Here is a 144,179-nt window from a genome sequence, read left to right as displayed (position 1 = left end):
GGGAGGTTTAGGAAGCCTATTTACAAAACCCTCTAAACACCCATTCTCTTGGCAGGTCTGCTTCCCAGTCCCGGGGTCACGGGAGGAAGGATCCGGAGGACTCCATTGCTCCCGCAGAGACCCAGGTGAGTGTGACATTGGCAGAATCCTGCAGCTTTACAAACAAATCTCCTTCTCAGCCATATTGTATGCACTGAAATCACTGCCCATGAGGGATTTCGACTGGCTTAATACACAGGAGTGGGTATTTTGGAGAAGCATATTAAACCTGGGTCCTGCTACTCCTATGCAGTATATCAGATTGGAATTGGCGCTGGTTTCCCTTGGTAGTCAAGCTATGACATGCGGAGAGACACTCTATATTACATCTACAATTGAACCCCTCCACCCCATGTTGAATCTGTTAAATAGTCACCATAACACAGATCTCACAGGACATATCAGGAATGTTAGCTTTAGGCAAGTGAATGATGAATGTTTTTGCCAAAATTGACTGGCAACCAGACTTGGCGAGGGGGACTTGCTTTGATACCTTGAAAAGGATTTACAGGAACAAGGTCGAACAATGGGATTGGTTTAAGAACTACGATCGCCTAAGCACCCTGCAGAATTATAAGTATGTGTCTTACGTCACTCACACGTACAGGCACAAACCTACTTACTGCATTGCCCTAGCCCTCTGAATTGAAATCTAATGTTTCGACTAAGTATGAATCAGCTTCCACTTTTGATGATACGAGGTGCCTGCACTAAGATCCCTATTGAACACAGACTTTGTTGCATATGTAGACTAGTAAACAAGCAGGAAACTGCACAGCATGTTTTTACTATGTTCATTAAATAAGGTCCAACTTACATGAATATACTGGGGCAATTAGTGAGCTGTTACGAGTCGATCAAGACAGTGCATGCAGGGAATTATTGCTTGAACACATAGACTGAATCAGTTCACATTGCCTTGTTTTAATTGTGGTGCTATATCAATAAGCACCTAAAGGAATGAGGGGCTAGTGCTGTTCGTAGACTGTACATATGTTCTTAATAGGAATTTTATGTAATTCCAAATTCATGCTTTTGCCTGTAAATAGATCTTAAGGTATTTATCATCAGTATTATTGTTTGTTTGTTTATTAATTTTTAATGCGCACCAGACCCAGAGTTAGCAGGGCGCAGCAATAAGAATATGCGAGGCTTGCAATTTTACAGAAATATACAATTTAGAATGTTACAGTAATATACAATTTGGAATGTTACAGAAATATACAATTTAGAATGTTACAGAAATATACAGTTTAGGATGTTACAGTAATATACAATTTAGAATGTTGCAGGAATATACATTTTTGCAAGATGGAGTGCAGATATATGAAAAAGGTAGGAGTAATATACAGAGGTACGAGATCATTTACAATATTTGTTAGAAGACATATACAAATTGTGGGTAAAGTTGTAGATGTAAGGTTGTGTATAGTGCTTGAATTGACTAATGTGAAGGTGGCTGCAGGTTATTGGAATTCATATGTTTGATGAAATTCCTTGTAAGTAGGGTTGATCCGCTCTCAGATTGTGTGGTAAGGAGTTCCAGAGTGTGGCAGCTTTCACAGGAAAGCTATTGCCACCAATTGTGGAGAGTTTGAATCTTGGAACTATCAGGCAATTGGAATTGACAGTTCTAGTCGGTCTAATGGATAACTTTCTCTTAATTTTATCCATCAGGTAGCTAGAGGCAGCATTGTTAAGAGCTTTATGGGTCAGGGAGATCATTTTTAGTCAGATTTTATTGTCAGTGGAGAGTCAGTTATGTTGGCGTCTAATGGTGGAGATGTGCTTGCTTTTATTTATTCCGAGCGCAGCTCTTAGTGCATTCTTTTGTAAAATGTGTAGCCTTTGGGTGATAGTTGTGTTGGCCCCACTGTAAAGAGCATTACAATAATCAAATTGTGGAGAGTATTAGTGCTCTCTCCAAGTTCATGCAGCTATCGTGGGATAGAAAGGCTTGCCTGCTCTTATTAATTTACAAGTGTAAGCAGGGATAGATGCTAGTGAATTTACCTGTTTAGTAAATTACATTTTTTTAAAAAAATTTATTTTGCATTTTTAAAGCGCTCACACAGCCCGCGGGCATCAAGGCGCTGTTACAGGATTTTTTCGGGGTTTTTTTGCATAATTGTTTTTTTTTGTCTTAGTTGCGTATTTATAACGCGCTTAAACTCCCAGAGGTTTCTAAGCGTGGACCCGGGGATTGAACCTGTGTTGCTTCGTGTCGTCTTGCTTGGATAGAATCCAAGAGTTTTTACATCCCTGGATACTTAGATGATATTGCCGTCTATGTTGAATGAAGAGCATTCCAGGCCAAGTTTGTTGATGTTGGGATGCGTACTGTCGGGGGGGAAATTCTGCCGGGGTCGGCCGGGCCGTCCGCAGACCTCCGGGCAGGGAGGCCCCAACTCCTCCCGTATATCCCAAAAGAGATAGAGTATGAGACACACGCAAGAAGCAAGGTGACTCTGCTGTTTATTAAACAAAAACGGCAGGGATGGGTCAAGGAGCTTACGCGTCCGTCCTGACACACACACAATCGTGGGGCTCGCAGGCCCTTTTTACCTTAGTATGACGCGCTACTTGCGTCACCTTAGTAAGTTAGCAAAAAACCTATTGCCACTCTTAATTGGTTGCTCGAGTGGTAGGGTTAGTATAGCATACGTATAGAGAACAATATTAGTGGACGAGGGTTAGTCAGGTGATATATCTGGGTTGTCCCTACAATTAGATACATGAGGATTGTTACATGAAGACTACTGATGATTGGTCAATGTTAATAGCGTCAGTGATAAGAGCCCCATGTTCTCATTGGTGCGCCCGTGAGCTTCCCAGCTTGGGACCATCGCTGTTCCCAGCTCTCGGTGTACCTGTCATTTGCAACAATGTTTCACTATGAGTACGTGCAGACAATGTGAGGACTTATTCATGAGCTGGAAGGCCGACTACTCCCACTGTCGCAGATGTCCATTGAGCCTTTTAAGTGTGTCTGCCTGTGTCTTGTACCAAGGGATCCAGACGCCTTCTTTCTCCTGGACTTGGCATCCTGTCAGGTTCGGCTTGGTCACATGAAGTGGGACCGTGTTTGAGGCAGAATTCTGCACAATTAATATTGTTTTTCCACTGTGTGCCTGGTTTAATTTGCAGGTGTGATTTTAACGTTGGTGCGCAGCGTGCGAGGTTGCAACATCGTGCCCTTGATGGTCTGCTTTCGGAATGTGGGTTTGCAACATTGCGACCTTGGCTGTCTGCTCTCGCCGGGCTCATTCTGCAGGATCAGCAACCTGACTCTTGTTCTTTTAACGTCCATGGGAGCTCTTGCTTGCGGCCTACTTAGGCCTGGTGTATAGGTGAAACCGTTTGGTGCACAGGCGCTTTAGGTTATAGTATCATATTGTCTTATGACCAGTATCGTGTCTTCGTTATATTTCTCATCATGGTACTTGGGTTTAGGAGAAGCGTAAGCAAGCTCTTTAGATAAGTTCATGATGCGTCTTGCGTTTCTGCATTTTGAGAGCCTATGTGGAAAATAATAAAGATGCACGTCCGTGAGTATGTCTGTCGCCTACGTCATAGCACTGAGTATATTCTTCGTGTGGATTGGTGCGGGAGTGTCCAATGTGTATATTTACACAGGTGTGCTGACCGTGGGCTAGGTCGTCATGGCATCTCTAACGACGTGTTGGTTTTAGTCTAGTTGATCCGTGCCGCAGGTGTCAGCATGGGCAGGGCGTGCTGCTGGGCAGGCAGATGGACACATCCGTATGTTCCTGTACCAGGGTATTTGGTCGTCTGGTAGATGAGCAAACTCTTCTCGTGGCGGGTGCCTGGGCCGTGATCCTTTAGGCCAGGCGCGAGAGGGGAAGGACGGGAGCCTGTTTTTCCATTCTCCCACTTCAGTCCCCCCTCTGGTCGACTTGTCGACCACAAACATATCCTTTTCGTTATCTCCTCTTACTCTCCATATTTTGGTTATTCCACCTAAATGTCCATAGTGGTTAACATGATCTTCAAATGACCAGTACATGTATTCACAGGTTCCTCCAGGAGTACAGTATACCCATTTCCCTATGTAACTCCTGGGGTTTCTTGGGTTCTCGATCTTCACTGAGGGTGGGTCCAGATGGTTGGTGATGATCTGGTTTCGCAGCTTCTCCCTCTCTTGTATTATTATGCCTGCGTGTTGGCCGTCATCTGCTGGCATCAAGGGGTGCATACCGACCATTTCAAGCAACTCGTCGGTGGTGCGTGCCTTCCGGGCCTTCCAAAATCTTATTATGATCAGTGTAGCTCCAGCCAAAATAGTACAACCAACTATAATTTTAGTCCATCTGACAGCCAAGTTGGCATCCATGACCATAATAGCGAAAACCAGCTCTCATCCTTTTTCACACCTTTACTTTCATCCATCATTTTGGAGTGCATCTGGGCCAATTGTGAAACTGCTTCTGTCAGTGTACCGTTGTCAGCATTGTTGGCAGGAATGAACGTGCAGCATGATTGTCCTATCTTTGCGCATACTCCTCCTTCCATGGCTGTGAGGAGGTCCAATACATATCTGTTCTGGAGTGCTACCACCCTTACATCTCGCAGCTCCTCTTTTATTGCGTTAAATCCATTTACTGTAGAATTGATGGTCATCATTAGTTCCCATCTAGTTATCTGGAGCCATTTTGCGTTTGCGTAAGCCTGCAGTCCCGGATGGATTATTGAGGAGAAGAACATTGCTGCTCTGCTGAATAGTCTGTGTTCTGGCGGAATTGAAGTGAGGGCCGTTTCCGACCTTCCCCATAGGTAATTTCCAGTCAGAGGTTCTCCTTGTCTTTTCCTTCTATTTAGGACGGTATTATTGCCGTTGGTCCTGTTCCCTTGCTCCTCCTGAGGTGGTGCAGATCTCTTCTTTCTCTTGTCCCCTTCATCCATTTTGGGAAAGTTCTCCACATTCACATGCTTCTTGGGTACCACTAGTGATGGTACATTGACATGCACCATTGTGCATACACCATTCCACAGAGGGGGCAGTGTGTGGTATGCCTTTTCTCCACAGGCCCAGTAATGGTCCATTATTACTGCTGTTCCTGCTCCCCCCTCAGGTAACTCCATCACGCTGGCACAATTGGTGGTGTATCCTACGTCCACTTCTCCTTTATGTTGGTAGCATACCTTAGGCGCAGTCAGCGGCAGTATTGTTATTGGGTCTTCATCCGTCTCTATCCATGTGAGCATTGGTACGTACTTGATCCAAGTCGTCCAACATCTGTGGTTGTGTGCCTCGATAGTTGAGATAGTTTCCTTTGTTACCATGTTGCTTCCAATCACTCCTATCTCCCAATTGTTGTCCAAGTACACCTTCCCCGTTATCGTCACCAGTGGCCTCTCCCAGCATCCTAGTTTACCAGGAACTTCAGTGGCATACCAATCACATGGTAAATACTGCAGTGTTACTTTCTTTGTTTCCCCTTTTGCAGGACCACTTGTTATGTATCTGAATGCTTCAGCATGTAAACTGCTCTTGTGGTAACTGAAATAAGTCTTGAGGAAGTTGTTTTCGTATGGGTATGAATCTCGTGTTTTCCACACCATGTGCACCACTGTCCCTTGAAATCTTCCTTTCGTTTGGAACAGTGCCAAGTATATTATGCATGGTGCTGTCTTTTCATCTATTTCTGTGGCAACAAATGTTCGGGAAGCGCTCATGGCGTATGGTATTAATGAGCAAACGTAGCAGCTGTCTTCTGTTGTCTGCTTACCAATGCGGGTCATGTGTTGGTACCATATGTTGTTTGAGACGTGTGCTGAATCTTGTATATAATTATCAATACCTTTATTATCTGAATATGTGCTGCGTTGAACTCTATTTTGCTTGTGTATAATTTTACTAGTATCACCTGACGTAACACCTGTTGCAGCTGGGGATGGGGGTGTATTAGGTTTGGGTACAGCAATAATATTGATAGCACAGCTGTACTGCCATACAGAGGCAGCCAAGAACCATCAAAATCGCTATTATTTTTATTACATATGCTAATTTCACCGGCATTTTTGCTCTTACCTTGCTGCGGTCCGGCAGCGTATTCTTGCGACGTTAAAGTTGCCCGCCTGAAAATTCTCAATATGCTGGTTATTAAATGTTAGTTGTTGTTGTTTAGGCTCTCCCTATCAGGTAGTCATTCAGTGCCCAGGCGAAGAGCTGTTCCCACGCCAATCTAAGCGATCTATCTCTTAGGGCAGGCAAGTATGGGTGGAGGTGGGGCATTGAGTATTCTATGGCCAAGAGGAATGCTGTGTAGTACACACGTACCTTTCTCTTTTTCAGGTACGTTGGCCTTTTTATTTCATATACAAATTGGTGTGACAATTCTTCTGGGTAGTCATCGTCTGAGGGTACCATCTACTCCTGGGCAGTGAATTTGTTAGTTATATATTTCTGAGCAGTACAATAATACGCAGTTCCTGCATGTGCGAGAGAAAAGAAAAGAAAGCATTCACGTGTTTACATGTGTACTTGTGCAATACAATGTCCTTTAGTTCATTTATTACTCGTAGTGGGGGTAGGGGTCAATGGGCAGGGGGTTTGGGCTCAACTGGCGGAAGTATTTTTACTCTTTGAGCGTGTGACCATGGGGTGGGCAGTATGGGGATCACCCTTTTCTTCTTTAGTTATTGTCTCTGGGGAATCTGGGGAGTGACAGGGTATGGGAACACTTGGGTCGTTGACTGTGATAGAACTCTCTTCCTCCGTCGACGATGTTATTGTTGTTCTTCCAATGGACCTGTCGGTGGCGCTGGGGCGGGTCTGGAGTTTGTAGATCTTTACATCGTGTAGGTGGTTCCAGGCACGCTTATCCGGTAGCTTTACTGCTCTCGTTGATACCTCCTCTACCAGATGGGGGCCAGTAAATCGTGGACTGTTCCACTTCCTATTGAAATTGCGAAGTAGTACGTGGTCACCTTTAGCAATTTTACACAGTCTTTCTTTTTCCAATTCTTTATCCGTGTCTTCTTGTTGATTGCTGTTAGACCCGCCCCGTGTGCGCTCGAGCTGTTGAGACACAAACACTACATTAGTAATCAAAGAAGACACATATTGGTACATTTCATCACCAAGAACACACGCTGTGCTTTCGTGGTCGGTAAATGCTCTTGATGTTGGCATTAGGGGAAGGCGCATTTGACGTCCGGTAACCACCTTGTGTGGGGTGAGGTGGTGGTCGGACCCTGGTCTATTCCTTAGCTCGAATAGGGCTAATGGAAGGCAATATAACCAACTCTTCTTTGTTGTTTGCTGTATCTTTGCAATTGCCTCCTTTAATAGGCCATTCAGGCGTTCACATATACCGTTGGCCTGTGGGTGGTATGCACATGCAAATTTATGCTTTATGTTCAGCAAGGATGTGATGTGCTGGAACATTTCGTTTGCGAAATGTGGGCCATTGTCTGACCTTAACACCTCGCACACTCCCCACCTTGGGAAGACCTCCCTCTCTAGGAATTTAGCTGCTCTAAATGCATCTGGGTGTGAACAGGGTCCTGCTTCAATCCACCTAGAGAATGGGCATACTACTACGATCATATACCTATTTCCTTGACATATGTTGATCATATCAACATAGTCAATATGGAGATGCCGGAAAGGTCCCTCTGGTCGGGGTATAGTACCTCCTACCACCTTTAGAGTATGGCCGGCCATAAACTGTTGACATGTGAGACAATTACTGATAAAGTTTGACACATGAGAATTTAGCTCGGGGCAGAACCAGTCTTCCCTAATTCGTGCTGCAATTACTTCCTTGCCTGTGTGGGCTGGATGATGTAGTTGGCTCAGGGCAGTGTCAAAAGTGTCAATGGCATTACAATTTTTCCAGTGCCACCCTGGTGCCATAGTGCGTCAGTTGGTGACATTGTGCATCCTCTTTTTCGGCCATTGGTGCAGCCACTTGTAGCTCCATAATCTGCGTGGCTGGGAGATGGGTGTACCCTTCTCTTATGAACATCTCCTTAGCCATTCCCCTCCCTCTCCCTCTCTGTCACTCTGGGGGGTTCTATATCTCACCAAGGTATGCAGCATACTTCGCATGTGCGTCTGCTGCTGCATTCCCCTTCGAGACGTGGTCTTCACCATTGGTGTGTGCGGTGCATTTTACTAAAGCTAATTCTTGGGGGTCATTTATTACTTCAATTAGTTCAGCCAATAAGAGAGCATGTTGCACTGGAGTGCCATCAGCTCTCCTAAACCCCCTTCTTCTCCATTTCGACAGCCCTGAGTGGACAGTGGATGTAACATATGCGCTGTCGGAGTATATGGTCACTTGTTTGTCAAAGCTTTAGTTCAACGCCAAGATCAGTGCAACTAGCTCCGCTGCTTGAGCGGAGAAATGCTGTGGTAATTGTACACATTTTATTGCCACACACACCGGTACCTCCATCATTTTTACCACTGCTGCCCCAGTTCTCCTTATACCATCCCCTTGATCGATAGTTGATGACCCATCAATAAATAAGAGCTCACCACCCTCCAGTGCGCTTTCTTCAACCTTTCTAGTACAAGAGTACATTTCAGTTATTTCCGTACAGTCATGGGCATAATCTCCCTCCTCAATTACTTCTGCTAGGAATCTTGCAGGGTTGACCGTGCTACATCTAACAATTGATAGTTCAGCTCTTGATAAAATGATCTCATAACCTGATGCTCTTTGCGTGGTTAGAGTGGACTTAGGTTTATTCAATATCGCAAATAGTGCATGTTCCACAAACAGTGTAGTTGGGCACCCCATAGTGATTGCTGATGCCTTTTCCACTGCAAAAGCAGCTGCGGCGAGACCTTATTCGCAAGGGAAGTGGCCTAACATCACAGGATCTAAGTGGCCGCTGTAAAATGCTACTGGTTTGTAGCCCATGCTTGTTTTCTGAGCCAACACTGCTTTCATTACTGCTGAACCGCAATGTGAGAATATGAAAAATTGTCGCTCATAGCCTGGGGATGCCAGTACTGGAGCAGTTGATATTGCATCTTTCAATTCATCAAAAGCCTCTTTCATTTCCATCGTCCACCCCAGCTTTTTCTCCCCTTTATTAGCTTCCCTTAACGCCTCAAGCAGGGGTCCTATGTACGAGCTGTAATCAAACACCCATGCTCTATAGTAGTTGCACAGCCCCAGGAACTGCTGCAGTTCCCTCACAGTTTGTGGCATTGGAGTGTTTGAAATTGCCTGTGCTCTTTGTGGTGCAATCTTTCTTCCATGTTGGGATATAAGTTGACCAATGTAAAGTACCTGTTCTTGACAGTATTGTATCTTTTCCATGTCTACCTTGTAACCTTTTTCAGCCAATATTGTCAACATCTTTAAGGAGTCCTCTCTGCATGTTCTTTCGTTTGTACTGCAAATTATTATGTCATCCACATACTGCAACACTGTGCTTTCCACTTCAATGTTACCCAAATCCATCTGTATCACCCTATTGAAAATTGAGGGTGATTCGCAATACCCTTGTGGCAATCTAGTGTGTTTCCACTTTGTGTTTCTGTAAGTGAAGCTCGTCAGATCTTGTGAGTCTGGGTGTAATGGTATTGAGAAAAAAGCATTTTTAAGGTCGATCACTGTAAATCGTGATGCCTCTGCTGGGATGCCGCACAATATCGTGGCCGGGTTTGCTGCTACGGGATATTCCGCTTCTACTATGTTGTTCAAGGGCCTGAGGTCCTGTATGAAGCGCCAAGACCCCCCTTAGCCTTGCGCACTGGGTACACAGCCGTGTTACAAGGTGATTCCGAGGGGACCAATATGCCATTATTTATAAGGGCCGTTATGGTTTCATATATACCCTCATCTGCCTCTTTTGATAGTGGGTACTGTTTTACTCTGGGGAGTATTGAACCTTTTTTCAATTTTATCCTTACTCCCCCTATACTTTTTATGCACCCCACGTCATAGGGGCCAGTAGTCCACAATGATTTGGGTACCTTTGACATATCTTCCTTAAAGAAGGGGACAGGGGTGCATGCGGGTGCCTCGAGCGCCATTGCAATTTTCTGTGCTACTTGTTTGTAAGCCACTCTTAGCCATATTTCCACACTCATCATGAACACCATTTCACCTTCTTCCTTTTCATCTGAGAACAGCTCCTCATCTGACACCTGGGTGAGCCTACATCCTTCTGCTAATGCTATCACGACCCTCCATGCTCTTCCTTCTCTGTCTTGGGCATGTACAGCAATGTAATCAGCTGTTGCAATAATGCTCTCAATGTTCATTACGATCACCTTTCCTTCTAGTTCGTTAACAGGTGTTTCTGGTCTGAACAGGTAGGCTGCTGGCCTCCTCCATATTTTCCCTTCTATCCCTGGCATCCATGCAATTGCCATATCTGTTCCATACTGGAATAGTTCGCCATCTACTGGCTCCGCCCTAATCGCTGTCTGTCCGCAGTATGCTTGCATAATCTGTCGTGCTGCGAGCATGTTAATCCCTGGAGTAGAGCAAATTATGCCGTCCTCAGTAAAGGAGATCGTCATATTCAACCTGTTCATTATGTCTCTCCCCAGTATATTTACTGGTGAGGCACTATAATATAGAAGTGGAACTGACAGATCATAATCTCCAATAGATAAGGGAATGTTATCAGTAAAGGGAACCAACCCTCTAGCCCCAGAGAATCCTTGGGTGTTCATGGCTTCGCCTGACATCTTAAATTTACCTTCCCTTATGCAAGACCGGGTTGCCCCGGTGTCAACAAGGAATGAGAATTTTTTGTCACCTATCGTTACCTCTATGCATGGCTCCTCCGCACTATTAGGTGTTACTGACAGGATGGGACACACCAAGGCCGTCTGTGGGCTGTCCTATTGAGGGTACAATGATTGGCCATTTCCTGTGTAAGGGTTGTGTCCCAAGACCGTCACCCTACCCAGTTGTGTTTGTTGTGCTTGGGGTTGCTGTGTCATCTCTACCTGTTGTTGTGGCAGTGAATACGTCTGTGGCTGCTGTTGTGTTAATTGTTGTTGTTGTTCATTTCCCTGTTGCAACGTCTGCTGTTGCTGTAGGCCCTGCTGTTCTTGTGAGGGCCTTGGTTGTCCCTGATGGTGTACCTGGTCTAACTCTACACGTGCGTGACATGTGCCCTAATAGTCCACAACTCCAACACACCGGCGGTTCTCTACTTTGCCATGGAAAGCTCCCTGTGTTGTCCTGGTATACTGGTTGCCCTCTGGGGTAGGGATTTCTAAGTCCTCCCACCTGTTGTTGGGTGTTATATCCATATCCTCTCCCTCTCATAAATCCTCCTCTCCCCCTGTTATAATTATAATACCCAGCTCCTGCCATCGTATGTCCTCCTCCCATGTTGGTCATGTATGGTTGTATTGGCGGCGCCTGTTGTGTTACAGTCTGTGGAGGTGGTATTTGGGCGGAATCTTGTGCAGCCACTACTTGTGTGGGGCTTTGGGTCATTGTTGTGGGCGTAGATATTAGTGCCCCTTCCATTGTGTATTTAGTAAGTTTTTTCTGTACTAGTTCAGCCTCTTCCGTTTTCCTGTCCTCTTCCTTTTGTTTCATTTTCCCTTGCCATGTCCTGCAATGATGTACTGTACTATAGTAAGTTGTATTTCTGGCCATGGTTTTGCTTCCATTCCCACTACTTTCTTTAGTTGTTTCTGAACTCCTTCTGGGAGCCCTTGTACTAGTATATGATAGAATATTGCTGGTGTTTTATCCCATTGCTCTCTCGTTTCCATGCGCCACTTCTCTTGGATCTCCTGGATATAATCAACAGGATCTTCATTCTCACGCATCTTGCGAGAGGTAATTGCTCAAATGTCTGATGTGTCTGGGTACTGTACCCTCAGTGCCTGCCATAGTGCATGTCTGCAGTTTGCGAATGGTGCCCCATCGTGCGAGGTGTTTGTTATTGTTACCCCATGGAATCCCGCTCTCTTCCAAATGTCATCCGCTCTATCCCCTAATATTGATATTAACAGGCCCTTTACATCTCCTACTGCCAGTTTCTGTCCTGCGGTGTGTTTTTCCATTTCATATATCCACTTACCCGCACCTCCACTTAATGATGGGAGCCTGCATTTTATATTTTCTTTATCGGTATGCTTCCAAGGGACATACTGCGGTCTAACCCCTCCTCTCTCTAAAAGTGGCATCAAGTTGTGTCTCGTTTCACCCTTTGTGTTCCATAATACCGAGTCCTCACACCTTTCCTCCTCTTCCCTTTCTTCTACATCTTCAATTTCGTCCGTATTTCCCCTGCTCGTAACTCTTTCTTCTCCATCTTTTCCTGTGTTTAATGTGGGCATGTGTATTCGTCTTTCCTGTCTGCGACTAGGGAGGTTTCTAAGCCGATATGCATAGGGTGTCAGTTCATCTGTGAAGGGCGTGAGTTTTATTTTGCGTAACGAGCGTGAGGTGGTTGAACATGTAGGGTGCGATGGGGGAGGGCGTGATGGTGATGGGGATGGTGCGGCCTCATGTGTCTGTCTTTCCACTATTCCTCGCTCTCCCTCCTCACTTCTCTCCAGTTCACCCTTTCTCCTACTGATCCATGGTGAGTCTGTGTTGGTCCGGGTGATGTATAGTTTGTCTAAACTTTCCCTTTCATTGTTTCTTCCTTCCTTCTCCACTCCTTCTTCTTCCTCACTGCAAAAGTCAGTCATAAACGGCAACCCCCACTCGGTCTTTTTCCCGTTGATCGTTACTGTTTGTAAGTCTATTAGGTCCAGTTCTCCTGTTTCTCCTTTATCAACCACTCCCCTTTGTGCTGATGTTGTTGCTACTTCTGTGTTTCTATATACATCCCCCCATTCTCCACTCACCCTACTCCTATCTTCTCTTTCTCCTTCATTTCTCTCCTCCATCTCCCTACTATTTTCCTCCCTTTTCCTTTTTAATTCCTCCATTACTTCACTTCTCATCATCTGTTCTAGTATTCTTTCATCCTCCTTCTTCCTTTCCCATTTCACCCTTTTTCTTTCTACTATACTCTCTATCACCTTCCCTTCTTCACATTTCTTAGTTGTTTCTGATAGTAACCTCCTCTTCCACATTGCCATTTCTTTTTCTTTTTCTTCTTCTTCCCTTTATTTTTCTCGCAGTACTACTCTTGATACCCTTTCTGCTGCTGCTTTTACCCTTTCAGCTTCTCTCCTTTGCTCCTCCGTTCGTTCCCGTATTTTTTCCAATTCGTTCTTACCTTCTTTCCTTTTCCTCGCTCTCTCTTTCTCCTCCCTTTCAAGCTGCTTGATCAATTCATTCTGCTCATCCCTTAATTTTGCTAGTCGTTCCTCCAAAATCTCTTCCTGTTGTCTTAACAGCTCTTCCCCCCTCATTTCACTGTCCCTGGCATTATCCTCATCTGTTTTCTTTACTACCTCCTTCTGTTCTCCTGTTAATGAACCTCGTAATTTTAATAATATCTGTGCAGCTACCCACTCATCATTTCCTATTTCCACAGTCTGGTCTTCTCCAGTCCCCCCCCTCCCCTGCTGGCATCTTCCTATGAGCCACATATGGTGGAGGGCTGTATGCCGGGTTAGAGTATCCCTCAGCCGCCCTTAACTGTCCTCTTTCTATTTCTCCTAATTCTCTTAAAGGGTACAACCCCCCTCCCACTGTTTTTACCCCCCTTGCAATGGGTATCTCGTTGCTCGGTTCCTTTTTTATCTCATCTGTTTTATTATTCTTTTCTCCTCCCTCTCTTCTGTTCCCCGTGTTCTTTGGGTCCTCACTCCCCTTTTTCCCATCCTCTCCTCCCTCCTTAATCTCTTTTTCTTCCGGTATTTCCCCCATAGTGAACATTCCATTTGGTCCTGGTCGGGACCCCTGGAACATCCTCCATAAGTTAAACACCTCCACATGGTTTGCCAACTTCTTCCCTTTATATTTATTGTGCAGATGGTTTAATAATGAATGTTGGACATATGGATCGAAGCTACCATTAGGCGGCCACGGTGTTAGCATTTTGTTATCCGTCCCCTAGGTCCATTCTATGCTATATTTAATCAGTTTCTCCCTATGGGGTGGCAGTGTTGTGCAGATGTGTTGTAGTGGGGTGGTGAGGGTGTTCCCCCACCCTCCCGATCCTGTCCCGTATGACATAGTAGTGCTCCACTTGTTACCCTTCCCCTATCTAGTAGCAGTTTATCTCACCAGCAGTTTACAAGATACAGCCTTATATTGTTTACCTGGCCCCGTAAGTTTGGGGACTTACGATAGTCCGCTAAGAAGAATTATAAAAAATATAGTATGTTACATTTGTATATTTCCTTCTGTCTTTCTTTCTTTATACAACACCCTTACGGCCCCCTGCGGCCGAGGCGCACGCAGCCCCCTGCGGCTGCGTACCCCTTATGACGTTCTTATACAGTCGTCCTATTTCCACGTGCTCCTCCCCCTTCTACACTTGCCGTGGCCGGCGTTCTCCGTGCGCAGCCACGTTCCCCGTTTCGCCTTTCCCCGATCAACTCATTGCTGTTTTTCTCCGTTTCCACTCCCTTACCACAATTCTCTTTCCCCACCACTCCCAGAAAGAAAGATGCCTTGTGCTCGGGATATCCTATGAAAGCCCTACTGGTGACGTCACCGATCTCTTCGAGCTACTGATAAGGTCTTCATATATTCTTTAAGTTCAAAATGCACTTTCAATCTACCCCCGTTAACCCTACAGCTGTCTTCCTGTCACTCCTGGAACAAGGTAATCAAATCAATAATATAATCAGACTGCGCACGCTGCGTCGCCTCGCGTGTGATACGCCCCTCGACAGGAGGGCTTAACCAGCCAATTATCTTCCGTATTAGGCAACTAACTAGCTACCGCCTACAGGGAAACGTCATCTACCTATCGAGTTTCTTGCTCGAACAATAGATATCCTCATCTACTCATTGATCAATAAATGCCAAATCGTAGGAAACCACACACACACCCACCCTTGCACGTAGTCGCTACCTAGGCCAATCAGTTTTTACGAGCGGTCGCACGTGATGTTTTCGTGCTCCGCCCCCCTCTCTCGCGTAACGTAGCCAACTGCTCTCGCACTTGTTCGACTACCATTCATTTTATTTCCAACACTAAGTTGTCGAACCTTCGCCGCGCACCTGTGCAACACCTCCCGCCTCCCGTATTTAATTCCTCCCCCCTCCCTCACAATTTCACATTGCTTGTTGTGCGTGGCATGCTCACCAAGTTCTCTTGATGCGGGGCCGCTCGACTGCGTGCACCCCTCCAAGCGGCTCATCACCTCCCCTCGTCTGGACCACGTCTGGACACTCGCCAACCGCGGGCGGGATACTTCTCAACCGGCTCCCGAGGGCCAATATCCGGATTGCGCTGTCCGGTCTTCTCGCAGCTCCGCAATGGTCCTGTAGTCCTCAGAAGGGGGCGACGGCAGAGGGGGCCGCGCCGCCGGGCCTCCTCGCAACCGGAGTCCTTCGAAAAAGTAAAAAATAAAAAAGGCGGATCTTAAACAGATCTCAGCAGTGCCTCCAACTTGTCGGGGGGGAAATTCTGCCGGGGTCGGCCGGGCCGTCCGCAGACCTCCGGGCAGGGAGGCCCCAACTCGTCCCGTATATCCCAAAAGAGATAGAGTATGAGACACACGCAAGAAGCAAGGTGACTCTGCTGTTTATTAAACAAAAACGGCAGGGATGGGTCAAGGAGCGTATGCGTCCGTCCTGACACACACACAATCGTGGGGCTCGCAGGCCGTTTTTACCTTAGTATGACGCGCTACTTGCATCACCTTAGTAAGTTAGCAAAAAACCTATTGCCACTCTTAATTGGTTGCTCGAGTGGTAGGGTTAGTATAGCATACGTATAGAGAACAATATTAGTGGACGAGGGTTAGTCAGGTGATATATCTGGGTTGTCCCTACAATTAGATACATGAGGATTGTTACATGAAGACTACTGATGATTGGTCAATGTTAATAGCGTCAGTGATAAAAGCCCCATGTTCTGATTGGTGCGCCCGTGAGCTTCCCAGCTTGGGACCATCGCTGTTCCCAGCTCTCGGTGTACCTGTCATTTGCAACAATATTTCACTATGAGTACGTGCAGACAATGTGAGGACTTATTCATGAGCTGGAAGGCCGACTACTCCCACTGTCGCAGATGTCCATTGAGCCTTTTAAGTGTGTCTGCCTGTGTCTTGTACCCAGGGATCCAGACGCCTTCTTTCTCCTGGACTTGGCATCTTGTCAGGTTCGGCTTGGTCACATGAAGTGGGACCGTGTTTGAGGCAGAATTCTGCACAATTAATATTGTTTTTCCACTGTGTGCCTGGTTTAATTTGCAGGTGTGATTTTAACGTTGGTGCGCGGCGTGCGAGGTTGCAACATCGTGCCCTTGATGGTCTGCTTTCGGAATGTGGGTTTGCAACATTGCGACCTTGGCTGTCTGCTCTCGCCGGGCTCATTCTGCAGGATCAGCAACCTGACTCTTGTTCTTTTAACGTCCATGGGAGCTCTTGCTTGCGGCCTACTTAGGCCTGGTGTATAGGTGAAACCGTTTGGTGCACAGGCGCTTTAGGTTATAGTATCATATTGTCTTATGACCAGTATCGTGTCTTCGTTATATTTCTCATCATGGTACTTGGGTTTAGGAGAAGCGTAAGCAAGCTCTTTAGATGAGTTCATGATGCGTCTTGCGTTTCTGCATTTTGAGAGCCTATGTGGAAAATAATAAAGATGCACGTCCGTGAGTATGTCTGTCGCCTACGTCATAGCACTGAGTATATTCTTCGTGTGGATTGGTGCGGGAGTGTCCAGTGTGTATATTTACACAGGTGTGCTGACCGTTGGCTAGGTCGTCATGGCATCTCTAACGACGTGTTGGTTTTAGTCTAGTTGATCCGTGCCGCAGGTGTCAGCATGGGCAGGGCGTGCTGCTGGGCAGGCAGATGGACACATCCGTATGTTCCTGTACTAGGGTATTTGGTCGTCTGGTAGATGAGCAAACTCTTCTCGTGGCGAGTGCCTGGGCCGTGATCCTTTAGGCCAGGCGCGAGAGGGGAAGGACGGGAGCCTGTTTTTCCATTCTCCCACTTCAGTACCCAAGATGATTAGCTCTTTCTTATGATCATTCAGGCATAGGCCATGAGATGCCAACCATGCCTGAATGATGAGGTACACCCTATTCACCAACTCCCTGTCCTTGCCATGATCCCCGGATAGCGAGAGGAGAATCTGAGTATCATCTGCGTAGTTGGTGTAGATGATACCCAGATGGTCCAAATCATCAAACAGGGGTTTGGTGAAAATGTTGTATAGAGTAGGGGAGACACAAGAGCCCTGGGGGAATCCGCATGTGATGGGTGTAGGGTCTGCTGCTGCTGAAGGGGAGAAAACTGTCATCATTCTCTCGCTCAGAAAGGATTCTATCCATCTGATAGCTTCAGTAGAGAAATGAGCTGCTGAATCCAGATGTTTGCATAGGACCTTGTGGTCCACAAAATCAAATGCAGCTGAGAGATCTAGTAGGAGGAGGAGTGCTGTCCTACCCTTATCTCTCAGCTCATCTATTTGGGTCTTTAGGTCGATGAGGGCTGTTTCTGTCCCGTGTAGGGGACGGAAAACTGATTGTCTAGCATCTATTACTTTGTACAGTTCAAGATGTTTCTGAATCTGGGTGTAAGCGACTCTATCCAGTATCTTCAATAGAAATGGTGCCATGGTAATAGGTCGGTAATTAGTAGGGATAAGCGGATCAAGTGACTGTTTCTTGAGGAGCGGGAGCACCCAAGATTGTTTTAAATTGGCAGGAATAATACCCGAGGAGAATGAAGCATTTATAAGTTTGGAGATGAATGGTGATAGGTCTCTGGCACCGTCTTTAATTATCTGTGCTGAGCAGATATCGCCTTTACAATTGGATGGCTTAAGTGAGAGGATGATTTTCTCTACCTCCAGGTTGGTAGTTTTGGTGAATGAGAATGTATTAGTCTGGGTGTTGTGAGTGGCGTTGGGCAGTGGCTTGGGCAAGTTCGGAAGATTTAAGGAGTCTTTTTTTTAGTTGGATTTTCTTTTGTATGGTATTTATTTTATTTGCTAGCGCATGTTGGATATCTGTGCACCAGGTCTGATCCTAAGTGCAAATGTCTGGTGTGGCAAATGGTGACTCAAGTTCTTATAATATGGAGAAAAGTTCCTTCATGCTTGAGTTAGAGTTGGCAATACGGTCATTGTAGGAGTTCCGCTTTGTTAGGCAGATTTCATTTTTATAGTGCCGGGAGATGGAGGTTAGGTTGTCTTTGTTCTCATTATTTGGGCATAACTTCCAGGCAGATTCACATTTTCTCTTGATAAAGCGCAAGGCCTTCAGTTCAGGTGTAAACCATTTATTTAAATGGGCTTTGGGTTTGCTTGTACGAAGTTTCAGTGGGGCAATTTTGTCCATAGTGTCAAGCATGATTTTATTGTATTCATGGACTAGAGTGCTGGGGTCTAGGTTGTATGGCAGTGCGTTTAAGGATGGGAGGATAGCTGGTATGATTTTTTCCATTGTTATGTTTTTCTTGCTTCTAGTTAGACATGGAGGTGCTAGTGGCATGACTGTAGTAGTTGGTTTAGTAGTTAGTAGGTTAAAGGACACCAGCAAGTGGTCAGTCCAGGATAGTGGCGAAATGGCAGAGATGAGAGCTGCGCAGTTAGTGTCGGCAACCCAGTCTAATATTGTTCCCTTCAGTTGGGTAGGATTGTTAACTTTTTGGGATAGTCCTAATGAGTTGATAGTATTGGCTATGGTTAGTGCCTGTGCATCCGCTGGGTCATTAAATCCTAGGTTAAAGTCGCCTAGTACCAGCAGTTGTGAAGTAGTTTTGACATTATTAGTTAATAAACTGTGCAGATCCTCCTAGAAGGTCCCAAGAGGGCCGGGTGGTCTGTAAACTAGGTGAATAGTGAGTGATTGGGTGTTATTTATGGGGAGGGTTTCACACAAATTTCATGGTTTTGGAGGGGGCTAGCCTTATTGATAGGTTTACTTTAGATATGATGGCAATTCCACCGCCACAGGTTCCCTCTTGGTCTTGCCTAGATATGGTATAGCCGTCTGGGATAGCCAACATGAGTGACGGTCCGGCTGCATTGTGTAACCATGTCTCGGTTAGAGCAATGAAGTCCAGATTAGCTTCAGTGATTAGGTCAGCTATATCAAGGGCGTGGCCAACTAGTGATCTTGTATTCAGGAGTGCTCCTTTGTAGGAATGTGCCTCCGTTTCTAGTTTAAATTGAGTATGGGTGATTGTGCTTTTGGCACTAGGCGTAGGCTTAGGTCTGGAAACTTGGGAGTCATTTGTAGCTGGTAGGGCACAAGGGTGAGTGTATACAGTACTTTCCCTAATATAATGGCATTTCATTTCTTGTTTAGAGGAGGGGAGAAGTCTTCTGGGAGGCTCATGCAATTTGGTGAGTCTAGCACGTAATTTGTTATTTCTAGCGGTAATCGAGCTAGGCTGGGTAGCATAGGCTGCTGGGTCTGGCCCATAGTACTGCTTAGGGCAGGTGTGGCTCGAGTGATTTGCAACTGTATTTGATGGGTTAGGTAGGATGGGTATTATCTCACGTAGGGAGGCCCTAATGAGAGTATCCTGGCTAGTAGTATCTGGAAGAGTAAGCGTGGCCATTGCGCAATAGGTGATGATTATGCTTAACATTTTCTGTGGCTGCAGTTATAATTAGGTGAGAGCGAACAGGACAGTGCAATGCAGGTGCTTTTTGGACTGGGAAATCATGGCCTAGTCAATATAGGGTGAAGATGGCAACCTGCAGGGCAGGTTGTGAGTAGGGTCGTAAATATGCAATGAGTTGACTACTTGGCTATATATTTGTTAGTAACCCTGATTATACACATAAATATACTGTAGACATGTAGATGTAGCCATACTAAGCATAAGTATAAGCACGCAATAGGTACATAGGTTCATTGAGGCAGGGACTATCGGCGAGGGCAAGCAATGGGCACGAAAACATTTTTATTTTTTTTATTTTTTAGAAATGAAATGAAATTAGACAATAAGTGTATGAACTATGATGATTATGGCGAATTGTAATGTTAATGTTTAATGTTTATTGGTGTCTCTCTGAAATGTGTAAACGTTGCTAATGAACTAAAACAAATAAATAATAATTAAACCGCCATTGGCCTCTTGACAACCCTCTTGACAGAACCGTCTGTATTAACTCTGGTCTTCCACACTTGGACTTGGATCTGTACTGCTCCCGATGCTGAAAGCTCCTGTGTGCGGGCCACTTCTACTATTCTCTGCAACAGGACTTCTGGTTCCTTCAGAATCTGTCATCGTAGGGCAGCTGAGGAGAAGTGCTGTATAATGTGCACCCTTATTTCATCTGTCTCATCATAAACACGACGCAACATGGCCAGACGTTGAAGGCTTGCGTGATAGGCGTCCAATGATTCAGATGGTTCCTGATGCGCCTGACACAAGCAAAACCGCTCTTATTCACGGTTGACTAGCGGCCTGAAGTACTCCTGAAGTGCCCCCTTAGCTCTGTCATATGAATTATCTTTGGGTTGTATTGTTTTAAATATTTACTGGACTTCACTGCCTGCATAAAAAAAACAGCATTGCTTTAATGGCCTTGTCATAGGTTTCTTTGGTCGTGTCAAAAACTTTTCAATTCTTTCTACCCAAACATCCAACCGAGGGCCTAACGCTGCAGGCGCCCCTGGAAACATCACCCTCGGGCACTGGGCATCCATGAACCCTCAGGGAGGTGGCCTGAAGCGCGCTTCTGCTGCTCCCCCCGACCACACAGGATTCGGACATGGGATCCTTAGAGCCGAGGACGTATCAAAATCCTCGTCTAGGTCTACATCATTTAGGATGGTGGTAGGTTGTGTACCCTGTGGGGCCACCCAGCACATTTGAAGTGTAAGATCACCTGAGGTCATCGCACCTCACCCTGGGGCCGCCAGCTAGGAGCTGAGAATGCCGGGACTGGACAAAGAAGTGCAGAGGTGTCACCTCAGCACAGTTTGTAATGCTGTGATGGCAGCTGGCCACTGCACTTGCCACCAGATCGGATAGTTGCAGCTCACCAGCAGCATGTGCACCCCTTTCTGGGGCCACTTGCAGTGAGCGTGGGCGCTAAGGCGAACCCCGGGTGAGGAGGAGCTCCTCACCTCGACTGCAGTCCTCGGTCCCAACTCCGACATCGTGGGAGCAACAGGAAAACTGCCGGCTCCGGGCGCCTCTCCTCCGTGATGTCGGGCCATGGCCTGCTCACGCAGGCAGCCACCGGTAGGCACCACTATGCGGATCCATGGTGCGGGACATACACTGGCCCACCATTCTTCACCAGTTGTTGTGGGCCTCGTGCCATCAGTTCACCAGCAGCGGGGCCCTCGAAAGCAACACTCAAGCCGCTGGTGGTGTGGTCACGGGGAGTCTGTCCTCGTGCGAAGGCAGACCTCACTATTTATTGTAACTGTGATGCGGGCCGTCACCTGACACGGGTGATGGCAGGCGTCATAACACATAGAAACCTAGCAGCATAATAGCCCAACAAGGCATATAACCACAAACATCTCATGTGCTCCACTTCATAAGGGGCTGTAAATCCAAAGGATTTGTATTCAATTAGTTCTGAAAAGTTTGCTGTAAGGGGCGGGGGTGTCAGCATGCTAGATCTCTCCTGTTTGATGGCTGGAATTTGCCCCCCACCACTCAGAAGGTTCCCCAGCCAAGCGCGGCCAGCTTTAAAGAATGGCGTTGCAGCACATTGTATGGTTGTGGCAATGGCATTTGCAACTTTGCAATGATGTGCAGCTGGGTCAAGCAGGAACATTTCATTAATGTTCAGGATAGTGTGGATGAGCCGGGTCAAACAGCGGGCTAATTCAAGTTCCATTAATCAATCCAAACGGGCTTCAGTAAATAAGAATTGGAAGCAAGCAGGCTAGTAAAAACAGTTGACCACTGCATGAATCTTCAAGCCCAGATTAATGTCCTTGTCTGGAGTTTATTCTTCCATCTGCAATTGCTCGGCAGCCTGTGATCTTTCATTTTAAAACCCGACCTTAACACTCTTTTTCATGCCTCCATCTCAAGGATGTTTGATTACGGTAATGACCTCTACAAAGGCCTTCAAGTTCATCTTATCTGAAAATTGCAGTTAGTGCAAATGCACCATCCATTCGCTGAAGGAGTCATCAAAAGACTGTAATCCTCCGATTCTGTGAACTGAGTGGCAAAATGGATCCCTGGACCTGCACAGCCTTTGATCAACGTCCGCCTACTTGCACAGAAGCTTTCTGAAAGTTTCTGTGGGAGAAGTTTTCTTTTTTTCTTATGTGCAGTGTTTCCTCGTTCCAGACTCGTAGCACGCCTCGATGCTATTTACCTGGGACCAGATTACAGAAACTTTGTACCGGTGCAAGGGCAACGTTTGCACGGTATTTGCACTAGGGCAAAGTTTGCCCTATTTTTGAAAACACTGGGACACATTAAAAAACCATTGCCCCTCAACAAGTGCAGTTTGGCATATTAGAAGCAGTGGGGCAAAAATTGCCCTAGTGCAAAAAAGATGCATTTTCACTACATGTTTGCACCAGGGTAAAAGTTTGCCCTAGTGCTAATACGGAATGGTAGGGCAAGACCTGTTCCCTGGCCTCAAGGTCTTGCAGGGATGCAGCCATGTCCTCCTCCAACTCCCTGCGAGTTGCCTCGAGACACTCAGCCCGCCTCAAAGCCCGGGGCATGGAATTCTCTGCCCTGACCATTGTGAGCCGTGCCCTCTCTGCCTGCCACCACTCCGCACCTATTCGTTGGCCCAACCGCTGCCACACGGAAGACACTCCCAATCCTGGGTCCTCCTAACCACAGCCGGTGCCTGCCCCGATGATGTAGAAGGCCCTGAGGCCACATGCCTCCTACGCTGAGCCTGACACCGCCTTCCTGCTGCCTGGCGCCGCAAACACGACTGCCTCCGGGTAGATGGCAACACCCGGGGCCATCGTGCAGGTGCCCTGCTTGTATGTGCCTGGGGTCCAGTTGCTGGGGTGACCACCTGTGCTGGAGCTCTGTTAGGCAGAATCCTGTACAGTTCCCTAAAATGTAAATCCAATACTTTTATCCTCACCGCTGTACACCAGTGTTAGGCAGAATCCTGTGCAGTTCTCTTAGGGAGCACTACACACAATTAGGACTACAGGTGAGAGTAATAAATCCCCTTTGGTATCAGTCTGTACCACAAAGATTTAGTTGCTAGCTGTGGCTGAGCAGTCAGACTTATCTCAAGAGGCAGATGAGCAGTATTCAGGGTTTACACAATAGGCCACTAGACTATGGAACAAGGAAACACCGACCAAAGCTTTGTATTTAAAAAGTACATATATATTTATTTCATACACTTCTAATAAAACACATGTTTCAGAGTCATCAAGCAAGTTAAATTAAGTCAAAGGAAAAATATACGCACTCCCAAGTTAAATGGTAGTCCAAGTAAACCAGGGTGAAAACTGAGCAAAACAGACAGTGACACTTACACACAAGGGATCCTCTAACAATTCCTCACAGGGGGGAGAAAGCACAAGTTAGATAGAAATAGGTTCTTACACATCCTAGCAACACTTCCCATCAGTTTGTGAACCAATTTAAGCAAGGCAGTGCATCAGTAAAAGCAATACTTAAATGACAACTGAGCAAAATGGCATTTCACAAGATTCAAAAATGGGAAGGAAAGGGTAGTAAAAGAATTAGGTGCACCACACAGTTCTAGCTGAGAATCAATCTAATGAAGGAAGATCTAACAAATGTGACCAGAGCCAGTAGGCCTGTGCCAAAGTCAGTTGGTACAATGTTCTTCTAGCTGCAGTCTAGTCTGTGGTTAACAAAGTGGAAAAGGTGGAAACAGACGTTGAAAAGACAATGTTAAGAGAAAGGGGCGGCCAACCCAACAGGTAGGTAAAGGATTTAAAACACCTTTATATGCTACCGCGAAGAAAGGGCGGCCTGGCAGAACAATGTACCTTAAAATGACGAAGTGGCTCCTGTGGTGGCGGTTGTTCCTGGTAGTTCCTGCAGTTCGGGTGATCCAGCAGAGGAAGAAAGGCTCTCGTCGTGGAGGAAGGTTTGAGTTACCGCACTACCTAGGATGAAACCAGCCGCGGTGCTGCCAGATGAAGAAAGGTACACTCCTGTAAATCGTGGTCTAGGTGGACTGGTGCCTGGGTACGCGACATTCGACCAAGGCAGGTCTGGGAAGGCGATTGGCAAACTCCTTGGCCCCACCAGTTCAAGGGAAGAAGGCTCTTGCAGGTGAAGATCTTCTCTTGTCGTGTGGAGAAAAGTGACGAGACGCTGCAGCAGGGCTTCACCGGTGGTTAAGTGGTTGCAGATGTCTTTGACTTCACTCCTCTTCGGTTTCTTAGTTCCAGTGGCGACGTCTTGCTCTTCCAGTCCTCAGGACCCTGCTTTTATGCAAAAAGATCCCCATTCATACAGCCTAGCTGTCACTCACAAAGTGGATGGTCATCTTGGCAGGAGACGTTCCAGCTTATCAGGATAGAGTGTGACATGGGTTGCTGCGGCAACCCTGTCCAGGGGTCCTACTCCCCCTACCACACAATGGACCCACCCAGACTCAGTGGCGCCGAAAGGAGGGCTTCTCGGCAGAAGCCTGCCAAAAGGATGAACAAAGGATCCCCGACCTGGGTTAGGAGTTTAGAGGAAGACACAAGAAAGAATTTATATGAATGTTCTGGCAATAAAAACCTACCGGAGTAAAGTTAATATTAAAATACACCGGCGGTAGTTAGAGGCTGTCAGAAAAAGTGGTAGCCCTTAACAATGGGAAAATCCCATAGGGAAATATTTCCCGTTGACTATTTACAGTAGTAACCACTGCCACCAGCCAGAAACTTTTGAGGGAGGGACTGCACGGTACCCTCTCGAAAATGAACATAGGGGAAAAACTATTAACCCCTTCCAGCACCTCCATAGTAAGATGGGTTGTACTGGTTTAGTTCATAGGATTTGAATAGTAAAGTCAATGGGGGCTTTACATGCCCTGGGAGACAGTAGTCAGTCCCAGGGTATGGAGTCTATGTTTGGGGGTCGCTACGACACCTCTGTGTCACTGCACTGAGGTTGCTATGTAACACATGGGAATAAAGATGGTTCCTATGGGGTTGAGAAAGATCCCATAGGCATTAAACACAAAAATAGCCTAGAACACACATAGCAAAAATGCCTGAGAGTGGGAAAAACAAACCCTTCAAATCCAGCAAAGCTGCTGGGGGACTCTATAGGTAAGGGAAATTAGCCATAGAATGAGAATTCTCCCTAACACTCGCCCCCCCCCCAAGACTAAGGGACAGGAGGATCTAGTCTACTCCTGGATGAGTCTCTTACCTCTAGTCGGTTATAAACATCCTAGAGAGACCATCAGCATTTTGGTTGTGACATCCTGACCTGTGCTTAATGGTAAAATCAAACCCTTGGAGGCAGATTGACCATTTTAGCAGTTTTGTGTTTTCCCCTTTCATTTGCATCAACCATCTCAAGGGTTGGTGGTCTGTTTGAATGATGAAAGTAGATCCATACAAGTATGGTCTAAACTTTTTCAAAGCCCACACAATGGCAAAACATTCTCTCTCAATATTTGCCCACCTTGTTTCAGGTTCCTTCAGTTTCCTACTGATGAAGCAAATGGTGTGCTCCCTACCTTTCTCATCCGGTTGACTGAGTACTACACCTATACCTATATTTGAAGCATCTGTTTGTACAATAAAGGGTGGGTGGTAGTCAGGAGCTCTGAGAACTGGAGCTTGACAAAGGGCTTTCTTTAGGCTTTCAAAGGCCTGATTTCACTCCTCATTCCATTTGATCTTTTAAGGGAACTTAGGAGAAGAGATAACATTCAGTGGAGTAGCTATGGATCCATAGTTCTCAATGAAATTCCTGTAATACCCAGTGAGGCCTAGGAAGGCTCTCACCTGGGTTTGAGTAGAAGGGGTTGTCCAATTTTGCACAGCTTCAATCTTGCTGAGCAAAGGCCTTATTTCACCACCTCCTACCTCATGCCCAAGGTAGACTACTTTACTCTGACCAATTTGGCATTTAATTGCCTTTATGGTTAGATGGGCCTGTTCAAGAGCCTGCTAAACATATCCTAGGTGGTCAGCATGTTCCTTCCAAGTAGGGCTGAGCACTGCAATGCCACCCAAGTATGCCATCCAGAAGTCCTCCATCCCATTCAGAACCTGATATTAACTATCCTTTGGAATGTAGCAGGTGTAGTCTTTAATCCAAAAGGCATAACCTTAAACTGGTATAAGACAACTGGGGTGGATAATGCAGTTTTCTCCTTGGCATGGTCAGCCAGGGCTATTTTCCAATAACCTGATGTGAGATCAAATGTGCTTAGGAACTTGGGTGAACCAAGTCTACCCACCAGCTCATCTGTCCTTGGCAAAGGATGGGCATTAGTCTTAGTGACTGCATTTAGAGCTCTATAATCCACACAGAATTTCAACTCCTTGGATCCTGCTTTTGGTACTAACAAAACTGGGCTAGACCATGGACTAATAGAGGGTTCTATTACCCCCAAGATTAAGTATCTTGTTGACCTCTCCTTTGATGTGGGTTCTTACATTTTCTGACATCCTGTAGCCTCTGCTTTTGACAGGTAAACAGTCACCAGTTTGTATATCATGCTGGCCCCAAGGGGTAAAGGTTGTGCTAGAGAGAACAGGGAGGCAAATTGATTCAACACAACTTTGCACTCCTCCTGTTGCTCAGGTGTCAGATTAGAAGAGAGATTAACTACTTCTATTTTCTCATCTAAGGTTTGCCTCGGAGGAGGTCAGGTAGAGGTTCACTCTCCTCCTCCTCCTCTTGAGCTGAAGCTAGAAGCAGAGCTCCCAGTTCCGGGATCGAGATATAAGCTTTTAGACGGTTGATGTGAAAGACTCTAGGAGCCTCCTTAGGATTGCCTAGGTCCACCAGATAGTTCACCTCTCCAAGTTTTCCCACAACCTTGAAGGGTCCCATCCAATTGTCCTGCAAGAACGTCTGCCTTGTTGGGACCATAATAAGAACCAGCTGGTCTTGAGCGAACTGAACCATGTTGGCCTACCTGTCATGTCAATGCTTGACCAGAGCCTGACCTGCTTTCAAGTTATCACTTACCTCAGCCATCATGTGTGACATTCTCCTCCGGAGTCCTATCACATAGTCAGTGACTCTGACTGGCATGGGGGAAGGAGCACTCTCCAACCCCTCCTTGATCAGGGCCAATGGACCTCTGACCGGATGGCCATAGAGAAGTTCAAAGGGACTGTAACCCACTCCCTCCTGAGGGACTTCTCTATATGCAAAGAGAACGCATGGCAGTAGAAGATCCCACTTTTTCTTAAGAGGGTCCTCTACAGCTCCTATCATGCTCTTCATGGTCTGTTAAACCTTTCTACCAATCCATTGGTCTGAGGGTGGTATGCTGTTGAGAACTTGTAGGTAACTCCACAGTTTTTCCACATGGCCTTCATGAAGTGGGACATAAAATGTGACCCCCTGTCGGATATTACCTCCTTAGGAAACCCAACCCTGGTAAAAAATACCAAGGAGGGCCTTAGCCTCAGCCGGAGCTGTAAAAGTCCTCATAGGAATTGCTTCAGGGAACCTAGTAGCATGGTCTACTACAACAAGTATAAACCTGTTGCCTGAGGAAGTTGGAGGATCAAGGGGACCAACAATGTCGATTCCTACCATCTCAAATGGTACTCCCACCACAGGGCGCGGCACTAGAGGTGCCATGTTCTTGGAGCCACTTTTACCAGAGGTGTGGCAAGTGTGGCAACTCTTGCAATACTTATCTACCTCAGCCCCCATTTTAGGCCAATAAAAGTAGAGAGAGAGCCTTTCCTTAGTTTTCTTGAAGCTGAAGTGACCAGCCAAAGGTATCTCATGGGCTAGTTGCAAGAACTGGAGTCGGTTTGCTTGAGGCACTACAAGTCTTTTGTAGTCCCCAGGGAGTGACTCTGTTGGTTCACCATAGAAGAGGCCATCTTCCCAGTGAAACCTATACTTCCCAGGCTCTTGCCCTTCAAGCTGAGAAGCTGCCTGGTGGCGAAGACCTTCCAGAGTTGGACATTCTCTCTGTCCCTTACTGAAGTCTGCCCTGCTGGGTCCACCTTCTGCCAGTAAAGACTGCAGCTCAGGATGGTCAACAGGATCCAGATCTCCATGAGTTCCTGGCCTTCCATTAGCTCCTCCTCAGAGTCTAATTCTACCACACAGGGTTGTACCTCCCTCTCAGCCTCAGCTGGAGGAGGAATTACAGGTGTGATTTTTGACAACCTAGGAGATTTTCTGGTTGGCAGCACTGGGGTGCTTCCTGCTGGTTTCTTCTTTGAAGTCTTGGGTTTCCCCTTTGCTTCCGGTTGCTTGGAAATAGCAGTTAGTAACTCCAGTGGAGTAGGAGTGATTTATTTTTCTATCATCTCCTCAGGAGAGCCCCTCAAGGTCCTCCCCCTTGCAAGTCTGGTAAGCTCCTGTAATCTCTTACTAGGAGGTCTGGGGGTACTTGACACTATTCCCAGGTATTTCAGATCATTGCCCAACAGCACCCTTCCTGGTACTTCAGATTGTACACTCACAGGTATCCTGACAGTCATTTCATTGCACTGGATGAGAGCTGGTGATCGGGGAAGCATCTGCACATGCCCTCCAGGTAACTTGGTGAGGCGTTTGGGTGCCTTAGCAACATCTTACACCTTGAAAAAAGATTTGTCCACCACAGTTATGCTGGCCCCAGTGTCTCTAATGGCAGGGGTCTCCTGACCATTCACTAGGACATTGTCTTTATAATACTATTTAGAATTAGGAGGGATACAATTATACACATCTAAATTCTGTTGTCCCCACAACCCTAGAGATACTAAAGATAAACTAGCTGAGACTCCAATGGGATCTTCAGCTAGCAGTTGAAAGTTTCCACTGGCCATATGTACTTCCTCCTCTGGAGTGGAGGCTAAGGAAACAGTGTGGACCCCTGAAGGTTTACCCTTACATCTGGGATCCCCTTTCACATGATCAGTTGAGCCACAAACATAACATTTTCCAAAGGTCTTTATGAATGGTGGATTGTTCTGACCCCCTTCTGGTCTGGGTCCAGAAGGTACACTAGCCTGATTAGGTTTCCCTTATGGCTTACCCTTAGGATTTTGTTTGTGGCCCGCTTTGGAATTGAAATGATTTGAATTCTCTTTGTTGTCTTTCTTTGGCTGCTTTCCCTCATACCTTTTTCTGAGTTACCCATGAATCCATGTGATTAGTACTGTTGGCAACCCACAAGTCAGCAGCCTTAGCTAGCTTCTTAGAATCCAGTTCTTTTGAATCAGCCAAGTGCTGTCTGAGCTCAGGAGAGCAGGCATCATAGATAGACTCCATCATAACAAGATTTTTCATTCCTTCATAAGTGTTAACTCTATAACCCTTAATCCATCCCTCTAAGTTCTTCAAACACTCATTCACCCAAGTAGCCCAAGGGGTACTATCATGCTTTTTGAGGGTCCTAAACCTCTTAAGGTACTGGGAAGGAGTCTTCCTAAATCTAGCTATCAAAGCTATCAAAGCTAGCTTTACACATTCATAATCCATCCTATCCACCTCCCCCAACTCCATTACCACATCTGATGCAACAGGGGGGAGCCTAGAGAATAACCAGGGGATCAACTGATTCCCTGAGATATCCTGGAGCCCATGATTATATTCAAACATAGCAAGCCAATCTAATGCATCCAACCTAGGTTCATACATACCCACAATCTCTTTAGGCATCCGGGGTCTTTTTGGACTGGAAGATCTAGAGGATTCGGGAAGAGTAGCATTTTCCAAAGACAATTTCTCCACCTCAAGCTCATGGTTGAGCTCAATTTCTTTGAGCCTTAGTTCTTGATGTCTCTGTTCAGTTTGGGCACTAATTCTTTTGAATTCAAGTTCAAGTCTCATTCTTTCTAGTGAGATAAATTCAGGACTTAATGTGGGACCTGGTAAGGGTCCAGTAGCCACAGGTTGAGGCCTTTGAGCAGGTAGAGGGCCAGAGGGGGTGACATTGTTATCCTCCTTTTCCTCATCTGTCTCAACAATAACATCTTCAACATTATTTTCCTCAAGATTTGCTACATTTGCTGTAGTAGGGGCCACTACAGCACCACTATCCAGACTTTGTTTCTCTAGCAGTCTGTCAATCATTTCTAATTTCTTGCCTTTGACAGGACGACCTTTCTGTCTACACAGATCCCTTAAATAATCAGCAGTATTATTAAGGAGGGTCTCCAGGCTGTAACTTTCCATAATTTTGACTTTTGTTTAAAAAAAACTTGTTGTGATAGTTAGTCTTGTGGTTATTTGAACCAAAGCACTAGCAGAACTCTAAAATGTAAATCGAATACTTTTATTCTCACCGCTGTACACCAGTGTTAGGCAGAATCCTGTGCAGTTCTCTTAGGGAGCACTACACACGATTAGGGCTACAGGTGAGAGCAATAAATCCCCTTTGGTATCAGTCTGTACCACAAAGATTTAGTTGGTAGGTGTGGCTAAGCAGTCAGACTTATCTCAAGAGGGAGATGAGCAGTATTCAGGGTTTATACAATAGGCCACTAGACTATGGAACAAGGAAACACTGACCAAAGCTTTGTATTTCAAAGGTACATATATATTTATTTCATACACTTCTAATAAAACACATGTATCAGAGTCATCAACCAAGTTAAATTAAGTCAAAGGAAAGGAAAATTATACGCACTCCCAAGTTAAGTTGTAGACCAAGTGAACCAGAGTGAAAACTGAGCAAAACGGCACAGTGACACTTACACACAAGGGATCCTCTAACAATTCCTCACAAGGGGGAGAAAGCACAAGTTAGATAGAAATAGGTTCTTACACACACTAGTAACACTTCCCATCAGTTTGTGAACCAGTTTAAGCAAGGCAGTGCATCAGTATAAGCAATTCTTAAATGAAAACTGAGCAAAATGGCATTTCACAAGGTTTAAAAATGGGAAGGAAAGGGTAGTTAAAAGAACTAGGTGCACCACACAGTTCTAGCTGAGAATCAATCTAATGAAGGCAGATCTAACAAATGTGACCAGAGTCAGTAGGCCTGTGCCAAAGTCAGTTGGTACAGGGCAAGGGCCCAGGAGCAAAAATGTTCTTGTAGCTGCAGTCAAGTCTTTGGTTAACGAAGTGTAAAAAATTGGGAGCAGACGTTGAAAAGACGATGTTAAGGGAGAGGGACGGCCAACCCAACAGGTAGGTAAAGGATTTAAAACACCTTTAGTGCTACCGCGAAAAAAGGGCGGCCTGGCGGAACAATATACCTTAAAATGAAGAAGTGGCTCCTGCGGTGGCAGTTGTTCCTGGTAGTTCCTGCAGTTCGGGTGATCCAGCAGAGGAAGAGAGGATCTCACTGTGGAGGAAGGTTCGAGTTACTGCACTACCCAGGGATGAAACCAGCCGCGGTGCTGCTCGACGAATAAAAGGTACGCTCCTTTATATCGCGGTCCGGGTGGACTGGTGCCTGGCTATCTGGCCTCCGAGTACAGGGTACAGGAGATTCGACCAATGCAGGTCCGGGAAGGCGATTGGCAAACTGGTTGGCCCCACCAGTTCAAAGGAAGAAGGCTCTTGCAGGTGAAGATCTTCTCTTGTCGTGTGGAGAAAAGTGACGAGACGCTGCAGCAGGGCTTCACCGGTGGTTCAGTCGTTGCAGATGTCTTTGGCTTCACTCCTCTTCGGCTTCTTAGTTCCAGTGGCGACGTCTTGCTCTTCCAGTCCTCAGGACCCTGCTTTTATGCAAAAAGATCCCCATTCATACAGCCTAGCTGTCACTCACACAGTGGAGTGGTCATCTTGGCGGGAGACCCTCCAGCCTATCAGGATAGAGTGCGACATGGGTTGCTGAGGCAACCCTCTCCAGGGGTCCTACTCCCCCTCCCACACAATGGACCCACCCCAGACTCAGTGCACTGAAAGGAGGGCTTCTCGGCAGAAGCCTGCCAAAAGGACGAACAAAGGATCCCCGACCTGGGTTAGGAGTTTAGAGCAAGACACGAGAAAGGCAACTCCTTTTGTGGTTACAAACAGTCCTATTTTGAATGACTTTGCAGCCTTTGAAAAGGCGTTCCTGGAGGTGTTCCAAACGCCGAACCTGGCCTCTGCTGCACAAAATCAACTGAAGGAGATCAAACAGGGAAGCGCCGACATCATAACCTATATCAGCCGCTTCCGATTATTAGCAACCGATTCTCAGTGGCCCGAAATCACGCAGAAGACCCTGTTTCGCCGAGGCTTGAGAGAGGAATACAAGAACAAGTTACTCCATATCCCTGAACCGGAAAGTCTCCAGCATATGATTGATCAGTTGCTGTGTAACACATGGGAATAAAGATGGTTCCTATGGGGTTGAGAAAGATCCCATAAGCATTAAACACAAAAATAGCCTAGAACACACATAGCAAAAATGCCTAAGAGTGGGAAAAAGAGTCTCACTCTTAGCAGGTAAAAAGAAACAAACCCTTCAAATCCAGCAAACCTGGTAAGGGAAATTAGCCATAGAATGAGAATTCTCCCTAACAAGCTCCGACTCCCGAATGTGGTAGAGATGGGATCTCCACCAGCCTGGCTGCATTGGTTGGGGCAGGACCACAGGGGGCCCTGGTGGCATCTGGGCTGGAAGAACGACTGGCGTATAGTGTGCACAGAGGAGGAGAGGGCCACAAGACAGAGCGACACATGGAGGAACTCCTCGACCATGAGCCCTCCCAACTGGGTCACGTTGGCACACATCTCTTCCTGATGACGTGCATGGTCCCCATGGAAGCATGCACGTCATCACGAAAGTCACGTGTGCACAACACAACACCAATCAGGACGTACTCAATCCTGTCACGGGTTCCTACGTCCGCAGGTAGAGGAGTGCCAGATGACGTGGACCTCCCCCCTACCTGCAGACGGAGCTGGGGTCATCCCTGCTGGTGCAAGGTGATGCAGTCACAGTGTCAGGGACAGTGACATGTACAGGCTCCTCCGCGGCGACCTGTGTTGCCTCCTGCCCTGGACTGCACCACTTGCACCAATGATACTACCCCCACCAGGCACCTTGTGCAGCTCTGAAGCGGCCTCTTCCTCCTCAGTATATACCACCAACCTGGATGGCTCTGCACCGTCTTCTGCCATCGCCAGCCCCTTCCGCGGCAGCCGTAGTGGCGGATGTGGCATCTGTCCCCCCACTCCCGGATGATAGAATTTCCTGGGAGGGTGGCTGGGCCTTGTGTCGCCCGCCAGTGGAGGCATCCCTGCTGCTTTCCTCCACAGCGCCATCTCCACCCTCTTCTTCACTGCCGCTGTGTAAATGGAGACATTGAACACATTGAACACAAGCATCAGGATACTGTACAATAGTCCCCTACACACAAAGCAATAGCATATGAGTGGCACTGTCAAACGTCACTTCCACCATGTCCCCCTACAACATATGGGTCAGTGCAGGCAACACACATGCAGGAACAGGCATGGCACATGCAACAAACATTTGCATCCTTGTCCAAGGCACCGTAGAAACATCCAATGGTGGGCTGAAACTCACATGCATCATGGGACAGGCTGATCACATGTACACACATCACCAGAGGGTCATGAATCTTGCCCTGTATACCCCCAGACACAGTGGATACAAGGATGACTAGGCTGTATCAGTGAATCAACACATCATCACGGACATGTGTCATGCATCCATGGCGTTTACCAGTCACTCACACACTACTCAGACACACGGACATGTACACCATGCATGTCCATGACAGCAGCACCCATCTCTCACACCCCAAACATGTCCAAGTACAGACACAGGCATGCATACATATGTGCATTCCGCATGATGCATTATAACACATACACCATCCATGTGGGTCATGCCTGACTGGACTCACCTGCAGCACCATCATGTCCCTGCACACACACACATCCATACATGACCCATATCACACATAAAGCCATGTAGCTAACTACTACCACACTGCAACATGCACTTTTTTAAAATGGAATGCATGGACACTTACCGCTCGATTCCAGACGGGCCTGCATCCTGAGGATCTGGTGGTGAAGCACTGGACGAATGCGCTCCAGGACCGTCATCTGCTGGGTGGTAAGGTGACCACTGCATCGGCTGCGTTCAAGAGGCGCCGGGCCTTCTTGAGGGTCCTGGACTTGTAGTCCTCCCAAAGCTTCTGGACGTGTTTGACGTCGCGGGGTGCCACCCCTCCGCATTGATGGCACCGACTATGTCCGTCCAGATCCTCTTCAGTCCTTCCTTGTCAGCGCGCGATGGTGTGAAGAGGGCATCATAATGCCCCAGGACTTGCTCCACCAGAATGCCAACTTCATTTGCACTTAAGGTGGCAGCCCTCTGCCTCTCTGCTGGGGGGTTGCCACTGGTGCCGGATGGTGTTGCGTCAGACATGGCAACCCCTGAGGCAGGTGTGGGTGGGCAATTGGGTCCTGGGCCTGGGCTGTGGAGCAATGGAACACCAGTCAGGAATCTTCTGCTCCAGTAGGGGTGGTCACAGCAATTGGACACCTGCAGATGGCTGATGTGCAGGCACCAAATGGCAGGGCACTGATGGCAGCAGGCATGCAAGCAGGCAGCAGCATATGGCTTGTAGGAGGCTCCCTGGGGCTCTGGGGGGGCAGGAAAATGGCCTTCTGGGCAGGAGCTTGGTCTTCCATGTGTTGTCGCGTGGCCAGCTTGATGCAGAGTGAATTGGCACGTGAAAAAACAGCACGTCAGCATGTAATTTGAGGAAAGGGCTTTAGCGCGTAAGCTCGTAAGTGATGTGATGCACGCAAACGTTTCCCTCTTGCGGGTGCATAGTGAATCCGCGAGTGCAAAAACAGCACGTCCACGTGTGAATGTATTTATTCAAGGAAAAAGGGCCTTAGCACGTAAGCGCGCCAGTGACGTTACGTGCACGGGCATTGCCTTCACCACGGGTTAAAGGTCCAGTGGGGAAGCAGCCAACCTTATGTGCTGTTCATGGAGACTGACTCATGTGTTTACTCTTCTGGATTCACACGTGATTACTTCGCAGCGTTTGAAGTTCGTACCTCTTCTTTTGGTGAGGTGTTACCGATGGGCACAAGCGTGTGTGTTTTTCTTTTTCTTTTCCACGCAAGGCAGACGGTGAGTCGCGCATGCTATTTTTCCCACTGTGGTTCCCCCTGTGCATCGCGTACCATTTTCAAGGTCATAGTAGCCTGCATGTTCCACGCGTACGTGTTTTTTGTGTCCTTGGGTGCCACACCGTACTGCTGGAGGTAAAATCCATGCACGTGGGCTACCATGGTCACGTGCATGTTTTTCATTTGAAATTGTACTATTTCTTTAATATTTTTTTTAATTTCTGTTTCTTTTTTGGGTGGGGGGGCCTGAGCGTTGCGTGACCCATCATTTTTCACCAGGGGTCACAGACAGCCTTGCAGGAGCACAGGGGTACCTATTCCATACCCTGCCCCCTTCAACCTAATTGCCCCGGACAATTGTTGAGTGCACCTCCCATAGTCTATTTACCATCTGTGCCATGGTTGGGAGGCCACCAAAGGGTAAGGGGGCTAAAGCTGGGCATCCTCCCAAGGGTGTGCATGGTCAGGCACGTGGCCACGGAGATCAGGGGGGGACAGGGAGTCCAGGGTGGCTACAAAGGTGGAAGAGACAGGGGTGTGCCACTGGGGCAGGAGGCCCAGCCACATGCTGGTGCAGACATGCCACCACCACCTGTGGCCCATATGACCCAACAGCAACTTTCATCTGCTGTCATGGGCCCACCGGTGGTGGTAGCTGCAGGTGCAGCTGTGAGGACCACCACCCGGGCTCCGGGTCGGGCAGTGCATGTTGTGTTGTGTGATGAGGACTCCCAGGACGATTTCCAACTAGTCAGGAGGTGCGGGTCACGTGTGTCCAGTGTAGCAGTGACCGTGGCACACGTATATGGGGCAGTTATGACATCTGCTGCCCCAAGCAGCCAGGTGGTGGTAACCGCATGGGCAGATGCAGCCAACACCACTACGGCAGAGAGTCAGACCCAAGCCAGACCTTCCGTCCTCATTCAAACAACCACTACCTTGGTCCAGTCCACCGGCGCCACTGCCCCCACTGATCAGAGCCACATTGGCCACTCAGGGTCAGTATCACCGCACAAAAGGCGGAAGCGTGCTCCTGTGCAAGAGGCTGAGACTCCAGACACTGCTCCGGCCTCCGGCACATCGAGGAAGTAGCCTTTCGGCAAGCAGGAACTAAACTTCCTTGTGGACTAGATGTCGGCACACCAAGGCAATATGTTTGTGGGCCCATAGTACCATACAACGCCTGCCCAGCGTTGGGTCCACTGGCAGCATGTTGCGGATGGTGTGACATCCATGGGATTCCAGGTGCGCACGGCTCAGGACTGCTACAAGCGCCGGAATGACCTCCAACACAGTGCAAAACAAAAGCATGCCTCCAATTATTCCATGTCTCTGTTGACTGTTGGTGGGCCAGCACCAGAAAAGGATGAACTCACTCAGCACGAGGAGATCACTGCAGAGTTCATCCTGGAAGAACAAATCCGTGGAGTGGGAGAGAGGATGGATTACTATGCATTGTATGGTGATTATTGATGCGTGTTACTCAATGACATGTGTGTTTTGCGCGTGTGACCCTTCCAGTTACAACTTGGGTCATTCCTTTCATCAATCTCCCTCTCTACCTGCGGTGTTCACCAAGGGTCTGACCTCTCGGCCTGGATTTCCAAGCAGCACCTGGCAGCTCTCACCTACTTCATTTTAATTGTGTGCTACACATTCCAGTGCTATGCTGATGACACTCAACTCATTTCCAGGCTGTCCTTGGCCACCTCTTCTCCCTCCCTCATTTCTGATTGCCTCATTGACATTTGAAATTGGTGTACTGCCAACGATCTCTGTCTAAATGCCAGCAAGACTGACATCCTCCTCATCGGTTCATCTTCACCATCCTTTCCCTCACTCTCTGGCTGGCCCCCCTTGGCCCTCTTCCTACCCCCACCTGCAATGCCAACAACCTCGGGGTCACATTTGACTCCAAGCATTCCTTTTCTGCACACATATCTGACGTTTCTTGAGATATATTAACTTCTTGTTTAACCTCCTCAGGGGTACTGTGCCTTTCCTCTCATTCACCTACAAGCTCACAGTCTCTCAAGCTCTGGTTGTCTCAAGGTGGGACTACTGTAACAGGCTCTTTCAAAATTCTACCTGCCTCCACACTCCGCCCTCTACCACTAATGCAGTACAGGACTGCAAGACTTGTCCTTGTCCTCAAGCCCTGTGATCCTATCTTTCCAGCTCTGAAATCCCTTCATTGGCTACCAGCGGATGTAAGTATGAAACTTCAGACCCTCTGCATTGTGCACAAGGATTTATGGGGCCTGGGTCCAAAATACCTTCAACTATCCCTCTGCCAATACCTCTCCTCTCGATTCCTTTGCTCCTCTACCTCACACTCCCCCCGGGTCAGTCGTTTATCGAAGAAACAAGCTGAGGCAGATTTGTGTCTATGGCTGGGTCCTCCCTTTGGAACAGCCTACCTGCCACGATGAAACTTGAGGAGAAACATCTGTGCTTCCAGAAGCACCTCAAGACCTTCCTATTTGCTCCTGCATTAGCCCCTCTTCTCCCCAGCTGAACAGTTTCCTCTCTTGGCACTGTGCACCTGGACACCCTCTGTCCTTCGGTCCCAGGTACCTGCTCACTCTGCCTCCCAGCTGCACTGCCTCCAGGCCTCCCATTGCAATGGGTCCTGTATGTGTACCCATACAATCCCCCACTCTTCTTCTGCAGTCATCAGATTTGCCCTATCCAAATGATCTTGCACTTGCCACTTGCTGGCTGCACCACTACCTTTTAAATGCCTACTCTAATCATTGGACTTAATTTTCATTCTTTGGTCTCCTCTGTTTGGCACATTCCACTTCTCCCTCTTCCAGGGTCTTCAACCCTTTATCCCTTCTCCATGCACTTGCGTGTTCTCAATGTCACTGTGCCCAGTATGATTGTTGTTTTCATTTCCTTTTCTCCCTTGTTCCCCTCCCTTTTCTTGGTTGCGCTCTGAGCCACTTGTGTACAAGGGCAATCTTAATGAGATGTCATATCATGGCATATGCATCCTTTGTCCTTGGTGCAGTGTGTCTCACTCTGACTGTGCTGATGGCAGTGGCTCCCCATGCACATGTGTGCACATTCTTGTTCTATGTGCATTCCATGTATGCCCCTAGGTGTCCTTGACCACCTGCTCATTGTAGTATGTCTCCAGGATGATCCAAGTGCCATGTTATTTGGACAACCATTTCATGCTCATTGTGGGTCTGTGTGTCATCACGCACGACTTAAGGGTGTCCACATCTGTGTCGTGCACATGGCTCCCCCTGTTACAGACCACTGCATCTTTTCAACTGGTGTTGTGTCTTTTGCATGCATGGGTGTACTACTGATGGTTACTTATCTGTCCTGCATCATGTCTACTTCTCTGTGGTGTACCTTTCATTGCCATGCAGTGCCTCCCAGCTATTGCCCAGAGGGTGGGTGTTTCACGGTATCCATGCTAAATGGCGCATGTCATTTGCACATGATGGCTGCAATTGCCCTTACACTGCCGTCAAGTTTGGAGATTGACATCACTACATTCATGTTGATGTTGGAAGTTGAGGGAGTACACATGCACTGTACCGCACACACCCATTCCTGTGCGAAGTTCCGTCCTTCAACATGCCAACACAATGCTGCTGTCTGATAGTGACCTGCCATGTATGTACCCATGTCCCTCCTTTCACTGTATCGAAACGCAGTAGCGTAGGTGCCTCCTGTGACACGTGTACTCTGCATAGTCAATGGTTGTTGAGTGCTGCACGTGAACATGCATGTTATATGTGTCATGGTGTGTTTGGTGTGATTGCCAGCTGTGGCTATTTATGTGTTCCCACATGCTTATGCTATGTGGCATATCTTTGTTGCCTTCTCTCATTTCTGCCTTGAATATGTGCTTGGTAGAGGTTGTGTGTGATGCAGGTGATGGGCAACATGCAAAACATGTGTTGGCTTCACATTTTGCACATATCCTTTTCTGCTTTCGGGATACCCTTGCATTGCAATGCCACTGGATGCATGTTGGGCTTTGAGTTGCTTGTGACATGTCTGCTTCATGTGTTGGCTGTCAATGTTGTGATCTGTATGTGTGTGGTATGTGCTACTGACCTGAGTGTTATTGTTTCTTTTGTTTATGTTGCAGGTGATAAAGCACTGGAGGCAGAGGATGAGGATGTCATCCCAGTCACGGTGCTCAGTTCATATGACCATCCAGGCACCAGTGGTGGTCGTGGGGTTGCAGTTCACGAAAACCCACTGGTGCTCCAGGCCATCGTATCCAGAGCGGACTCTGAGTCAGGCTCTGATGTATCCTCTGACCACTATGTTGAGCCGGATCTGCATCATGACGTGTCGTTGCCGGTAAGTGATCCTGTGTTGGATGATCTTCTGTCCGTGACACCTGCAGTAGGGGGCCAGGCGGAGGTTGGAATGTCCACCTGTGGTGGTTACGGGTGCACGGTCACACTCAACACCAGTGGCCATGTTCCTGGGTCATCAGGTTGACAGAGGAATGCGGTCCTGCAGCCACGGATGGCACCAACCCAGCAAGGACTACGGCTCCTTGGGCCTGGCAGGTGTCGTGTCTGGCAACGCGATGGCTGTGCGCTATCCGGGTCAACTGAGTGGGAGCATGCTGTTATTGCCATAGCACAGCAACAGGGGGGAGCAGTTTAGATGATGGCTCAAGGTATGGAAAGTGTAGCCCATTCCATCCTCCCCCCGGAAAGGCAAGTGCAGCTCCAGCAGCAGGCTACACGGTCCACATGCCACTCAATCAGGCTGGGCATGGCAGCCTCTGACAGGGCAGGCCGGGCTGAAATGGTGGCTCTGCATCAAGCGATTTATGCTCAGACAGAGGCACGCCGTGAGGCCATGAGGGTCGAACACAAAACCCTCTGATCTATTCTGGGTGCTGTCATGATGGATGAAAGTAGGCGGGCAGAAGACAGGATGGAGCGGCTTCAAAGAACCATCTCAGCTGAACTCCATGCAATCCAGGAGGTACTCCATATGTCATCTTACATGTGAGTCCTTGCAGGAGGAAGCACGTGTGACACGTGGGGTAATGCATGCTGACCTACGTGTCATTGCCATGCTGGACCTGGCTTACCAGACCCACATGCTTGCTGCCGCTGAGGGGCAAGGTGCGGATAGGCGTGGTGAGGCAACTGTGCCACGACCACCTTCTGATTTCCATCCAGAGGGTGACAACGACAACCTATCTCCCACATAGGTCCGGCTGTGCAGTCGCTGAGCCCAGTGAGGTTTTTTTTTCAATCTCAACATCTACACATGTGGGTGTTGAGGTGCACCTTGTACCTCCCTCCTCCTGGGTGCCCCCCCATCCCCCAGGTCATATGTGGCCATTTGTTTTGTCTATTGTGCATTCATGTGACAGTGTGGTGCTTTGTGGCATTTGAAGGCATCCACTGCCTGTTCCAGCTGGGCCCATTCAGGTTTGTCTCGTGTATGTGTTTTGCTTGGGGTCCTGACACATATGCTACTCCTGCTTCCCCTTTCCATGGCTTGCATGGATGGCTTGGTGTGACAGCATCTCACACAGGGGCATTGGGCTTCTGTCATATCTGTGGCCAGCCTGCAGTCCTACTTGTGTGTACACTCCTAGTGGGTATTCCAGAGGACTTCTCCAATGCATGTCTGCACTTCATTTTGGTGAGTATTCTGTTGACTGTGCATTTCATCATGTTTTTTATGAATTGACTGTCTATGTTCATGCACCTCCTGCTGTAGGCGGTACCATGCACCCTTTGGCTATGTAACACACACTGATGGTGGGAGGGGTCCGTGTGCTGAGAATGTTGCATTGGGACACTTATCCTATAGTAATTTTGATATGCCACATGAACGCTGCATGCTGAGTTATCCTTGTCACCACCATTTCAACTTCCCCATTTACTTGCTTCCCCCCATCTTGCAGCCCTGCCTGGTGTTTTATTGTGCCATTGGAAATATGGCGGCATTTCTTTTGACTTGGCTGTCATGTTTGTGGCCTGGACCTGCTCCCCCTCCCATTGGTTGCACTTGGCCCTTGTGACAATCCGGCTAACCAGGAGGGTGGAGCCTGCCACTACTACTGAAGGCCCCCAATGGAGGCCCTGTCTACCCCTGTCAATCCCTGTCCACCACCCTGCTGGGTCCCTTGATTGTCCCCCTGTCTCCCCTGCCCCCTGCCTGTCTCCACCTGCCCCCTGCCAGTCTCCCCCTGTCTCTGTTGCCCACCTCCAGTCTCCACCTGCCCCGCCAGTCTCCCTCTGTTTCCCCTGCCCGCTGCCTGTCTCCACCTGCCCCCTGCCAGTCTCCCCCTGTCTCTGTTGCCCACCTCCAGTCTCCACCTGCCCCGCCAGTCTCCCTCTGTCTGCCCCCTTCACCGTCACACCCCCTCCCCTTCTGTACCGTCTTCTTTCCCTCTGCCCCTGTGTTTGCTTTGTTTCCCCTCTCCCCCTTCCTGCCTTTACACCTTGGCCTCCTCCTCCATCTCCATCTCCACCACCCTTTCCCCTCATCCTTGTCCTCTGTCTGTCTTTTTTTGGCACTACCCCAATTGCCGTCAGGCATGGTGATATATAGCCGCTTGTTCTTTGCAGACACTTCCCCCTCTGCCTCCGTCCATCCAACCCCCACCTTCACCTTTTTGAATTTTATTTTGGCACTTACTTTTATTATCAGTCCCTCCACCTCTGATTATAGGTCATCTGTTCCTCCTTTCCCTTCTGTGTTTCTTCTCCCCCTCCCCAGCACTATCTTGATTCTTCATCGACCTTCCATAGTTTGTCACTTGTTTTGTTACTCTCCTCACCTCTTCCCTCCTCTTCCCTCACCCCCCACCCCTTATGTGACTCCTGCACTGCAACTATTGCTGTCAGGCATAGAAATGATGATGCTAGTTTTGTTTTCCCACATCCCCTCCCTAGACTCTCCCTTATTGTTACAAGCACTTGTACTATGTACATTGATTTGATAGTTCATTTTCACATTCTGTACTGTTAGAAGGACTTGTAGTAATGTACTGTTTTTCTCCCGTGTTCCCTCCCTCCTTGAGGCGCTTTGATGCATTTTGTGTGTAGGCCCTATAAGGATTTTCAATGAATCAGTGATGGGTCACTGTCTGCCATTGTCGATATGGGGTACTCTGTACATGATATGTTCTGCTGGTCAATGGCTGATCCTATGTTGGGTTTGATTTTGAGGTGGCAGGGGATTGGTGTGGTTTAACAAACAGGGGGGTCATTGAGTGCAAGGTTCACATGTGCTGTGTATAGGACACTGGGGCTCACTTCATTTCACATGCATATATTCGATTAACGTCCCTACTGACACAAACACTTAGGCAATCCCCCCCCAGACCAACTACAGCGACACCATGCTCACATGTGCACCCAGATCACCTTCTCAGGCATGATGTGTCCCGACAAGCCATGTTCACTTCCGATTCATTGATCGTGTACATGCATGACAGTGTACTATTTGGTTAATTGTACTTATTTTTCATGATGCTCAAGACCTTTCCCCAACACAATGCACACTCACTGTGCTGTCCGGTGAGCGGTGTGTTGCAGGGGACACACACGCAGCACACAGTGTTTGTAATGCCAATTTGCTATTGTCCAATGTGCATGCCAACAGGTATTCTGACTTTGATGCTTGCACCACTGGTGGCCTGCATTTGTGCCACCGTTTTCATGGTGTGAGGTTTTGGTCAGTCATTTCTTCAGATTCCATGTCAGGTATAATTGTCTGGTGCCTATTTACATTTCTCATGTGGCACTTCATGACTATTGTGTCATGTTTTGTGCATATGGTTTGATGTTTTGCCATTGCATACCATGGTATGGTGTGGCAGACGGGGGTCATGGGGGTTGGGAGGGTTTGGGTGGCATACCAGTACTTTCATGGCCTGTTTTGTGGGGGGAGGGGGTTATGCACCTTGCATGTGTTCCTTTTGGTCACATGCGATTGGTTGTGTTTAAGCAGCGACACAATGTGGCACTTCCATGGACACATTCTCAGGTTGGTAAGGTTGTGACAGTTAACTGTCCCTTTCGTATCATCAATTGTCACCTGGTAGGTGCCAGGCCTGTGAGCACTCCGCAGGGGTTGGAGTTTAGGTAAAAAATGTGGCCACAAGCTGGGTAGTGGCTGCCTCGTCACATGCCCTTTCCCCTGCCATGCCAGCGGCCATGCGTGTGGTTGGGGATGTGGGGGCACCACCATGTCCACCGGTGCGCCCCGCCATGTTGCAATGTTGTGCAGGACACAAGCTGCCACAATGATCCTGCACACTACTGGGGGTGCATATAGTAGCTGTCCACCAGAGCGGTCAAGGGAGCGGAAGTGTGACTTGAGCACTCCGAATATGCGCTCCACTATGCCCCTGGTTGCAATATGGGCTGCATTGTATCTTACCTGGGGTGGTGTGGTGGGGTTCCGTATTGGGGTCATCATGTAGGTGCTCAGAGGCTAGGCACTGTCCCCTGCTAAGGTGTTAATGGTTGTCATTAGTTGGGCTTGTGTATTTGTCTGTGTGTGACATGCATGCATATGCACAGGCATTTGTACTCAACTATGAGCCATATGTCGCCATGCTTCTCAGCTTCCAGAGCCCGGCTCAGGGTGGACATTCTGTATATGAAACTGTCATGGGTGGAGCCTGGATAGTTTGCATAGACAGAGGTGATGATTCCCTTGGCATCGCATACAACCTGCACGTTGATGGAATGCCAGTGCTTGCGGTTGCGATAGATGTTTTCAGTGGCCCTAGCTGGACATAGGGCCACATGGGTGCAATCTATGGCACCAAGTACTTTGGGGAAGTGTGCCATCCTGTAGAAGTCCTGGACCATGGCCTGCCTTTCTGCGGGTGTTCTGGGCATGTATATGTGCCTGCGGACTGAGGGGCATGCAGTCATGATTGCCAACACCTGGTGTAGGCAGCGTGACTGCATGGACTGTGAGATGCCCCCATCTATGGCAGTTGTCGATGAAATGACCAAGTGGCCAAAAAATGCAGTACATTGAGCACCTTCTCCAAGGGGCTCAATGCTTGGGAGCACAGGGTGGGTGATGTGAGTTCATTCTCCAACTCAGTGACCAGCTCTAGGATGATATGAGGTGGAAACCTATAACTGCCATAGACCTCGTCATCAGGCATCCCAAAAAGGCTGGTCCTGGCAAAAAAACGCAAGGCCTGGCTATTCTCCTCCTCCTGCGGTGTCCCATGATCACTGCTGCGAGGAATGGGACATTCATTGTAGCTGTATATGCTTTTTTGTTGTTTGCACGCACTTTTATGCTGCACGGGGGCGCTTCCGATTGCATTTGTGTGGCGGACGTATTTGTGTGTGTGTGTGTGTGTGTTTTGACTTGTGCGGGTTTTCCCTATTCGATTCCATGAATAAGTGTTCACTAGCGTGTGGGCATTGCATGTGTTGCCCAGCAGTACTTCCCACGTTACACCTCCATTTTCACGCGTTGTTCCCCATTCCCCATGTTCCGCCTCCATTTTAGGTGTGTGCACGAGAAGTGATGTGTAAGGTAAGTGCATATTTGGCGCACATCCCAGGAAAAACACGCGCATGGCCTTCCATGCATCGCATCTCTGTGATACACACGCGCACGTTAGCTTTTTCACGTTTGCGCCACAAATTTTGGCGCACATTTATTCCATGAATTACCCCCTTTGTGTTTTCAGTTTGTTAGGCAGAATCACCTGCAGTACCCTTGGGGACCACTACAGGCAATTAGGACTACAAGTGCAAGCACAATTTCACCTTTGGTACAAGCCTGTACTACACAGTAAAGTGTTAGCCATGGCTGAGCAACCAGACTTATCTCAAGAGTTTTAAGTGAGCAGTAGAACAAGTTACACAAATGACCAACTAATACAGTGATTCAAGTAAACACTTACTCAAGATTTCTTGACAAAAGAATATATATTTATTTACTCAGTCAGTTAGAAAACATTACTCTAGTATAAGCAGCTCAATATCACACACTAATACACCACAAAAATCCAACCGGTAAGTAAATGACCAAGTTTAGATCCAAAATGAAGTGGGAGCAAAATGGCACTTCAGATACTTAATAAAAGGGGGAAAAGACAAGGTTATACTAATAGACAGCCCAAATACATTCATAGACAGAGAAAAGGGTTTCAGTTCAATAGAACCAGCAATTTTACTCAATAGGCCTGGCCAAAGTCAATGGTTCAGAGTCTTTTGTATAGGATAGCACAGTTATGGTATATAACGGTTAAGTCTTTGCTACAGATTTCTAAAGGATTTGGCTACGAATGTCATTTTTAGGAATGTTAAGGGAAGGACAAGCCTCCATAGTTGAGGAAAGTTTCACGCACTTTCTCAATGGCCGAAAAGATTTCCAGACCGCGTTTGCACAGGACCTGGTCAGATGAAGAAAACTGTAGCTGAGGCAGTGTTCCTGGCAGTTCGAGTAGATCTCGCTGTTCCTGAGCTTCAGTCATGGGGACAAGAAGGAGGATGTCGGAAGGTTCCTGCACTGCCCAGGGAAGAGGCCAAAAGCTGTAGCAAGACGTTGGTTCAAGGTGTGAGTGCCTTAAAGCCCACAAGCTGGTTTCCTTCCCTATGACTGTCCGGTTTTCAACAGCACTGTGATGAAAATTCAGTCAGATGGGGACCGTGTCCAGGTGGCTTGCAAGTTGGTTGCTCCCACCAAACTCAAGGGAAGAAGTTAACCTTGAAGGGCTTCTCTGTTGTCAGCGAGTCAGGCAATTCGGACCTGCAGCAGGGCTTCACCGGTCGTCCAGGAGTTGCAGCAGTCCTCTTCCTTCCTCTCCTCTTTGGTTCTTTTGTTCCAGTAGTGTACTCCAAGTCCCAGAGACCTGCTTTTAAACAGTTTTCCCCCATTCATTCCAGCCTGGCTGTCACTCACACAGCATGGTGGCTGTCCTTGCCGGACAGCCAGCTGATCAATCACGCCACAGTGCATTCAGGTCTCCTAGGAGACTAAGCACAGAAAGTTTGGGCACCTCCCTCACATCCTGTCCATCTCAGACACTCAAGCGCTAGAGGAGGGCTTCAGCACTGAAGCCCGCCAAAGGCCAATGAACAAAGGGACAAAACCGGGTTTGGCGCACAGAGACAAATACAAGAAGGACTTTTCCTAAAAGAAATGGCGAAAAAAGAAGACCAGAGTCTGTTTTTACAGATAGGTCTTGGGCGCCATATTGATAAACATGGCTGACCAGATTTTTAGCTACCGTTGTTAGTGGTCGGGAAAAATCATGGTAGTTGATCTAAACCACTGCCACCAGCCATTTAAAGTAGGTAAAGGTAACATGTTACTGTTACATGAGTGTTTTGACTCAGGGGAAACTGTGCAACCCCTCCAGCACTCTATAGGAAGATAGTGTGTGCTGGGTCAGTAAGTTTAAAAATACTAGTAAAGCCAATTTAACTTTAAATCCTCTGGGAGATGATGGTAGTCAGTCCCAGAGAATGTATTTAAACCTTGGGGAGTCTGAAAGACAACCCTGTGTCACTGCACTGAAGGTGCTGTGTAACACACAGAAAAAGATGATGTCAATGGAGTTGCTTTAAAAACTCCATAACCAAAGAACACACAAGTAAAACACACACAAAATACATGGAAGAGTGGGAAAAAAGGCTCACACTCTTCCCAGGTAAAATAATCACATCCTAGAAATCCAGAAAAGTTGCTGGGGGTCTCAAAAGGTAAGGGGAAATTAGCACATGTTGAGAATTCTCCCTAACACAGCTGCAGCAGGGAAAAATGAACTTTGCACTGTGTCAACGCAGATAAACATGTCGTGGCTGCTTATAGTGGATTGTTTGTCCTGACCTAAGAAACCTTGGAGCTAAACTAGAATTGAACTGAACAGTAATTTGGATGCTGTCTGTACCAATAGCGTCATCCTCGTGCAAACAGTGAACAGAATGGTCAATAGCTAAAATCGTGTACCTTTGCAGAAATCTTTGTGATCCTTCCTTGAAACTGGACTTACTTTAAGCTTGAAAACAAATGTTACCATTGTTCTATGAGTGCAGAAAAATATGTCTAGTGTTTGAGGAAAACATTGATTCTGTATTAGTTATGTGAACTAGCTACGAACCCTTAATTAATATGTAACTCGAAGATGGCTGGACGATGTAACCTGAATTGTGGCCAAGTGTATATAAACCCAGGACTTTGTAATGTCCAGCACTCTCTGCCCTCACGGTGTCTGCTGGTACACATTGCGAGGCGCTGAGAGCCAGATAGCTATCTGTCCAATAAAACTTTACAAGTACTTTTGAACATTTGACTGGCGCATTTCATCTTTGTTGGTACTAAGCCTCGATATTTCTTTTGGTCATACATTAGGGTACCCCATACTTGACAGTGGTGGTATTGGATTGATACAGGCACAGAGATGAACTCCTTACAAGTATGGTGGTGAGGGTAAAAATGGCAATAATGCAGTGGTAATTGCATTGCCGTTGCATTATCGCACTGCAATACTTCAAGTTTGGTGGCAAGGCGGAGGATTTACTTCCAGCAAGAATTGGCAGAATTATCGCTGGTGGAATTATGCATGGCGGTAATTGTGTCAAAATCTCCATTGAGTACTATGAATTCCAAAAATGTTGATTAACACTGTCCTACCACCACTTGTAATCCCACAGTAAATCTGCTTGACCAAGTGGCAGTACCGGTCATCAAGTTTGGCAGTAATTCTGTTCAATTTACTGCCGAATGACCACCAAACTCATAATGAGGTCCAGAGTGTGTCCTGTTAGTAGGAAAGGAGGTGAAAGATTCTAGAACAGTTCCTGAGAGATTCATCTTGTGGGATAGGATCTTTAGGAGAATGGTGAGGTCAATGATGTCACAGGCTGTGGTGAAGTCAAGGAGTATGAGGAGGGATGTCTCTTCTTTGAGAGTGTGGTTGTGGAGGTCACAGCAGATATGAAGTGTATCAGTCTCAATGCTGTGGCTGGGTCGGAAGCCAGACTGGAAGGGGTTGAGCAGGTCATTTGTGGTGATCTGTAGTTGGAGTTGGACTGTGATGAAGCATTAGATGATTTGGGCGAGGTATGTCAGGAAAACACTGAGACAGTAGTTTTCAGGGAGTGTGGGGTCAAGGGATGGTTTCTTTGGAAGGAGTGACAGTTATCCTTATTTGAGCTTGGAGGGGATTGTTCCATTTGTGAATGATGTTGAGCCAATATGATATGATATGATATGGTATGATATGGCATTTGTAACGCGCCTATACACAAGTGTTTCAAGGGGGGAAACAAGGGGAAGAAAGATAACGATCCTACTAGGCCAGGTGTCATTCAGATCGCGCAAGTGCAGGGGTAGGGGGAAGGGAAACGTGCAAGGGGAAGGGGAGGGGGGAAGTGTAGTACAAGTAAGTAGAATAAAATAAATAAATAAATAGGGCCAGCTGGTGGCAAGTGCAAAGTAAGTGCAGACGAGTGCTAGGAAGGGGGGGCTGTAGGGATACAGAGACAGTCCCGCAGTGCAGAGATTGCCAGGGAGGCAGTGCAAGTGGAGAGTGGCTGGGCCCAGGACTGAGGTCGGTGAGAGTGGCCCAGTTGCAGATTCAGTGCAGTTTCAGTGAAGGATTTAGCAGGGGACAGGGAGAGAGAAAGCAGAGGCAAAGAGGAAGGTTTTGAGGTGCTTCCAGAACCGGAGATGGTTCTCCTCAAGTTTAAGGGAGGCAGGAAGGCTGTTCCAGAGGGAGGCCCCTGCCACGGAGAGAGATCTACCCCCAGCTTGTTGCTTTGAGAAGCGACTAACCCTGAGGGAGTTGGAGACGGATGAGCGAAGGGCTCGAGAAGGAAGATATTTAGGAAGAGAGAGTTGAAGGTATTTAGGCCCCAGGCCCCAGAAGGCCTTGTGGACAATGCAGAGGGTTTTGAACTTAATCCTCGCAGCCACTGGGAGCCAGTGTAGAGATTTCAGTCCTGGAGAGATACGGTCCCTGGGCTTGAGGCCAAGGACAAGTCTCTCAGTTCTATTCTGGATGAGTTGCAGAGGGCGGAGAGTGGAAGCAGGCAGATTAAGATAGAGGCTGTTACAGTAGTCCAGCTTCGAGAGAACCAGGGCTCAGGAGACAGTGAGCTTCTGGGGGAAGGAGAGGAAGGGAAGAATACCTCTGAGGAGGTGCAGCTGGTAGTGTGACTTCTTAGAGACGTCAGATATATGAGGAGAGAAGGAGAGTGTGGAGTTGAAGATGACCCCGAGGTTTTTTGCCTTGCAGGTAGGAGCAGGAAGAGGGCCAAGAGAGGCCGGTCAGAGAGCTGCAGGGAAGGAGGGAGTGGCAGCTTCGTTTGGGCAGGCATCATCCAGGAATTGTGCCGGTCATGGCTTTACTGTAAGGGTGATGAGGGTGTCATTTTTGATGGAGTAGAATGTGTACCATGTGTTGGCAGGTTTGGGAGTAGACGTTTGGTGGGGACTGCAGAGGGTAGGACTTGTTTGATGTTGTTCATGGGGTTTCATATAGCGGTGGATGGGGGTGTGGAAAGTGTGGGTGGTGTTTTGGAGATTGACTTAAGGTTGTGTTTGGCCATCTTGCATGTGTTGCAGTAGTGTTTGAGCATCGTTCTTGTGACAGGGTATTGGGTCTTTTGCCATGCTCTTTCAAGCATGGCAAGAGAACCCATTCAACAGGCATCATTGTACCTCTGATACACCTGCTTCTCGGGCCCAATGAAGTGATTGACATATCTCCCATTAAACAATAATTCTTGCAGGATGCTGAAATATACATGCACAATAGATAAAAATCCATTCACTAAGATTAATATCCTTTCTGAACCACCTGCTATGCTGGCGCCGGGAACTTAACACCAGACCACACCCTCTGGAGAGCAGCACTGAAAGGAGGAGGACATTGCTGGTCCCTCTAACAAGTTGGAATGACAACACCATAATTATAGGCTTGTCTATGAACACACGGCTGGTCCCACATTCTTATCATGGAGTGATGGATTGATGGTGTTCGGTGAAGTTAGCATCAGGGCTTTTCATATCTCAGTCAGCTCTTTCTCTGAAAGAAACATTCATGCCTTTCATAATCCATAGCACTGTGCTTAAAATAATAGATGGCTTCCTCCTTCTGCCCAACCACCACTCATCTACTGGTTCATTAATATTTGCTGCACCTGGTTTACAATGCATCTATATGAGAGTGAGAGAGAAAGAGATTGAGAGTGGGAGAGAACGAGAGAAAGACAATAATAGAAAGAAGGAGAGTAAAGAGAGAGTAAGAGATGGAAAGAGACAGAGAGAGAGAGAGAGAGAGGGGGTAAGAGTGAGAGAGAGAGAGAGGGGGGGGAAGAGTGAGAGAGAGAGAGAGAGAGAGAGAGAGAGAGAGAGAGAGAGGGTCAAAGCATACTTGCAGAAAATGAAAGAGTTTGATAGAATGCACAATAGGAAGGTAAACGGGAGCTGCCTCTAGAATCCAATATTAGGCGAGCAGAGTGTAGAACGGGTTGTTTTGCTTTTTGGTCATTTTTTTCATGCTTTTCTATGTTCACTAAGGCTTTCATGTCTTGTCATTCCTCTTTCAAGACTTGCAATGCCATGACCCTCACACATAGTCATGCTCACCAGAAACCACTTACCCTGAACCTTGGCTCAAGGAGAAGAGTGGGCAGGGGATAACAGTGATGACTGAGAGAGGATAAGTGTTGGTGTGATGAACAGGGGAGGAACTGTGTTTGGAGCCATTTCATGTTTGGAGAGCGAGCTGAGAGAGGGAGAGGGGAAGAAGTGGAGGAGATGGAAGATGTGTGGGAGAGAAGAGAGGACAACATGCAGTGTAAGGAGAACAACCGAGGGTGGAAGGAGGAACGCTTAGTGTAGTTGAAGGGTGACAACCGCTGATGGTAAAAGGAGGAGTGCTAATGTAGTGGAAGGAGGAGAACAGCAGCGTGTGCAAGGAGGAGACCTTGAGGTGGTAGAAGCAGAAGAACAGCAAAAGGTGGAAGGAGATTAAGAGCTGGTGCAAGGAAGAACATTTAGTGTAGGAAAAACAGCAGGTGATGAAAGAAGAAGAAGAACAACAAGAAGAGAATAGCTGTTGACATTAGGGAAAGAACACGAGGCAGTTTAAGAGAGAAAAGAAAGTGATGCCAGGAGGAACATCCACTGTAGTGCCCATAGAGAACCCACGGGAGGAGGTCGGGAGGAAAGAGAGCTATCAAGGATTAGAAAGACACATGCCAGCGTTAGAAGGAAGGCAGGAGAGGGCAAGCAGTTCCTAGGGATGGTGGTAGTGGATTAAACCCAACCTGAAATGTTCAAATCCGTGGCAGAAGGAGGAGCATGTATGTGACCAGGTAATGGTGGCCCGACAGCTCTATCAACACCTCTCTGCCATATACAACAGTAGCTTTTCCTGGCTGAGACCCAGCAATGACTACAAGCCCAGAATGCTAATATGGAGTTGGGTCTACTCCAACATACTTCACAGCTAAGACTCAGAAAAGAAAACCCGAGTAGGCCTACAAAACAGAGACTGAACCCAGAGGATTCCAAGATGGCCACTGTACCTACATAAAGAGCACAAAGCTCATTGTGGGACCACATCCGACAGAGACGACCTATCCCAACAAATACTGCATTAAGAGAAAAAACTTGCTGCACAAATAAAGAAAAGTACACATTCATTGAATTTACACCACAAAAATTAACAGTGGGTACATATCGTGCAAATATATCTTGCCCAAGGATGCACTGTGTTAAAAGCACACAACTCACTGTACAATTACTCACAGATGTCTCCAAAAACATTCCAATGCACTAAGAAGATTCAAGAGTTTTTGTTGAGCATTAATGGGCCCTATGTCAGTGCCCCTCTCGTGCATCTAAAATGCACTAATCCTCCCTAACCTCGGCATCCCTACTCCCCGGATTAGCAGCAGATTTATCTAAATTCTTAATAATGCTATGCGTGGTGAACTAAAGGCAGAATCCTTTCTCCATCTGAGCCCCCTCAGGGAAATCTAAGCTCTCTTTGGTTGTAACTGAGATGTGCATGTGACTGTATTGTGAGTATTTTTTGTGAAGTCACTGATGCAGGTGCCATTGGTGGTGGCGTTTACCATGTGGTGTTAGGACTTGTGTGTGTGATGTCAATCTGTGGTCAATGGACATTTGAGTCCAGTTCCATATGCGGTGTGTATGTTATAGCGTGTTCACTGTGTCGTAGGACAGTGTGGTGTACTTGCAATCGGTATGGGTCATGGCCTGTGTGAGTACATGTTGTGTTCCCTTGGAGTCACTTGTATGCATTTTTGAAATGCTGCATGGGTGCCGGAGATGCAGCAGTGAGTGGGTCTGCAAAGTTGATGTACTTACCACAGAAGTATGTGCCTGTCGCTGTGCCTCATAAGCCAGGGCATGCCTCCTATGGGATCATATTCAGGGTCTTCTCTTCCCTGGACATCAGTCACTACCTAGGGCTTGGTGGTTCTACTCTCCTCGGGCAACGGTGTACTGGGTGTATTTTAGTTTCATCCTCCGCTTCCCGTCCAACTCATGGCACATACAGATATATGTGAGTAGCACCACATGCAAATTACTCCTTCCCACACAAGTGCCCATATATGTACACTGCATGACATTACTGACTGACAGGGTCAAGCTGTCCACCCGCATCTTCACTGGTCAACCAGTACATGGCAATGTCATGTTGGTCCAAAACGTGACACATAAACCATTGATACCAAGTAGAAGTGGCCTGCACAGATGGCATACAAACATGCCAATCCTGCCTCGCATGCCCTTCGGTATCGACATGTGTGCATATGTGTGCGCAGTGGTCATTGGATGCTCCCTGCAGGCACCACTCCTGAAACACCTGTGGAGGCCATGAATGCATCCATGCCAATGCAGATTGCCCACCAGTCCATGGCGTGACTTCTGCCTTAGTCTTGCGCGATGCCATCCGTGGAACCTGGTTAGCAACCATAGGTTACATAAAGTGTGACTGTGCCAGTACACATGGTAGACTGCAAACATGTAAGGGAGCAGGACATGCTGTGGAGGTAGGGATGGTACAGGCTCAAATGGGGGACCCTCCAGTCTGTGCAGCTTGACCATGAGGAGCAGGTGCAGGCAGGTTGCACCACCACCCTGGCCCCCGCCACCTTGCAGGTCGACTCCGCACCTTCCGAGGATGACTACCCATCTCCACCTCCTGGTTTGTGAAACTCCAATTTGACCCATCAGGAGGTGGAGGCCCTGTGAGCAGGTGTGCTTTTACAATATGGGCACCTCACTGGTAGCAGCTCTGTACACCAAGGTGGCAGCACAGGTCAAGTTTTGGGCCATGATTGCATGCCACATCAGCACACTTGCTTCTACCAGTGCAAAGTGAAGGAGATCATGAAGTTCTGGGATGACCTCAGGAAGGTCACTGGCATGAAGGCGCAGAGGTTGCTGTAGGTGGGGCCAGGGGATCCATCCTCGCCCATGCTTTGGGTCCACATCGACCCCTGGGAACTCCAGGACCTATGTCAGATTTGCCCAGAGGGTCAAGCCCATTGGCCTTCCCCTGCATATGCCCGGTAGGTGTTCTCCATCTTATCGGCCACTACAGCCTGTCGTTGAATATCGTGACATGCCTATCTATCTCTGGGTGTGTGTGTGTGCAACATGCATGTTCTCTCAACACCCAACACATAGTCTCATTGGCTTGCTATCTGCATTTGCAAATGTGTCTTGTATCTGTTGTCCGTCTAGATGTAATGTGTGTGCCACAGGTTTGTGGTGTATGTCCCTTGGTGGGTGCATTGTCCAATGCGTCCCTTTGTCCTCTATTGTAGGCCTCTGTTTCCAGTCACCCCGTGGCCAAGGATGACACCTGTGTGTCAGAGCTGTGACTGGTCTACAACACACACACACATACAGTAGGGGAATGGCGCAGGTGGAGTAATCAGAGGTGGAGATACAGGTGAGGCATGAGGAGACACATTAGCGGCAGCAGGCATGGTATGCAGGGCCATTTAGCCCCAAGGGGCTAGTTACATCTGCTGCAGTTCACGTGCCACCTCCTGCTGCACCTCCTCCCCCATCACTCGCCCATGTGTCTCCCAGCTATCTTCATGAGGCCAGCTTCCCTTCCTGGACTGTCTCACACCCTTGTTCCCCTGTGACACCTGCCCTCCTTCTGGAACTTGGGACAGCAGGAGGGTTCAGGGAGTGAACTCCTCCTTCTGCCCTGCCTGGGACACATCTGCGTCCTGCGACACCTGCAGGAGAGGGTGGCACACTGCCCATTGCGCTACACAGACCGTCTGTGCTGGCTGCAACTCAGCCAACTCTTGAGACAATTGTAATGGCCATAAGGAATGATTCCACTACACCTTCAGTGAACCGGCCAGATGTCAGCCTGGCTCAGGTGACAACACATGGATGTGCTAGTGTGGAAATCCAATAACTATCACGGGGGTCCTGCATGAGGTGGCAAGTGAGGTGACGGAAGCAGGGGAGAGACAGTTGCAGGAACACAGGGCTTTGAGGGAGGAGGTGGTAGGGCTAAGAGCCGAGTTGAGGGAGGACATAGGGGACCTGAGGGCCATCAAGGATGCAGTATGTGTCATCCAAAAACATCTGTCACTGACAAAGAATAGACCCTTTGCCTCACAGGTCCCCTGCACTTTCGGTCACTTCCACTCCTCATATGCCCAAGGCTGGCCCGATTGGACAAGCAGCAGGCCCCTCCTTCTTCTTCTCCTTCATTTGGACAGGCCAGTAGCCCCTGCATGGCAAGGTAAAGGAAAAGGAGGTAGTGGTGGGGGACAGGGTTCCTGAGGGGTCAGTGGCTGACCTCTAATTGTATCTCAATTACCCTATTGTCTCCATCTGATTTTACTCTCCCTGTACAGTGTGCCTTGTATTTTGTTTATTTCTCTTCACCGTTCTGCTGGCCACTTGTACATCTAACTCTCTCTGTGGATGCCACCTTCATTGTGCATGTTTAATTTATGTGCACTCACCATTTTTTTAATGTATTCGGTGACCACGTTGTTGTGCACCTTTACCCCTATTGTTTGCAACACCATCATGTGCTTTACAATATACTTTTTACTTTTGCCATCATGATTCGTGTCCATTTTGTTATGTGTGTGTACTTTTTGGCAATGTAAGTTGTGATGTGTAGGATGATGCCGGGGCTGACCCTGCACATGGCCACTGTAGGTGTGTACTTTGGCATGTCATTGCAAGGCATTCACATATGTACCATTTCGGCCCATTTGAAAATGTGTGCACATTCGCATGGCTTGTCAGTGGGATCATGTCATGCTGCATATGTGCATCCACATGTATGTCAGGTGCGTAGTCCTTTGACGGAGGCTGTGTGTCCACTCCATCGGTGATGTTGAAGTCAGGTCATGAAGCTGCTGGGATATTAATTTGCAGCATGGAATTGGTCCATACATGAAGCCCACATCATCCTGAATTGCATCCAGTCATGGGCGAGACAGTAGGCACTGCAACGGCACATTCCCATGTGGATGGCTAATGTACATGGTATTCCTGTAGGCTGATTAGTGGAGAGGGAGTTCGACAGTGGATGTAACGTTAAAATATGTGTGGGGGGCTGATTCCTTCGCCGGACTACTATGTATATGGGTGTCATGTGCTGCTAGTGTTTTGCACAGAAAGGATCAGAAGGGCTGTTCACTGGAAATCTGGCTACTCCTCTTCGGGATGCTATCAGACTATGGGTGTGTATGTTTTAAGCATGCGTGTACCAGTGTGCCCCAGGATGAACATGTGCAGAGATATATGTGTTGTCAGCACTTTCATGACCATTTGCCTATATATTTTACAGGTTCAGCGTCGGGACCGTGTACAGGGCACAAATATCGACACAAGTCTATCCTTCTGAAATACCTCCAAACTCGTAATTAGGCTCAATATGCCTGCCTTTCAACTTTGTACTCCATGCAACCAGTGCTTCTCCTTCAATGCTTGGTTTCACTCCACCATGCTGTGGTCCTTTTGTTTTGCTTTAGTCACCCTAAGTGGGAAAGGTATGCCCAGACTTGGGTCCAGAGCCTGCTGGCCCTAGAGACCCAAGTTACACCTCACTGTAGACACTAAATGAGGCCAAAACATGGCTGGGGATGCTTGTGGTCTCATGCAGAAGGGATGTGAACTAGCAGTTTGGGTTGGACTGCCCCTTTTGGGTTGGGACCAAGCCTGATTTGCACATGGTCTTTCCACTTTCTGTGATGGCTTGGCAGGTTTAAAGAACAATGGTTTGGAGGGTTGGTCAGAGCTGTCCCAGATGTGATTAATTTTACACCTTCTAGCCATCACATTTCGTTTTGGTCCAGCATGTGTGCATCCCAAGGTCCAGGCACATATTGTTCCAGGAGTTCACTGTGCAATTTTGTGTGATGTGATGTATGCTTTGCCCAGTCCATGGGTGCATTTTGCAACTCTCACACCTATTGGACGCAATGTCCTGTGCGTTCAGGCCTAATGAAGTGTGCACCAATAGGTGGCTATGCATGCCTGTGATTTCATAGTGGGTGACATATCTGGCTGCGCATAATGCCAACACATCCATGCAAAATAGGCATGCATATTTCCACATGTGCGCTCTATGATGTGTCCCAGTGTCCCTCTACCCCTTCTGCGCATGTGAACTGTGAGTGAGTGTTGTGTTGTGCTTTCTTGAAATTGCCTGCTTCCTGCTGGGGCATAGCTTTATTTCGGCATTACGCACGACATGCTAGTTTACGCAATGTTGTTTCATTAGTCCTCGAGTGTGATGTTTTTGTTACGGCAGTGGGGAGTTTTTGGACTCTGTTCAAGTGTAATGTGTTCTCATAATGTGTTGTACAAAATTGGTCATCGATGTGGGTACGGCATACGGAAGATTGGTCATGTGTGACATGTCATGTAGTCCACGTGTGTATTAGTGTGGGTGTACATCTGACCTATCTTGCGAAATCCGGTTGTGCTGAGGGGCACATGGTTATTTGTGTTCTGCTATGTGCAATGGAGTTGCTGTTCTTCCACAGTTCTTCCATACTCATCCTTGATGGCATTGGGCCTCTTTACGACCCTGGCGGTAGAGTGATAATGGCGCTGGTAGTGCTGGCAGCACCCTTATCACTCTACCACCACATTACGAGTTCTGCTCTCGGGACCACTCTTCACGCGTGGTCAGACCAAACGTGCAGAGAGGCAGCCACTAGCAGAACAGGATGGTAGCAATGGTCCTGTTACGAATAGGACTGTTGTGACCATCCTCCCTATTTCCATTGAGCCCTATGCAGGCTCAAATGGGAATGGGGACATACCAGGTCCGGGTCCCGCAAAGGTCGGAATGGCCCGGTTATTTCCTTTTTGAGGGACCCAGACCCGGACCCGAGTTTGGGGGTAGCCATGCCGGTAAAAATGGCATGGCTACATTCAAACTTGTAATGAGGCCCATTAAGTAGATGTGCAGTACTGGCATGGGGGTGAGGTTGTGTGTATGTGTCCATAGCTTTTTTTGTGCAATATGAGGATGTGTGAGTGGAGGCATTCATGTGTCCTATATGCTGGCATGGCCACGTGTCTGTTGACATGGGTGTCTCAGGCAGGTGCATGTGTGCAGGCTGTGCTTGGACGCCATCTCGTGTGCAGTCAATGTTCCTTATTGTTAGCATGCATGCTCATGTGATGAAGCTGTTGACCAGCCACTCCTTCACTTGTGCTGCAGTCACACTGGGCTACCCCTGGGTTGGTGGCCTTGTGCTTAGCTATGTCCTCTGGTCAGGTATTAGTTCTGCATGTACACCTTTGTGCATTGCAATGTTCTGTAGGATGCAACAGGGATGTATGATGTCACACACGACATGTGACCTATGCAGGCGCACACCCTAGAGTGATTTAGGTGTCTGAATCGTGACTTAAAGATGTCTATGGACCACTCAATGATGGCCTTGGTGGCCCTGTGTGCAGTACTGTACATTTCCTGCTGTGTGCTGGCGGGCCACCTGAAGGGTGTCATGAGGTAGGGGTGCAATGGGTAACCTGCATCACCTGCGTGAGGAATGACATGAATGGTGTCGGTGCACATGGGGTGTTCCTTCATGTGTGGTATTGGACCCGTTCTTGCTGCTTTTGTGTGAACACACGGAAAAAGGTGCACATGTTGCAATAGTCATGTTTCTTTGCGCCCATGTGTGGATGTGAGGCTGTATGTGTGTGGTCGAACGTGGTGGGAGCTTGTGTACTTACTAAACAGCCACATGTACCTTTAGTGTCCAGCTTCCAACTGCGGACACATATGCTGGATCATCGGAAGATGCGTCCGTCAGGGATGGAGCCTGGGAAGTTGGCATACACATCCATGAAAAGGCCACTGGCATTGCATTCCAGTTGTGCGTAGATGGGATGCCAGCAGTGCTGGTTCTAGTACATGTACGCACTGGCCTGGGGTGGCATAATGCAACACAGGTGCAGTTAATGGCACTGATGGCCCTGGGGAATAAGTGTGCCACATAGAATCCACCTGCCACCTGTCTTTGTTCCTCCTTGGTAGCGGGCAAGTGGACATGGCAGTGGCTGATTGAAATGATGCATGCCACTACCTATTGCAGGGTTGTGACTGTGTGGCCATGCAAATGGCAGAGGTGATGCCACTGGTCCTCTGGAAAGATCCAGTGATGAAGAAATGCAGGGTGGCCAGGAGCTTCAAATGTGGCCCGATGGCATTTCAACATGCAGTGGTGGGGTGCAAATCAGCCTCCCACTCCTGCAACATGTGCATGAAAACATGCCAGGGGAACTAATTCCTTCTGTTAACCTTCTTGTTAGTGCTGCTCGGAGGGTGATCCTGGTGAGGAAGACCTGCTCCATCTGTTTCCTCCTCTTCCTCGGCTGCAACAGCATTGTGCCATTCTTGCACGTATATCGCTATCGCCAGTCGCAGGGATACATTTCCAGTCTGGGAGGCATGGAGTGGCACAGTGTGACTTTATATCGGGATGTGTCACGTCATGTTGTGCATGCTGCAGTGAATCAGTGTATGGTTGAGTTGTCTCTGGGTGTATTGGATGGTCTGCAGCTGTGTGTGTTTGGCATGGTGGCGTTTGTCCTTCATGGGGATATTGGTGTTTTGCAAAGTAGGAGTCTAGCACCTCCTCTACAATGTCATTGTAGCTTTAGTGATCGTGTTCACCTGTCGTGTGTTCCAGCGCATGTGTTGGGCTTTGAGTGTAATTTCTCCATTTGCATGGCTTAGTGGTGATTGTAGTTGTGTCATTTATGGTTATTAGTTGTAAGAGATATTAATTGTTCTGTGTTTTGTGATATAATGTACATGTTTCTGTATTTGCATTACTCCCGTCTTTGACAGAAGTTCCGATTTGATGTACCCTCTTTTTCTTGATATCCACTTTTCTGTGTTTTTATCGTAAGTCTTTTACGTAAGTTACCTCCACATAAGTTACAACTCATTTTAGATGTGAGTTGGACTTACAACAGGTATCTTACTTAATAAATGTGGGCCTTACATATTGTGGGCTCTCAACACACATCTGGCAAAAATGATCCAGACACAAGTCATACAATATTATCTGAACTAAAACAAAGACATGTGGAAGATTACATTACATAAACATTGGAATGCCATTATAAAAGCGTAGACTATTGTAAAAAAAAACAGAAAATAAAACTAAAACTGTTGGAATCATAACTCTCTGTCACAAATAAGAAGATCAAAGTTGACATGAGTACATCGTTTCTCCAAAAGCATACATCAACAACAAAACCAATCGTTGCAAGGTACATTACATGAAATACAAACCTGTTTATATATGGAATTATTTATAGCAGATGTAAAAGGCACCTTATGTGAAACACAAACTAGCATCATCAAACAGCACTTCAAACAAAACAACAATCATTCCTAAGCAGAGCACATACAAACACATACAAACACATAATACGCATCAGTTTACAAACTAAACATGAAATAATATTAACATAATAAAAACAAGCTTTACCAGTTTTGTTTTTAAAAATGGTTTTATTTTATGTTTGGAGTTTAATAACATGCTAGACATTAACACCCCCAAAGTTTGTAGATTTTAACCTTTGTTTAGAATGTTTGTTTTCATAACTCATGCTCTGTTCATCACAAATTGCAACAGTCTGTTGAAATCCTGACAGAAAGTGCTTAACAGAGGTTTTACATAGGGTATTGAAGCCAACATATGCAGGGTGAGTGGTGGCCCTCTCATGAACGGGGCCATGTTTCGCAAAATACACTTACACTAGGACGACTGTGTACTGAAGTTCTATTGATAAAATAGCAATCTTAAAATCTTAAAAACTATTACTATAGCTAATAGATACATAATGAAGTATAGTAGTAGAGCAATGCTGATGTCATATACTCAGCATTAGGATTATACATCTAGACCTATCAGAACTCTGGGTAAGGCTAAACCTAGAGTCAAGGGCTAAATATGCATCAAGCACTATGCACATATCTGGATATAGAGTATACTTACGGGGGTGGCCAGCGGCCCAGAAAATGGCCACATAGATCAGGATCTCCTCTAATCGACTATATAATGTATTATTTTTTATGATGCAGCAGTAACTAGAAGCACTAAAAGTATACGGCAACCGTTTTCTGTAGGAAACAGATGCCTGGAGACTAACTTATAATTATTTACTGTGAATCCGAGATTCAGCGTATTGACAGACTACTGGACTGGAAATAATGGAAGACCGTAAATCGGCAGAGTCCACTTCCCGGTGCTGCTCTGTCATATGTACATCTCACTTGGATGTTTCAGCTCCTAGGAGAGAATCTTGAAATGTATTCCATCGTCCCGAGGCTCTGTGTAAAGTCGGGCACCATTCTCTGAGGTAATCTACTTTACCCTGCACTTCCAGAGTTGGGCTTCTGGAGAATGGAAGAGGGGCTTATATGAGCTCTGTTAGACATTTGAATGACGTGAGCTGAGAGCGGTTGGTGAAGCAGTAGTGCTCAGTCTTCCTTTCCATGTCAAATGGCACCCTGCAATGACTCTTAGTGTCTCACTCATAATAAGGATTAGTACCCGGCGCGGGTGCAATCATAATGAAAGAACCATTCTGATTGGCCCTCGCAGAGGCATTACCCGGCCGGGAATCTCTTGGTCGGGACTCCACTGCCATTGTAGGCTCCAAGTGAGGCCATCCCGCTCCGAGCCTCCCCACGGCTGAGAGGCTGCCTTCGGCCCAGCCGGGAACTCAGGTAAGGCTATTTTATTTTTCCCTTCCCTTTCCTCCCTCCTGCCTACCCCAATTACCTTCTTACTCCTTTGTCCTCAGTGGGGAACGATGGCAGCCTCCAGCCGTGTGGAGACTCGGAGCGGGGCCATCCCCGCTTCGCACCTCCACACGGCTGGAGGCTTACATCGTCCCCTGCCGGGGACCCAGGTATGTTTTTTTTCTTTCCTTTTTTTTTTCCCCCTCCCTCCCTTCCACCCTCCCAACCCAACTTACCTTCTTCTCTGTCCTCTTTCGGGAATGGACGCGCTAGGAACAATTCTGTTCCCAGCGCGTCTGCTCCAGATGGCCGCCATGGAAAGGGAAAATGGACTCTGTTTTCTCTTTCCCGGCGGCCATTTTCTTGGTCTTTTTTTTTTTTTTTTTTCTGTCTCAAAACGCTGAGGGTTTCGAAACAGAAAAAATGCTTTTAGTGCCTCGGTCACGCAGATATTGCAGGCCAGGGTACTAATAGCCATATGCCCCTCACTTTGCGTGGGCCAATAATTATTGGCATTACCTGAGTTGGTAAAGAATAAGAACATGGTACCTATCTACTCTACCATTGCCTAGACCATTTATGTTCTGTTTTGTATGGTATCAGCAAGCTTATTTACTTTTTATCTCAAGCTACAAAAGTTGTCCTCTGTGCTGTTTTCAGGGCAAAAGATATGCTTTTCTCTGGATTTCTCAAAAGATACCCAAAACAATTATTAGACCATCACTTAAAACATTGGATATAAGTTTGGTGGTGTGGCTAAAAATGGTGGTAATGCAGTTGTGATGGAGATACAACTATATTACCGCCGCATTACTGCACTGCCGAACTATGTATTTGTAGGTAAGGTGGAAGAAAAATCTCCAGCAAAATGCTGGAGGTAATTCCACCAGCTTGCCACCAAAAAATGGCAATTTCGGTGCAACCATTGTTGGTGGAATTACTGCCAGTGATAATTCTGCTGAAATACTTATTGCAATGAATCCTGCGGATCCCTGACTAAAACCCTGCCTAAAGTCTCCTCCCAGGTCGCAAGGGAAAGGCAGACGCTTCCTGATCCTGACCTTGGGAGCGGTGTAATGCGAGATGACCATCCTTGGAGGAGACAAGGCCCAGTGTGTTGAGATCCTGTGGGATGAGACCCAGTTTGTAACTGTAAAAGGGATAGGCCTTTCAAAGGTACCAAGACATGCAATTGCTTATTGCCGTTATAATGTGTTTGAACCACAAATTAAAGATATGTATGTGGGTAAAGCTGGTGTGACATCTACAAATATCTACAAATATCCCAAGGAAGGAAAGACTGCTTGAGACTTCCAAGGTCAAAAAACCCCTTAGTACCAGGGGTACAGTGTCAGGAAACCTATAAATGATTTTTTTTACTTTTCCTTAAATGCATTTAAAAGAAATACATCTGCATAAGAACGCCTAATTCTGTTGGATGGTGTGATGCTGGAAGTGCATTGGAGGGAAAGGGCCCCCATTTCCTTGTCATGTAGTCCTTTTATCATGTGTGTTCTGTGTTATTTTCTGCACCGGTGTCCATGTGGGCTCCTGGCCATGCAGCTCTTCCACTTTTTGGTCGGGGTGAACAGACCCTTGGGATATCCTTATGGCACCCATGGGTGGAGGTACAACCTTGTACCCCTAGTGAATGCTGCCATAGGAATCAGTTGATTTCTGATAGGAGACTTTCTATTGCCTGGCACCTTGTTTTCCCAACGTCCTGGGAAGTCTTGACTATGTCCCTTCCCTTGACTGGCTATTGAGTGGATGTTCCACATATGGTATTGTGGGGAAGTCCCGGCCAGACTGGCTGGAGCCTTCCCAGTGACTGTATGTTGTGGGTACACCCTTGGGGTGAGACTTGGGTGAATGGAAGGTGTGACGAATATACATTTCATGTTATGGGTGTCTGGTTTCTAGTGTGTGACACAATGAATGAGACAGCCCTGCCCGAAACTGGTATGAATTCAGTGTGGAGTGCTGAATGGCTGGGTGCTTGTCCCAATCCACATTTCTAGTTGTGAGTGTCTGTATGGAGAAGAATGGCCTGAATGCACTGTGAGCCTGATTGGCTGTCTGCCTTCCTGAATGCGTGTGAATTGTCTGAGTGTGACCCAGCAGAGTGAAATCATTCAGAAGCTGAAGTCAAAACTTGATGCTTACGTTGAAGCCCAGATGGAAGAAGAAGGCTCTGCTGCTGCTTTACTTCAACGCAATCCAAAAGCTGTCGTGTCTCCAAGATCTGATCCAAGAGAGGACCTGGCTAGGAGACCTCTTCCTGAGCTATGAGGGAACATCGTTCACCAGCTAACCTTCACCAAGGCTCACTCGAAGTCAGTTATCGAAAGGCTGCTGACTGGAGATGGGGACAGCCGAGGAATCTGAAGTAAAGCATCTAGACATTGAAGTCCAACGCCGTCGACAACCATCATCACCGACCGGAGCCGTAACGCTCCATTGCCTAAGACATTTGAAACAAGGACTCCCCTTCTCATCACCGTCGACTGATTTGTACCGCTGGAGAAAGTCAAGGTCGCTGACGAACTGAGGAGAATCCACCGGTGGTCGAGTCCTGATCGCCAACGATAACAGCCAATGACCGACACCCTTGCTGGGCCTACCTTCTTCATTGATCTGCTTTGTGGCAACAAACTATCATCGCCGAGGTGCACTGCATGGCTCATCTTTGCAAGACGTCCACGACCGATCATCGACGAGCACCGCAAGGACCGAAGCTGCTGCCTCAACAACATTGTTCACCCTTTCTTTGAGGAATCTCAATGATCCGTGGCTCCTGCCTTAAAGGAAGTTCACTCAAGAAGGATCTGTCGACGACCTGTTCTCGAACTCTGCTAAACCAGGTACATTCCGGTAGTAGAACATTTGTAGAAGGAAATATATGGACTCGGCTTGTCAATATCATTTATTTACAGGTTGCCCAGGTGAGGGAATCCTCATACAGAACTGTATCTAATGGTAGGGGCCCAGTATTCTGTCAATTTTTTAACCAACTTGTTTTCCTCCCAAGTCTATTGTTGATACCTTTTGCTATTGATTTGTATGCCATTTGAAACGATTAGCAGTGGGTGCATTTTAATGGAGTCAAAGAGTTATTGTGGTGCCACATAGGTGCCACATAGACATTGTACATTTATCATTATAGTATTGCCTGATCACAAAGTGTGTTATTATTTGTGTATATAACTTGAAACCTATTTATATAAAGAATTGTGTTATCACTAACATAGTGTGTGAACATTTCTTTGTGGGGGCTTGGGAACTACACTGTACTTAAGAATCAGCCTGAATCACCTCCTGAGAGCTTAAGCCTTCATTGCTCGCCCATAGCTACTGAATAGAGAATCTTTGCTGGGGTGCTTTGTGCTTCTACTCTGCCAAATAGAGACAGGAGTACAGAAAAAAAAACTCTGGTCTTTACAGTTGGGACTACAAGTCCCATAAACCCCTAAATACTGGGGTAGGAAAGAGGGTCCATGAACAATGTTGCAGAAGTAGTCAGCTTGTTAAGCATAATGACCCACACATGTGGGAAGAAGAGATGCTTAAAAGGCCCTCTCAGGTGCAGGCCGTTAGATGCAGATGGAGCTGTAATAGTTGCAGCAGTAGCAACAGCAGATCATGTTGTTGACAATCCATTCATAAGCTGGTAGAAAGAAGGGACGCAAGGAATTGACCAAGCAGATTCCAGCTTCCTGTCCTGAGAGGGTCCTGTTCCCCGTAAATCTGAAGTGTAGAGGTTGCACAGCAGAAGGCAGAAAGGAAGACTGCTTTTCCCCATGCAAACCTGATTGCAGGGATTGCACAGCAAGAAGCGCGCCAGAGACTGTGACTGAGAGTTGGCTTACAGCCGAGGGTTCCAAGAGCGAGAGGAGCTCCATGACTGCGTGGCGTGGATGATGACACCTTCACAGAGGAAGGGTGTGTGTCCAAAAGAAGTCAGAAGCAGTTCAAGTCCTGCAGAATGAGAAGGGAGCAAGAGACAAGCCGATGAATGTTATTGAGCATTCTGAACCCTATGCGCAAACAAAAGCAGGCAACTGTAACCAAGCAGAATCGCTTGTGTATGAGTGAAAGCAGTAATAAACCGACAGTTGATTGTTGGACAACGGGAAGTTACAAAAGTAGCACTCTGTGTGAGTACGGTGTCGGTTAATGTGTTCCAGCCTGTTTGTTTACACAGAACATGGCTGCCTAGTGTTTGTGTTTATGAGGACGATCTTGTTGTAGATCAATGTTTGAAGGCTGATTAAGGCTTCTTCAATCACCAACAGTTTAAACACGCTTATGTGGAGAGATGACTGTGAAGGTGTCCATGTGCTCTGTGCTGCAAGAGCCTGTCTGTATGCCCCACCTCAACTTCGATGCATCTGCTGCTACAGGGACTTGTACTGGGGCATTCACAAAAGGTTGTCCTTCCAACATGCTTGCAAGAGTCCACAATCACAAGGCATTCACCACCTTTCGGAAACAACCACTAGATTGTTTGATTTGCTTGTTGCTTGTGATCATTGGCTTGATAGCTACTTCTACAGAGGATGCATGTGCAGACATGTAAACAGGGTGTGTTACATGCATGATGCCATTATAACTAGCAGTCTCAATACCGTGTGCACGGTTATGGACAGGTTGGATGAACAAAAAGGGAGTTGCTCTATTGGGATTTGTAACCTTTCTTGTACTGGGTATGAAATTGCTATTTTTGTGTCCAGAATTTCCCCATGAGGCTTTTGGAATGTCTTTGTAGCACATTTATTGAGAACTCCAGTTGGTGAAGGAGATTTAGGGTTTTTTGTTTATTTTCTTAGCATTTACTGGTGCTTTCCCCCTTTATAGGCCAATTGTCTACATACGGGTAAACTGTGATCCTCTTCCTGTGTAAGTGTGCTGGGAATACAGGAGACACCTTTGTGAACACACAAAGTGCAGATGCAATCCCAAAAGATAGTATTTTGTTTTGTAATGCTTTGTACTCATCTTGAACCTAAGGTACTTTTGGTGACCTTGGAACCAGAGGTACTTTTGAGGACGTTTGACCATGGAAATCGAAAGTAAGCATCTTTAATGTCCAGAGCTGTCATACAATTCCCCCTTTTTAACAACGGTATTACTTTGTGCGGTCTTGTCATTCAGAGCTTTTGTGGTTTGACAAACGTCTTTGCTAAGTGCAGGCCTAAAAACAGCCTCATTGTGTGACACAAGGAAGGACGCTGAATAAATAGGTTTGTTTTGTTGCAGTTTGGTTACCACTTTGAAGGCCCCCTTTTGGAGAAGCATTTCCACTTCTTTCAGAAGATGATCTGGTAACTTTTTTCACCTTGCGGTATATTGTGCGGTCTTTGTAGTATGATGTACCAACCATTCTGCACTGTGCTATGCACCCATTTGTCCATTAATATCCCCTCCCATTCGCGGGTGAACAATGTTATATGATCTCAGATTGGAGATACATGAGAGTGGATTTGTGGCACTGAGTCACTGTTTTCAGTGGTACGCTCCCCTTGCAGGTTCACCTCTACTGTGATTGTGGTGGCTATTAGATCTCAAATTTACATTTTGTCAAGCTCCTTGAAATTTTGTCAAGCTCCTTGAAATTTGTCACTGCATTTAATATTTTTCACACATTTTTTGCACGGAGGGCTGAACATTTTTAAAGACAATGAATCCCCTTTTGAACAGTTGCTAGAATCCGGTCTGGAGGAAAGTGAATGAACTTACAAAAATCTAGCACAAAACCACAATTTTTGTTTTGGGAAGATTGCAGGGAGGCGTACTATTGCAGCCTCTTGAGCTAGTCGGGCATTCCCCTTAGAAAATGTACTTTAAATATTCTTGTATTCTATACACGTTTAATCCTTAAAGTTCAGTGCTAATCGAATGTATATCTAAACGCAAAACTAAGAGACACATTTCTTGATCTTGCTCCAAAAGAAGGCCTCTTGTTGTTCCTCCTTTAAAAGACATCAATGTGCGTATCAATGAGATCTATCCAATATAGTTCAAACCCTGATCATTTGAAAATTAAAACTAGTGGCAACAATGAGGTTTCTACATCCCCACTTTTCCCGATAAATATTCTCCCGAATGGGAAGTACTGGTGATGCTGAAGCCAACAGAAAGGGTTGTGAAGATAGTATTATGACAGATTTCCTACATATCAACTTTACTTGTAAATATTGCCTGACTCTGTCAATGGAAATTGCATATTTACACCGGCTTGTGGAAGATATGAAAGTAGAACTCTCTTCTATCAAAAAAGATGATAATAAACGTAGCCTTAGGATGGGAGGCAAGCAACCTAACTTACAACTGGAGTGAATTAATAAAGTTATAAATGAATACACCAAAGAGCCTCCCGGCCCCCACCACACTAATTTGTGTACAGTGGACCTGGCAAGCACCCTGTTGAAATAATTCTCCTTTCATTCCACAAACATCCATGGCTGTGGGTGAGAGAAGATCCGTGTACAGGAACATTTTAAGATCTACTGGCTATCATTCCCCTTTAACAAATTCCTCTAGCAGAGTAGGCACAACATTTATGGCTAATGTACATAGACTAGAACCTTAAATAAATGAGGTTAAAGCCACACTAAAAAATAAACGTACACAAGGCTATAGCATAAAACACAGTGGGGTCATCAGGAGTTGGGCAAAGCAGTAGAAATGTGGTGGAAATGCTATTACTGTTGCAGTACCGCTCCACCCAATCCCGAGTTTGAGTGGAAAATGGGAGGTTTACCACCACCTTTTTGCTGGATGTAAAAACCTCACCTTTCTGCCCATTTGCGGCGCTATTACCACAGCACAATAGCACCCAGCATGTCCCATTGGGTTCAATGGACCCAATGGGAATGAGGACTTACCGCCTCCACTGCAACTCGGGATCCAAAATATCAAATTGACCTTTGATAAAAAACACATTTTTAATGATCTATTTTTCTATTTTCTATTAATATAAACACACCTCTTCCAATTCGGTTGAAAATTGAGTTTTATAGTATTCTTCCATTCACCTGCCAACATAAAAAATAAAAGTGCATTACGCAAAGCTAGAACTAATGCAACAGTAAATGGGAATGTGAGCTATCTTAATTTGTAACTCAAACCTTTGGGTGCCATGTCTGATCTCCTTGAGAAAGAAGATCTTATTTGATACATTCCTGCCCTAACCCTGCCAAAAAGTAAACAGTATTACAAATAAGCATTGCAGTCACCACAGACATTCTTTAAGTCGGGGGTTTGGTCTTGTAATGGTAGACCTTGTGGTGATATCCCACCTTACCTGATCTACCATAGCAGCCCTAAAGCAGGCCATATCAACTATGCTTTAACAAGACTACCAGCCTAGAACTGTATCCAGTCAATGGTTATACTGTTAAGAGATGCAAGTTACTATTGGGACATTTCTGTTGTTTTAAGTGCTTTCAACAAATTAAGTTTTACCAATATTGTAAAGCGGCTTGTTGGCCATCTTTGAATTGGTGAACAGTACACCCCATGTGGACCCTTTTGTATGTATGGAATTCATGTGAGAACATTACAAATATTCCAGCCACAGTACTGACTAACCCAACGAGAATAGTGTCAGCATGGCAAGTAGTGAAGGATAGCGTGTTTGATAGCAAGTGTAGGTGCAAAAAAAGAGAACTATTGAAAAGCTCTAATTGATTTATCATGCTGGCCATGAAGATGTAACATATTTAAAAACCTTAGAAAGGAATATAAGTTTATGATTAAACAGAAACATATTTGCTACAGCTGAGAAGAGGTGGGGTGCTTTGCTGCATACACGGACCTCTAGGGATTTGAATGCTTTTTAGAATGTCAGCCACCAAGGTTTTAATAAGGAGAGTGATCCCTTTGAATTTGCAATGTCCGAAGGTAGGAGGTTTTACCATTTCTCCAAATTATATAAGGAGGATAGACTGCCAATCATAAGTAAATCATTCCTTAGTTTTATCAGTGATATAAATGACCATGGTCCTGTAGAATTTACACTTTCGGAAGTTCACATGGCTGTTAAGTGCCAAAAGGACACTGGGACGACTAGAACCTTTTTAATGGTTATACCAGATGGCTCCCTTATTTTGCACTAGCTGTTGCCCGCGGCTTCCCTCGCATGACATTTTGGGATTTGGTTCCATTGTTTTCAAAAGACAAATGCGTTTTTTGTTCAAACTGTACAAAATACAATTTACAGGTTGATGTCTTAACGTGATAAGCAACATTTATTGCAGATGTTAGTCGGGGCATATTGGCTACCAAACAAAGATAGTTATTCCATTGATGTGCGTCCAGAAATGTTTTTGTGTTGTAATTACAAACAGACAATGAGACAGACATCTGCAACCAACAGAAAAAAACATCTATTTGAGTACTTGTTTGTAAACTACATTAGTGGTTCTCCTTCAGGAGGTAGGATTACCAGAGAGTTAGGTGAGCTCACTTTGGAACAGGCCACGTAAAACTTCCCATGCGAGAAACAGTCAATACACGCTATCTTTAAAGTATGCTCCTGAGTTTTGTTCATGGTCATGGTGAAATAAACTTTAAGGGGAACTGAAATCTTTAGAATTCAAACGGATATTCTGAAGGTATGAGAGGTATTTGTGGTATGGACACAGACTACCCCTGGCCAGAGCCGATTAGCACTGTAGCCTTGATCACATTTCTGTGGAGAGCTTTCACTCGCAATCTGTGCCATTACAGAGCTTAGATGGGTTGAGGTTCCACAATAATATCACAGGTGTTCCCACTTTGAGAAGAAGTTTGTGTTCAGGAAGACCAGGAGGATTTAAAGTGTCCAAGAACTGAACGGGGTAGTGGACTGTATCATCACTTTGAACCACTGAGTTTTCAGATATGTACTCCATTTCAATTCCTCCAAAATAATTAATAAGTATCTTATTGATTACGTCAGCCGCGCTGTTCTTTGGTGTTAAAATGGCACTCTCACATAACCATTCTGTAGATTTCTCCATTAGATTTTTTCTGTCAGGGTACATTTTGGATGTGAGTTCTGCTAGGGAATTGACGACTGTGCCTGGGTTGGAAGGGATTACGATTTCGCTCTCAAATATGTGATCATCTCCGTTACCAATTTTAGGAAGCAGTTTGTAGAACTGACCTACAACAAATGAACCCTCATGTTCTTCTGAGGGACGTTTTTGTTTGTATAACTCGCCATAAATAGGATGATTTGATACATGCCTTTAATTCATCAGCTCGCGTTCCTCTAGGCACTTACAGGCAAAGTCTGCCAAAAGTCCCACGCTAGTAGCACAGTGACGTCTCCTATCATCTCATTGTTTCCCCTGATGTCTTTAAGAGTTCTGCTTAAGGCCTCAAAACTTTGCTTATGTGCCATAGTGCTCTCGTCCCAAACAATGATTTTGCAATCCCAGAGCACTTTGGCCATATTGCTTTGTTTTGCAATATTGCACAGAGGAGTTTCTGTGTGTATTAGGCGAAGAGGCAGCTTAAAGGTAGCGTGAGCCATCTTCCCACCCTTCAGCAACGTTGCCTCAATGCCAAATGATCTGACAGCTAAGGCTATCCCACCGTTACTTCTTACTTTTGTTATTAGCAGGTTAATGAGAAAGGTTTTCCCAGTGCCATTGGAAAATCCCTGTGTCAATGCTCTTGATTTCAGTAAGCTGCTCATCTGTCAAGGAACCTTAATTAGTCAAGCCTTTTTTGTGCTAAAGAGTACATATCATAGATGGTCTCCCTTAAACAGTGTATGCTACCCAAATCTACTCCAGACCTTGACGGATGCAGCAGACTATACTGTGATAACCTTTGCCCTCCCAAAACTTATACCACATCCTTGATCATTAACATGCACCTGTTATACACCACATCCATCACATACAGCATATTGGGCCTCATTACGAGGTTGGAGGAAAGCCATGCCGGCTTTACCGGCATGGCTGCCCCCAAACCAGGCTCGGGCACCCGCGAAAGGGGAATCACCGGGCCATTCCGACCACGGCAGACCCGGTAATTCCCCTTGCACGGGTGCCTGAGCCGGTACATCCCCATTCTCATTTGAGCCCCCATAGGGCTCAATGGGAATGGGGAGGATGTTAGCAGCGGTACCGTTCATAATGGGACCGTTACTACCATCAAGTACTGCTTGCCGGTGCCAGTATGGCCACCTGGTCAGACCAGATGGCTGCAAGGGCACGCTCGAGCAGAACTCGTAGTATGGCGGTATGGTAACAACGGTGCCGGTATTACTACCGGCACCGTTGTTGCCTTACTGCCATTCTCTTAATGAGACCCATTGTCTTGTAACTTTCTCGCTATCTGCCATGTGATGTCCTCAGCAAGACTGTTTTTATGCTTCTCCCAAAGACTCAAGGGATTGGAGAGTTGACAAACCACCAACATTACTGAAGAGAGGTCCCATATTTTATGAGGGGAATCACATAGAGCAGCATCCTCTAAGGTATTATCCCAATATTTGTCATCCTCCAGCAAGCCAAGTGCCTGTCATGCTGACTGGTAAGTGGGATGGAGAGCACAGTTGACAGTTTTCAGATCAGAGAAAGACGTTGGGCTGCCCGCTTCATGTAGAAGCAGGCAGAGGTGATAATATTCTGTGTTATTAGGGTCTAAAGTGTACACCCTTCCGAAGTATGATCCTTCTTTATCCCGGGCCATCTTTTCACATCCTTTCCCTTCTTCCTTCTCTCGAACTTGTCATTCTTCCACACAAAATAAGAAGGGACTTCATAGTATGTGAGAGTGTTTGCAAAGCTATCAGTTTGCATAGTTTGAAGAAATCGAGGAGTATTGTTTTAGGTGGGTTGTTGACTCTATCAACCAAGTTATTCGAGTTAAAATACACCCGTTGACCATTTTCCAGGTGGACAGCGAGATGTAAAACAATTGAGTATTTCTCATGAATAGAGAACCCCAAGATTTGCCACACCATCTCGGAATTGATAATGTATATATACCACTTTCGTAAAGCTTTACTTCATCTTTGTCATTCTCAAGGGCAAAACATGATTGGTTGCTTCCCTTCTTCATGTACCTGCAAATGTATTTAATAGATTTAACGGAGTTGCAGTACTCAACATTAATATGTGCATTTAATGTACATGAAAAAATGGGATTATAAGGTACTACCCAGCGGTTGTCTAACTGCATACTGTTGATATCAATGATGTAGCCACGATCAGATGGAGACCTTCGTCGATATTGTGATTATCCGTCATCTCCTGTCTGAGTGTCCTTGAGATGAGGTCATAGGTACCTCCTGCTAGAGTCGCCTTCTTTCAGGCAGAGCGAATAGTGGTTTACGTTTCCACAGGGGCCATGTATCATGTTGGACTTTACAATGTCTTAAAGGTGACGGTCTTTATTAGGGTCAGGAATTTTAGCACAAATCTTGTCGGTGGAAATGCACTGATCTAGCCATAGCAAAATATGTACGTGGCGCAGACCCCACTTCTGCTACTCCACAGAGAACAAAAAGCACTGAATATCGCCAAACAATTTTCCCTTATTTAAAAGAGGATTCATTTTCTTAACTTTTAAATGAAACACCCTTGCTGTAATGTTGTGGTGATCATGGGACCTTTGACCAGGCAGCAATGCATCTATGATTTTTTTCTGCCAGGGCTTACAGGTGAATGTTACAAAAAGGTTAGGACGGCCATAGTGACGGACGTATGTCATGGTTTTCTGCATTTCTTTCATACATGTAACGGGGTCCCCCGGTGAATGAAGATGGTAGTACCACCATCTGACCCAGTTGATTAGTATCAGCGTCTTGCCTTCCCACAGCATCCCTAAAATGAATATAACTCTCTGCCCTGAGTTATATGCCCGGTTATTTTTAATGAAGTTCAACCTTTCACTCTCTATTTTGGCATACATGTCAACCAAAAATGGACTTAAGAGAGAATGGAAGTACAGCAAGTGGTTAATCTCATCTTGCTTGCCCATGAGGTGGTAGGAATAAGGAAGCTGCAGAGACCGTATCTTTGAGCAGCATTTTGGTTCTGGGGTGACGCTGAGGAATGTAAACTGAGTAGCTATCTTTGCCACAACAAAACAGAAGCAGGTACTGAAGGGCGTCATAAGAACAGTGAATTTCGCTGGTACGCCAAAGTGTGTTATTGTGGCTCTACAAAACATTATTTTGTCATTCAAACTGCTGCTCTACTATCACTAAAGCCACTTAATTCACTGTTGGTACGTTAAAGTGATCTCTATGACCATCAACAGGTTTTCTGTCAGCGTGATTGAACACTTGAAATTCACAGTTTCAAGGCACCTTGCCTAAGGTGGTTTTCAGGTCCCATATATATTTATTGTTATCGTGCAACATACGCTGCAATTGTTTCACCAAACTTTGTTTGATAGCAGGAAAATTATTGCACCTTAAGCGAGCCTCCCTTTTTTCCTTTCCAAAGAAATACTTTTTCAAGAATTGAGGTTCTTAATGTGGAACAAGTAGAGTATCATACCTGAGTTTGCACCTTGAATGCTGGCAAACAACTGTCTTCTAGTCTCTGTTTTGCACTGAATTACATCATTTGAAAACAACCAACAACCGTCATATTTCCAAATACGGTCCATAAAATGAGTGTGTTCTGATTGTTCATAAGCAAATTGTAAAGAGGCTCAGGTAAAGGCAGTAAAGGGGGTAGGTGCACTTTACCAGCACTACAACACATGCCAGGAGCATCTTCCCTCCACTGGAGAGCGCTGCTGTAATGACCTTTGTGGAACATAGCACCGAAAGCTATACTGTTGTTTTTTTCAGAACTCATATTAGGTTCATATGCTAAGCATGAGTAAGCTTTAACTTTCCACGGAACCGTAGAGCTTTCGTTTACCTGAATCAATTTGTTCATACCTTGCAACCGACGTCCTATGCCCTGTAGCTGATGCTGCATAATGGATATTTGAATTCTGTTGTAGATAAACAGCCACTGCAGAATGGTGAACCTCGTAGCATTGGTGGATCTAGCACAACGTTTGCGAGATGTCTTAGGTGTGGACATAGAAAGAGATGATTCCTGAGAGCAGTGTGTGATAGCACTGAACTGAGTGGGAAATGTATTGCAATTAGAAACACCATCAGGTTCATATGGCAAATAAGCAAGATTTTGTGTAAAATGTAGCCGTCCTACAGGGTTACCATTTTACCGAATTTTGCATAAAGTTCACCGTCACGATGAACTTCAGAAACTAATTCAAAAAGATGCCCAGTCACAGTCAACTTGCATAGACCAAATAAGTATGGGTTTGGGAAATGTCGTCAAAGTATGCATCGGCACCTGAACAGTTGTTACTATCACTGTCGTGGGACATTATAGAGAATTCATCCCAGTTTTGAATGACATAATCAACTATCTTTGCCTACCTCGCTGCCTAGATTTTGACTGCCATACATAATGTAAGATAGCACCTGGAATAGGCTCCATTGCCTACAATAGTTACAACTGTATGTGGTGTCATTACACCATTTACATTTTTTATTTTTTTTATTTTTTAATGTATTATGTTATTAACATTATAACTTTCACATTTCGATAAGAACTATCCTTCAGTTCATCTGTTTTATGTTTTTTTTACATTAATTTCAAATCTGTAAAATCCTTCGTTACTGCCCAGCTTTTGTGGTGTCACGGTTGCAGTCTTTATTTTTGTATGTTCTTTCTTAGAACTTTTCATCTCGTCTTTCATTAGGAGAGTTCCAGAATTGTACAATTCTAAAAGTCATGCTCCTGTGATTACCTGCTAGAATTGTTTCCCATTGTTCTTCCTGAGTTTGGGCGCTCAGACTGTCGATATCATTGCTGAAAATGTTTTCCTTTCTATTTTCAAGGATTTGCACTCAATAAAATCATGACAGGATGTTTCTTTTTGCTCAATGTTATTGCAGAATCGACAGAAATTTTGATCTGTTGGAATTTGCTTGGTTTTTGCGAGTATTTCATTGGTTGGAAGCAAGTTCAACCTTAGTCTTAGAAATGTGTCCTGTGTCCGTCAAAAGGGGAATAGTTCCAAGTATTTTGGCATTTGAAGTTTTCGAAGGTCTTTCCACCAATAGAGCAATAGATGATGTTCTTCTTTTTTTCTATAGTATTTATCCAATCTGCTCTTGGTATTTTCCTTTTAGCTTCCACTGGTCTACAGGTTAGAATTTCTTCTGTGATGTTCTTGTTTCGCATTCATTGTTTGCAGTTTTTTCCATGTGTCCAGTATTATATTATTACTGGGATTCCGACGATTCTTCAGGAACTGCGTTGCGGGTATATCATCGTTATTCACAATCTTCCTGTAAAGATCTAGGGTTTTCCATATTACAATGGATTCCAGGGACTATAAAACCAGTTCAAACTGAATTCAAATTACTGGGAAAGCAGGTGGTAAAGATAGAACTTTCATGCAAAACCTACCTTCTATCACGTACCACGTTTTCCATGACAGATTCAGGACGGATTCACTTCCATATGTGACTATAGCAGTTATCTTTTCTCTATAAAACATAGTCAATGATTTGCAGGAGAATGCTCTGTACTTTCTGTGTAGTATCGTGCCTTGATGAGCCAGGGAGTCAAACTTTTTCAATAAGTGATCTTTCCATATATTTCCATTAATACTTTGGTCGATCCAGACTCCAAGATATTTTATTGATGTTACTGTTTCAAGTTTTGTTGCTGAAGATAAATCACTCGTTCTTCCCCCCCCCATTCTTGGTTAGGCATATCAATTCAGTTTTCGCTATGTTGAAACTTAGATAATTCTTTTCTGTATAGTCGAACAATGCGTTCACCAATGTCGTCTGCATAGAGGATACATTTAATAGGTGTTCCATTCAATAATGGTGGGTGAATTGTTATGGCTTGTTGATAATCTTCAAAATCTGCCAGATAAAGACTAAACAGAGTAGCAGCCAATGGTCAGCCTTGCTTTAGGCCATTCCATGTGTTAATTATCTCTGTTACTGCTCCCATTTTAGCCAATCTAACGCGGACATTGGTTGATGAATATAGTGCTATTGTGGGTTCTAAAATATTCGAAGGGCAGTTCCACTCTCTCAGTTTGTTCCACAATTTCTTTCTGTTGACATTATCGAAAACCATTAGAAAATCGATGAATGTTGCTCTGATCTGAGATTTTGTCCTCATTGCTTCTAGCTTCAATAGGTTCAAGATGAAGAGGTTGATTTAAGTGCCAACTCCTTTTACAAAACCTGTTTGTCTTGCGTCAAATCTTTGGTTGTTCCTTGCCCATGTTGTTAGGCGTTATTGTAATATAGTGGCAAATATTTTCCACAGAGGGTCTAATAGCGCTATCGGTCAATAATTAGATGGTTGATCTCGGTTACCCTTTTTATATATCGGGATAAGAGTAGTAGTTGGTATTTGGTTATTTTTTACAATGAGGTGAAATAAATGGTCACATAGTCTTGACCAGATCGCTGGATTTTTCTTCAAGATATGGGCCCTCATTACAACACTGGCGGTAACCCATGGCGCTATGAGCACCATGGTTGCTTCCGGTGTTGTAACAAGTCCCCCAATGTTCAATGGGGAATTACAACCCCATTCCAAGGTTGGCGGGCGGTAATTCCCCATTGAACATTGGCCCTTCCCCATTCCCATTTTTGCCCCATAGGGCTCAATGGGACTGGGGAAGGCAGTAATTATGGTACCGCAAATTGTGGTACCGTAATTACCTCGAAGGTCCCTTTGCGGGTCCCTACTTTAACGGCTGGTCCAGACCAGCCGTTCAGGTCAGGTCCCGCAAAGGGACCTCGTAATTAGGCGCTAAGGGGTTAACGGTGCCGCCGCCTTTTACGGCACTGTTAACCCCTTAGCGCCAGGGTCGTAATGACCCCCATGGTTACTTAACCCATCGGGCCCCGGAGCTCTGGAGGAGTTGAGATGCTGTATGATATTTAATATTTCATCGTAGGACCATTCGAAGTTACTTGATTGTGTTATATCATCTTTGTAATTTCCTGATGGCAATTTTTCATCACTTTTTTTTTCCATTGATGTTTGTAAAATGGGTTGACCATGCTATCTCTGATACATCAGCTGTTGTATGTTCTTTGGCGAGCTGGTTATTATTTAGCAAATTCCACATGTCTCTGGTGTTACGTTGAGTATGGCCAGCATTGTTTCAGCGTCACGTTGCATGCACATTGCTCGTGAGTTCCTTTGCAAATTTCTATATTGTTGTTTGAGCTTATGAATGGTTATTTTTCTGTCTTCATGGCTCAATTGCTTGGCCATTCTGATCCCTTTTCTGAGGGCCTATTTCCTAGTAGCTGTTTCCAAATTATATGCATGAATATGCTGTAAGGATTGCAGACTTTGTTTTGCTCTCAGTCCTTTTTGTCTGTAAAATAAGCATTCTAATCAATTTTATTTTTTTCCATCATGCAGGTACTCTCAAATCTCCTTGGTAGTTGTTGTATCTCTGTATCAGAAATTCATAGCCGATTCAATCCTTTGTTTACTTCTAGGGCCACGGTTTTATTGACTTGGAGGCGGGTTTGCAAAACGACCAGGATAGGGTTAAGATGTTATGATCCCTTGTGGTTTTGTCTGTGATATCCAGTGATTCTAGTTCTTTCATCAGTGAGTAGGATAAAAATATGTAACCCAGTTAACCTACAGTATTTCCTTTGTCCCACATTGGTCTCGGTGGGGTGTCTCCTTTTATCTGGCTGTTAATCAAGGTTAGATCTCTCATTGAGCATTCATTAATGCATAGATGGGCTTTCTTTGTAAGTTTGTTGTGGGAGATTGTGTTCCCTGTTTTTGTAAAGAGATGGATATTGAAATCACCACATATAATTATCTCTATTTTTGGATGGATTATCTTGAGTTCGTTAACTTTCGAAAATAGGTTGTCAATAAATATATTGTCGTTAATGGTACATGGATTCCAGTAAACATTGCATATGCAGGTTATCCTTGTCTTTGGTTCCATGTTATCCCTAGTGTTTTTTTGTTCGATCTTTGGGTGCTCTATAATGGTGCATTGTGTAAATGGATTCAAGTTACAAGATTTAATGACTTGGATCTTCTGTCCTGATCTTATCATGGTTAAAAGACCCACAGATGATTGGCCTTTTTCTTTGGTAATAGTGGGATTCATGTATATTGCGAATCCATCACAGGAGGGTTGCTCATTGATACATGTTTCTTGTAAACGCAATATATCACCATTTATAATAGTCAGGTTGTCACCCCTGAAGAGGCATCTTGAGCCACGGGAGTTCCAGCTACATAGTTTCCAAGGGGTTTCTACTTTCTTGATGTCATATTATAATTTATGACTTGGGGATACGCATTGTCTTTGCTGTTGATTTTCCTTAGTTGTTTTAGTATTTGCAGTTTCTTTATTTGTGACTTCGAATCCCAGAATTTCGTATTCTCTTGCCATATCAGCAACATCATTAGCCGCATTCCTAGACTGGGAATGTACAACTACATTATTGGTATGTTTATCGTGCAAGAATTCAATTGTTCAAATGTCTTTCGATTCAATCGTTGTTAGATTGGGAATCGGATGCAATAACCTTAATATGTTTGTTCTATTTAGAACGATATTGTCATGTCTTTGCCATTTATTTTAAGATTAACAATTTTATCTGAGAAAGATCCTCTTGGGTCTTCGAAGTTAGGGAGTTCATAACTTTCCTCATCCAGTTCTCTAGAGATGGTGTGTTGTAGGTATTTTTTTTTGTCTATCTTTTTTTGTAAGGCTCAGTTCTGAATCTGTGAAAGTTGTAAATTCAGTGTCTGAGATGTCGTCACAAGTTAGCCTGGAATTTTCGATGTCTGAAATGTCATTGCATGTTAGGATCGAGTATTCGTTGTTTTTTTTTGCTTTCATTCCCTAAGTTGGTTGGTTCACCTGGTGAGAAATCTTCGTCGATGACTATATACTCTTCATCGAGCATTATAGCTTCTTCTTCCCCTTCATCAATGGTATATGTTGATACGTTTATCAGTATTTCTTCTTGTTTGAGGCTGTCTTCTATTGAATTGGTTTTGGCATCTTCTACTACACTCTTTACTTTCTGAAATTGTTGTGCATGATCGTTGCAAATTTCTTTTTTTCTTGCTTTAGTTGAGTGGCGACAATCGCTCATTGCGGGAGTCTTATGTTTCGTAAGAAGGCCTGTGATCCTTTCATACGACTCTTGTGTTTGGATAGTTTATTCTTTTCTTTTGGCTCAGGTGCATGATGTTTTAACGTTTCTTGTTGTTTTACTCCATTTTGTAGGCCTTCAAATATTGGGAATTTTGGTGGTTTTAATTCTTTCAATCTCTGTTCATCTTCATTTCCCGTTGATGCCATGTTGTTAGTTATCTTGCCTATTTGTGATTATTGTTGTTTTTGTACTATGATTTCATTTTCTTGTTGGTCAACGTATTTCCTTTGAGTCTTATTTCCCATTAGTTTCACCATATTTATAGGAGCTGATGTCATGTCATTCTTGTCATTTCTGTCAGCTCTGGCTATATCAAACAGCCTGGCCTGTCATTGCGCTGAAGCCTCTGCCTCCTTGTCCAGTCTCTATTGTATGCAATTTACAAATGCTTCAATTTGGATCTGTTTTTTTGTGGCTAAGGGAAAGCAGAGTAGCTTGATCTTTCATATTTTCCGTGAGAGCTTCCACTAATTTTAAGAATGGAGCTAATGCGTAGGTGGATGCAGCCATTAGTACATTTTGGAGATCAACCATCGTAGCAGAGATGGGCTGTGTTGGCATATTTGACTCATTGACACATTCACAATGCTGTGCTATGCATCATTTTGTTTCTCTTTCTGCTTATTGTATCCTTTCCGTATGCTGATCCTGTCTTTCCATTTTTATTTGATTGTGCCTTTTCAATCGTTCTTGATGTATTTCTTTGTTCATTTATTTGTCAATTAAAGTATCGGCCAAGTTAGATAAGGTTGGTTTCTCTCTTTTCAGCTGTGTTGTTATATTTGTTTTTGTTAGTTTAGAGTCTTTAGGAGCCATAGTCGAAGTAATTTCTCTAGTCTCGTTCGCTACATGATTAAACGGGTTAAGGCCAAAGAATTGAGATCTCTTTTCATGACTCACCATCAGCAACTCAATCTCTGTTATGTCAAGGGACAATCTCGCAATTTTTTTCATTTCAGGTTGCAGTCTAGGTGGAATGAGTTTCCTTTCACAGTTTTGTGTGTTACATTTCTGTTGCCAAATTTGTTTGGCTCGTTCTGCTCTTAATTTTAAGGTCGCCAAGGGAGTGGTCATATTTTCCAATGCTTGCAGGTTTCCGTCTTCCCCTATTTTATTAGATTCATCCTCATTAAAGGTAGTCATATCTTCTCATGTAGAATATTCATCCGCATCTTGCCTGTCCATCTGACAAGATCTCAGCAGGAGTTTCTTATTAGTTGGTTTCTGTGTTTGTGATTTATCAGACGAGTCATTTTCATAATCTTCTGAGTTGTTATCCTTCGGATAGGCATTATTATTCTTTTGTGTAAGTGACAACTCCTCTTTCTTCCCATCAATCATTAGTGGTCTTTCATCATGGTCTGATTTTCAGTTTCTTGTATCTTCCTTGGGCTACTTTTCTTTTGTTCTGGACTAGTGTTTTGTTTGGGATGTCCCATTATCTCACTGTCATTCGATCATATTTGTTTTTTCATCTTTATTATGTGAGGAAGTATTGAGGTATTATGTAGTATCTCTGCATTCCTACTTTTCTTTGTCTGATGGCTCTGTCTGAGTCTTTGGTCCAGTCAATGCGAACATGATTACGAGTGTTGAGTATGTAGATTGAGGTGAATATTCCTTATAGGTGGAGGTATAATTTCTCAATTCCACCCAGTGTCTAGATTGCTTTTCTGGCACACACTTGCACACAGCCTTGTATTACAGTAGTATGCTGCTTCGAGGATTGTGTCTCTGATTAATTACTTCTGGGGATCTAAGGCATAATGCACGCAGTCTCCCCAGAGTTTTTGTTTCGTTTCCAATAGTACCTTCGAATTAGGTTCTATTCCTTTTCTGGTTGCTGTAATATCCTTATGATTAGTAAGTTCTGGAGATCAAAGGCTAAGATGCCTGCAGTCTCTCCAGAATCTCAGTTTTTCGTTATGCTAGCAAAGGAAGTTTAGTTATTTTTCTGTTAGCTGTTTAGTCTGTGAAAAGTAGTAACTAAGGTTCTCTGGGACGAGAGTCTGGGATTGCTCTAATATTTTTGCGTTCCTTGTACTCATGGATTCAACTGGGGATTTTCTTCATAATTTAGTATGTGTGTGACACCTCTCTTCCTAGTTGTTTCTTTGGTATTTCTTTGAGTTTCTATTTCCCAAGATCATTGGTGCACAGTTAATTCAGGCGGGAACTCTGTCTTATTGATTGCAGCTGTGTGGCCAAGGTATTCTAGTTGCCGCCTCATGTTCTTATCTGGTGGCTTTGTTGTCGCCGTAGGAGTGGATGTCGATTATTTGGTTATTTTTAACGCTGCCTTAGGAGTTTATCCATGCCAAAGATGTAGTTGGATCATCAGGCTCTTGTTAAGGCTCTTCTTACGGAAGCACAAACTCCTCAGTAGAATTGTTTCAACAGTTTATTCATAGGTTCTAAGTCTGTTAATTGCATATCTTTCACTGCAGTTCTTAGTGTAGGGAAAGTTTTGGTGGTTATGCTTTTAATTTATCGCGTGTGTGTATGTCATACTTTTTGACTATAATGCTGTCTAAAGCAACACTTTTTAATCGACCACGGTATTACTAGTCAGTGTATCTGTTATTACGCTGCGTTTACCAAGCAAAAGAGGTGAGATGTAAAAGCTGTTTTACCCTTCCTTATGGCATTGTCCATCCGTCAGATAAGTTAACAGCTTGTGGTAGGCGATAGTTGGCAGCTAGTGGCAGGCGATCTCCACTCCTGCTGAACACTCTGCCAAACAATCCGCCACGCTCCGCTGTGGCAAGTATTTTTGAAGGCAGGCTCCTCCTTCTGGCAACAATAGGGGGCAAAGACAGACTCCTTGCAGCAACTCTTTGCAGGCTCCTTGCAGGAGGCAAAGACAGACTCTTTCACAAACTTTTGCCAAAAATTTCACGGGTCAAATGCAATTCTGCAAAGCAAGTAGTAGAGAACTTGACAGGCCAAACACTCTGCCAAACACTCCGCCACGCTCCTCTCTGGCGAGTGTTTTTGAAGGCAGACTCCTCCTTCTGGCAACAATTGGGGACGAAGACAGACCCCTTGCAGAAACTCTTTGCAGGCTCCTTGCAGCAGGCAAAGACAGACTCCTTCACAGACTTTTGTTGAAAATTTCACGGGTCAAATGCAATTCTGCAAAGCAAGTAGTAGAGAACTTGAACGGCCATACACTCCACCAAATTTTCAATGTGCATTTTTTTTGTTTGTTTTGAAAATCATATTTTATTGATCCTTTTGAGTTATAACATTGTATAGCATGTATAAGCATAAGACATCTTAACACATTTATAACAACAGACACACCCGTCCCTCTCCCCACCCCACTCAGCTCGAGCTCATGTATGCAGTCCACCTGGCGAGTTCATACAGAATGTTTCAATGAATGTTCAAATGTTTCTTTGTGCATTGGAGTCTTGGGCTCAACATTGAACATCATTCATTTAGTTCCAGTTCCGGTGGCCCTTCCTGTCAGGTGGGAGAGCCCCCAGAACAATGTTGTCTCGTTAGGCCAGGCGTCCGTATTTTTCAAAGAAGAGGAGCCACACTTCTTCAATATTTGATTTGGATTCAACTATAAGATGAGTAAGGAACTCCATGTCGTAAATGGCCCGTACTTTGGTGACCCACTCCTTTTCACCTGGCATATGTGGACTTTTCCATTTCTGTGCCAGACAACAGCTGGCCGCCACCAACATGACCTGTAACATGTAACCTCGGGTTCCCTCGTGGTCATCCCCCACGTCGATTCCAAAGAGGAGAAGCCAGGGGCATAGGGACCTCTCAACTCCATCAACCCACTTGATCCAAGATAGTACCTCTCCCCAATATATCTGGACCACCGGGCCCTTCCACCACATGTGTATATAGTCACCTTTTACTTTCTTACATTTCCAACAGTGCGGGTCGTATCCCTCCCTCATTCTAGCAATCCTCTGCGGGGGGTAGTGCCATCTGTGTATTACCTTCAGAGCCTGGTGTCGACACTGGAGCGAGGGCATAGAGCGATTAGCTCACCAACACATTTTGACCCACCTTTCGTCATCAATTACCTCCCCAGATCTTTCCCCCATTGCGTGCGTGCTGGTGGAGGGTCCCTCGGGGCTGAAAGCAAAAGAAGCTTGTAGAGGCAAGATATCACCCCCCTGGAGCCCCAGGTGGAAATGAGGAGTTTTTCAAAATCGGTTGAGTCTCTTTTGAGGGTGTCGCTCCATGAGGGTATGGTAATAACTCCCTTGAGCTGGAGGTAACGGAATGGCGACAGAGTGCCCAGTGCCAAAACCTCCTCCAAGTCTTTCAGGGAGACGATCGAGCCCCCCACCCAACGGTGACCGGCCCTGCTAAAACCGGCTTCGTACCATTTTTGAAATGCAGCTTGCTCTGCTATCTTGTCAATAAAGGGGGCCAGATGCAGCTCAGCAGGGAATGCCACATTGTAAGCCAACGTTAATAGCCTCCTTCCCTCCATAAAGACCATAACACTTTCAGGAGTGGGTGATTCAGGACCCTTCTGGGGATGTGCTTTCTTGGGACCCATAGCCATTCATCTAGCATAGCAGGGGCAAGAACCTTGTTGTCCATGGCCACCCATTGCTTTTCCGTCCCTGGGGTAAAGTGATCAATCAACACCCTCAGCTGGGAGGCCCTATGGTATGTCTCCAAGTCTGGGTACCCCACCCCGTCGTCCTCCTTCGATCTGGTTAGCACCTTGTAGGAGATCCTATGTTTTTTGCCAGACCAGAGAAAGTTCAAGAGGACTCGTTTTGTTTCTGAAATAAATGTCTTGGGTACCTGCACGGGAAGCATTTGGAACAGGAATAGGAATTTGGGGAGAATCACCATCTTCACCAGGTTGAGACGTGCCATCCAGAAGAGGCCCCATCTTGCCCATCTCTCTATATCCCTCTTGATTTCAGACCAGAGTGGGGGAAAGTTACCAGGGAAAAGGTCGTCGGGATCACGTGTTACTTGGACACCCAGATATCGGAACCCATCCCTCTGTAGTCTGAAAGGAAGCCCCCTCACGTATTCCACCTCTGGGTCTGCCAGGTTTTCCCCTATAAATGCCACTGATTTCCCAAGGTTGACCTTGAACCCGGAGAGTTCTCCGTAGCGCGTCAGGTCCTGGAGGATTATGGGGACCGTCTCGGATGGCATTGTGATATAAAGTAGCGTGTCATCGGCGAATAGGCTGATCTTGCAGTTTGTGCCTCCTATTTGTACCCCTCTGATAGCCTCATCATTACGGATGGAGATTGCCCAGGGCTCCATTACCATTGCATATTTTAAGGAGGATAATGGGCACCCCTCCCTTGTGACCCTTTCCACAGAGAACATCTTTGATTTGGTCCCGTTCACGACTACCCTGGCTGAGGGAGAGGAATATAGTGCCGACATCCAACCTAGCTACCTCGGTCCCATCCCCAGAGAAGAGAAAACCTCCCCCATGAAAGCCTAGCGGACCCTATCAAAGGCCTTCTCTGCGTTGAGAGACAATAAGAGTGTCCCCTCCCCTCGAACCACCCTCGAATTTAGCACATGGAGGGTCTTATGCATATTATCGGAACCCTGTCTATTTAAGATGAATCCAACCTGGTCTGGGTGGATTAAGCGGGGGAGGCAACTTTCTAGTCTAGTCGCCAGAATTCTGGTGAAGATCTTAGCATCTAAGTTCAAGAGGGAAATGGGTCTATACGATCCACATTCTGCCTGGTCTTTGCCTGGTTTGGGTATTACGGTGATAAGAGCCTGTAGAAACGTTGTTGGGATTGAGTCTTGGTTTCTAATTTGATTAAATAATTTGTCCAACGGCTTCACCAGAATGGGTTGACATTGTTTATAGAAGTCAGCCGTGTAACCATCTCCCTCAGGGGCTTTCTCCGCTTTCAATCTCTTGATGGCTGACTCCACCTCCTCCTCTGATATTTCCCACTCCAGGGCCTCCCGCTCAATGTCAGTTAGTCAGGGTAGGAGGTGCTCAGCCAGGTAGGTAGGTTCGGATTTTTTCCACCGACTCACCCTCTTGTTTAGTGTAGAGTTCCCTGTAAAAGTCAGCGAAAGATTCCGCTATTTCCTCCCGTCCCTTGTGGGCCTTTCCCCCTTTGTCTCCAATAAGACCCACCCCTCTCTCCATTCTACATACCCGTGTTCTGTGCCCCAAGAGGGTCCCCACTCTGTCTCCCCGCTCATAGTACCTTTGGTTAGTACATCTCACTTTCTTGATGACTTCCCCTATAAGGACTGCATGCAGTGCCTGCCTTTTTCCCTGCATCTCCACTAGGAGAGCCTCCCGATCCTCCACCTGTAGGCCTAGCCTGGCTCTTAGGACCCCTAGTTCTGCTCAGATCTTGTTTTCAATTAGGCCCCTTTCGCGCTTACGCCTGGAGCCTTCAGCTGTCAGGAGGCCCCTAAAGATGGCCTTCACAGCCTCCCACACCACGGCCATACCTGTCTCCCCGTTATCGTTTGTTTCAAAATAAGCTACCATTTCCTTTCTCATGAACTCCTGAAAGACCGGGTCCCGAATGAGCATGTTGTTACAACGCCATTGCGACGATCTCGGGCAGACAGGGAGTGCCCAGTTTGCAACCAGTAATTCATGGTCTGACCATGTTATTGCCTCCACCCTTGGGGACTCAACCACCCCTCTCCCTTCTTCAGAGAGCAGAAGGAGATCGATTCTTGTGTATGTATAGTGTGGGGGCGAGAAAAAGGTGTATCCCCCCGGGCTCGGCCACGCTCTGCGCCATACGTCTACCCAGTAGTGTTCCCTCAGAAGGGTTTGTAGGGCTAAATTATCCTTGGAGACTCCCTTTGTTTCTGCGCCCTTTGCCGACCACCAGTCCAGACTGGGGTCTATTATGAGGTTGAAATCTCCACCAAGTACCATGGCCCCCTCCACCCATTCGTCCATTACCCTGAAAACTTGGGTCAGGAAGCGTATCTGGCCCGAGTTGGGCGCATATATAGTGGCTAGCATAATACGTTCATCCTCATAGGTGCCTTTAACCCCCAGAAACCGTCCCCCAAAGCCCCGCTTGGTTTCTATTTCTGTGAGGTGGAGGGCCTTGCCCAGAAGAATACCCACCCTCTCCTTCTTAGCACTTCTATGAGAGGCCCAGAAGTTACTTCCAATTTCCTTCCCTTTTATCATCGATTCCTTCCCCTGTTTGTAGTGTGTTTCTTGTGAGAAGAGGACCATTAACCGCTGCCTGCGGAACATGTTGCTAGTGAGAGATCCCTTGTTCTGAGAGTTTAAGCCTTTAACATTCAGTGTGCCTATTCTTCCCTCAATCATTGTCGTTCTTCATCTCGTGTTCTCTGAACCCCTTTGTGTAATTCCAATGTAGAACCCTTCCCTCCCCCCTTTTTCCCTTTTCCCACCCCCACCCCCATCCCTTGTTCCCTACCTCCCTTACTCATTTTGTAAGGCGTTTGTCTACGCCTCCCAACACTCATTGGGATTAGTGAACGAACCACCAGGGATACTACCCTGGCCCCGGCAAATTCAGTGGAAAGGGACGTTCCCTCCCGTTTTCCTCTGTGGAATGTTTCCAAGTTTCTGCTAACATCAGAGCCCCATTGGAGGACCCCCGGCCGTGTTCCTCCCCCTACGCCCATAACATACAGTTTGCCCCCCAGTCTGTGAGCTCTTCGACAGATTGACATTAGGTGTGGATCAAGAAGCTCCCTCCAGTTTCAGGGGCAGAGTGTGAGGGCCCAAAAATGCCATACCTCTCGTGCCTCCCATCAAGCGACTCTGTTGCTTCGTCTCGTGCCCATTGAACCAAAAACCAGAAACCAGCCAACTGTGACAATACCTTAGGGCAACATGCATTTCCCCCAGGCTTTAAAACCCCCAAGGGATTGTGTAAACAACTTCAGTGCAGTGATTAGTCTCGTGAGATTGTATTCACGGGGGTCCCCCGCGCCCCGATGAATTTTCGAGTGCCTTTCACCTTGAGCTTCCCTTGAGCTAGATTTGGGCCCTGCGTGGCCCGGCCGGGGTCTTTTTCACTTCCACTCTATTCTCTGGACGTTCCCGGGGGTTCCCCTACCAGGTCATCAATGGCCCTCTGGATGTCCTCCTACGTTACAAGTTGGTGCCTCTCACCTTGCCACTCAAAAGCAAAGTGGAATGGGTACCCCCAGTGATATCGGACCCCCTTCTCCTGTAGCCATCTGGTGATGGCCCCACATTTTTCCCTCATCAGCAGTGTGAGGGCCGAAAGGTCCTGAAAGAATGCCACCCTGGAGTTTGCATATTGTATGTCTCTCAAGTTTTTCGCCCTTTCCAGTATCTTGGCTTTGTCTTTATAGTAGTGGAGGCGCACCAACACCGAGCCCCTGCCGCCCCCCCCCCACCCAGTGGGCTCTGTCTATCAGAACAGTCTCTCCGGAGTCAGTTGCTAGGATGATCCTGATGATGTCTTGTACCTTGCCCTCTAGTCCCACCTGGGTCTCCCCATCCATTTCCGCCAGGCCGAAGATCCGCAGGTTGTTCCTCCTTTCGCGGTTTTCCATGTCGTTGACGTTGAGGCTGAGTTCCTATTCGCGGCGTTGCATCTCCCTGAATCTTGCCTCCATCTGTGTTTCCAGGAGGTCGGTGGATGCCTGATTGTTTTCCACCCCCTCCATTCGGTCTTCCAGTGTGGAGACCTTGTTCGTGAGGTCGGCCAGCTTGGCCCCCATGTCCGTTCTCATCCCCCTTATTTCGTCAAGGATCACCTGTATGTTGCTCTGCATGGTGTTCATGTCCGGAGTCGGGGTGGAGGGGCCTCCAGCTTCCATCTCTAGATTCCCTGCCATGAATTGGTATTTCGCTAGGGTCTCTTTCCAACTCATGGGATGCCGTACCTCTGGGGTTTCCGAGGCTTCTTGGTGTATCCAGTGGTGTCTGCCCGGAGCCAAGGCCTGCTCCCCTGCCACCACCGCGGTTGGTATATTCAGTTTTGTAATGGGCAGTTCCTCTGGGTTTGTTTAACGTGTCCAGGGTCCCACAACCCGCTTGACTCTGCTTTTCCCCTGCCCTCATGTGGTGCCTCTTCAGATTTCCCAGCCAGATCCCCAAGGGTGCGTAGGGCTCGGGTCGGCACCCTGGGGCTGTTCTAGTGCCTTCTTTATCGATCCACTTAGGGCCTCGGGTGATTTCTTATCTGCTCCCCAGAGTCTGGGATCCGGAGTCTCCGCTTGTTTTGGCCCCCCATCATGCCTCTGGCGTGTCTCCCAGCACGGTGGGGAGGGGCAGCGTCCCAGGAGGTGGCCCATGACGCCCTCCCTGTGGTGTATTGCTCCTAGAAAGGCTCCAATAGGTGTGTGGGCCTAGGTGGGGACCTGCCGACTGCTCAGCTGGTTCCGCGGCCTGCGTAGGTGTTCTGGGCCCCTTCTTGATGGTGGTGGGGTTAGAACTCTTTGTTGTATTGGCCTTGTGGAGGAGAGTCCAGTTACCATGTCCTCTATGTTACTGGGGCGGTCTCCCCAAGTGATCCTCAGTGTGGGGCTTCAGTGAGAGGGGAGGGGCCCAGGCGCGCTCCCGCGTCGGCCCGGGTCTGCAGCAGAACGCACCGGGGGGGTTGGTGTCCCCTGTGGTTGTGGTGCAATCAATGCTGCTGAGGGACCCTGCATCCCCCTCATGGCTGCCTCGTCTGAATTTCAGTGCCCTTTGTGCTTCTGGGGCGGTCCCCACAGGTGTTATGGGCTCAGTCAGGCAGTAAGGAAGGGGGCCAGGGTGTGTTCCCGTGTCGGCCAAGGCAAGGGGAGAGAGCGGTGCTGCCAGTGCCTGTGGGTCGGCGGGCCTCAGGTATGCGTGGGGCCGCTCAGCGGCTCCGCCCACCGCCCCTCTCAATGCCGCCTCGACTTCTCTGGTATCTCCGGAAAGCAGATGGGTCCTCGTTTCGTGGTCTATGGAAGGGCTCAGCTCTGCCCTAGGATGTTTCAGCAGGATTGCCGGCGGCTGAGCAGGCAGCCCAGATGCAGTAGTGGTCTCCTTCCCCCTCGGAGTGGCGAGGAGCCCCGCGTATCTTGGCTTGTATTTGCCGCTGGCCCAGGTGGGGGAGGGGGAGCTCAAGAGCCCACTGTCGAATATCTCCAGGACGGGGACGCCTCCTGGGTTTGTTGAAGCACCCCTAGACTTCTCTTCAATTCCGATGTCCCTTTTTCATATTTTGGCAGAGGTTACGTTCCTTTCTTTGGCTTCAGTCCGTAGATATACTGGGGCCATGCAGGGAGCTTGTGGATCAGGCTGCCATCTTGCCTGCGTCCCCTGGTGCCTCCCATTTATTTTTTTTTCATGGAGAAAGAGTAAAAAAAATGAAGCAGGTCAATGTATTATTTTTGATGACTATGTTATTCTCCTATTTATACTTATATAAATAAACTTCTTAAAGATAGAAACATAATTTACATCAGAGAAACAGATACAATAATTGAAACTAAGTAAGAAAACAACTGCAACTAGGAACAGATCAACGCGGTTTTGGTTGCACACTCGCTGACATTAACTTTGTGATTATCGTTAATTCTCTGTGTTTCTCGTACATGGGCATCAATCAGCTACGTTGTGGGAAGGTCGTCTGTCCAGCACATTAAAAAAATGTTATTATTTTCTGTTTAAAATTACTGTCATATTACATTGTAATGGTATAATATTAATTGTAATTATACATGACTCAACTTTTAGATGTGAAAAAAGTATTCATTTTTGTGGTGATATCCATATCTTGAGAACTACTGACGTTAGGAGCATGACATTTGGCATATAAACTTACTTTATAATGAAGATTTAAAATGTAATTTTTTAATTTTCTAACATTCTAACTTCAAAAATAATTCACCTCCTTTTCCACCTCCCTTAACTGGATTTTCAGAAACTGGTAAAACACGACTTTCTTTATTTTTCAAGAAAAACCTGAATACCAATTTCCACATCTGCAACATCTTCTGTTTTTGAGATATAGGTATCCCCATAAAGAAATTCACCCCCCTTTTCACTCCTTAGGGACACAATTTCCAAAATTCCTTCCTTAGTGGGTGCCTGCATTGTGAAAACAATGTACCTTCCAAATTTTACATTCCTATGTTTAAATGGTTTGAGCTGGGCGTTGATGAGTCAGTCAGTCAGTCAGGACTTCTTTTATGCATATAGGATACTCTTTAGTGGTATAATCACATGAGGAAGGTTCCCAACTTCCTGGAATACTGCAAAATCTGTCCCTATTTATAAGAAATGAGGCCATTAAAATCCAGAAAATTATCGCCAAAACATGTGTCTGGGGTTGCTCTTTGTACTCTTTTTCAGAGGAGAATTGCCCAGCATTTCGATGCTGGACTGCCCTTGTGGATGGGACAAAGACTGATATGCAAACAGAAATGTCTCCTCTGTGAAAGGTACTGTGAGCTAAAACGTGATTGTAGACCCTCCCGAGCGGTTAACTTCCCATCGAACAGTTTAATTGGCTGTCTTCATTCTCGGTAGAGGGGCTCCCACACCTTTGTGTGCATTTTTGGGAACTTTGGGTGCCACCCTAAGTTATCCAGGGTAATCCAGATGTGGAACCCTTGCTGAGTGTGCTTAGAGAGGCACAGCTTCACCTCACTGATGAGGCCCGGCTAGTCCGAAACACGTGTCTATGGTTGCTGTTGGTACTCTTTCCAGAGGAGAATTGCCTAGCATTTTGGTGCTGGACTACCCTTCTGGGTGGGACAAACAATGATATGCAAATGGATATTTCTCCTCTGTAAAAGGTACAGTGAGCTAAAACGTGGTTGAAGACTCTCACAAATGGGCACCAGGTTAATTGCATGTGTTCGTTCTCAGTAGAGGGGCTCCCAGACCCATGTGTGCATCTATGTGTTTTATGCTTTTAAGGCAAAACTGCTGAATATAGCTGTGTAACAACAATATCAATAAAGCCAACCTGATTTTAGACAAGATACGTAAGACAATCTTAGGTTTTTCAAATTCTGTTGGAAATAACAACATGGCTCCGATTTTGCAAGAGCACAGTGCATTGCTGCTCCTCCTTATGGGGCAGAGTTATGGGGCCATCATAGAACTAATAACCTAATTATTACTAAGAATACGTTTCTTATAGGATTGCTCTTTCTTCTTCCAAGTACACCTAATATTACACTTCAGTTGAGGTTAGGGTTTTCTGCCATTGAAGATCAAATTGCCCTGCAGCTACTTTTGTACTAGGTGTGTATGTGGTCATGCTACAGCCTTACAATGTACAGAGAAGCACTAATGGGTGCATTAGATTTCCATGGTGTACTTTGTCTCCCTGGTTTAGGTATATTATTGTGACACAGTGGAAATTAAACATTGATGTCCTGTGGTCTAACCCAACCAGTAGCAATGTAAGCTGAAAACAATTAATAATTGATGCACATGCAGAGTGGGATAATTAGATCCCTAAATGTCTGTGGGCCTCATTATAAGCTGTTGTTACAAGACCGGCAAACTATGAGTTCTGCTCACAGGTGCCTTACCGCTTACTGACCTGGCGGGCCGACCGGCACCCGTGAGCAGACCTCGACAGATGCGCCAGCACCATTCACGAATGGTACCGGTGCATCCGGACTCCCCATTCCCATTGAGTTCACCGGGACTCAAATGGGAATGGGGAGTAATAATTACCGGCACCCGGCAAAGCGGGTTTACCGGTTCCGCCGGGGCTGGAATGCCCCAGCATGGCTACCGCCAGAGTCATAATGAGGCCCTACGTCTTTTGGCAGGTCTGTAGTATTAGGCATCAGGCATGACTACACTCAAGAAAGTTATCTGTCTGTTATGAATAAGCCATCTAAAAATGATGGTTGGTATCTTGCCTTTAGGCTCGTTTCAAGCAAGTTGGCATATAGCCACCTCCACTTGTTGCCCTTTTTGTTTTGCAATGTTAAAAATGTACAGCTATTTCTTTTTATATCCGCTATTTAGGAACATCTAAGATGGAGCAACTTGATGAAATGCTTAATTAATTATGAAGTGCAGACTTAGAAATCAGAAGACGAATCGAGTAAAAACTCACACTTAATAGGCATGCATTTTGCGGTCTCATTTGCAAAGCATGGTTTAAGAGAAATATACTTTTTAAAATGTTGTGATATAAGTAATTCAATAGTCTTCCTGGATATTAATTAGGAATTGTTTGTTGATTTTATGCAATCATTCGTTTATAGAATATAGATAATTACAATTTTAGGAGTATGCTATTCTGACATTTGAGATTATGGGAGAAATGTTAATGGTTATGACATGGAATTGTATTTCTAACCTGCGTTTTTTAATCTGTGATACTTTTATGGTTCGATAAACCGAAATAACGTATTATGTACTTGAATGGATATTGTTATGTGGTGCAACTGTAACTTTGGGTTCGAAAACTCGAGAGGGTTATCCTTGCTGCTGGAATTTTTTACCCGAAATTTGGCAAGGAATTGTGAATGTCTTATGTTCCTTCTTTGCCTTCTCATGGGCACGGCCGATCACCTGTCTGAACAGAAGTGCCCCTTCCAAGGGTTTATCAATCAGAGTCGCTTGTGCTTCAGGCTTCCAGGCATTGCCCTTGATATTGGCACCTCCGTCACTTGGTGTGCCACTACTTTTGCCAAGGTGTTTAAATAAAATCATGCATGTATTGTTGCCCCTCAAGCACCATCCTCTGTACTTGAACATACAAGGAGTCTCGTAAGTCTTTAATAATCACATTGAGTTTGTCTGATGCGCCCTATTATATCTGACTAGTAATACCATGATGCTGGCTACTCGCATAGAGTAGTACACCAAGGTGGCCATTGTCCTCCCCATTGCATGCATTCTCTTCTACTTTGGCACAGTGGCAGGTGTTTAGAAATGGAGATGGGGGCAGAAACCCCATCCGAGTAGTTGTGATGACTAGGGCTGGATGACAGTGAATGCTAGTGGGGTCCGACGGTACTGGTCTATATTGATTTTCCGGTTTGATTGTCAAACGTCCTTGTGGCGGCTGGTTTCAAGCGACACGGCACAATTCAAGTTTCTTAAAACAATTGTATTAATAAGATTCAATAGAACACAATTATGTTCTTCGAGTATCTTCAAGCGACCCGGCACAATTCAAGTTTCTTAAATCAATTGTATTAATAAGATTCAATAGAACACAATTATGTTCTTCGAGTATCCTCTATAAAATTAGTGTCCTCATTGTGCTCTTGGATTTTTATTATAAACCATGCAGCTACCCTCTTCAAGAAGGATGTGTAGGCAAAGTGAGCCTCTGTAGGTAAATTTGTCAGTGAGGCATCGGAATTTACTGGTGGATCCATTGGGGTACTCATTTGGATTCTTTTTTTTGTTATCCTTTATTTTTGTATTTTCATTACAAACAAAAAAACATAAAACCTGGGTTAAGTCATCCTCTGGATCCTTCTGAGGATAGTCCTCATCCTCAACCTTATTCTTAAGGTCATCTGGGTGAATTAAATCCACCTTGTGTTTTTTAGTGGGTGTTTGTTGTAACAATAGTACAGGCATTACACCTGTAGCTTCTTCAAAAACTCTGCCACCTATAGCATGGTAGCATGGAAGTTTATTTCATTCAAGAGTGGCCTAGTGTGTGAGGCTGGAGGCCCTGTAAAAATATTGTGTTCTCTTCTGCCTCGTCTTGGGGGAGGAACTCTTACTCATATCTCTCCTCTCCGAGAATTCTAGAAAACCTTTCTGTTGTAGAGAGGATGCTAATAGTGGACTCTGTTAATGTACTTAACTTGAAATAGAGGTTGCCGCAGGCTCTAATTCAGTGGAGCTTGATTGGGTTTATCATAGTTTTAGCCAGAGAAAAGGCTGTATAAACGCGGTACTGCCCTTTGTTTTCATATGTGCCTAGTGAACCTTGTGTAGAGGACATTCCTATTGTACTGGGCTGATCTGATCTGGGCAATCCCTCCCCAAAGAAACGCATCAATGCCTTCTGCAAGCTAAGGCACAGGGATAGGGTGGGCTGGGCTCGCACACATCCCTTTTTCAACAAGGGCATCAGATTCAAAATAAGGCATCCAAGTGTTCGACTGAAATCCACCTAGATCAATCGTCCCCACCACCCCACATAGTCTAGGAGATGAAGGACAGTCATTTCCCAGTGGGGCAATGAGTAGCATCTGTGTTGGCCCAAAAAGCTGCAATTGAATGGTATTGGCAACTTTCTTGCTTCAGGGAGCTGTCATTCAATGGGCATGAGAGTTATCTGTGGATCTGCCTGGCTTCTTGCATCCTTGCAATCTAGTGCCTTTGCACCAAGCACTCCTTCGGGTGGGCATCCTTCAAGTTGGCAATACACTTTGGCTGATACAGTGGGCAAATTGTAGCAAGTGAGTCCACGGCTGTTGATGAGTTTCATGAGTGGGGCATGTAAATGTTGATAAGTAAGTGTGTCACTTTGAGCAGTGCATGATATGATATGATATGGCATACATAACGCGCCTATACAAAAGTGTTTCAAGGCGCAAACTGCATGCTAGGACTGCAGGTTATGGATAATTTGGGGTATGCAGTTGGTCCATGCTACAGTTCCTGCTGTGTCAATGACCATGCCCTGTGGCAACTATAACCTCAAAATTTGTCCATGGGTCAAAGATCATGGCCTGCAGGCCAGATTTGGCAGGGCATGACCAGGAGGCTGACAAAAGGTGTTAGGCCAATCGCCCTTAGAAATCCTAAACACCAAATATTCATATTATCCATTACTAAGTAATGTTAGTTTTACAGTAACACTTCGGCAGCTAATTATCCACTTAAAAAAAAAAGTTTTGATTCTGGACCTTTTTAACATGGGCAAAAAGCCAATGAAAAGATATTTAATGTTTGACAAAAGGCCTGTTTGAGGCAACTTTTCTGGGGGTTGCCTATCTTTGATTTCTTGAGTGAAAAGCAAAGACTTCATGAGGTTTGTCAAATGCAATTTTCACTTAATTGACTTTAATTGTCTAGACGGGGGGGCTGCATATTATGCTAACCACACCAAAATACTAGGATTTTTTCCAATTGGTGCGGTTAGCGTAATATGCAGCCCCACCGTCTAGACAAAGAATTGATTAACATTACAAGGCGTTGATGTGTATTCCATCGGCACGACCGCGATAGTAAACTGCGATGTGCGAGATGGGTTTCGCCAATAAGAAGAACAAAATGTATGATGATAAGGTTAGTACTCTATGACATGAAAATCAGGTGAAAAAGCGGGTTTAGAGCTAACAACGTCATCACCCAAATTCCATATATAATTATAGGGATAGAGGCATACCGTTCACGCCTCTGATACCCAAAGAAATGGATTATAATCCGACGTGCCTACAAACAATCAAAAAAGAGTTGAATGCAAAAATTCACATTTAAAAGAAGTTCTTGTAATGATCTATACGTATAAATGCAACTAAACAATGCGGGTATGAAAAGACAATATAATAAGGCCTTTAATGGAATGTTTATGTGCTCCACAGAAAAACACATTGAGAAAATGCTTTCCCCTGTTTCGTCATACAACACGAAAATAGAGTTTTATTTGCATTTAACATATTATAAATTCAGAAGAAAGAGAGAAACAGGTTAGCAAAACTGTCCGCTTATATCACTAATAATGATTATGTTCAAAAACAAGAAATAAAACATTGTATTACTAATACATTTGTAGATGGAAAAATAAGAAAACCCAGACCTCTACTTGGAAAAAGAGAAGTTCTGATACAATTGGAGGAAAGACTCCTGTTGACAAAATAATTTGAAATTCCGATCAGACCCCTTCATTTGGAAGCTACAGGTGGGTGGACACCACATTGATTTTGAACTAATATGACATGGTAGTGTGTGTTACTCTAAATAAAATGTATGTGGCACTATTTGTTTTTATTTGTAGTTATTGTGAGACGACAGTTTGAATTCCAAATCAACTCCTGTCCTGAAGATGGCCAGAAATATCAGAGAATGATGCCAGTGATGGCATCTAAACTATTTTTGAAAAAGGCTGAAACATATGACCAAATTTAGACACATCTGGAAAGTGTATATTGACATAAATGTATGAACTAGAAAAGGATCTGTTGACAAAGAATAGTTATATCTGTCACATACTAACCTCACATTTCAGCATGTTCTTGCTTTTGTTCTTAAAAAACTCTTAAAAGACTCTTAACATTTTTTTAGATGGATGATTTCAATAAATAATGTTTGTATAAAGTATTACTTCTACCATGCCTGTCATGTCCATTTCTGTGATGTATAAGAAATAGACTCAACACCACGCCTGTATTTCTATAATGGGCTGATCTACAAAGGGGTAGTTGACCTGATTCTTTTTTAGTTTAAACTATTATATCCCTATATCAGATCAACCCCCCTTAAACAAAAAAGAGGGATAATCCCATATAGTGTTACCTTGAAATTTCATGATACATTAAACATTAATCGCAATAAGGTGTTTCAACCATTCACATAGCTGACTTTCCCACATCAGCCCAAAATGCTTCAACTATGTAAAGTATCATGCGCAACCCTAACCCTTTTAAGGCTTCACTGGAGCTACAAATACCAGTTTAATTCATGTATAATAAGCCTAACATTCATGATCACATAATACCAGATATATGCAATAAAGCTATTTAGAACAGTACCAACCAGGCAGACTTCATATGAACTATAAAAGGGATATCAAGAGACGATATTGTATTAAGATAAAACATGTTAAGGTCGCTTATTGGCACTGCGCTCTAGCACTTAAGAATAGTAAACCAACAAAGTTCCTCTCATTAGAGGCAGGAGGCAGCTAACTTTCTCTGCTCGCTGACCTTGTGTCACCCTTCGTGCTTCTCCCAGTACAGAAAACATCTCTCTAAGAAAGTAACCAATTCTAAACTCAGAGATAATTGCCTGCCACTCATTAATCAACTCCAAAGTTCCTCCGTGATCACTATGGCACACAAGTGTATAACTCTCTCAAAGTATTTCCTACTACTTTCTGATAGAACTTCACAAAATATATCACCATGTCCCTCAAAGGTTTTCCATGATTCATTTTGCATTGCCTACAATTACACAAATCATGAGGAATATTTCGATGAGGACCTATTACTAACATATGAAGAAGATTAAATCTGAACCTTAGATACAAATTCCTAAGGGATGGAGATGGATTATTTATTAAATAAGCCATGAGTGACTCAATACAGTATAATATTTAACATACTCTTTGGATTTTTTTCTGCTTAGATAAAATATCCCAATTCTCTATAATATCCAACTCTTTCATTTGTTTGATCGATCTTGGGTCTTCAGAGGCTAATGTTAACTCCAAGTTAGCTTCTTTAAAAATACCCTTTACAGCTTAGCATAAACCTCTTCAATAACACATCCTTTCCTTGGTATCTTTCCAAAGACTGAAAACAAGTTTTTCCCCTTCAGCTCAAGTAACTTAAAATAGAGGTTTATCTTAATCCATTCTATCAGTGATGTCCAAGAAAGGAGGCCAAGCTCAAGTCCAAATACAAATACCACAGCCTGGAGTGGCACTGGGAATCCAAAGATTGATCACTACATCTTCCCCTCTAATTATGTTAACCATTTCCAATTACTGGACTCAAATAGCTCCAGCCTATATCGGATAGTAGGAGTTAGTTTGGCTTTATAAAAATCAATCAACCGTTGAAGGGAATAAGAACAGTATTTCCCCAATATAATTTTCATTTGGGCTATAAAAGAACTCCTTTTTAAAGTGAGTGTATCTTTAATAAAACTACTATGTTTCCTTTTTGCAATTAGAAACCCCAAGTATGTACAATTATTTACTTCCTCAATGCTTATTCCACTACCATACCATTTAAAATTCTTATTTATTTTTATCTCTCTTGAAATTAATGATCATTGTTCTTAAATAATTTATTTCCAAATTACTTTCTTTTGCAAAAACTCCCACAATAGTCCAGACTACGTTAAAGGCATATTGGCTTGGCATCTAGTAAAATAACACCATCTGTGCAGGCAAGCCAGTGTTTCCAACTTATGGAGGAAATAGATTGGGCTTGGAGAGAACCTCCTGTTTGTCAGAGATTAAAGAGACAGGTGATCAAGACACACCCCTGTCTCAATCCTGCATAGGAGCATAACTTATTTCATAATGAACCTTGCAAGCTCAATCCAATTTGGAAAATAGCATATGTATGATGTTTAACAGGCACAATGGAATGGTCCACAATACTAATTTCCTCCAAAGTCTATACCTGTCAACCCTGTCAGACACACATATTATAAATGACTTCTTTGGTTTCTTAGTGCTTTGCACTGACATAATGCACACACTAAGCCATTCAGAGATGTTTGCAGGCTCTTACAAAAACCTTTTTGAAAAATATTCAGTCTTCCTTTTCTGTCCGCCCAGTTAATCAGGTCTTTCAATACACATGTTGCCAATGCCCTACTAGTTGTATCAGTTAATGAAATTGGTCTATAGTTAAGCGGGGAGGCTTTGTCTCCCTTTTTGTAAATGGCAAACAATTATGGCTTTATGCCATATATTAGGAAGTGCTCCTGTCAGAGCCACCACATTGCATAAAACCATCAGAATTCTACCCCCACAACCTAGAGTATTAGCCTTTTGGGTAACATTTGGTAAACCATCAGGGCCACAGGCCGTAGACTGTTGCAAGCCCACAAACACTTCCAGTAGGACGTCACATTCAAAGTTTAAAGACAAGGCCTGCGAACTATCAGGGGATAGAAAGGGTATCTCATTGGGAGTCTCAAAATATAGTTGCTAAAAGTGATTGACTCAGACAGACAATTGAATACAGTTTGCTTGTTTATAAGGCTGCTTTGCTTTTCTATATTGTTGTTTCGCAAGGTCCAAATGGCACTGTTTTCCCTTTGCAAACATAATTTAATCATTTGTTGTCCTGCTTGTGTACGTATGTTTGTTTTGTACATATGTTTTACTTGTATTCGGATCTCATCACTAATTTCATTCTGAGACTCCCCCAATCTTAATGATGCTCTGATTTCCCTTTTACAATTCTTGATCATTATATCGAAGAGATGTCTGTGTTTACCCATAAGGACTTTTTGATTTCCACATCTGAGATGAGGGCACCAATTTAATAAATCTGTTAAGGCATTGTATTGGCAGACATTTCCAAAGCTTTTCTTGTGTATCACAACTATTTCAAGTTTTCTGCATATTCATCCGCAACCACTTTTACCCTTTTGAAGAAATGCTTACAATTTAAAATGAGGTTGGCATGATGCCTCCTATATGTTTTTACCACCTCCAGGGTTACATCATTCTCAAAAAGAAAAGAAGATATAAAAATAAAGTTTCTTGTTGAGTGTGAAGCCATTCTAGCCCACTTAGGTTGACTCAGAGGGTCCCCTTTACTGTTGTACCATTGGGTATCAACAGGTTCCATTTAGCCATACATTTCATCCAATTAATTCCTTTAGGTTTTAGTTTTGTTGTTAGCATTCACATTCTCCGTTAAGGGTATAATGATGGGTAAGTAATTATCTGCCCTATGATCTCTCATGTAGAGGTAGTTACAATAATAAATCCCCTGCACAAATACCATTCGTGGACCTCACTTATTAGTTCTGTGGGATAAAATACTATCCAGATCCAGCTCTGATCTTAACTGGTCCTCACACTCATCACTCGGATTACAGTACAAATGGATTCATAACTTATCCTTTTCTGTAGCACCATTGTCACTGGCAAGAGCATCCACTAAAATTGAAATGGCATTACTATTTTGGAACATTAATGTAGCACTCAGATCAACTTTTGAGGCAATCGAAGACCACCTGATGATGCTCCTCAGCCCCCTTTCTTTTTTCGTCCCACAGATTTGTGGCTCCACCAGCACACTTGTACTAAATGATATCAAACCTATTAAACTGATCTGCACATTTTTCATTCATAACACTGTTAAAACCCTTAGTATTCCAACTTAACAAAGGCAAAACTCCATGTTTAGCAATCTGGGCAAATGCCAGCTGACACATGCAGTGCAGAGGGTAGCCATGACCAGTCACTCTGGCTATCTCGCCTTATGAGATTACCAAAAACCTGCCTTCGCCATATCTAGTCAATTGCACATTTAAATGTCCGCTCATTAGTGTGCAAATTGGAGACCACATTGTGTTGAATGTCACCATGGCTGTGTTCTTAAAAGGATCCCATCTGTTGAACTTCTCCAAACTGTTTCACTCTCACGTAAATGCATCATAACCTCTTTGTAATAGAGGTTTGTAAGCCTCTCTCACCAGACAGAATATCAATTTGCAATAAAAGTGCAAAGTTACTGTATTAAGCGATGACCCGTTGTAAAATTCTACCTGCTTAATTTCTGCCGAGGAGAGTGCTGCCAAAGTCAGAATCCCATGAAAGATCGATACAACTCTTTCTGTAGTCAATGCAATATCCTCATAATACTTGAAGGTTAATGCAAGATTTATGCACAGAGTGTCATTGCTCCCCTCAACTTGCATTTCAGCCAGTAATAGGGGCCCAAGCTTTATACCAAGAATTGTCCTTATTTTGATAGATCAGAGGGGCCCCCAAGTTTGAAGATATAAGACCCGAACCACTCTTGTTCCTTTGTGGACTTCTTTGATCATTCATTCTTACCTCCCTTTCTGTTCTGTTGTTACTTTCTTGAGACCTTGATTCTTCGCCTTCTTCTGCCCCATCCTGAATAATTGTAATAACAAAATTCTCAAATGTTTTTGGGAGCTTTCAATTTCTTCTTTTTCTTGCAAATGTTCTTCTTTAGTCTCTTTATCGAATGGTGCTTCCATTCTTAGCAATGGGTCTGCAGTAGACATAGATAACCTGGTTATTTTTCTTGGAACTTTTCCAGAGCATTTCTGTTTAGATGTACTATTTTTTTTACATTGTTTGGCTTTTAACATCCTTCTCTCTTGTACCGTCCTCAGCCTGGCTGAGGGGCATCACGCCATCTCATGCTTTAATCCTTTATAGATGATCTAGTATTAGACTGCCCACTTGGTCTCATATTTATTATCCTTATCTTGCATAATGTCGGCCAAATGGGAGGTATGTAGTTTCACCCCGCAGCTTGCATTGTTATATAATCGCACAATGGATTGGAGGACCACATTTAAGCTAGAGATTGAGGTAGCTCCTAGTGACAAGCTGTCAGGTAACAAAGGGAAATCAGATTGACCATATCGATGATATGTGGCCAGGGAATTATTCCTTTCAAGTTTCGATTCCCCCAATGTGCTCAACGTTTGTCTATTCTGCTTGTTTGATGGTAAAAAGAGACACAGCCATGCACTTAGATTAGTAGCTTTAAACCCCAGAGCTAATATGTCCTCTTCCAGCCTCAGACAAGCTTCCAACAAGGAAGACATTAGCAGTGAAGATTGATGAGCATAATGCAAGTCTGGCTAATCTGAGCTACGCAGTGGTCTGAAACTGTGCTTATCTTGTATCCCACCACCACTTGACTATATAATAGAGCCTTGTGTTGAGGAAAACATGAGGTCATTTATGCTTAGTTGAGGCATTTCCTTTGTCAGGGTGGTTTGAGTTATTAGGATTAATCCGAGAATGACCATCTTTTCTCCTTAAGCGATAATGGGCCTCATTACGAGTCCGGCGTTAACCGAGGCGGTAAAACCGCCTGGTTAACGCCGGACTCGTATTACCATTCCGCCTCCGTGATTCCCGGAATTACCGGGGCATCACAACCCCGGTTTTCCGGTAATCACGGAGGCGGAATGGTGTAAATCCCCATTCCCATTGAGTCCTATGGGACTCAATGGGAATCGGGATCATGGAAACACCGGCAGCATCTTGTAATGCTGCCGGTGTTTCCTCGTCCGCCTGCAGGCGGGCGGTGTTAAACCCGCCAGGTCAGACCTGGCGGGAACATCACCTCCCGCCTGCAGGGGTCGGGATCAGGCGGTCCGGAAACAACGGTGGCGGCGGGTTTACCGCCACCGTTATTTCCGGACCCCCACGGTCGTAATGAGGCCCAATGTCTTTTACTGCTTTCATTTTTCTCTGAATAAATCGTTAGCAGGAAACAAAGTTCAAAGTTAATATCAGGCGCTACATTATGATGAATGTGTCCCATTGGAGAAATAAAAAGAAGAACCTTATACTTCGAGATCCACAGGTTCGGCTTACCATAGACACCACTATGATTCACAGTACATTTTTTCCCAGGAACATCCCTTCTCTCATTCCATGTATAGGTATCCTGGGTGCAATTTATTAATGAAAATTAGAAATGTATGAAGACCATTGTGTTCTTTCAGTCAACAAATGTAGTCACAGAAGTAGGAGTAAGGATCTCTTCCAACCCAAAAAACCAATCCGGCATCCCTGATTGCCTCAGTTTCTAGGTTTCTAGGTTACGATTACCACAGCCCCGGCTTCCAGTTACATCTTGTGCCAGAAGCTTAAGCTCTCTCCTTTTGTCATTCCAGGGGGGAGACGATATTCTGTCTCATCGTGTAGCCCTCAGTTCTATGCAGAATGATGGGACATGTCTCTATGGCTGCCACTATGCTGATGCTTGAGGAAAGCATCAGCACCAGCTTTGAGCTGCAGGATTACTCGCCCTTGAATCTTTAGACAAGAGGGCCCCTTCGTTAGCCACCAATACTGCGTCAACTGCCTATTTGGCTGCTGCTGCCTGCTATTTTTCTCATCAACGATCTCAAAAATGTGTGACACCCTGTCCACTGTCTTCTCTCTCCCTCCTCCTACAGCACTTCCTTCTCTCATACCTCTTCCACTGCTACTCCTTCCAGACTTGTTCTCCTTGTCCCTACATTCATCAGCTGAACTTGTTCTTGTCCTTCACTCTGCCATCCCCTTATGTGCCTCAGTGCATCTTTTCACAAATCAAACCAAGAGCTAGCACCACTAACCTTCTCGATTCCCTCATCTCGCTTTAACCTCTCACTCCCCACGTAGCCACACTCCTACCTGTACTTAAGAAGCTCTTGGCTGACTTGAATTGCCCAGCCACATGCTGGCCTGTTTGCTCCTAACAGTTCCCACTACTACAACATCCTGGAATGTGCAGTGTTCAAAGGAATCACAGGTTATCTCAGACCTAACAATTTCTGTGATCCTCTTCAATCTGACTTTGGAAACCATCACTCTGGTACTCTCTGCTGCTTTCAACACTGTTAACCAGACTTTTTCTTTTCTTTTAACACATTCTAACCTTGGGATCCAAGACTCTATTTCCACATTGTTTCCCACCTACCTTGTAAATCATAGCGTCTCTATATCTTGGAACAAAGGGGCATCAGATTGCATGCTCCAGTGGGAGTCCTCCCAAGATTCTGTCCTGCGTCCACAATTGTTCACGGCCTGGACCTCCTCCCTTGTTGAACACATCTCCTCCTTGGGGTTGTCCTGTCCCCTTTTTGCTGATGACACCAAAATGTTCTCTTTTGCTTTTTTCATGCGGACATTTCCTCTAAGTAGCCTTTAGCCTTCCACTTTGCTTTCCTATGCATAACTTGTCTAAGACAGACGTCATGCTTCTTCTGGCTCTCAACACCACACATCCGCTTCCCTCTCTAATCTCTTTTCATCCCTCATATTTTTCACTGCCACTCGCACGGCTTGCTACCTTGAAGTCCTTAGTGATAGTGACCTTGACCTCCAGAACTTTATCACCTCTATCAACCTATTTTGCAACAGGAGGATCCATCATCTCCTGGCCTACTATTCAACAACATCAAGGCTCCTAATGGGCTTACCTTTTTATTCTTTTGCTCCTCTTGACAACATTCTCAATATGACAACCCACACTGTTTACAACCTCCCCTACAACTGTCACATATTTCCATACAGTATCCATGCTGGCAGGCTTTCTGTGCAAAACTGGTGCCTCTACAATTCCTCCAACCCCCAACTTCCTTTCTGGCTGCCGTAATCTTCCACTACTCATCACCTTGCACCCTTTGATATAGCAGCCTCTTCAGTTTGTCCATCCTACATCCACCTAGTGTATATATCCGTTGCTGCTTATTCTACCTCCTTGCTCCACTCCACTGAATCTACCTACTGATTAGCATCAAAACCAACACCAAATTCAATCATTCAAATTCACTCTGAAGCTCTGTCTCCTTTCACTGCCACGAAGTATCCACCCACTGTCATGGCGTTAACACCTCCCTAAATCCATAGTGCCTGCCACCATAATGCATAGGCTGCCTCAATAGCATATAGGCTGACATCTCCCTGAATGTACTCCCATATTATTGTCTATGTCCCTTTCTCATTTTGGCTGTTTTGTAACTAAGTAGTTAAGAAAATTGGACGGACCCTTCATGTTTAAAACAAGTAATTTGCAACAGAATTTCCTGGAACACTCAAACTACAGGTTTAGCAGTTTTCATAGACAGTACTTATGAAATATAGTCAATGGACCGTTTTCCTTGCCTTTGTCTCATGAATAAATTCATCATTGTCTTTTGCCTTCACTTTGTGGGCTTTGAAACACAATTTCTTGATGTATAAGCACCTTACAAATACACTAACAAATACATCAAATAAATACCTTAGTTTGAGTAGGACATTCTGTGACAAATTATACATGCAAGGTCCTGCCAATTTACTTGACTACTTAGTTAGGAAACAGTCTACACTTGTTCTTTTGGCCCCCAGTGCAAGAGGGCCCACTTTTGGTTACAGGACCAAATAACCGCTGTACTATACTCAACGCACACATACTCTTTGTGGTGCCCACTCTCCTCTGTACTCATTCCCTGTCCCATGTTGGCCCTTTTCCATGGTACTATGACCCAATCAATCGACTGGTTTGTTACTCATTGGCCATTGCTCATTACCCTTTCATAGGGCACGTGCTCGCAGCACTGCCTAGTCCTTAAGAGTTTCCGACTACACCATAATTTCCTTCTAAAAAATTTGATAAAGTAAACTAAATAATACACCCGCCAGTGAAACTCCATTGTGTTGACATTGATTCCCTATAACCCATATTCACTTTTCACCATAATCTAAATCATCCGGTACTATTTTGTCTTTAGTTGCATTAAAGAAAGAACATAGAAAACTAAATTAGTTTGAAAATAATTCTCTAATGTATTCACCCCCAGCATTTAACAGTGCACTTAATTTAGACGCATGCGCATGATGCGAGAATAATGACAAGCCACTGACCCGATTGCCAGTGGTTAAGTAGCATTTCTAATCATTACCCGGCACCTTTTCAGGTTTTCTGCATTCACGTTGCTATTTTGGTGTTTTTTTGATTAATATAACATCAGTGGTAATGCAGCCTAGCTCATTTTTAAATACACTCTTAATTATTATTTCTTTGCTATTCTGACAGGTTATAATGCAGATGATTTATTCTTATATGCCTGTGTTCATTTAAATTTAAATAAAGACCTTCTTGCATATATTATGAGTAATGATTGAATATACCCATGTTACAATTTGACACATGCTTCGTTTACAGCGTGCTATCTCTCTGATAAGATGGTAATTTTCCTTTTGCTGTGTTTTTTGTGAACAGCTCTGTCATTTCACAGGCACAACATCCATCCTGTTTCAAACGGTGAAAAGGGGGAACATGATGATAGGGTCTCATGCAAAATTGTTTTCCAACCCTGTTCTATTCGCGGATATGTCCTGGCGCAATCCCAGATGAATTCCCCAGAGTGAAACGTGTGTTGTGTACTCCTGCTAACATCAGTGGCGTACACCCATTAGCCACAGACATTTTACGTCACGTGTGCTCAGAGAGGCAGAGTCACTTTAAGGTGAACATGTGGACACATCACAAAAAGAAGTCATAGATTTTAAAGACCCAGCGAGTATTGACCCGTCTTAATTTGTGTGTTTTGAGAATGCCCAATGACTATTTCACAGGCTGCAGGGATTTTGCGATGCTTGCAGCACTCAAGCACTACTAATTAGATAATTAAAAACATTTGGCAGCAAGACTAACAGGGTAATTCATAGAATTTCGCACAAAAGTGACGCACGCGGCTGGCGCACAGTGTCCCTGTGCGATACACTGCGCCAGCCGCGTGCGATAAAATCCATTTCATCGCACAGCGTATTCATGGATTTTAGCCCCCAAAAACATCCGTGGCGTAGACTGGCGCAGCGACCCTGCAGCAGCGCAAGTTACACCCCCAAGAACGCCCTCGCGCAAGGAAAATCCATCAAAATCCCCAAATCATCGCAAATGTCTGCGCTAACCCTGGACCAGTTTACAGGGCTGCCAAACAGCAAACGCCAAGCGGGGTCCATGTATTACTGGGCTGCGCGGGAAGTTTCACACGCGATTGTCCCTGTGCGAGCGGGGTACGTGTATAACTGGGGAGCGCGGGAAGTTTCACACGCGACTTCAGCAGGGTACGTGTATTACTGGGGTGCGCGGGAAGTTTCACACGTGATTCCAGCAGGGTGCGTGTATTACTGTGGTGCGTGGGAAGTTTTACACGCGATTGGCCCTGTGCGAGCGGGGTATGTGTATTACTGGGGTGCGCGGGAAGTTTCACACGTGATTGGCCTTTGTGCGAGCGGGGTACGTGTATTACTGGGGTGCGCAGGAAGTTTCACACGCAATTGGCCTTGTGCGAGCGGGGCACGTGTATTACTGGTGTGCGTGTGAAGTTTCACACGCGATTGGCCCTTGTGCGAGCGGGGTACGTGTATTACTGGGGTGCGCGGGAAGTTTCACACGCGATTGGCCCAGTGCGAGCGGGGCACGTGTATAACTGGGGTGCGCGGGAACTTTTACACGCGATTGGCCCTGTGCGAGCGGGGTATGTGTATTACTGGGGTGCGCGGGAAGTTTCACACGCGATTGGCCCTTGTGCGAGCGGGGTATGTGTATTACTGGGGTGCGCAGGAAGTTTCACACGCGATTGGCCTTGTGCGAGCGGGGCACGTGTATTACTGGTGTGCGCGGGAAGTTTCACACGCGATTGGCTCTGTGCGAGCAGAGTACATGTATTACTGGGGTGCGCGGGAAGTTTCACAAGCAAATCTAGCAGGATACGTGTCTTTCAGGGGTGCGCCGGAAGTTCCACACACGATTGTCCTGGGTACGTGTGTTCCAGGGGTGCGCGGGAAGTCTCACACGCAAATTCAGCAGGGTACGTGTATTTCAGGGGTGCGCGGGGAGTACCACACGTGATTTGGCCGTGTGGGTCCTCCCAGGTGTTCCCTCTACACCCTCAACGGCCCCTGCAGACAGCCCACACCACAGGGGACTACCCTGCACCCCTGCTCATGTCCCACAGGCAGCCCATCCACCATGGGCATGCCCCCCAGCCAAGACACATGTCACCTTGCACTACTGATCAACAATGCATGTCTCCCAGCACCCCCACCCCCCAGTACTGTGGGGCACCTGCCAGCAGGCCCCCACTCATGTCCAACTCATGTCCCCCAGCACCCCCACCCCCCAGCAGTCAGGGGCACCATCCACCAGGCCCCACTCATTTCCAACTCATGTCCCCCTGCACCCCCAGCATCCAGAGCACCCTCCACCAGGCCCCCACTCATGTCTCCAGCACCCCCCAGCATCCAGGGGCACCCTCCACCAGGCCCCCACTCATGTCTCCCAGCACCCCCACCCCGCAGCAGTGCAGGGCACCCTCCACCAAGCCCCCACACATGTCTCCCAGCACCCCCACCCCCCAGCATCCAGGGGCACCCTCCACCAGGCCCCCACTCATGTCCAACTCATGTCTCCCAGCACCCCCACCCCCCAGCAGAGCAGGGCACCCTCCACCATGCCCCCACACATGTCTCCCAGCACTCCAACCCCCCAGCACTGTGGGGCACCTGCCAGCAGGCCCCCACTCATGTCCAACTCATGTCCCCCTGCACCCCCACCCCCCAGCAGTCAGGGGCACCATCCACCAGGCCCCACTCATGTCCAACGCATGTCCCCCTGCACCCCCACCCCCCAGCATCCAGGGGCACCCTCCACCAGGCCCCCACTCATGTCTGCAGCACCCCCACCCCCCAGCATCCAGGGGCACCTTCCACCAGGCACCCACTCATGTCTCCCAGCACCCCCACCCCCCAGCAGTGCAGGGCACCCTCCACCATGCCCCCACACATGTCTCCCAGCACCCCACCCCCCAGCATCCAGGGGCACCCTCCACCAGGCCCCCACTCATGTCCAACTCATGTCCCCCTGCACCCCCACCCCCCAGAATCCAGGGGCACCCCCCACCAGGCCCCCACTCATGTCTCCCACCCCCCAGCAGTGCAGGGCACCCTCCACCATGCCCCCACACATGTCTCCCAGCACCCCCACCCCCCAGCATCCAGGGGCACCCTCCACCAGGCCTCCAGTCATGTCCAACTCATGTCCCCCTGCACCCCCACCCCCCATCATCCAGGGGCACCCCCACCAGGCCCCCACTCATGTCTCCCACCCCCCAGCAGTGCAGGGCACCCTCCACCATGCCCCCACACATGTCTCCCAGCACCCCCACCCCCCAGCATCCAGGGGCACCCTCCACCAGGCCGCCACTCATGTCAAACTCATGTCTCCCAGCATCCCTACCCCCCAGCAGTGCATGGCACCCTCCACCATGCCCCCACACATGTCTCCCAGCACCCCCACCCCCCAGCACTGTGGGGCACCTGCCAGCAGGCCCCCACTCATGTCCAACTCATGTCCCCCTGCACCCCCACCCCCCAGCATCCAGGGCACCCCCCACCAGGCCCCCACTCATGTCTCCCACCCCCGAGCAGTACAGGGCACCCTCCACCATGCTCCCACACATGTCTCCCAGCACCCCCACCCCCCAGCATCCAGGGGCACCCTCCACCAGGCCCCCACTCATGTCAAACTCATGTCTCCCAGCACCCCTACCCCCCAGCAGTGCAGGGCACCCTCCACCATGCCCCCCACATGTCTCCTGGCACCCCCACCCCCCAGCACTGTGGGGCACCTGCCAGCAGGCCCCCACTCATGTCCAACTCATGTCCCCCTGCACCCCCACCCCCCAGCATCTAGGGGCACCCCCCACCAGGCCCCCACTCATGTCTCCCAGCACTGCAACCCCCCAGCAGTGCAGGGGCACCCTCCACCATGCCCCCACACATGTCTCCCAGCACCCCCACCCCCCAGCATCCAGGGGCACCCTCCATGAGGCCCCCACACATGTCTCCCAGCACTGCAACCCTCCAGCAGTGCAGGGGCACCCTCCACCATGCCCCCACACATGTCTCCCAGCACCCCAACCCCCCAGCAGTGCAGGGCACCCTCCACCATGCCCCCACACATGTCTCCCAGCACCCCCACCCCCCAGCATCCAGGGGCACCCTCCACCGGGCCCCCACTCATGTCCCCCTGCACCCCCACCCCCCAGCAGTCAGGGGCACCCTCCTCCAGGCCCCCACTCATGTCCAACTCATGTCCCTCTGCACCCCCACCCCCCAGCATCCAGGGGCACCCTCCACCATGCCCCGACTCATGTGCCCCAGCCAACACGTCATCACAATCTAGATCCCTGGCCCTTATGGGCTGCCTCCACATTGCAAACACCCACCCAAGTATTGCATCCACCCACTTAGAAATGGTAATTACATGATACAACCCCAATGGCAAGTATGTAAATGAACACATGTCTCTCACATACACACAATGGGTGTCAGTGACTGTCAAAATACATATCATGATATGCATGAAACCAATGAGATGATACTACACATTGAAGTTTGATGAAGAAAATGTATTAAAAGCAACATAAATGGAATAAAAAATAAACAAACGACAATGGGAATTAAAAACCAAAAGCAGCATGTCTGTAAAATAAATTAAAACCACAAATCATAATCCAAAGGAAAGGTGTCCAAAGTCACAGTTCAAAAAAGTAAATCCAATGTAAAATCCAAACAGAAAACCATTGCTCCATGGGTAAATTCCAAATAAAAAAATAAAATTCCACACTCAACTATATACAGATAAACAATCCAGGGTCCATGATCTCAATAGAAGAAATGAAAACTACCTAATAATACTACCTAATAAAAAAACTATATACAAAAATGCGGTCCATTGTCCAAAAGGTCCAAAAAAAAAAAAAAAGCAAAGGAAACCTAACAACAACTACATAACTATTTACAAGGGCAGCGGGCTAGTCCGATGGCTCACTGGTTGTTGTCATGGGCCAGGGCATCATCGAACTCCTGTTCAATGGCTTGGAGGCGGGCATGTTCCCTGGCCCCGAGGTCTCGCAGGGATAATGCAGTGTCCAGCTCCAACTCCCTGCGAATACCCTCAAGGCACTCAGCCCGCCTCATCGCCCTCCGCATGGAGTTCTCCGCCCTGACCATTGTGTGCCGTTCCTCCTCTGCCCGCTGCCGCTCCGCACCTATCTGCTGGCCCAACCACTCCCACACGGAAGACACTCCCATTCCAGGGTTATCCTGTCCTGCGGCCGATGCCTGCACCCCTGATGTTGATGGCCCTGAGCCATGATGCCTCCCACGTCGAGCCTGCCGTTGCCTCCGACGCAACTGCCTGTGCCAGCACGACGGCATCCAGGCTGATGGAATCCACCGACGCCATCGTGCACGTGCCCAGCCCGATGATGCCGTCACATCCTCCATCGGCTGGGGTCCAGTTGCTGGTGTGTCCACCCCTGCTGGACCTCCGACTACCGACTGTGGCAGGGATGGGATCCCCACTGAGTTGGCTGCGTTGGTCGGGGCAGGTCCACAGGGGGCCCTGGTGGCATCTGGGCCGGAAGACGGCATGGAGAACGACTGGCGCATAGCCTCCTCAGAGGAGGAGAGGGTCGCCAGAGTGCCCGACACATGTATGAAACCCCCGACCATGGCCACTCCCAACTGGGCCACGTTGGCACAGTGCTCTTCGTGATGACGTGTGTGCTCCCCCCAGGAAGCACGCACCTCATCACGAATGACACCCATGCACAACGCGACACCAATCAGGACCTTCTCCATACATCCAGGGGTCCCCTCGTCCGCAGGTGGAGGGGAGTCAGATGACATGGACAACCCCCCTACCTGCGGACGGGCCTGGGACGGGGCATCCCTGCTGGTGCATGGTGGTGCAGTCACAGTGTCAGGGACAGTGACATGCACAGGCACCTCCACGGTGACCTGTGCTGCCTCCTGGCCCTGGACTGCACCACTTGCACCAGCAGGGATGCTCCCACCAGGCCCCATGTGCGGCTCAGTAGCGGCCTCCTCCTCCTCTGTGGAAACCACCAACCTGGATGGCTCTACCCCGTCTTCCGCCCTTGCAAGCCCCTGTGGGGGCTCACCCACCCCTTCCGCTGCAGTCGTGGGGGCATCCCCGCCGCTTTGCTCCACAGCGCCGTCTCTGCCCTCTTCTTCAATTTGCACTGTGTAGAGGGAGACATAGAACACAAGCATCAGGGTACTGTACAATGGTGCACTAGACAGGAAGCAATAGCAGATGAGTGGCACTGTCAAAGATCCCTTCCATCATGTCCCTCCACAACACATGGGTCAGTGCAGGCAAAACACATGCAGTAACAGGCATGGCGCATGCTATGGACATTAGCAAACATGTCCAAGGGACTCTTGAAACATACAATGTTGTTTATGAACTCACATGCATCATGAGTCATGCCTATCACATGCACACACTTCACCGTACTTTCATCCATCTGGACTCGTACACCCCAGACACAGTGGATGCAAGGATAACTAGGCTGCATCAGTGATTCTGAACATTGTCACAGACATGTGTCGCATCCATGGCATTCGCAAGTCACAGACACGCAGGTCAGACACACAGACATGGACACCATACATGCACATGGCATCAGCACCCATCCCTCACCCCCACCCATGTCCAGGAACAGAGACTGGCATGCTCTCATGTGTCCATTCCACATAGGGCTCCCCATGTTGCATTTAAACACATACACCAACCGTGTGCTTCACACATTACTGTTCTCAAATGCATGACTATGATGTCCCTGCACACACACACGCGTACATGGCCTATGTCACACATACAGGCAAGTATCAGACAACCAGCACACTGCAACATGCCCTGTCTCACACAGCAATGCTTGGCCACTTACCGCTCGACTCCAGACGGATCTGCCTCTCAGGGACCTGGACGTGGAGCGCTGGGGATATGCGTTCGAGGACCCTCATCTGATCTTCTGACAAGTGGCCCCGGCGCCCCTTAGAATCCGCTGCCTTCAAGGGGCGCCGGGCCTTGTTGAGGGTCCTGGACCTGAAGTCCTCCCAGCGCTTCTTGACATGATGGAATAGTCGGACTGCCACCCCCTCCGCGTTGATGGCAGTCACGATGTCCGTCCAGATCCGAGTCAGTCCTTCCTTGTCGGCGCATGATGATCCGAAGAGGGCATCATAATGCCCCAGGACAAGCTCCACCAGGACACCAACTTTCTTCTGACTGAAGCTGGTGCCCCTCTGCCCCTCTGCCCCTCTGGCTGGGGGTCGCCAGTGGTCTCGGATGGTGTTTGCCCCAACATGGCGACCCCCGAGGCAGGCGTGGGTGGGCAACTGGGTCTTGGGGCTGGGCTGTGGAGCGATGGTTTCCCAGTCGGGAGTCTTCGGTTCCAGCAGGGGTGGACACAGCAACTGGACCCCTGCAGATGGCTGATGTGCAGGCACCAAATGGCAGGGCACGGTATCAGCAGGCAGGCAGGCAGAAGCAGATGGCTCGTGGGAGGCTGCTCGGGGCTCTGGGGGGCAGTAATCCAGCCTTTTGGGCAGGAGCATGGTCTTCCGTGTGCTTACGCGTGGCCAGCTTGATACGAAGTGATTTGGCACATGAAAATTCTGCACGTCAGCGTGTAATTCGAGAAAAGGCCCTGATCGCGTAAGCGCGTCAGCACGCATTAGCGATTCCATTGGACCAAAGGCCCTTAGCATGTAGGCGTGTCTGTGACGTATCACCCACGGGCGTTGCCCTGGCAGGACTTGAAGATCCCACATGGATTTCCATTCCTCAGTATGTGCCTTTCGTGGGGTGCGATGCGTGTGTTATGCAGGGGTTGGGGTTCATACGCCATTACTTCACAGCGGGTGGGTGTTGGCTACGCGTTCTTCTACACGCAAGGCAGACGGTGAGTGGTACCCTGCTACCCCAGGCCCTATCGCGTGTTAAACAACCCGCGAGCCCCTGAAATACACGTACCACGCTCCCCCATGCCCGATCGCGTGTTAAACAACCCGCAAGCCCCTGAAATACACGTACCACGCTCCCCCATGCCTGATCACGTGTTAAACAACCTGTGAGCCCCTGAAATACACGTACCACGCTCCCCCATGCCCGATCGCGTGTTAAACTTCCTGCGCACCCACGAAATACACGCACACGCTATCATTCACACAGCGGGTGTCCGTGTTTGTCGCATACCCCTTTGCACGTCATTTAGGGGTGCGTGGGAAGTTTCACATGCAAATTCAGCAGGGTACGTGTGTTTCAGGGGTGCGCAGGAAGTTCCACACGCGATTGTCCTGGGTACGTGTATTACAGGGGTGCGCAGGAAGTACCACACGCAAATTCAGCAGGGTACATGTATTTCAGGGGTGCGCGGGAAGTTTCACACACGATTCCATCAGGGCACATGTATTTCAGGGGTGCGTGTGAAGTTTCACACGCAAAATCAGCAGGGTATGTGTCTTTCAGGGGTGTGCGGGAAGTTTCACACGCAAATTCAGCAAGGTACGTGTATTTCAGGGGTGCGCGTGAAGTTTCACACGCGAATTCAGCAGGGTACGTGTCTTTCAGGGGTGCGCGGGAAGTGTCACACGCGAATTCAGCAGGGTACATGTATTTCAGGGGTGCACGGGGACTACTACACGTGATTTGGCCATGTGGGTCCTCCCAGGTGTTCCCTCTACACCCTCCACGGCCCCTGCAGGCAGCCGACACCACAGGGGACTACCCTGCACCCCTGCTCATGTCCCGCAGGCAGCCCATCCACCATGGGCATGCCCACCAGTCAAGCCACATGTCACCCTGCACTACTGATCAACAATGCATGTCTCCCAGAACCCCCACACCCCACCACTGTGGGACACCTGCCAGCAGGACCCCACTCATGTCCCCCTGCACCACCCCCACCCTCCAGCATCCAGGAACACCCTCCACCATGCCCCCACTCATGTCTCCCAGCACCCCCACCCCCCAGCAGTGAAGGGCACCTGCCTGCAGGCCCCCACTCATGTCTCCCAGCACCCCCACACCCCAGCACTGTGGGGCAGCCTCCACCAGGCCCCCATACATGCCCCCCAACACCTCATGACGATCCATAATCATGGCCCCCATGCCCACTCAATACACTGCCTACGCCACCCCAGTCCGAACACACCACCAGGTATGACATCCAACCAACAAAGAAATCACCAGCACATGAAGCATCCCAAATGGCTAGTCTGCACATGAACACATATCCGTCAAACCCACACAATGACAGCATGTGAATGATAGAACACACATTGTGACATGCATGAAACCAAAGAGAGAATACCACACATTGAAGTACAAAATTATAATGTATTAAACAGAAAAGCAAGGCAATGAAATGGAACAGAGGAAAATGGAAATAATAAATGAAAGCAAGCATTTCCAAAAAACGAAAAAGATGCATGAAATCCAAATGAAAGGCAATACAAAAGCAAGTCTCCAAAGTGTCAGTGTGAGAAAATAAATCCAATGTTCCAAAATAAGAAAAAACCATTGATCCATGTGAAAAAAAAAAAAAAATTCCAAATCCCTTGTCAAACTATGTACAAGGTGAACATCCAAGGTCCATGTGCCCAATCCTTTAAATGAAACCTATAAAATAAAATACTACCTAATGAAGAACTATATACAAGAAGTTGGGGCATTGTCCAAGCGCCCCAAAACAAAACAAAACCGAAAGGAAACTTAACACTAAAGAACTATTTACAAGGGCAGCGGGCTAGTCCGACGGCTCACTTCTGGATGTTCCGGGCCAGGGCATCATCGAACTCCTGCTGAATGTCCCGGAGGCGGTCCTCCTCCATGGCCCCGAGGGTCCGCAGGGCCAACATGTTCTCCTCCAACTCCCTGCGGATTGCCTCGAGGCACTCGGCCCGCCTCAGGGCCCTCCGCATGGAGTTCTCCGCCCTGACCATCGTGAGCTGTGCCTCTTCCGCCCGCTGCCGCTCCGCATCTATGGTGTGGCCCAACCACTGCCACACGAAAGACACTTCCCATCCTGGGTCCTCCTGCCCTCCGGCCAATGCCTGCCCCTCCGATGTCGAAGGCCCCGAGCCATCATGGCTCCCACCTCGTTGGTGCTGCTGTTGTTCCTGTGCCCGTGCCCTGGCTCCTGCTGCCTGCACATCCTCCACCGGCCGGGGTGCAGTTGTTGATGTGGCCACCCCTGCTGGACGTCCGACTCCCGACTGTGGCAGGGATATGTCCTCCACCAGCCTGGCCGCACCATCAGAGGCAGCTCCACAGGACACAGGGGGTCGGAACAAGCTCCAGCAAACGGAGGAATCTGGCCTGGGTGACCTGTCCCAGTAGGCCGACGCGGTCAACGAGCCATTCGAGATGACGTGCAGTCTCCTCATGAAAAGACTGCAGGTCACCTCGCATGGCCCGTTGACGCAAGGCCAAACCAGTTAGGACAGGATCAACCCATACCTGGATAGCTACGCCCGCAGGCAGAGGAAGGCCAGTTGTTGTAAGCTCATCCCCTGCCTGAAAACGGGTCTGGACGTAGGCATCGCTGCTGGTGCAAGATGATGCAGTGACAGGATCAGGGACAGGATTGCACACAGGCACCTCCGCGGCGGCCTGTGCTGCCTCCTGTCCCTGGTCCTGCACTGCACCACTAGCACCAGTGGAATCCCCACCTCCAGACCCCGTCTCTGTCACTTGCACGGCCTCCTCCTCCACCAAACACCCCACCAACCTGGATGACTCTGTGCCATATTCCCCCGTTGGGCCCTGTGGGGTCCCAGCTGCCCCTTCTGCTGCCGTGGAGTCCAACTCCGACCTCCGCCTCTTGGACCTCCCCCCGGCAGCTGCGGCCTGGGATGCGGCACCAGACTCCTCACTCCCCGACGAGATGACAACCTGGGAGGGGAGCTGGGCCTTGCGTCTCCGGCTGGCGGTGCAATCCCTGCCGCTGTGCTCCACAGCACCTTCTCCGCCCTCTTCATCAGTTGACGCTGCATACAGGGAGAAATAAAACACAGGCATCAGGGCACTGTACAATGGACAGATACACACATGACAGTTGTACATAAGTGGCATTTGGAAACCTCAGACATGGTATCACATTCGCCAACACACATGTCATTTCAACTTGCACACATGAGCCATACACAGCCATATTGCAACAGGCAGCACCATCCATACACATACAACAGCATGAGCAGGCAAAGGTTAGCCAGACATCACATGCAACACAGGGAGTGCACTACACATGCACACATACCACCACACTTGCATGCATGTGTACGCCTCTGCCAACTGTTGCAGTGTTCAGATTGGCATCCATGTCGCATCTGCCAATCAGGCTTCCACATCCCGCTGTCACATGCATCCATGTTGCATCACTGTTGCACCCTTGTCAAATACACACACATGCACATGTACACAGTGCTGATACATGCAGCTGAAACCAACATCCAGGTGTGACATCACGAACATGCCTACTTACATACACATTCATCCAAACATGTGTGCCCACACATCTGCATTTGGCATGCAAGCCTACACACACAAGCACCATCCATGTCTCACACGTGAGAGCCCTCGCATGTGTTAGCCTCATGGCCCTGTACACCCCCCCTATACTTGGCACCATAAATACACATGTGCAACCTGCACACTACTGGCACACCACCACGCGCACAGTTTATAATCATGATGCATGTACACTTACCGCTGAACTCCAGACGGGTCTGCCTCTCAAGGACCTGGATGTGGAGTGCTGGGGATATGCGTTCCAGGACCCTCATCTGATCATCCGACAAGTGGCCCCGGCACCCCTTAGCATCCGCTGCCTTCAAGAAGCGCCGGGCCTTGTTGAGGGTCCTGGACCTGAAGTCCTCCCAGCGCTTCTTGACATGATGGAATAGTCGGACTGCCACCCACTCCGCGTTGATGGCAGTCACGATGTCCGTCCAGATCCGAGTCCGTCCTTCCTTGTCGGCGCGCAAACTTCCGAAGCGGGCATCATACTGCCCCAGGACTTGCTCCACCAGGACACCAACTTCGGTTGCAGTGAAGCTGGTGCCCCTCTGCCTCTCTGGCTGGGGGTTTCCAGTGGTGTCAGATGTTGCAGTGCCCGACATGACAACCCCAGAGGCAGGAGTCCGTGGGCAACTGGGTCTTGGGGCTGGTCTGTGGAGCGATGGAATCCCAGTCGGGAGTCTTTGGTTCCAGCAGTGGTGGTCACAGCAACAGCACCCCTGGCTGATGTGCAGGCAGAAAATGGCAGGGCACGTGGGCAGTAGGCAATCAGGCAGCAGCAGATGGCAAGTGGGAGCGTGCTCGGGGCTCCGGGGGGCAGTAATTCGGCCTTCTGGGCAGGAGTGTGGTCTTCCGTGTGCTTACGCGTGGCCAGCTTGATACGGAGTGATTTGGCATGTGAAAATCAAGCACGTCTGCGTGTAATTCGAGGAAAGGGCCTTAGCGGGGCACGTGTATAACTGGGGTGCATGGGAAGTCTCACACGTGATTGGCCCTGGTGCGAGCGGAGTACATGTATTACTGGGGTGCGTGAGAAGTTTCACACGCAAATTCAGCAGGGTACGTGTATTTCAGGGGTGCGCGGGGAGTACCACATGTGATTTGGCCGTGTGGGTCCTCCCAGGTGTTCCCTCTACACCCTCAACGGCCCCTGTAGACAGCCCACACCACAGGGGACTACCCTGCACCCTTGCTTATGTCCCGCAGGCAGTCCATCCACCATGGGCATGCCCCCCAGCCAAGCCACATGTCACCTTGCACTACTGATCAACAACGCATGTCTCCCAGCACCCCCCCCCCCAGTACTGTGGGGCACCTGCCAGCAGGCCCCCACTCATGTCCAACTCATGTCCCCCTGCACCCCCACCCCCCAGCAGTCAGGGGCACCATCCACCAGGCCCCACTCATGTCCAACTCATGTCCCCCTGCACCCCCACACCCCAGCATCCAGGGGCACCCTCCACCAGGCCCCCACTCATGTCCAACTCATGTCTCCCAGCACCCCCATCCCCCAGCAGTGCAGGGCACCCTCCACATGCCCCCACACATGTCTCCCAGCACCCCCACCCCCCAGCATCCAGGGGCACCCTCCACCAGGCCCCCACTCATGTCCCCCTGCACCCCCACCCCCCAGCAGTCAGGGGCAACCTCCTCCAGGCCCCCACTCATGTCCAACTCATGTCCCCCTGCACCCCCACCCCCCAGCATCCAGGGGCACCCTCCACCAGGCCCCGACTCATGTGCCCCAGCCAACAAGTCATCACAATCTAGATCCCTGGCCCTTATGGGCTGCCTCCACATTGCAAACACCCACCCAAGTATTGCATCCACCCACTTAGAAATGGCAATTACATGATACAACCCCAATGGCAAGTATGTAAATGAACACATGTCTCTCACATACACACAATGGGTGTCAGTGACTGTCAAAATACATATCATGATATGCATGAAACCAATGAGATGATACTACATTGAAGTTTGATGAAGAAAATGTATTAAAAGCAACATAAATGGAATAAAAAATAAACAAACAACAATGGGAATTAAAAAAAAAAGCAGCATGTCTGTAAAATAAATTAAAACCACAAATCATAATCCAAAGGAAGGGTGTCCAAAGTCACAGTTCAAAAAAGTAAATCCAATGTAAAATCCAAACAGAAAACCATTGCTCCATGGGTAAATTCCAAATAAAAAAATAAAATTCCACACTCAACTATATACAGATAAACAATCCAGGGTCCATGATCCCAACAGAAGAAATGAAAACTACCTAATAATACTACCTAATAAAAAAACTATATACAAAAATGCGGTCCATTGTCCAAAAGGTCCAAAAAAAAAAAAAAGCAACGGAAACCTAACAACAACTACATAACTATTTACAAGGGCAGCGGGCTAGTCCGACGGCTCACTGGTTGTTGTCATGGGCCAGGGCATCATCGAACTCCTGTTCAATGGCTTGGAGGCGGGCATGTTCCCTGGCCCCGAGGTCTCGCAGGGATAATGCAGTGTCCAGTTCCAACTACCTGCGAATACCCTCGAGGCACTCAGCCCGCCTCAGTGCCCTCCGCATGGAGTTCTCCGCCCTGACCATTGTGTGCCGTTCCTCCTCTGCCCGCTGCCGCTCCGCACCTATCTGCTGGCCCAACCGCTCCCACACGGAAGACACTCCCATTCCAGGGTTATCCTGCCCTCGGGCTGATGCCTGCATCCCTGATGTTGATGGCCCCGAGCCATGATGCCTCCCACGTCGAGCCTGCCGTTGCCTCCGACGCAACTGCCTGTGCTAGCACGACGGCATCCAGGCTGATGGAATCCACCCACGCCGTCGTGCACGTGCCCTGCCCGATGATGCCGTCACATCCTCCATCGGCTGGGGTCCAGTTGCTGGTGTGTCCACCCCTGCTGGACCTCCGACTCCCGACTGTGGCAGGGATGGGATCCCCACCGAGTTGGCTGCGTTGGTCGGGGCAGGTCCACAGGGGGCCCTGGTGGCATCTGGGCCGAAAGACAGCATGGAGAACGACTGGCGCATAGCCTCCTCAGAGGAGGAGAGGGTCGCCAGAGTGCCCGACACATGTATGAAACCCCCGACCATGGCCACTCCCAACTGGGCCACGTTGGCACAGTGCTCTTCGTGATGACGTGTGTGCTCCCCCCAGGAAGCACGCACCTCATCACGAATGACACCCATGCACAACGCGACACCAATCAGGACCTTCTCCATACATCCAGGGGTCCCCTCGTCCGCAGGTGGAGGGGAGTCAGATGACATGGACATCCCCCCTACCTGCAGACGGGCCTGGGATGGGGCATCCCTGCTGGTGCATGGTGGTGCAGTCACAGTGTCAGGGACAGTGACATGCACAGGCACCTCCACGGCGACCTGTGCTGCCTCCTGGCCCTGGGCTGCACCACTTGCACCAGCAGGGATGCCCCCACCAGGCCCCATGTGCGGCTCAGTAGCGGCCTCCTCCTCCTCTGTGGAAACCACCAACCTGGATGGCTCCACCCCGTCTTCCGCCGTTGCAAGCCCCTGTGGGGGCTCACCCACCCCTTCCGCTGCAGCCGTGGGGCCTCCCCGCCGCTTTGCTCCACAGCGCCGTCTCCGCCCTCTTCTTCAATTTGCGCTGTGTAGAGGGAGACATAGAACACAAGCATCAGGGTACTGTACAATGGTGCACTAGACAGGAAGCAATAGCAGATGAGTGGCACTGTCAAAGATCCCTTCCATCATGTCCCTCCACAACACATGGGTCAGTGCAGGCAAAACACATGCAGTAACAGGCATGGCGCATGCTATGGACATTAGCAAACATGTCCAAGGGATTCTTGAAACATACAATGTTGTTTATGAATTCACATGCATCATGGGTCATGCCTATCACATGCACACACTTCACCGTACTTTCATCCATCTGGACTCGTACACCCCAGACACAGTGGATGCAAGGATAACTGGGCTGCATCAGTGATTCTGAACATTGTCACAGACATGTGTCGCATCCATGGCATTCACAAGTCACAGACACGCAGGTCAGACACACAGACATGGACACCATACATGCACATGGCATCAGCACCCATCCCTCACCCCCACCCATGTCCAGGAACAGAGACTGGCATGCTCTCATGTGTCTATTCCACATAGGGCTCCCCATGTTGCATTTAAACACATACACCAACTGTGTGCTTTACACATTACTGTTCTCAAATGCATGACCATGATGTCCCTGCACACACACACGCGTACATGGCCTATGTCACACATACAGGCAAGTATCAGACAACCAGCACACTGCAACATGCCCTGTCTCACACAGCAATGCTTGGCCACTTACCGCTCGACTCCAGACGGATCTGCCTCTCAGGGACCTGGACGTGGAGCGCTGGGGATATGCGTTCGAGGACCCTCATCTGATCTTCCGACAAGTGGCCCCGGCGCCCCTTAGAATCCGCTGCCTTCAAGGGGCACCGGGCCTTGTTGAGGGTTCTGGACCTGAAGTCCTCCCAGCGCTTCTTGACATGATGGAATAATCGGACTGCCACCCCCTCCGCATTGATGACAGTCACGATGTCCGTCCAGATCCGAGTCCGTCCTTCCTTGTCGGCGCATGATGATCCGAAGAGGGCATCATAATGCCCCAGGACAAGCTCCACCAGGACACCAACTTCCTTCTGACTGAAGCTGGTGCCCCTCTGCCCCTCTGCCCCTCTGGCTGGGGGTCGCCAGTGGTCTCGGATGGTGTTTGCCCCGACATGGCGACCCCTGAGGCAGGCGTGGGTGGGCAACTGGGTCTTGGGGCTGGGCTGTGGAGCGATGGTTTCCCAGTCGGGAGTCTTCGGTTCCAGCAGGGGTGGACACAGCAACTGGACCCCTGCAGATGGCCGATGTGCAGGCACCAAATGTCAGGGCACGGTATCAGCAGGCAGGTAGGCAGCAGCAGATGGCTCGTGGGAGGCTGCTCGGGGCTCTGGGGGGCAGTAATCCGGCCTTTTGGGCAGGAGCGTGGTCTTCCGTGTGCTTACGCGTGGCCAGCTTGATACGGAGTGATTTGGCACGTGAAAATTCTGCACGTCAGCGTGTAATTCGAGTAAAGGCCCTGATCGCGTAAGCGCGTCAGCACGCATTAGCGATTCCATTGGACCAAAGGCCCTTAGCGCGTAGGTGCGTCTGTGACGTATCGCCCACGGGCGTTGCCCTGGCAGGGCTTGAAGATCCCACGTGGATTTCCATTGCTCAGTATGTGCCTTTCGTGGGGTGTGGTGCGTGTGTTATGCAGGCGTTGGGGTTCATACGCCATTACTTCACAGCGGGTGGGTGTTGGCTACGCGTTCTTCTACACGCAAGGCAGACGGTGAGTGGTACCCTGCTCCCCCAGGCCCGATCGCGTGTTAAACAACCCGCGAGCCCCTGAAATACACGTACCACGCTCCCCCATGCCTGATCGCGTGTTAAACAACCCGCAAGCCCCTGAAATACAAGTACCACGCTCCCCCATGTCCGATCACGTGTTAAACAACCTGCGAGCCCCTGAAATACACGTACCACGCTCCCCCATGCCCGATCGCGTGTTAAACTTCCCGCGCACCCACAAAATACACGCACACACTATCATTCACACAGCGGGTGTCCGTGTTTGTCGCGTACCCCTTTGCACGTCATTTAGGGGTGCGTGGGAAGTTTCACATGCAAATTCAGCAGGGTACGTGTCTTTCAGGGGTGCGCAGGAAGTTCCACACGCGATTGTCTTGGGTACGTTTATTACAGGGGTGTGCGGGAAGTACCACACGCAAATTCAGCAGGGTACGTGTATTTCAGCGGTGCGCGGGAAGTTTCACACGCAATTCCATCAGGGCACGTGTATTTCAGGGGTGCGTGTGAAGTTTCACACGCAAATTCAGCAGGGTACGTGTCTTTCAGGGGTGTGCGGGAAGTTTCACACGCAAATTCAGCAGGGTACGTGTATTTCAGGGGTGCGCGTGAAGTTTCACACGCAAATTCAGCAGGGTACGTGTCTTTCAGGGGTGCGCGGGAAGTTTCACACGCGAATTCAGCAGGGTACATGTATTTCAGGGGTGCGCGGGGAGTACTACACGTGATTTGACCGTGTGGGTCCTCCCAGGTGTTCCCTCTACACCCTCCACGGCACCTGCAGGCAGCCGACACCACAGGGGACTACCCTGCACCCCTGCTCATGTCCCGCAGGCAGCCCATCCACCATGGGCATGCCCACCAGCCAAGCCACATGTCACCCTGCACTACTGATCAACAACGCATGTCTCCCAGCACCCCCACACCCCACCACTGTGGGACACCTGCCAGCAGGACCCCACTCATGTCCCCCTGCACCACCCCCAACCCCCAGCATCCAGACACACCCTCCACCATGCCCCCACTCATGTCTCCCAGCACCCCCACCCCCCAGCAGTGCAGGGCACCTGCCTGCAGGCCCCCACTCATGTCTCCCAGCACCCCCACACCCCAGCACTGTGGGGCAGCCTCCACCAGGCCCCCATACATGTCCCCCCAACACCTCATGACGATCCATAATCATGGCCCCATGCCCACTCAATACACTGCCTACGCCACCCCAGTCCGAACACACCACCAGGTATGACATACAACCAACAAAGAAATCACCAGCACATGAAGCATCCCAAATGGCTAGTCTGCACATCAACACATATCCGTCAAACCCACACAATGACAGCATGTGAATGATAGAACACACATTGTGACATGCATGAAACCAAAGAGAGAATACCACACATTGAAGTACACAATTATAATGTATTAAACAGAAAAGCAAGGCAATGAAATGGAACAGAGGAAAATGGAAATAATAAATGAAAGCAAACATTTCCAAAAAACGAAAAAGATGCATGAAATCCAAATGAAAGGCAATCCAAAAGCAAGTCTCCAAGGTGTCAGTGTGAGAAAATAAATCCAATGTTCCAAAATAAGAAAAAACCATTGATCCATGTGAAAAAAAAAAAAAATCCAAATCCCTTGTCAAACTATGTACAAGGTGAACATCCAGGGTCCATGTGCCCAATCCTTTAAATGAAACCTATAAAATAAAATACTACCTAATGAAGAACTATATACAAGAAGTTGGGGCATTGTCCAAGCACCCCAAAACAAAACAAAACCGAAAGGAAACTTAACACTAAAGAACTATTTACAAGGGCAGCGGGCTAGTCCGACGGCTCACTTCTGGATGTTCCGGGCCAGGGCATCATCGAACTCCTGCTCAATGTCCCGGAGGCGGTCCTCCTCCATGGCCCCGAGGGCCCGCAGGGCCGACATGTTCTCCTCCAACTCCCTGCGGATTGCCTCGAGGCACTCGGCCCGCCTCAGGGCCCTCCGCATGGAGTTCTCTGCCCTGACCATCGTGAGCTGTGCCTCTTCCGCATCTATGGTGTGGCCCAACCGCTGCCACACGGAAGACACTTCCCGTCCTGGGTCCTCCTGCCCTCCGGCCAATGCCTGCCCCTCCGATGTCGAAGGCCCCGAGCCATCATGGCTCCCACCTCGTTGGTGCTGCTTCTGTGCCTGTGCCCGTGCCCTGGCTCCTGCTGCCTGCGCATCCTCCACCGGCCGGGGTGCAGTTGTTGATGTGGCCACCCCTGCTGGACGTCCGACTCCCGACTGTGGCAGGGATATGTCCTCCACCAGCCTGGCCGCACCATCAGAGGCAGCTCCACAGGGCACAGGGGGTCGGAACAAGCTCCAGCAAACGGAGGAATCTGGCCTGGGTGACCTGTCCCAGTAGGCCGACGCGGTCAACGAGCCATTCGAGATGACGTGCAGTCTCCTCATGAAAAGACTGCAGGTCACCTCGCATGGCCCGTTGACGCAACACCACACCAGTTAGGACAGGATCAACCCGTACCTGGATAGCTACGTCCGCAGGCAGAGGAAGGCCAGTTGTTGTAAGCTCATCCCCTGCCTGAAAACGGGTCTGGACGTAGGCATCCCTGCTGGTGCAAGATGATGCAGTGACAGGATCAGGGACAGGATTGCACACAGGCACCTCCGCGGCGGCCTGTGCTGCCTCCTGTCCCTGGTCCTGCACTGCACCACTAGCACCAGTGGAATCCCCACCTCCAGACCCCGTCTCTGTCGCTTGCACGGCCTCCTCCTCCACACAACACCCCAACAACCTGGATGACTCTGTGCCATCTTCCCCCGTTGGGCCCTGTGGGGTCCCAGCTGCCCCTTCTGCTGCCGAGGAGTCCAACTCCGACCTCTGCCTCTTGGACCTCCCCCCGGCAGCTGCGGCCTGGGACGCGGCACCAGACTCCTCACTCCCCGACGAGATGACAACCTGGGAGGGGAGCCGGGCCTTGCGTCTCCGGCTGGCTGTGCCATCCCTGCCGCTGTGCTCCACAGCACCTTCTCCGCCCTCTTCATCAGTTGACGCTGCAGACAGGGAGAAATAAAACACAGGCATCAGGGCACTGTACAATGGACATATACACACATGACAGTTGTACATGAGGGGCATTTGGAAACCTCAGACATGGCATCACATTCGCCAACACACATGTCATTTCAACTTGCACACATGAGCCATACACAGCCATATTGCAACAGGCAGCACCATCCATACACATACAACAGCATGAGCAGGTAAAGGTTAGCCAGACATCACATGCAACACAGGGAGTGCACTACACATGCACACATACCACCACACTTGCATGCATGTGTACGCCTCTGCCAACTGTTGCAGTGTTCAGATTGGCATCCATGTCACATCTGCCAATCAGGCTTCCACATCCCGCTGTCACATGCATCCATGTTGCATCACTGTTGCACCCTTGTCAAATACACACACATGCACATGTACAAAGTGCTGATACATGCAGCTGAAACCAACATCCAGGTGTGACATCACGAACATGCCTACTTACATACACATTCATCCAAACATGTGTGCCCACACATCTGCATTTGGCATGCAAGCCTACACACACAAGCACCATCCATGTCTCACACATGAGAGCCCTCGCATGTGTTAGCCTCATGGCCCTGTACACCCCCCCTATACTTGGCACCATAAATACATATGTGCAACCTGCACACTACCGGCACACCACCATACGCACAGTTTATAATCATGATTCATGTACACTTACCGCTGAACTCCAGACGGGTCTGCCTCTCAAGGACCTAGATGTGGAGCGCTGGGGATATGCATTCCAGGACCCTCATCTGATCATCCGACAAGTGGCCCCGGCACCCCTTAGCATCCGCTGCCTTCAAGAGGCGCCGGGCCTTGTTGAGGGTCCTGGACCTGAAGTCCTCCCAGCGCTTCTTGACATGATGGAATAGTCGGACTGCCACCCCCTCGGCGTTGATGGCAGTCACGATGTCCGTCCAGATCCGAGTCCGTCCTTCCTTGTCGGCGCGCAAACTTCCGAAGAGGGCATCATACTGCCCCAGGCCTTGCTCCACCAGGACACCATCTTCGGTTGCAGTGAAGCTGGTGCCCCTCTGCCTCTCTGGCTGGGGGTTGCCAGTGGTGTCAGATGTTGCAGTGCCCGACATGACAACCCCAGAGGCAGGAGTGGGTGGGCAACTGGGTCTTGGGGCTGGTCTGTGGAGCGATGGAATCCCAGTCGGGAGTCTTCGGTTCCAGCAGGGGTCGTCACAGCAACAGCACCCCTGGCTGATGTGCAGGCAGAAAATGGCAGGGCACGTGGTCAGTAGGCAATCAGGCAGCAGAAGATGGCAGGTGGGAGCGTGCTCGGGTCTCTGGGGGGCAGTAATTCTGCCTTCTGGGCAGGAGTGTGGTCTTCCGTGTGCTTACGCGTGGCCAGCTTGATACGGAGTGATTTGGCATGTGAAAATCAAGCACGTCTGCGTGTAATTCGAGGAAAGGGCCTTAGCGCGTAATAGCGTCAGCACACATACGCGAATTCATTGGCCCAAAGGCCCCCAGCGTGTAGGCGCGTCTATGACGTTATGCGCACGTGCGTTTTCCATGGCGCGTAGAAAAAATAAGCACGTCAGAGTGTCATAGCGTGCAATTGGTGGAAAGGGACTCAGCGCGTATGCGCATCTGTGACGTGCGTGCATGGGCGTTTCTCTATGACTGCACGTCAGAGTGTCAGCTCGTGTAATTGGAGGATAGGGCCTTAGCGCGTACACGCGGAAGTGACCCTGGACGTAGGGGCATGTTTAAAAGGTACGTGTAGAACACCATTTCCTTGTACGTGCTTTTCGTGGAGAGCGAGTGGGTGAAATCTGTACTTCTTGTCGGTTCACATGCGATTTACTTCACGGCGTTCCAAGTTCGTACTCCCTGTTACCTCTAACAGCTTTTTCTCTTTTTGTCTTTTTCCTGGGCCTGTTTCCTCAAACAGCGTTCACTTCTCCTGTTGTCCTGTCTCCTCAGACAGCGTACAATTCTTCTTTTGGCGGGGGTGTTGCCAACATGCGTATTTTTCACGCGATTTTTCCTGGCAGACGGTGAGTCGCGCACGTATTTAACATCTGTGCTTGCCCCGTTGTTAGGGAGAATTCTCTGTTTAGGCTGAATTTCCTAACCTAGTGAGTCCCCCAGCAGCTTTGCTGGATTTCTGGAGTTTGTTTTTTTTCATCCTGCCAAGAGTGAGACTCTTTTTCTCCCACTCTTGGACATGAAGGTTTGTAATTCCTTTGAATGTTAATGTGTTCTATGGGCTATGTGGTCTTTTACTCCATAGGGTCTCATATGTTTTTCTATGTGTGTTACACCGCACCCTACGTGCCGTAACACTGGGGCGTCCTAGCGGACCTCCGTCATAGACTCTATACCCAGGGACAGACTACTGTCTCCCCAGGCATGTAAAGTCACCATTGGCTTTACTAGACCTAAATTTACTAACAGAACTAGTACAAACTATCCTATTGTGGACGTATTAGTAGGGGTAATTCGATTACTCCTGGATCTGTTATTCGAGGGGGCACTGTCCCGTCCCCCCTCGTCGAGTTTTGGCTGGTGGCAGTGGAAACTACTTGTTATGTTCGACCCCGAATGTAACCCTATGGGATTCTTCCCATTGTTAGAGATTGATACTGTTTCTCATTAATCTCTAACATACCTCCGGTCTACTTATCTTAAATAAGTCTATCGGATGGTATTTTCTGCCAGAACTCGGCTTTTTAAAATGGCGTTTGTGTTCGTCTCTGTGACTCCTAAACCAAAGGTCGAGCCCTTTGTTCCACTTTTGGCGGGCTTCTGTACAGAGACCCTCCAAAGTGGTGCCATTCTGTCTGGGTTACCACAGGGGTGTGGGAGGGGGTTTAGGCACCCTGGACCGAGTTGCCGTGCCAACTCCGGTCGCACTCTGGTGTGATTGGCCCAAGTGGTGAGCCTCCCTGCTCACCACTTAGCATGTGTTGATTGACAGCTAGGCTGAATGAATGGGGGTTTTCTGCATAAAAGCAGGGCTTTTGGGACTGGATCTTCAGAAGTCACCACAGGACCTAAGAATCCGACGAGGGTAAAGCTGAGCCGACCTGCAATGATGACACCTCCGGTGGAGCCCTGCTGAACCGACTCACCACTTCCCGACGACAGAGGAGATCTCCCTGCCGGAGAGTCTCTTCCCCTGACTGGTGGGAACAACCAGTCCCCTTTGCTTTTTATTCGCCTCAGGACGCAGTGGTCGAATTGCCCGTGCAGAGCACCTCGCAAACCGGATAGCTACTACCCCTGTACCGCGACCAAAAGGTGGTGCCTTGTGACGGAGCACTCCGTGGCTGGTCTCTTCCCTGGTGGTGCACCGGACTTCACTTTTTTCTTCGACGACGAGATCTTCTCTACTCTTGGCAAAGACCCGACGTGCATCCACCACCAGGAACAACTGCCCCCGCCGGAGCTGTCTCTCCACAATCAAGGTACTGTGTCCGCCTGGCTTCCCTTGTGCTGGATAGAGTGAGGTGTCTTAATCGTCGCCTCTCCATAGGGTCGCCTCCAAGCTTTCTCTAGCGTATTGTTCCGAACTGGTTCAATCTTCCAATAACAATTTGCTACACAGACTGGAACGCATTTCCACAAAGAGACTTTTTGGGACATAACGCCTTGCCTCTCTCCGAGTGGGCCTGGCCTCTGAACTTTATGATCTATTGTGGTTCTTGTCTTCTTGCCTTGCATTTTTTCTGTGAAGTATGGAACTGTGTTGATTTTGTAACCTACTTATTTTTCTCTCCCGTCCTAACGAATACTAGAGTGCCATCTAGGTTGAGGCATACACCTTGTCTGCAAATAAGTGATGCTGGTATAACCTAGACTTGTCGAACTATTGTTAGGGGGATTGAATTGCTTTCTTCGTAGAGTAATTGTAATTGAATTGTTTGCCGTAATAGTGCCAGAGTGTTTTACATAGATGTGTCGTCATAAATAAATGCCTTTATATCTTTACACTGAAGCCTTGTACGTGTTTGCTTGTCTTACTGTGAAAAATTGCCCTATGTTGTATACTCCACATACTGCCTAACTCTTCTTGAGGGAAGTCTGACTGCTCAGCCACAGCTACCAAGTGAATCTGTGTGGTACAGACTGCTACCAAGTGGGTTTACTGCCAAACACCTGTAGTCCTAAATCTTTTGCAGTGGTCCCAGAGGGAACTGCACAGGTTTCCCCCTAACACTGGAGGCAGCGGTGGGATTTGTATCGAGTGTACAGTTTAGAGTGCTTTTCGACACTTTAGGATAACTAACCACAAAGCTTAGCACTAAAAAGCAACTTTCAAAAAACATGTCTAATATGGAAACTTACAGTCAAGAATCCTTGTCAGGAAAAAATACTGAGAGTTTGCGAGCTCTCTGTAGGCAAGAGAATCTTTCTGTAAGAGGCAAGAAATTAGAACTAATAGAGAGATTGCTGGCGAACCAAAGTCTGGGTACTGGTTCAGAGGAACCAATTTCTCCAGCAAATGTAGATAACAGTGATGGTGTTGATCTAAATCGTAATTCTGATGATAGCGATGAAGAGGCTGAAGAGGAAGGAGAGGCTAACAAAACTTTCTCCCCTGCTCCTCTACCCACCTTACCAGCTGTACCTACGGGGCCCATACCAGGTCCCACAAGTAAGCCTGCTTATTTTGAACTCGAAAAAATGAAGCTCGAATTAGAATACAAACGGTTCTTGGCTCAATCTGAACGAAACCAAGAGCTTGAGTTCAGACGGATGAATTCCCAGGCTGAGCAGAAGCAAGCTGAGTTAAGACTCAGGGAAATAGAACTTAATCACGAGTTAGAGATGAAAAAGTTGTCTATAGAAAATGCTTCTCTCTCCTCTGGTTCCTCTAGGAGCTCCAGTCCCAAAAGACCCAGGATGCCTAAGGAATTAGTGGGCATGTATGAACCGAGATTGGATGTGTTGGATTAGTTAAAATTGTTTGAGTACAATCATGGGCTCCAGGACATCACTGGGAACGATTTACTTCCCTGGTTGTTCTCTAGGCTCCCTCCTGTTGCGACTGATGTGGTAATGGAATTGGGGGAGGCGGATAAAACGGATTACGAAAGTGTGAAACTAGCTTTAATAGCTAGATTTGGGAAGATCCCTTCCCAGTATCTTAAGAGGTTTAGAACCCTCAAAAAGCATGATGGTACCCCTTGGGCTACCTGGGTGAGTGAAGGGTTGAAAAACTTATAGGGATGGATTAAGGGTTACAAAGTGAACACTTATGAGGGTATGAAGAATCTTTTTATGTTGGTGTCTATTTATGATGCCTGTTCTCCTGAGCTCAGACAGCACTTGGCTGATTCGAAGGAATTAGATTCCCGGACGCTAGCTAAGGCTGCTGACTTGTGGGTTGCCAACAGGGCTACTCATAAGAATTCTGGGGCAACTCAGAAAAAGGATGAGGGAAAACAGCCTAAAAAAGACTCAAAGGAGAATTCTAATATCTCAAATTCCAAAGAGGGCCCCAAACCAAACCAGAAGGGTAAGCCACAAGGAAAACCACAGCAGAATAGTGTGTCTTCTGGTGCCAAACCGGAAGGAGGCCAGGACAAGCCACCATTCCAGAAAGCATTCGGTAAATGCTTTGTTTGTGGCTCGACTGACCACGTGAAAGGAGATCCCAGATGTAAGGGTAAACCTTCAGGGATCCAGCTTGTCTCCTTAGCCTTCGCTCCAGAGGAGGAAGTGCAAATGGCAAGTGGAAACTTTCTACTGCTAGCTGACGAACCCATTGGAGTCTCAGCCAGCGTTTCTTTAGTATCTCTGGGGTTGTGGGAACAGCAGAATTTAGATGTCTATAATTCTATCCCCAATAATACTAAAGAGTATTATAAGGACAGTGTCCAAGTGAATGGTCAGGAGACCCCTGCCATTAGGGACACTGGGGCCAGCATAACTGTGGTCGATACATCATTTTTTCATGCTGAGGATGTTGCTAAGGCACCCAAACACCTCACCAAGTTAGCTGGAGGGCCTGTGCAGATGCTTCCCCAATTACCAGTTCTCATCCAGTGTAACAACATGACTGTAAAGATACCTGTCAGCATACAGAGTGAGGTACCAGGACGCATACTGTTGGGTAACGATTTGAAAACTCTCGGAGTTGTCTCGCATACTCCCAGACCTCCTAGTAAACGGTTACAGGAGCTAACCAGACCCGCAAGAGAGAGGACCATGCGCGGTACTCTCCAGGAGATGATGAAGAAAGAAATCACTCCTGCTCCACTGGAATTATCGGCCGCCGTCTCAATGAAAACAGAAGTGAAAGGGAAACCTAAGACTTCTGCCCCAAAACCAGCAGCTGACATTTCAGTGCAGCCAACACAGACTTCCCCGCGGTTGTCCAAAGTTACACCCGTAACTCCAGCTGAGGCTGAGAGGGAGGTACAACCCTGTGTGGTAGAATTAGACTCTGAGGAGGAGCTAATGGAAGGCCAGGAACTCATGGAGATCTGGATCCTGTTGACCGTCCTGAGCTGCAGTCTTTACTGACAGAAGGTGAACCCAGCAGGGCAGACTTCAGTAAGGGACAGAGAGAATGTCCAACTCTGGAAGGTCTTCGCCACCAGGCAGAAGCTCAGGCTGAAAGGCAAGAGCCTGGGAAATACAGGTTGCACTGGGAAGATGGCCTCTTCTACAGTGAACCGACCGAGTCTGCACCTGGAGACTACAAACGACTTGTAGTACCCCAAGAGAACAGACCACAGTTCTTGCAGTTAGCCCACGAGATTCCTTTGGCTGGTCACTTGAGTTTCAAGAAGAGTAAGGAAAGGCTCTCTCTCTACTTCTATTGGCCGAAGATGGGGGCCGAAGTGGAAAAACACTGCAGGAGCTGCCACTCCTGCCAGACCTCTGGTAAGGTTTGCTCCAAGAATGTGGCACCTTTAGTGCCTCTCCCAGTTGTGGGAGTCCCATTTCAGAGAGTAGGGATTGACATTGTTGGTCCCCTTGATCCTCCAACCTCCTCAGGCGACAGATTTATACTTGTTGTAGTAGACCATGCTACTAGGTATCCTGAGGCAATTCCTATGAGGACTGTTACAGCTCCGGCTGTGGCTAAGGCCCTCCTTGGTATTTTTACTAGGGTCGGGTTTCCTAAGGAAGTAATCTCTGACAGGGGGTCAAACTTTATGTCCCACTACATGAAAGCCATGTCGAAAACCTGTGGAGTTACTTACAAGTTCTCAACAGCTTACCACCCACAAACCAATGGGTTGGTAGAACGGTTCAACCGAACCATGAAGAGCATGATAGGTACTTTAGAAGAACCCCTTAAGCGTAAGTGGGACCTTCTACTGCCATGCCTTCTCTTTGCTTATAGAGAAGTCCCTCAGGAGGGAGTAGGTTACTCTCCCTTCGAGCTTCTCTATGGTCATCCCGTCAGAGGTCCATTGGCCCTGATTAAGGAGGGGTTGGAGAGTGCTCCTTCCCCCAAGCCAGTCAGAGTGACTGACTATGTGATAGGTCTCCGGAGGAGAATGTCGCACATGATGACGGAAGCAAGCGATAACTTGAAAGCTGGACAAGCATTGGTCAAGCACTGGCATGATCAAAAGGCTAACATGGTTGAGTTCGCTCAAGACCAGCTCGTTCTCGTTATGATCCCAACAAGGCAGAGGGCCTTGCAAGACAAGTAGATGGGAACCTTCAGAGTTGTGGGTAAACTCGGGGAGGTCAACTATCTGGTGGACTTGGGCAATCCCAAGGAGGCTCTGACAGTCTTTCACACCAACCGACTCAAGGCGTATGTCTCAAGACCTGATGTAGGAGCGCTGCTTCTAGCATCATCCGAGGAAGAAGAAGAGAGTGAAGCTCTTCCGGATCTCCTCAGAGGCTTACCTTTGGAAGAACAAATTGAAGGAGTAAATCTCTCCTCCAATCTGACACCCGAGCAACAAGAACAGTGCAAATCTATGTTGAATCAGTTTGCCTCTCTGTTCTCGCTTTGGCCAAGCTTGACCCCTTGGGGCCAGCACGACATACTCACTGGTGACTGTCTGCCGGTCAAAAGCAGAGGATGCAGAATGTCAGAAAACGTACAAACCCACATCAAAGGTGAGGTCAACAAGATGCTCGATCTTGGGGTAATAGAGCCCTCTACTAGTCCATGGTCTAGCCCAGTTGTGTTAGTACCAAAGGCTGGATCTAAAGAGCTTAGATTCTGCGTGGATTATAGAGCTCTTAATGCAGTCACCAAGACTGATGCCCACCCTTTTGCAAGAACAGATGAGTTGGTGGATAAACTTGGCGCCGCCAAGTTCCTCAGCACATTTACTTGACGTCAGGCTATTGGCAAATAGCCCTGACAGACCATGCCAAGGAGAAAACTGCATTTTCTACCCCCGTTGGCTTATACCAGTTAAAGGTAATGCCTTTCGGATTGAAGAATGCACCTGCTACGTTTCAACGGATGGTAAACCAGGTTCTGAATGGGATGGAGGACTTCTGCATGGCATACTTGGATGACATCGCAGTGTTCAGCAATTCCTGTGCAGAACATTTAACCCACCTGAGAGATGTTTTGCAGGCTCTTGGACCAGCCAATCTGACCATAAAGGCGAGTAAATGCCAAATTGGACAGAGTAAGGTAGTCTATCTTGGACATGAGGTAGGAGGTGGAGAAATAAGGCCTTTGCTCAGTAAGATTGAAGCTGTGCAAAATTGGACAACACTTACTACTCAAACCCAAGTGAGAGCCTTCCTAGGCCTCACTGGGTACTACAGGAATTTCATAGAGAACTATGGGACCATAGCTTCTCCACTGAATGTCATCTCCTCGCCCAAATTCCCTAAAAAGGTTAGATGGAACGAGGAGTGCAATCAGGCTTTTGAAAACCTGAAAAAGGCTCTTTGCCAAGCCCCAGTACTCAGAGCTCCTGATTACCGCCAACACTTCATTGTGCAGACAGATGCGTCAAATGTAGGAATAGGTGCCGTACTCAGTCAACTGGATGGGAAAGGTAGGGAGCACCCCGTTTGCTTCATCAGCCGCAAGCTGAAGGATCCTGAAACAAGGTGGGCAACAATCGAAAGAGAGTGCTTTGCTATCGTGTGGGCTCTGAAGAAGTTTAGGCCGTACTTGTATGGTTCTTCTTTTGTCATTCAGACTGACCACCAACCCTTGAGATGGTTAATGCAAATGAAAGGGGAAAACCCAAAACTATTGAGATGGTTGATCTGCCTGCAAGGGTTTGATTTCACCATTGAGCACAGGTCAGGGTGTCACCACCAAAATGCTGATGGTCTCTCTAGGATGTATGTCATCGACTAGAGGTATGAGATTCATCCAGGAGTGGATTAAATCCTCCTGTCCCTTAGTATGGGGGGGTGAGTGTTAGGGAGAATTCTCTGTTTAGGCTGAATTTCCTAACCTAGTGAGTCCCCCAGCAGCTTTGCTAGATTTCTGGAGTTTGTTTTTTTTCATCCTGCCAAGAGAGAGACTCTTTTTCTCCCACTCTTGGACATGAAGGTGTGTAATTCCTTTGAATGTTAATGTGTTCTATGGGCTATGGGGTCTTTTACTCCATAGGGTCTCATATGTTTTTCTATGTGTGTTACACCACACCCTACGTGCCGTAACACTGGGGCGTCCTAGCGGACCTCCGTCATAGACTCCATACCCGGAGACTGACTACTGTCTCCCCGGGCATGTAAAGTCACCATTGGCTTTACTAGACCTAAATTTACTAACAGAACTAGTACAAACCATCCTTTTGTGGACGTACTAGTAGGGGTAATTCGATTACTCCTGGATCTGTTATTCGTGGGGGCACTGTCCCGTCCCCCCTCGTCGAGTTTTGGCTGGTGGCAGTGGAAACTACTTGTTATGTTCGACCCCGAATATAACCCTATGGGATTCTTCCCATTGTTAGAGATTGATACTGTTTCTCATTAATCTCTAACATACCTCCGGTCTACTTATCTTAAATAAGTCTATCGGATGGTATTTTCTGCCAGAACTCGGCTTTTTAAAATGGCATTTGTGTTCGTCTCTGTGACTCCTAAACCAAAGGTCGAGCCCTTTGTTCCACTTTTGGTGGGCTTCTGTACAGAGACCCTCCAAAGTGGTGCCATTCTGTCTGGGTTACCACAGGGGTGTGGGAGAGGATTTAGGCACCCTGGACCGAGTTGCCGTGCCAACTCCGGTCGCACTCTGGTGTGATTGGCCCAAGTGGTGAGCCTCCCCGCTCACCACTTAGCATGTGTTGATTGACAGCTAGGCTGAATGAATGGGGGTTTTCTGCATAAAAGCAGGGCTTTTGGGACTGGATCTTCAGAAGTCGCCACAGGACCTAAGAATCCGACGAGGGTAAAGCTAAGCCGACCTGCAACTATGACACCTCCGGTGGAGCCCTGCTGAACTGACTCACCACTTCCCGACGACAGAGGAGATCTCCCTGCCGGAGAGTCTCTTCCCTTGACTGGTGGGAACAACCAGTCCCCTTTGCTTTTTCTTCGCCTCAGGACGCAGTGGTCGAATTGCCCGTGCAGAGCACCTCGGCAACCGGATAGCCACTACCCCTGTACCACGACCAAAAGGTGGTGCCTTGTGACGGAGCACTCCGCGGCTGGTCTCTTCCCTGGAGGTGCACCGGACTTCACTTTTTTCTTCGACGACGAGATCTTCTCTACTCTTGGCAAAGACCCGACGTGCATCCACCACCAGGAACAACTGCCCCCGCCGGAGCTGTCTCTCCACAATCAAGGTACTGTGTCCGCCTGGCTTCCCTTGTGCCGGATAGAGTGAGGTGTCTTAATCCTCGCTTCTCCATAGGGTCGCCTCCAAGCTTTCTCTAGCGTATTGTTCTGAACTGGTTCAATCTTCCAATAACAATTTGCTACACAGACTCGAACGCATTTCCACAAAGAGACTTTTTGGGACATATCACCTTGCCTCTCTCCGAGTGGGCCTGGCCTCTGAACTTTATGATCTATTGTGGTTCTTGTCTTCTTGCCTTGCATTTTTTCCGTGAAGTATTGAACTGTGTTGATTTCGTAACCTACTTATTTTTCTCTCCCGTCCTAACGAATACTAGAGTGCCATCTAGGTTGAGGCATACACCTCTGTCTGCAAATAAGTGATGCTGGTATAACCTAGACTTGTCGAACTATTGTTAGGGGGATTGAATTGCTTTCTTCGTAGAGTAATTGTAATTGAATTGTTTGCCGTAATAGTGCCAGAGTGTTTTCCATAGATGTGTCGTCATAAATAAATGCCTTTATATCTTTACACTGAAGCCTTGTACGTGTTTGCTTGTCTTACTGTGAAAAATTGCCCTATGTTGTATACTCCACATACTGCCTAACTCTTCTTGAGGGAAGTCTGACTGCTCAGCCACAGCTACCAAGTGAATCTGTGTGGTACAGACTGCTACCAAGTGGGTTTACTGCCAAACACCTGTAGTCCTAAATCTTTTGCAGTGGTCCCAGAGGGAACTGCACAGGTTTCCGCCTAACACCCGTGTGCTGCCTACCCCTTCAGAGGTCAGTCTAGGCTGCGTGTGACACGCATACGTTCATTTTTGTGTTTCTGGGTGCCACAGTGTAGTGCAGGTTTATTTTTCCACGCACGTGGTCTAGGAGGGGTTGCGTGCACATTATCTCCCTTTTTTGGGGTGCCTGTGCGTTGCGTGACCCGTCATCTTCCCCCAGCGGTCACATACAGCCTTGCTAGAGCACTAGCGTACGAATTCCATCTTGTACCCTACCCCTTTGACCCCCAATTGCCCAGGACAATAGTTTACTGCAACTCCCATACGCACAGCAACATCAGTGCCATGGTTGGGAGGCGAGCACGCGGAAGTGTGGCAAAGGTGGCCGAGCCACAAGAGGTGGCCGTGGTGGATACGGTAGGGGACATGGCCAGGACTTGCAGGGTGTCCCTAGCCCCCCATGTGTGGGTGACCAGTCAGGGACACCCATGACCCCCCCCCTGGTTGAGGGTAACGTGGCTGACACCATCCCTGCTCAGCCCGTGTTGGACCAGCCCATTGTGGCACCAGACCTGGCACAGGGTGACTCCATGGCTAACTTCCAGTCAGCAGGTCTAGGCCATGTGTGGCAATGCACGTTGGTGTGACCAGGCCACGTGGATCAGGGGCAGCTATGTCATCTGCTGCCCCGAGTAGGCAGGGTGGGGAGGCTGCAGGGGCAGCTGCGGCTCCATCCACCCCAGCTCTGAGTCTCCCAGCCAGGACAGTGTCGGTCCCAGTCCATCCTGCTGACGTTCCCCCTGACTACATCATACTTCAGCTAATGCCTGCACCAAGTCCCATGGTGAGTGTTCATTCCCACACTCCTAGTCCACAGTCCCCCGGGGCTCCTGCCCCTAGTGTCCAGAGCGGTGTAGGACACTCAGGATCCCCACCACCTTCCAAGCGGAAGAGGAAGAGTGCTCGTCCAGTACAGGCTGATGCCCAGACACGGCTACACAGTCCGGCCCACCAAGGAAGCCTAGCTTCAATTAGGCCGAACTTGATGCACTTGTTGAGTATGTGTCCGCACATGACAGCGAAATGGTGATTACTGCAGGATGCAAGACCACACCTGCACAACGTCAGGCACACTGGCAGACCATTGCGGACCTCATAAGTGCCCTTGGATTTGTGAGGCGCACAAGCGATGGAATGACCTGAAGCGCAGGGCAAAGAAAAAGCTGGCCTCAAGTCATGCCGCAACTCTAGTGACTGGAGGTGGGTCTCCAGCAGAGGACATAGAACTCACTCCACATGAGTATGTTGCTGGGACCTACGTCACGGAGGAACAGATCCAAGGCATGGGAGACCTGCCAGATTAGGAGGCATTGTCCGGTGAGTGTACATGCATGTGTGTGTCATCCATGTGCATTGTGTGTGTGTGAGGGCTTCTGATTGAGTGCCAGGTGAGTGTGTGTGTGCCTGAGTGGTTTGGGTCACCCATGTGCTTCATCCAATACATTCTGCGCACCAGGATTTGGGTATTGCAGTATCCCTTCTGGCAACAGTAGACATTCAGCCCAATCTCACGCCAGTTGCCCTTGAAGTGTCATCTTGCCACAACATAGTTGCGTATTATTCTGTGTTCATTCAGGCTGATTGTCTGCATTCCACCACTTTCACTACGCATTTCTCAGTCCTATTGTCACATGTGTGACATGGCTATGGTACATGCCATCTGTGTGATGGCATGTGTCATGTATGTGTATTGGACATGCCAATCACAGGCCAATGTGTGATGGCACTGCTAGCCAGCATGCAGCAAATGTGTTGGTCTTCCATCTTGGTGTCATCAATGTGTGCCATTTGCCGCCCCTTCATACGCAGTGACGGTGCATGCATGGGTTGGTTATAGTCATGTGGGACATGTGTCAATGAAGTACTGTTTCTGTTGCTTCTCAGCCCTAATTGTGTGCCATGGTGCTAATGCCTGTTCCCATTTCTTTTCTTTCATATCTTTGCAGGGGATGACGCACTTGATACTGCTGGGGTTGTGGAGATGGTGCAGACCCAGGAGGGGTCTCAGGCCCGACCGGGCACCAGTGAGGGACGTGGTGTGGTGGTGGGTGAGAACCCACACTTGCTGAAGACCATCATCTCAAGGGGTGTCCCTGGGTGCACCTCCCCCGAGCTCTATTCAGGTGTCGATTCGGATGATGAGACCTATGTGCCGTCTCAGGTAAGTGTTTCTGGGAGGGATTCTGTACTGTCCAACCCACCTGCACCAGGGGTAGAACTCTCAATGGGGATGTCAGTGTTGGTAGGTCCGCCTTTGGTTGTTACAGATGCAGGGTCACACTCCGCAACATCTGATCCTGTTCCTGGGCCAGAAGGTCAGAGGGGGAATGCAGTCCTGCAGCCTCAGGCAGTGCCGGCACAGCAAGGCGCAGTTCACCTTGCCCCAGACAGGTGTGGTGCCCGCCGCGGTGGCCGTACACTACCTGGCAATACCGCATGGGAGCAATCCATATACGGTATGACAAACCAACAGGCAGCATCATCTGAGATGATGGCTCAGGCCATGGATAGGGTGGCCACTTCCATTGTCCCCCAAGAAAGGCTGATTGAACAACTACAGCAGGCAACAGACTCCATTTGCCAGTCACACAGGGAGGACATGTTGGCGTCCAACAGGGACAGGCGGGCAGCACTGGAGACTCTGCGGGAAGCCATTTCTATTGAGTCCCAGGGCCACAGAGAAGCCCTGAGGGTGGAACTCCGTCAGCTCAGGGTAACTCTTGTTGAGCTTGAGGCTTCAACTAACACAAGGACAGAACAGCAGCTGGAGCGGCTCACACGTACGCTCTCAGCTGAGATGCAGGCAACTAGGGAGGAGGTCCGGGCATCCCGTGAGTTGTTGCATGGGGACCTCCGCACGATTATCCTCCAGAACCAGACCTTCCACACCCGCATGCTTGCTGCCATGGAGGACCAGACTAGGGCTTTGCGTGGGCTGCATCCCATAGTGCCATCACCTCCTGATGCAGCTGCAGAGGGTGAGGAGAGTGACAGCAGCGAATCTCTCACAATCGGGTAGCCATGCAGGCCATGAGCCCATGGAGGTGTTTCTTTTCCGCAAGATCCACACAGGTGGGTTTTGGTGTGCACCCTGTCCTCGGACCTCCTGGGGGACCTCCCTCACCACCCCCTGGCCCATTCATGGCCAATTTTGATTTTTGTATTTTGATTTTTGAATTTTGAATTTTGAATTTTGAACTTTGAATTTTGAATTTTGATTTTTGATTTTTGATTTTTGATTTTTTGGAAAGTGTGTTGCCTTGTGTGGCTCCCGTGGGCATACGCTGTATTGTGGGTGGGCACATGCAGGCTTGTCCTGAATTTGGGGCAGATGCTTGGGTTTGTGTGACACACACCCCTCCTGCTTCCCGTTTCCATGGGCTTGCAAAGCGTGTGCCCAAGTGACATTGACTTACACGGTGACGTTGGACTCCCATTTGATGTGTGGGCAGTCTGTAGTCAATACTGTGTATACATTCCTAGTGCATATTGTTGTTGTATTGTACACTGCATGGTGTATTGATATGTGCCTCTGCATCCATCTCATCCTCCTAATTTGCAGGTCCATTTGTCATGTCTTCACAAGGCGGTCTACTTTGGAAATGGAGTCCATGTTGTAAGCAGTGCACCTACACTTTTGCGTGGCGCTAACACTGTACAGTTGGAAGTGTTCGAAGTGCTGGCATTATCAGGTAGTGAGGCTACCAATTTGTTAAGTCCGTACTGTCATGTTTATGGTAGGTTGGAGGTTGTGTAGGTTATTAGTATTATTGATAAGTATTTGGTAATGTGTGTTGTTGGTCCTGCATTACTGTGAGCATTTCATGTGTGTCCAGTTTCCATTAGGGGCACTGTAGTTTGTGACACTTGGGTCATGTTGTGGGGATTAATGTGTTTGCTCTCACATAGCATGACATGCCATGGTGTGTTGTGTGGCCATGCCGGGGAGGGGTTGGGAGACATGGCACTGTTCTCATGTTGTATTTTGCAAGTGGGTATTCATTTTTGCTGCATGGAAGTGTGTCTTTTGATGACACTACATTGGTGGGGTTTGTGTAGGTAGGGATGCACACATTGTGACACTTCCAGATGAACAATCTCAGGCTGCTATGGTTCGGACAGTTGACTGTCCCTTAATTCATCATAATTGTCAGATTGAGTCATCATTGATTGTCAGATGGTATGTGCCAGGGCTGTGTGCACTCCACAGGAGTGTGATTTCTATGTGAAGTAATTAGCCCTGGGGAGACGTAGAGCCACATGGGTGCAATCAATGGCACCTAGCACTTTGTGGAATTGTGCCACCCTGTAGAAATCCTGGCTGACATCCTGCCTTTCTGCAGGTGTTCTGGGCAGGTATATGTGCCTGTGGACTGATGGGCGTGCAGTGATGATGGCCAGCACCTGGTGTAGGCACCGTGACTGCGTGGCCTGTGACACCCTCCCACTATGGCACTTGTCCGCTGAAATGATCTGGTAGCCAAGAAGTGCAGTACATTGCGGACCTTCTCCAGGGGGCTGAGTGCTTGGGAGCACAGGGTGGGTGATGTGAGGCCATCCTCCCACTCACTGACCAGGTCGAGTATTATGTGTGGTGGAAACCTGTACCTCCCATACACCTGGTCATCAGGCATACCAAATAGGCTGGTTCTGGGTGTGAAGATTCTGGCCCTGACTATCCTTCTCCTCCTCCTGCGGTATCCCACGGCCACTTCTGCTAGGATCAGTATATTCATCCTGGCGTCTGAGCTTGTTTGTTGTTTGCGCACTCTTTTAAGCTGCGCGGGATGTGCGTCTGCTTCATGCTTGCGTATGTGTTCCGGATTGGACCTTTTTTTTTGGCGCGTTGTAGGCGACCGTGTAAATCTTCCCGCCCACCCCAGGAATACACGTAACACGCTCTCCCAGGCCCAGTCACGAGTAAATATTCCCGCCCACCACTGGAATACACGTACCACACCCTCACAGGCCCAGTCGTGTGTGGAACTTCACGCGCACACCGAAATACACATACCCTGCAAATTCGCGTGTGAAACTTCCCGCGCACCCCGAAATACACGTACCCAGGGCAATGTGCGTGTGGAACTTCCCGCGAACCCCGTAATACACGTACCCTGCTGATATCACGTGTGGAAGTTCACGCCGACCCATAATACACGTACCCTGATGAAATCGCGTGTAAGACTACCCGCGCACCCCTGAAATACACGTACCCAGGCAAATCGCACTGCTGGGGGGTGTGGGTGCTGGGAGACATGAGTGGGGGCCTGGTGGAGGGTGCCCTACAGTGCTGGGGGGTGGGGGTGCAGGGGGACATGAGTTGGACCTGAGTGGGGGCCAGGTGGAGAGTGCCCCTGGATGCAGGGGGGTGGGGGTGCAGGGGGACAGGAGTAGGGGCCTGGTGGAGGGTTCCCCTGGATGCTGGGGGGTGGGGGTGCAGGGGGACATGAGTGGGGGCCTGGTGGAGGGTGCCCCTGGATGCTGGGGGGTGGGGGTTCTGGGAGACTTGCGTTGGTGGACAGTGACATGTGGGTTGGCTGGGGGGCATGGCCATGGTGGATGGGCTGCCTGCGGGACATGTGCAGGGGTGCAGGGTAGTTCTCTGTGGTGTGGGCCGCCTGCAGGGGCCGTGGAGGGTGTAGAGGGAACGGCTGGGAGGACCCACACGGCCAATTCACATGTGGGACTCCCCGGCACCCCCGAAATACACGTAGGCTGCTGGATTCGTGTGTGGATTTCCTGCGCACCCGGAGTACACGTACCCTGCTGAAATTGCGCGTGGAACTTCACGCGCACACCGAAATACACATACCCTGCAAATTCGCGTGCGAAACTTCCCGCTCACCCCGAAATACTCGTACCCAGGGCAATCGCGTGTGGAACTTCCCGCGAACCCCGTAATACACATACCCTGCTGATATTGCGTGTGGAAGTTCATGCGGACCCATAATGCACGTACCCTGACGAAATCGCGTGTAAGACTACCCGCGCACCCCTGAAATACACATACCCAGGCAAATCGCACTGCTAGGGGGTGGGGGGGTGGGAGACATGTGTGGGGGCCTGGTGGAGGGTGCCCTGCACTGCTGGGGGGTAGGGGTGCTGGGGGACATGAGTGGGGGCCTGGTGGAGGGTGTCCCTGGATGCTGGGGGGTGTGGGTGCTGGGAGACAGGAGTGGGGGCCTAGTGGAGGGTGCCCTACAGTGCTGGGTGGTGGGGGTGCAGGGAGACAGGAGTGGGGGCCCGGTGGATGGTGCCCCTGGATGCAGGGGGGTGGGGGTGCAGGGGGACATGAGTTGGACATGAGTGGGGGCCTGGTGGAGGGTGCCCCTGACTGCTGGTGGGTGGGGGTGCAGGGGGACAGGAGTGGGGGCCTGATGGAGGGTGCCCTGCACTGCTGGGAGGGTGGGGGTGCTGGGAGACAGGAGTGGGGGCATGGTGGAGGGTGCCCTACAATGCTGGGGGGTGAGGGTGTAGGGGGACATGAGTGGGGGCATGGTGGAGGGTGCCCTACAGTGCTTGGTGTGGGGGTGCAGGGAGACAGGAGTGAGGGCCTGGTGGAGGGTGCCCTGCACTGCTGGGGGGTGGCGGTGCTGGGAGACATGTGTGGGGGCCTGATGGAGGGTGCCCCTGGATGCAGGGGGGTGGGGTGCAGGGAGACAGGAGTGGGGGCCTGGTGGAGGGTGCCCTACAGTGCTCGGGGGTAGGGTCCAGGGGGACATGAGTTGGACATGAGTTGGACATGAGT

This window comes from Ambystoma mexicanum, chromosome 5p (genome assembly GCF_040938575.1).
Source record: "Ambystoma mexicanum isolate Mex_15411 chromosome 5p, UKY_AmexF1_1, whole genome shotgun sequence".
NCBI classification, from domain to species: Eukaryota; Metazoa; Chordata; class Amphibia; order Caudata; family Ambystomatidae; genus Ambystoma; species Ambystoma mexicanum.
This window is presented reverse-complemented; position numbering follows the sequence as displayed.